The sequence below is a fragment of the Rhipicephalus sanguineus genome, chromosome 10 (assembly GCF_013339695.2).
Source record: "Rhipicephalus sanguineus isolate Rsan-2018 chromosome 10, BIME_Rsan_1.4, whole genome shotgun sequence".
NCBI classification, from domain to species: domain Eukaryota; kingdom Metazoa; phylum Arthropoda; class Arachnida; order Ixodida; family Ixodidae; genus Rhipicephalus; species Rhipicephalus sanguineus.
In genome coordinates this window covers 18,857,150-19,001,328 of record NC_051185.1, presented here as the reverse complement: position 1 = coordinate 19,001,328, position 144,179 = coordinate 18,857,150, and the positions used below count along the sequence as shown (strand labels likewise).

Genomic DNA, 144,179 nt, shown 5'->3' with positions numbered 1-144,179 from the left:
CTGACGTGATGCGATGAATGCGGAACTTGTTCTCGACTTGAATGAACCATAAGGAGGGATCGGCAAGCCACAGCTGTGGTAGCGTTATGGTAGTAGTACCTCCAACAACGCCGGAAGAGGGTACATGGCCAGGTGCAGTGGCAGCGGTACCAGGGCTGAGGCCGTCGAGATGCTCACGCTGCTCCATGGAAGGTCGCGTTCGTAGTCCGGGTCACCAATAAATATAGCACACTGAAACGCGGTTCCGAAAACACAGCGCGGTTTATTATTGTATCTCCGCCATTGTTCCAACTACTTCTTCTTTCTCCACAGCAGACTACCCACTACTAGTTTATGTCCCAAGTGCGTCGTGCCAGAAGAAGAAGAAGAAAAGTATGCCACAATGTAATGACCTCAGTATCGGAGTTTACTGCCTCCCGAATCGATTGCCGCAAAAATTTCTCGAATCCGTCAAGAATCAGCGGAGTTACGGGGGTGTGGCGCACGCTCCGAGCGCTTTCTCTCTTTTCTCGTGCCGACGAGCGCAGTGGAAGCTAGACAGGGAGGGATGGCATGGGGGAAAGAAGTTACGTCAGCGCGCGTCATGAAACGCGATCACTCTCCCGCTGTGATTCGTTCGCGCGAGTGCGGCTACCGTGTACTGAGGAGTGCGGCGCCGGCAAGTGGCGGCACCCCGCGGCAAGAAGCGCATCTGATCCTAACGCCGCTCTCGATTTACGTCGGCTATCGGCCAATAAGCATGCTATGTCTGTTGCGACGTAAACTGCCAGACGTCCCGCCCACCGACGAGAGTGAGAACCGGCCTCTGTTTGAAAAGAGGGCGCCTGGGAAAACGGCAACTTCGCGCTCCTCTTGTGGCCTTTACGCGGCGCGCGACTGTAGTATTTGGCAGAGCAGTTCATCATAGCCGCGTCAGCTTTCCGCAGGATGTGTTTTTTCAACAAGCCCAAGGGGTGCTTCATGACCCCTTTCAATTACGCCAGGTTGCATGCCAAAGGAATGAGCTGCTAACCTTACTTCGCATCAGGGGCGTAGCCAGAAATTTTTTTAAGGGGGAGAGGGGGGTTGAACTACCCTTAGCTACGCCCCTGCTTCTCATAACATTCCAATTCGTTGCTATCGCATTCACTGCTTAGGCCTCGCGGCAAAAATAACTTTACTGACAACAGCAGGAGCAATTGTTGCAAACGCTTTCAGTACGCACGTACCATAGTCTACATGCCTTGCATCTTCGTATTGCAGAATTGGAGATTTCACGTACTCTGGCGTTAATTGTACAATCTTGAATAGAAGCATCGAACTGTTTTATGTCAAATCGAAGCTGACAGGAACGGGACCATGTGCACTGGTTCATCCAATCCTCCATATCTTGGGTAACGAAAGCTTCTTACCTGCCATATTGCTAATTCATAGTTTTGTTGAATGAAACGCCTAAACAACCGTCTTCAGCGTGCCCTGCGAAGCACGGTAGGCAAATCAGTGGCTTCTTTTTCTTATTCGACCGGATATATCGCGAAGAGTGTGAAATATAACTGAACCTCAAAGACTGGTTTCTGGCAGGGCTTCACGAAAGAACTGCAGCCGCGGCTCTGCAAACTTACTGATAGTCGTCCCATGGTCGTATTCCTTAAGTGTACGTTTAATTGAACGACGTGCTCATTCAGCTGCGAATAAGGTCGAAGGATGCATGTAACGTGCGAGAACACAGCTAGCACTTGGCGTAGCTAGGGTGACGTGGCATTTTATCATGACTTCTGGTTCCAAATAGAGAGGTGCGGGTGGCGTCACATGTGCAACAAGCAAGCATAAATAAGAAGTTCAGACATTACAAATTCATTCTCATAGTTATCTGAAATGGTTCGCGTCAACATGAATTATCGTTTATCCAAAAAGCATTTCCTCCCTACTTCGCATTAATGGCATACCCAGTAACACACACACACACATATATATATATATATATATATATATATATATATATATATATATATATATATATATATATGTATATATCTATATATATATATATATATATATATATATATATATATATATATATATATATATATATATATATATATAGAAAGCATTCTGACTATTGTCTTATGAAACCATTAATAGAGACAACTCCTGACGCATTAGCGATTCATTTTTTTTTCTATTTTCGAGCACTATACAAGTATGGGTAGATGAATAGTAGTAAGAATGTATTGGCATTCTTCATAGAACGTGCATCATCCATCATCACTATCTCTTCCTTACTTGATCATCTTCGTGGTTCATATTTACTACACAGGTGCCATTTTCATTATAACTATCCCGATACGAACATGTTGATTTGATTTGTGGCAAGGCTCTAAGTAACTTTGCAGCGACCTCCAAACTTCATATCTGAATATTTTAAACTGCTAATCTATAAATCAACAATACATTCTACCTGGAAATGTGGTGCACTTGCTTAATATATCCAAGATCTAGCTGAAATGAATAAACTGGAAGTCGTTAAGAAGAAAACGTCTTACATCTGTTTCGCTTATTGATTTGATTGTGAATTTTTCACCGTCATCTGTCACGTTATCGAACATCTGAAAGTTCTATCAGCATGACTGTGAAGCTTAGAGAATATTTTTTTTTTCGAACCCGGTGTAAGTACAGACAGATGAACAGTAAAATAGTATTCGCGTTCCTCACACAACGTGCATCGTTGCCTTAGAGGCGGTGAATCATTAAACTTGTTTTACAAAGTTTCGATATCGTGTTTCGTATGATTATAATTAATTTGCCGCGTCGTCCTCAACACGTAGTCATCCCTACCTTGACCTCAATGCTTACTTTTTACGCCACCTACACTATGACATTGAGATTTCCTTACTCGAACAATCGAAAACGAAAGAAAAAAGTCACAGTTTCGCCGCAAGGGCGAAGCAATGAATGCGATAGCAAGAAATTAATGCTATACGAAGTGATGCTCGCCAATGGATACTCTCAGTTTGAACAGCGCTCCTGTTGCAAAGGCGGCCGAAGCAGCGAAGGAAACTAGCGTGCTTCAAGTGTCGAGCTGTGACACTTGATAGTTCGCGCTCATCTTCTGTTTGTTCGTTTAGCGGCGTCCCTTGAGCTCGAGTGGCTTTCGTACGCTCCGTAACATGAGCGCGGACATCACGGTGAAAGTTTGAAACACTACTCTTCCCCTCACCACGAGAAAACCGCGCCAGCAGGCAGCGGAAGGGCGAGGTTCTCCCTGCGCAAATATAAGAAGCGAGGGAGCTCGCCGACGACTTTTAAATGCGCCCGTCGCGCTCGTAGCGCCATCTCGCTGGTAATGAAGAAACGCTTATAATCGCCTGCCGTCTCTGAGTCCGCACAGCAGTAAATGGTGTGTATATAACGCTCGCCGTTAGCTACGTGGAGGATCTGCGTTTCGTGGCGTAGTGGATAGCGCCACTCGCTGCAGAGCAAGAGGTCCCTGGTTCGATTCCGCGGTTCGGAAGCATTTTTCTGAATTATTTTTCTTTGGGGCTTTTATAGATATATACATACTTATACATATACGGTGCATGGCGACGGCGACGGCAAAATCTAGCCGAGACTGTCCATATAATTGCTATCGCAATAAAAGAAAACAGGTGTGTTTCACCAAGTACCGTCCGGCCTATAAACCACCGATATGTTTATTATCCGACAAATCACTCTCGACGCCCGCCGTGGTAGATTAACGCTTAGAATGGCGTGCTGCTGAGCTCGAGGGCGCGGGTTCGATTCCCGGCCACGGTAACCGCATTTGGATTGGGGTGACGTGCAAAGAACACCCTTGTGCCTAGATTTAGGTGCACGTTAACGAACCCCAGCAGCTGGTCGAAATTATTACGGAATCTCCCACAACGGCGTGCCTCATAATCCAATCGTGGTGTTGGCATGTAAAACCCTAGCAATTATTATTGCAGCGAAAGCCTTGGATGCCTCATCGAGCGCGAAAAGCGGCCATCGGTGTCTCAACACGAACGATGCAAAAGATAATACGATGATGTCACCCTATACGTCACTGTGACGTCACAGGTCACCAAAATGCGAACACGATGATTACGTCACCTACCGTGACGTCACATGGTGACGTCATTTCATGACGCCGTCGCTTGGTCAAAGGTGAGCTGATCTCGGAGGCCCTGCAAAACCGCGTGAGATGTATAAATCCTGCAATGCCTTCGATCCCGGGGGAAGTGAAAAGCCACGTTAGGTGCAGCTTAGGCGAATGCGCAAAGGACCGTGTGACTTTTTATGCTCGCTGCGACAAAAATCGTTGTGTTCTAACGTCATGTGAAGCGGCCCTCAACGCGGCGACCGTTCGCTCCATTTTACTAATAATTGTTGGGGTTTAACGTTCCAAAAACGCGATATGATTATGAGGGACGCCGTAGTGGAGGGCTCCGGAAATTTTGACCACCTGGGGTTCTTTAAGGCACGTCTAAATCTAAGTGCACGGCACTCTATTTTAGACAGAAGGAATTACGTTATAACTGCTGCGCAACGCGAACAAAGACTGCGTTTATGACGTTTATAAAGTGCGCTTCTTTTTTTAACGCGTGCACGAGCACAACTGCACGATTGATGTATTCGCGCAGACGCTCGTTTTAATATTCACATTTTAACTCGAGGTTTTCATTGCCGTAGTAGGATATTATGTACCGTTGCAAACTAAGAGCGTCTAGTTAGCTCATTTCAAGTAGCGATACGCATCTAAATTGATATGCTTTCAGCGGCTGAACGTATTTCAAATTAATCCTATCAGGCGATGTTACGTATAGAAACGTGCACATGTACGTGTATAATTATAGATTTGCTCGCGTGTCACGATAAGGAGACCAAGCGAAATGTACAGCTGCGTAGGGCCTTTGTTGCTCATCATATTGTTCAGTATGTCGACTGATGCCTTAGAGATTGAAGAACGGGTAAGGGCTTTCAATTTTCCTGTTTCTGATGTCACTGTGTTTTCAACTGAAATCGCCCTAACACCTTCCGGTAGCTTGATCATTTAAGAATGTGTGCTTGTTTGTAAAACGATGTGATGATTTAAAGACGTGTAATGTGTACATTGTCTGCTGATATAGGCTACACCGTAAGGTTCTTTTTTCCCTTTCTTTAAATGGTGAAGCAATATCTGGCGACTTCTCCGCGATTTTCGCGGCTAACGTAACGTAATGCTTTTCCTATTTGAATAGATAGGGCTCTACCAGGAAATAAATGGGAAACATATGCCGGTAAACAGTATATGACGACTCGAACCAACGACTTCCCAAGTGTTGATAGAGAGTCGAACTCTGTATAAACCTTTCGAGCATGCAGGGTGCGAATACTCGACCTCGAAAGTATACCGGGTCTCGAACTCTGAGCCTTCCAAGCATGTAAGGCATGGAGCCCACGAACTCTATAGTTTATGATGTCTCGAACCCCGAACCTCCAAAGTGCACAGGGTATCAAACCCTTGATTCCTAATGTATATGGTGTCCCGAACCTCAAACCTCCCAAGCACGTAGGGTAGCGAACCCTCGACCTGTAATGCATATAGGGCATCGAACCCTGAACCTTCCAAGTTTGTAGGACATCGAGCCCTAGACCTCAAAGTATATCGGGTTTGGAACCCCGAACCTACCAAGCACGCAGGGTATTGAACCCCCGAACGCATATGTAAATTAGGTCTCGAACCCTGAACCTTTCGAGCACATGTAGAATACGGAACCCTCGAACTCCAAAACATATCATCCCCCAAACTTTTCAAGTGTGTAGGGTACAGAACCCTCGATCTCCGAAGCATACAGGTACACGAACCCTGAACCTTCCAGGCGTGTAGATTATGGAACCGCCTCCCTGAACTGGAGGGCGCTCGTACAATGCCATGTTTGACCGACGGCATGCCTCAGGAAATCTAAATGCGCCTCGCTGGATTGACTATCTCTGTGCCAGCCAAGTGGCTTGCAGCTATAGCTTCAAGCAAAAGTTAAGCTCCACATGCTCGCTCGCCAAAGATCCACGTCACACTCCAATGAGCCGCATTTCACGCATGCACGATTGTAATCCCGTGATCCAACATTACGTCTTCGACTTCCAACAGGACTCCGCCGAGGTGCTACTGTACTGTGTAGATTATGGTCGGGCGTCGCGTTTACTCATGCGTATGCGTTCCGCATATGGGATGGCCGACACCGCCGCCTGTGAACACTGCGGCGATGAAGAAACGATTCAACATGTTATGTGCAACTGCCTGGCTCAGAGACAATCTCTTTGTAACGATCTCAACATAGAAGGCCCTGAGATCGGGCTAGTTGGTACTGATCCATAGTTTCTGTAAGCGCGAAGGATACGTAGCACAATTGAAGGACACAGGACAAGCGCTTGTCCTGTGTCCTTCGATTGTGTTACGTATCCTTCGCGCTTACAGGGATCTCAACATGTTAGACGACCAGCCTATGTAAGAGGATAGAATGCTACGCCATCGTCCAGACTTAACGTCGCAGAAGAAGGCCGTGCAAGCGCTACCAGGCTTTCAGCGATCTACTGGCCTGTCTGAACGTACGCAAGCCCTTGAGTACCTTTGTATTATCCTTGGGTGTGAATGAGAACACAAAGGAACGCAAGAGCGCGCGTACGTAAGCCGCGTGGGGCCCCGGGGTACTCAAACACTCTAAAGCTCTCTTTTAGTGCCAGGGACCCCTAACCATTGGGTACGCGCATTCTTGCGTCTTATTGTACACCTCCCCGCTTCCTTCTGTTCGGTAGCCTCAGCCAAAAGCAGTACAATGGAGCGGAACGGCTTGCGTACGCAAGCCCCTAGGGGTCCCCGGCACTAAAACACTCTACTAAAGCGAGATGTGTTGGCGGTCCCAGGCCCATAGACAGAAACAATTTTCGGGGGAGGGGGGGGGCACTTGATGAAAACTTTGACTATTTGAGAAAAACACCTATTTTCATTATTTATTTTTGGTAAAAACACCTACTTCACCAAGATTTCGGGTGGAGGGGGGGGGTCGGGCCCCATGACCCCCCCCCCCTCCTGGCTACGGGCCTGACATGTCCCAACACGCCTCGCTTATATCGCGCATGTTTGTCTTGTATTGTCATTTGCGTAAAAGAATAAATCGCCCGCCAGAATTGCGCTGTTAAAATACTAGAGAGTTTTAGCAAGTTACCGAAATACGGTACGCAAATACGGTAAGGAAGTACGGTACCGCTCCTCCTTTCCCGGTTGTTGAGCGGCCAAAGCACAACCAGCGGGAAAGGAGGAACGCTACCGTACTGCCTTACCGTATTTGCGTACCGTACTTCCGTAACTTGCTAAAAGACTCTACTAATACACCAGAGAGCTATAGTGCCTTAAAGCGGCTTGCATACGTAAGCTCTTGCGTTCTTTGTATTCTCCGTGAGTGCGGCTAGGAGTACAAGGGAACGCGAGAGCGTGCGAACGTAAGCCGCTTGGTGTTCCCTGCACTAAGACTTTCTCCACGCGGTGTGTCCTTCGACAGATCGGAGAGCAGCCTTGTCGAGGTAGCCATCATTGTCTTCGCGGTCAGTGCTGCATCGTACAAAGAAGAGGCCACACTTACAAAACCTGCCGGGACAGGCCCGGACTCGACGAGCCCTGTTCAACAGCAATGTTGTCGGTCAACAAGTTCCCACGGCCAAGCTACATATATGTGCACGGATGCCCCTGTCGACATTTAGGTGAGCTGAGTTCGTTTGTTTCCAGTTGCCACGTCTCGTGAAAAGAAAGACAATCAATCAATCAATCAATCAATTAACTTTACTTTGTCCATTTCAAAACAGACAAAGGAGCTAGTTGGGGTACAACGTACTGAAACAAAGGACTGAAAGTTTGTCTGTAGTAACGTGCAAGCAACTGTTGCCTCGAAATTGATTTATCTATTAAAGCGAAGGCCTTACATGCCTCATCAAACGCGAAAACGAACCGTCGGCGTCAACACAAGTGACGGAAAAAAAATCACACGATGACGTCACCATGACGTCACAAACTGCCAAAATTTGTAACGTCATCATGGCGTCACTATGACGTCACATGATAACTTCATCACATCACATCGTCGCCTGGTCAAAAGTGGAACTATCATGGAGGCAGTGCAAAACCACGTCGGGTGCAGAAAGCTTTCGGAGAGGGGCGGGGGAGAATCAATACATCGACTGAAAAAGAAGTCTGCTTTCGCCTTTGAGTTGTCTTAGGCGAATTCATAAGGGACCCGGTGAGTTCTTTTCTTTATTTATTTATTTATTAAGGCGAACGCCTCGTATGCCTCAATAAACAGGAAATGTGACCATAGGCGTAGTCGTCATCAACAAGAATAGCAGCAAAAGTCGTCATCATTTTCTTATTCTTCACCATCATCATCACTGATTATTATCATCTTCTTCGATGATGATGACCGCACTGGCTGGCTTTCAAGTCGGCCTAGGCGAATGCATAGGAGACCCTGTGAGTTTCCCTTTATTTATTTCAATACCCCAAGGACCCAGAAGGAATTACAGGAGGAGGCGGGGAAGGGGGCGTGATTCAACTGAACTCATGCACAAGATTTCAAAACAATAAAGACCGGAAGAATGCAAACAATAAAGGAACCATCAATCAAAACAATGATGAACGGAGCGTCGAAAAGTACATAAAGCGAGAAGAATATCCGACCCAATGTGAGAAAGATAGAGGCACACATCGTCTTGTTAATATGGTATCAAAACTGTTAGATGGCATAAACACAAACTTGAAAGAACAAAGCAAACGCGTTGCGTACGTGCACAGCAAGTAACGTAGTAACATATCCAGGGATGAGTCACCAATGTTTATGAATATTTTAATACGCTATTAGAGGCGTGTGAAAAGAACTCACAGAGTCCCTTATGCATTCGACTAAGACAACTCGAAAGCGAAAGCTTTTTCTTTTCTTCTCACGTTCTAGAGGGTATGTGCCATCAAGATGGCACATACCCTCAAGAATGTGAGAAGGCTCATGATGGCACATACCCACTAGAAAACAGTGTGCTCCTTCAATGAACTCCATTTCCAGGGGCGTAGCCAGGGGGGGGGGGGGGGTTGGGGGGGTTCAACCCCCCCCCCCCGAAATTTTTCAGTTTTGCTTGCGCATATATACACACGCACATACAAACGCACGCACGAACATACAAACGCACGCACGAACATACATAAAGTACGGTTGAACCCCCCCCCCCCCGACAAAAATTTATGGCTACGCCCCTGTCCATTTCATCTTCATTATTACCTTGACAGCTGTATTACCGTTAACTAAACTTGCGCTCCGATATCATCTGTATTTTATACAACTTTTAACTTGAAGCATTGCCTCCTTGTGACATCGGAGCTGCTTAAAGCCGAGGTAATCCCTGGGGATCCGTCGTCCGCACTTTCTAGCCCAGCTGCGAGAGCGAAGCCCGACGAGAAGGAGAGCATAGGTAAAGTTAAGTGGGTGAGAGGGAAGCCTAGTGTAGCGAATTGAGCCAGGTAGAGAAAGGGTAGCGACTTCGAGAGGGTGAAGCATGTGTAGAGAGGAGGAAAGCAAAGGCAAAGCTATGCCGGAAGCGGAGAAGGTGGCGTGCAGAGGAGGAGAGAGTAGAAGCGCGATTAACTGTGCCGGTGAAAGAAGTCGACCAATGGTAGCGCGCGCTCAAGCACAGGGGATGCAGGTGAGCGAGGCCGAGCGTTGGAAAGGCGCGCTGATGCCACCAACTGAGCTGGTGGCATCAGCGCACCAGCTGCGCATAATTTTGTAGTGTTAGCTACGCTGGCCTAGCCGAGCCAGTTTCGCGTGGATCCTCAAGAGCCGTGCTGCGCATGCGCGTGGATCAGTGATGTCACGCACCGGAGCCGGAACCTCCCGCGCACTCCGCCGCTGCGCGCGCGACTCGCCGCCGCCGGTCTGCGCTTTCCAGAGGAGTGACGTCGTAGCCGAGGTAGACGTACTGGCGCCGGCGCGCGCGCAGCTATTCGCCTTCGCTGTGCAGTCGCCGTCTGACACTGCGCTGGAGCCGCTTGATAGCGCCTCTGACTGGCGTTTGCTAGTGTTACTGTATATGCTACCTTTAGGTAAAGGTAGCATATACAGTGACTCTAGCGTTTGCCAGAGTCGCATAGCCATGGAGAAGGAGGGCGCAAATGCTGCTCAACGGCGCAGAAGAGCGGAGAAGCTTAACTCATCGGATCCCGAAGTAGTTGCCTGGCAAAATAAATATACATGTGCCACATAATATGTATACCGTGTGTGTGTCATTGGAGCAGCAGTAAGCATGATAATCAAGCTAATCCTAGACGATCAGGAAAGCTAAGAATAATTAGCTGAACCTTTGCTAACGCTACGTTATCCTGGCATAGCCGAGCTAAGCCACTGCAAATTTTTTACGTGAGTTTTTATTTGTTGAAACGGGTGTTTCATAACATTTGAGCCAGCGTGCAACCTCCGGTTGACTGGGGGAGAATTCCGGCGCGCTCCTTGAGAAACATGATGTCCTCAGGTGCTAGCGCATAGAAGAAAAAATCCCGAAAATTAAAAGAAATGAGTGGAGTGTTGTAATCGATGCGTGCAGCTGTCTCACAGTTCGCATTCGGGAGCATCGTATTTCTCGTCGATTTTTTCGCACTTATCGCACCATAGGGGTGTACGGGGTTCTCAATTATGGGAGGTGTGTCGCAAGTTTCATTCGCTGACCAAACGCTTTAGGTAGGACTACATTATAAAAGGAGATTACAGGAACAGCTAAATTTGGGCGAGCTCGCGTAAAAGAAAAGAAAGTGGGGCAGCAAACACATGGTGTTATCAAGCAGTCAATATGTTATTTGAATCGATTTGTGAGCAATACGTCTTCTAATATCCGAAAGAAAACTGTCTTCAGGCGTACTCAACTATACGAACACATTGAATGTAACTATCACACCAACGTAGTGGCATGAACTGTTCACTCCGCTTTCCACATCCCAAATGTTCGCGCCACATTTGCCCTTGCAAAGAGTGATCTTTATTGTTCATTTGCCTCCTGAACATTTCAGTTGCTTTTGTAGCTACTTAGTTAAAGCTCTGTGGAAGCAGTTTCTCGAAACACAGTAGTTTATAGATCCAGCTTTTTTTAAAATACGTGTTATTATATTACAGGTCACTCGTGCCGGCGTTTAAGAGAACAAGACAACACAGGAGTGTGCCGTCCTATGTTTGAAAGACGGAATGTGTTTCCTTAGAGAGTGTTTATTGATCAGACTCTTGTGAGTGTCTAACGCCTGTCTGGTGTGTTTTCTGATGCATTCCTTACGCTATTTTTAACACATTGGTTAACATTTCTCCGTTGCATTTCTGATGGTTCTTCAGCATTTTTACTGATGATATTCACATGAATGCTTGCAATGGTTGGCAGAAGAGGGGTTCTGATGCGGTTCTTGGTAATCCTAATGTCAGTCGTGTAGTGCGTTCTAAGGTTTTCTGAATGCCTTCCTTATGACTTTCTGACGTATTAGTGCTGCAAATCGCGATATTTCTCAAGTTGTATCCTGCAAATGGCGAACATTAAAGTGTGTGCCAACAATACACAGCAGTGGTTATCCCGCAGAATTATTAAGGCGGAAGCCTCAGAGGCCTCATCCAACACGAAAAATATAACCGTCGGCGTCAACACCAGTGATGCAAAAAATCATCGTGTGATGCCGACACCCTATGACGTCATCGTCACGCCAAAGATGGCCAGAATCTTTGACGCCTCCATGACATCACCATGACGTCACATAACGGGACGTCACATTATGACATCGTCACGTGACATCGTCGTTTGCTCATAGGTGGGTGATCCCGGAGGCACTTGATGTGCAGAAAGCTTGCAATGCCTCCGATCCCAGAGGCAGTGCACAACTACGCTAGTTGCAGGAAGCTTTCGGAGGCAGGGGGAGGGAGGGGGGGGGTGACCAACACAAGCGAGAAGAAAAATATGGCTTTCTCCTTCGAGTCATCTTAGGCGAATGCATATGGGGCCGTGTGAGTTTTTCTTTTTTTTTTGATGTCTGACATTGTGTGCATATTTATCAGTAACGCTACATATATTTTGACTGATGTGTCTGAAAGAAGGAAGTTTTTCATTCACAAGTAATTTATTTTCCCTGCTCAGAATAAATGAAAAAAAAAGATAAATAAACGTTATTCAGATGAAGCATCGGTGTCATGCAGTTGCCGCACGTGCCTTGCGAGCAAAGGCTAAGTTTACCACAAAATCTGGGAAACAACCAAGACCAGTCGGCAACACAAGAAGTGTACCGGCGCAAAAGTATACGTCCCGTAGTTGTTTAGAGAATAAGAGGAAAGAGATGGTGAAATTTTTTACAGTTGCTGTCGTTATACAAAGTAGTGAAGCACACTTTATTGTTTCACTGAATAATCAAACTGCATTGGACCTTCATCCACTTGCTCAGCAGCGCAGCACTTCAGTTGCTACAGGCAACAACGGCGGTCACGCATTCATATCCAGGCAACAAGGAAATGCGGCAACGTGAAATGACAGGTCACCTCGACAAAAGATCAGGTTGCCGAATCAAAAACGGCTGATCGCCGATAAGCCCAAAATCTAGAGATCATATATCGATTATTGAAAAACGGCACATACAGATACGCATGAAACCGGCTAACCTCCGAGGGCCGCAGTTCCGAAAGCTCGCCGGCGCCGGGTTTTCGCGTAGGGCGCCGCCAGCGAAATACGTGAGTTATAAAGGCTTCGCTTAAAAACGTCTCACGCTAAACGTGTTCGTAAGAGAATATTCGAGCCAATCCCGACGCTACGCGTATCATTAGAGCAGCTGGCTGGCCAATAACGAAAACCACGTACGAAAGGTAAGTTTCGTGATTCAGCACCCTTTCCTCACTGATCAAGCAGTCACATGACTTTGAGTTATATGTCACTTGAGGGAAAACGTAGAGAAGAGCGTACTGTTCATGGTTTTCTCTACCCTTGCATACATTAATGGCTCGCTATCCAAATTCTTAAGTGGGGGGTTTTGCACGTAAACCCCCAGAAATTATTATTATTATTATTATTATTATTATTATTATTATTATTATTATTATTATTATTATTATTATTATTATTATTATTATTAAATTCTTACAGGGCCCCTAAACAGCCTCCAATAATTTTATAACATTTCATGTAAGCGCGCGCATGGAGTTCAGAATGCCGTCACGATGAACAATTTTGAACTCGGCCGCGCCACAAATTCCAAGAAACAATCCTCTTTGGGCCTTGACCTCTTTGGGCCTTGACCTCTTTGGGCCTTTCGGTAATCTCCAGCGTAGGCCGTGACGTCAATATTCGCGTCGGGTGACGTCATCCACAAAGATAACCTGTTTTTCTGCTCGCAGGTACGCCCGCTCGCCCCTCTCCCTCCTCGCACCTCAGGAGGCCCTGCGCATATATATATGCGATTTGAATAAGGACCTCGAATTTATATCTGATGTATTAGTCAGCGTACGCGAAAACATCAATCCCTTAGTTTTCTTTTTTCGAGGGCGCCTTTACGAATAAGACGTAATTGAAGTGTACGTAAGACGTAAGACGTACGTAAGACGTAATAAGACGTAATTGAAGTCATAATTGAAGTGTACAGGGCTCGCTTTGCGCGGCAGTTCTAGGAAAATTAGCGTAGCTGCAGTAAGTCGCAGAAGGACGGGTCACAGCAGAGCTGGTGCGCATCCAGCTGGTCTTGGCTTGGCTAGACTTTTACCCTCTCGCCTGTCTCTTTCCCACCACTTGCTATACTATACCACGCATGGCTATGCATGCTCGCTTTTCTTTCCGTTTATTTATCTGTTTCTTTCTATCTCTTTCTATATCTGTCTATTTCCTTCTCTGTCTTTTTGTCTTTCCCTCTCTTTCTTCCCTTTCTTTCTGTCTATTTTTCTTTTTCTTTCTCTGTCTCTCTCTGTAGTCGTTCGATCTCGGAGCTCTCGACTGAGGAGAAAACGAAGATGCCTTTCGCCTTCTAGTCGCCTTAGGTGAATGCATATGGGGCCCTGTGAGGTTTTTCTTTACAATTTTTTTTCGCGGGTGACGAGAAATAACCATCGTGTTTTAACGTCACGCGAGACAGCTCCGACGCGGCGATCGCCAGTTCCGTCTTCATCCGGCGGAACCTTCTTTTTTTTTTTTTTTTAGAACTGCTGCGCAGTGTGAAGCGAACACTGCACCTGTGACGTTCATACAATGCGCAGCTGCTTTTTTTGGCAACTTGTAATCGCGCACAACGGCTCGGATGACGCTTTCGCGTTTGCCGATTAAATCTTTACACGTACATTCTATATCTTCGTTGCCATGGTACAATTTTATATATGGTGTATACTTAGAACGCCTGGTGTGCTCATTTCAAGTCGCGATACACATCTATTTTAATATGCTGTTAGCGGCTGAAAGCAATTCCGCTGCATTAAATTAGGCGCACTTGCGTATCGACACAGCGTTTGGTGGAATATGCTTCTACAAGGCTGACGAAACGTGCGCGTGTCTGTGTGTAAATATAGGCGTGGTCGTGTATAGCAATAAGGATATTACAGCAAAATGGATATCGGCGCAGGACCCCTGCTGCTCGTCATATTTCTGAGTATGTCGGCTGACGCCCTAGAGATCCAAGAAAGGGTGAGATCTTTAACCACTTCATTACAAAACAAAGATGCCGGCGGGAAAATGAGATGCAGTTTGCAAAATATTATTTCACATCGTTCTAATAAAGCAAACAGTAATAATTTAATAACTGTTGGGGTTTTACGTCCCCAAAGCCACGTTATGATCATGACAGACGCCATAGGGGGGGGGGGGGGGGCTCCGGAAATTTCGACCCCACCTAAAGCTAAGTACACGGGTGTTCAAAATGCGGCCACCGTGGCAGGGTATCGAACCAACGCGCTCGACCATAGCAACCAATAGCGCAAATAAAAAAAACGCTGCGACGAAGGTTTAATTTTCCAAAACATGAACATGAGTTTTCCGCCGAGGGGACCCCAGTTGCAGACTTTGCAAGAATACCGCCGATAAGTGCGAATTCTGCCTTTCAGTGCTTGAAATATATTTTTTAATGATTCCGAAACACCAATAGCATACCTTCCGTTCACACTATAGTTTGTATACAAAAGAAATAATAATGGCGAAACCGAAACTAGTTAAGCCTGAGCAGCCGCGCGTTGCACGATCTGCGCACCGCCGTTTCCTTTTGTTTTCACACCAGCCACTTATGGTGACTCCTCCTGCTCACTCTTGCAGTATACCGGGTAGAGGACATTCTGGGCGACACACGCCGCGGAGGTGTAGTGGTTATGGGGCTCGGATGCTGACCCGAAGGTCGCGGCATCGAATCCCGGCCGCGTTGGCCGCATTTCGATGGAGGCAAAGGGCTGGAGGCCCGCGCGTACTTATACTTAGGTGAACGTTTAGGAATACCAGGTGGTCGAAATTTCCGGAGCCCTCCACTACGGCGTCCCTCATAATCATATCGTGGTTTCAAGAGTTAAAGCCGCAACAATTATTACTACTATGGGCGACTAAGGCGCGAGTTTTCAATGACACTGAGCAGTTTGCTGCTTTGTAATTTGCCTAAGAAGTCATGTCCACGAACGTGGACGCAAGCAGGTAGCGAAGAGGTTATGTCGTCCCGTTTCTGCTGTCACTACAGAACAGATTATTTTACCCTCGCAACCCCGCTTACAGCAAGTATACCTAAATTTTGACCTCAGTTATCACCTTTTCGCGTGGCCAGCGTACGGGCGGCGGGTTTGGTTATCCGAAACCCCTACGCTGTGTCGCGTATTGTCTGTTGCATGAGCGAACCACTGCTCAGGAAGCACTGCGCTATTGAAACACCCAACACTGCGACTCGGCACGTGGTGTGTCTTTCGGCAGATCGGAGAGAGCCCTTGTCGAGGTAGCCACCAGTGTCTTCGCGGTCAGTGCTGCGTGGCACATAGGAGAGTCCATACTTACAGAAGCTGCGTGGACAAGCCCGGGTTCAACAAACCCTGTTCGACAGTAATGTTGGCGCTCCCCCACCTTCCTCGGCCAAGCCACCTATTTTTGCAGGGATGCCCCTGCCGAAATCCGGGTAAGCACAGCTTTAACCCTGTCGCTACCGTTGACGAGTACAGTCGTCATAAGATTTTCTGACAAAATGACCGATGACGCGACTATACTCGTCATCAAGAAAAATTGGTTCAACACGGAACCAATGAAGACTATATCCTCGTCAATGAAGCCTTTACGCTAGATGGCCACACTTGTCCATGCAGGGCCATTGGTGTCTCGGCTTGCCATCTTTTATTGTACTGCCAAGCGGCGAATGGGACGAATTGTTGCTTCCAGTCGCAAGTTTTGAGCAGGTTTTTCAAGTGGTCATCAAGCAGTGAATATTTTTGCCTGAACATATTTGTGAGGCATACGATTCCTAACATTCGAAACGATCCCGCCATTCGCCGTGGTAGAACATGCGACGACATTGAATGTAATATTATCGCACCAATGGAGTCGCACCATCTCTTCTTTTTGTTTTCTAAATTTCAAATTTTCGCGGGCCCCCTTTGCTTTACCTAAAACTAATATTTATTGTTATTTGTTGACCTGGAAATTTAGTTTTGCTTATGTAGTTACTTCTATTTATTCTCGGTACTCTGCGGGCACAGTTTTTTGTTGCTGTTTTTTTACATACGTGTCACCTAATTGCAGGTCACAGGTGCATCCACACAAAGAGATGAAGACTCCACGGGGCGATGCCGGCCTATATTTGAAAGATTTTATATATTTCATGCGAGATTCCGATGTCCTTATTAATCGGTCAGACTCCGCTCAGTGTCTAATGCCTGTCTGGGGGGCGATCGGAGATCTGTTCGTTCCGCTTGTTCGTTCTCCTGGGGAAGAACAAGCGCGCTGATTGGCTGAAGCGGGAGATGCCACTCAAGGCCGGGGGGTGTCGCCATTTCTTTTTTTTGCTTGATCTTTTCTTTTTTGGTGACGTCATATCGCGTCATAACGAGTAGGGTGATCGGAGATCTCTGTTCTGCGCCGTTCGTTCTGCACCCATTCTGGCGGCGCGCGCGATTAGCCGAAGCCGGAAAAAACCATGTCTCCGAGGGGCGTAGCCATTTTTATTTTTGCTTGATCTTTTATTTTTTGGGTGACGTCATACCGCGTCATAACGAGCATGTCGTCTGCTACAAACGAACGGATCGCGAGGCCGTTCGCACGCGTTCTCTCGAGCGAACAAACGGCTTCGCACGGCATGATGCGGCGGTTGCGGCTGCCGCAACTGCTGATTTTCAGAAAATGGCGCTTGCGACGTGTGCTTCTTTTTCGGTTGGAGGTGCGAGATGCGTTTGAAGCCATGAGCGAGTGCGGCGTCGCTTTCAGTTCTCGAAACGAACAGTGCAAACAAAATGAGTGGGCCTGCCACTGGGCTGTGGTCTTACGCGCAGCGACTTCTTAGTTCAAAAGCGCTACCAGCTCTTGCCAGGTGTCGTCCCGGTCCTCACTCGTGAACGACGGCCCCAGAGGGCGCGACGGCGTAGCTATCTGTGGGTACTCTGTTATAAAAGCTAGCAGAAGCTCCCTTTGACGATCCGACACCCGGGAGCCAGGCCAGACATTCCGGTGGGACGACATTTTGAAAAACTGCGCCAACCGCTACTTTTCTTTTTTTTTTTTTCGCGTGCGCGACTTAACATAGCAAGCACGTTAGAAAAACTAACACCAATAAATATCAGCACTAAAAGCTATTGCTGTTTCAGAAACTGCTTGAGCTTGAAAAGAAAAACAATATCTTTTCGTATAACAACTGTATTTATCAGAAGGCGAGAAACACTTCGTTTTGAAATATTCGGTCCCTTTGCCGAGGACAAACGATGCGCGTCTACCGGGACGACACCTGGCAAGAGCTGGTAGCGCTTTTGAACTAAGAAGTCGCTGCGCGTAAGACCACAGCCCAGTGGCAGGCCCATTCATTTTGTTTGCACTGTTCGTTTCGAGAACTGAAAGCGACGCCGCACTCGCTCATGGCTTCAAACGCATCTCGCACCTCCAACCGAAAAAGAAGCACACGTCGCAAGCGCCATTTTCTGAAAATCAGCAGTTGCGGCAGCCGCAACCGCCGCATCATGCCGTGCGAAGCCGTTTGTTCGCTCGAGAGAACGCGTGCGAACGGCCTCGCGATCCGTTCGTTTGTAGCAGACGACATGCTCGTATAACAACTGTATTTATCAGAAGGCGAGAAACACTTCGTTTTGAAATATTCGGTCCCTTTGCCGAGGACAAACGATGCGCGTCTACTTCCGGAAAGCTCGCCGCTCACCGCTTGACGATTGGCTGTCCTCTTCCTCTCGGCGGAAGAGAGCTGCGGACCGCCCACTTTTGTGACGTAACACCGCCAGAACGAACGCGGAACGAACAGAGATCTCCGATCCCCCCCCTGATGTGGTTTCTGGTGCATTCTCCGCGCCGTTTTTTTTAACCGTGGCCTCCGAGATTAGCTCCGGCACACTCTAAGAAAAAAAAAGAGTATGCGTGACTCTTTTCGGAGAGTTCTGACTTGCCACGTATAGGACTCTCTTTAAATAGTCACGGTGACTCTCTTGGTGGGTCAGGGTCGGCTCGCTCTAGGAGAGTCCCCTGACCCTCTTGGAAGAGTGGAAGGACTCTCATCCGAAGGATCACGTTACCACTTATAGGGAGTCAAACGACTCTTGCCGGTAGCACTCCTACGGGGGTCAAGTGAGCCACACCGAAGCGTCAAGCGACTCCACAAGTATTTTAAGCTACTCCTTTGACCCTTGCTCTACTTTTGCGCGACTACTGTTGAAAATAGTGGAGTATTCATTTTAAGCATGTCTGTGGCAGCAGAAAGCACAGGACCGGGTTGATTGGCGGAACATGGGAGAGGCCTTTGCCCTGCAGTGGGCGTAGACAGGCTGATGATGATGATGATGAATAATACTTGCCGTTCTGCCCAGCGACTGCAAAAAAAGAATAATTCAGTTTTAGCATTATTTTAATAAAACTCGTCAAACCAACACATATTTTCCAGCAAAGATATATCGAAAGCGCGAAAAGATGGTCTTTGATTTCCAATAAGAAGTTTGGGTATTCCTCATTTACATGCTTCTATGAGTATAGCCAACTAAAATGTGTGACTGACGTGCATGTGTCATAGAGTGCAAAATAAACTGCAGAAATGGGCATCATGTTTCAATCTTTATTCCTTATGATTAAGAATAAATCAAGAAGTGGTGACGGCTGGAGGCATCAGACTTGTGGCTTGCTAGGTTGTCGCTCCTGTTCAGAGTGAGCACCATGAAAAACGGTATCTGAAAATGAGAACGTGATATTATGATGAGAAAATGGAATTGCAGTAAGGTTTGCAAAACCTACACAATAAGTGGTTCACACAGACATAATAAAGGCTAACAACAAAACAACAAATGCAAACAGGCATGGTCAGGAACCAAGTTTTTTGACGTCGACATCAGACATGTCATATGCTAGAATTACCGCACATAGCTCCCACAATCACGCACACTCACTCGATTCTGTAATAACGCCCAACGTCATCGCAGTGTATGCAAATCACGAAAACAGCAAACAGAAACGAGGGAAGAGTGCACGGCCGCGGCCGCACCAACGCGCGCCGTCAAAAGTCAAAGATTTTTCACTTTACCGGTGAAGCTTGTCCAACTTGAATGACTACCGCGTACGTTCTGGAAGCACCGTACTATATCTGCACCTCAAACTACCGTCTTTAAGCCAACAAAAACCATTATATATAGTGCGTCTGAGCGTTCTGTACACAGGCATTTTTTTTTTCACGTTCCCACGCGCCGAAGCACGCTACACACTCAAGGTCGATGGAAATGTTATGAAGTAGACTAAAGTGCATCTCAAAACGACATCTTGCACATTCAGTAGCGCAGACACAACGTGCGATCAGCAAAAAATGACCCTTGATAATTGTTTGCATCGCTCACCATAAGGGAGCTTGCACAGCAACGCGCATAGCGGTGGCAACTCGTTAACTGACAGCTTTAGTTGGGCATCCGCAACAGCCCTGCGGACACAGGCTGCTGTTGGAAATGGCTGGCAGATAACTTCCGCAGAGCTGCTGCAGACGCCCAGCTAAAGCTGCATGATTAGTACCTAAGAAAGCAGTAGACTCACCGTTAACTGGCGCCCGTTGTTCCTGTCCGCAGCTCCAGGAATATTCCGTCCTCCAAGCGTCACCGCGTCACTTCGTGCACGGAGCCGGCGTCAACACCAACACCACCGAAGACGCGCATGAACAGACACACAACCCGCGCAGGCCCCGGAAAGTCGCAAGTTCCAGCGATCGCCACAGAGGGCGAAAAAATCGACCGCGGCGAGTTCCAGCTTCAAACACAGGGAGTGGATCTACTAACCCCTGCGTTAGGATAACATGGCGACGTTGTGGTGGCCGCCATTCGCGCTATTTGACTTTTTATGTAGGGGCGCCCCCGTCGGGCCCAAACTTCAAATTAAAATATTCTTGAAATAAGGAAGTTTAGTTGTTTGCTTACTGTTACACTTCAATAAACAAATTGCTGTTTATACGAAGTGGCCTTGCCTTGCCAGTTACCACATCATCAATCTTTTGTAATAGTTTTTGCTCCAACAGACTCGTAGTTGTCAGCAGCCTATCGGCATCATTATCTTCATTTCAAAATATACGGCGGCAGAGGCAACGTAACGGCAGGTAACGGTTCACGGTGCATTCGGATGGGTCTCGCGCTCTTTCGTTTCGCTGTAAAAGTTTACAGCCACTGCCGGCCGAGACACTCGCTTTCGTTCTGTTTGTTTTGACTCGTTGAAATGCTTTCGCGAAACGCATTCAGCAGACTTCGGGAGAACGAAGGGACCGTTGAAGCGTTCACCGGATGAACACTCGTTTCAAGCCCGAGAATATACGAACCGGTGAGTATAAAAACCCACTGCTTCAGTTTTTTACCAATGACCGTGTGGGTGTCACACGGAGGCGACGCACTGCAATATTAATATTTTCAACGTGTCAAACTCTGTCGATGAGAAAACGTGCGATCCTTGCGGCGTGGCTTCAAGTGGGAGCAAGTTGCTGAGTTTATCGTTCGGTTCACATTAACCAGGCCGCTGCAATAAAGAAAGGCAACTGCATCACCAACGTCTCGCATGTATCTTCGTAACTAGCCTGCATATCAGTGCAAAAAAGATACGAGTTATATTTTGCCGCAGTCGCATTTGAGAAGCCAGGTTTAGAGGTCTCATTTCTCCTGTTGTCAGTTTAGGTTATTTTTACTACACATTTAGTGCAACGAAAGCTTCACATAATTGTGAGTGCACATTCACTTTATTGTGATAAAGAAACCCGGCACTATAATAAGAAATATTTTTTTTTTCTGCCATAGCCTCCTGGTCTGACAAAGAAACAGCTGTGTGCAATGAGCAAGGCACCTGTTACATGACACGCCTGTAAAGAAGCTAGCCCGAGTGAAACAACATGCATTATAAGGTACGTTTACATATATGTATAACAAACCGCTGTTTTTGTTCACTATGTTTATATGTTTATTTTTGCAAAGTTTAATATGCACTGATAATGCTTATCAATATCTGGTGATGTCATTGTTTTTCCAGGATTGCCGGGCAACGACAGGATGACTACCCCCGAATGTCCACTCTGCAAGTGCGGCGAAACATGTGAACGTCTGCTACAACAGGTCATCTTGAACCTCACGCTTGCAATGCTGTATTTGTGAATGGTTTACCAGGCATCTCATGAAGGTGTGCCTACAATCGTCCACAAGTATTAGCTGTCTACTGTGTCATGCAATCTACACCGCAATAGCGTTGAAATTGAGCACTAGCTCCGTGCATTAGTTACGTTACCTGGCACTGCTGAGCTCAACGACGCAGGTTTTATACCCAGCCACGGTGGTCACATTTCACTGGGGGCGAAATGCAAAGACACTCGTGTGCTTAGATCTGCGTCTGAAGTTCAGGGAAAGACGGAAGCTTGAAGAGATGAAGAATTTGTTAACAAGAGGTGTCGCTGGAGCAAATGTTTCGACAAGCAGTCTTGTCTTCTTTAAGGCTACAACTGCGTTTGTTTAACTCCAGTCAGTTAGAATCAATCTAGAGTTGCCCACTACTGTATGACTCATAATCATATCATGCTTTGCATGTGAATCATCAGAAATTATAAATTTAAGGGTAAATATATAGAAGTCTGTCTGGCTGGGCAAGATTATAAGAATAAAAACGCTCTCCAGCCACATTTAATCATTAGTCTTCTTAATTTAAAAAAAAACTAAGAGACCAAACGGGTCTCGAAACGTAGGGTCAGTTTTTTTAAAATTATAAATCACATTACAAAACGAACATCACGGCAGTGAGGGGAATTAACAGTCTTTCCAACATCTAATAATATCTAGGGTTTAACGTCCCAAAATCACGATACGCCGTAGTGGAGGGCTCCGCAAATTTCGACCACCTGGGGTTCTTTGACGTGCACCTAAACCTAAGTACACGGGCCTCAAACATTTTCGCCTCCATCGAAAATACAGCTGCCGCGCAACGTAAATGCAACGTTTAGTTGTACCTTATGAGACAGTTTACACACTATGCTCAAAACTGTTTTGCCTTAATTAACTGTGTTTAGATCATAGAAGTTTACAAAAAGATACGACAAAGCTTTACAAGGCTGTGCTCAATTACATCAGCCTTTGCACATATGTTCAATGGGCTCCTTCAAATTATTTACAGCTAATAAACAAATTATAAGTGTGACGAGCACTTCTTCCAGCACAGCTTCACCAAGCACGTTTACGTTGTCGTGATGAGTGAGATTTTGTTCAGTGAGTATGGTAGTGTTTTCTTTTTTGCATAGCAGAGAAACGTGCCAAATTTGTTTGAACACACCTACTTCTGCTGTTTGATTAAATTAACATGTCGCAGTTGTAGCACCTACCACTATGAAGTGAAAGTCTGTAAACTACTGTCACGAAAAAAAAACCTAGGAAATCAAAGAGGTAATTTAAAACATACATGAACTTGGACTTATCCACAGCCACACTACAAGATTTTACGTATTGTCAAGGGGTCGTGACGTCGACGAAAGCAGCAGTCGGTGTGTCCAAGATGAAACTTTTTATTCGGCCGAACTTGTGGCCGGGAAACGAAAAGTCAAACTACAGCAATACACACTGCACACTGATAGCGGCGAACAGGCGTCAGCCGTCGATAAACTGATCTGTGGCAAGGCGCGTCGGCATTTATACCTGCGGCATCGAACATTCGAGCATTATCACTGGTGGCTGCGTTAGTTCGACAATAAACTGAGCTGTTTGCAATTGCACGCTCCAGCCTAACAAGATCCTAAAATAATCTGGAATGTTCCCAGACATTCTGGCACGGTTTGTGCAATGCAGTAACTACACGTGCAATTGGCCAATAACATAAAACATAGAAAGAAAGGAGCGCATGTGACAGTATTTCAAGCCGGAGCTTCTAAAAGTAGCAGGGAGAATACATACTTGTGCTCCCAAGCCCAAATATTTTGAAAAAGTAAATAACACAATAACAAGTATGCAATATATATATATGACCTTTATTTATCCAGCATTGGCACAGGTTCACATCGTGCCCCACAGTTTGATTTCGTGAGTGTTTGCTTGCAACAGAGTGCTCAAGTTCTATCGACATGTCTATGTGATACAGAGATTGTGCTTACGGCTGAGCAGTTGTTTAGTGTTCTGTGCGAACACCAACGAAGATGTACACTGCATGCCTAAAGCTTATTTTCTTAGAATTGTGCTTCTAGAATCTGTAAGCACTCGCCTTATATCTCTGTTTCTTTAGCATTCATCTACGCTGCATACTCAGCAGTCCGATTACTACTAGCGCCAAGAAATTCTATAGCTGTAGAAACTGTGTAACTGAACTATATCGAGGAAAAAAACGAGCCTGAAATATTTTCTTCCACCTATTACCTGAATACGTACTACCTATGGTATGGCTTCACGGCCGAGAAATTCGTGCCTGCCCTGTAGACACAACGCGATATTCCTTATTTGTAACGCATTCAAGGTGACATCGCAGAGCGAGAAAGATGCAGAACTGTACGCATCCGCGATTGTTTACGTAAAAGATTAATCAAAACTACATTGCTCTAACTGCGCCAACTATCTGTCGGCGTAGCGCACGTTTCGTTTCCGACTCCACACCATGCACTCAAAGATCAACACAATCTGGCAAGCGCCGCATAACTAAAGGAAGGATAAGACCCTTGTCCTAAAGCTATGCTGTTAAAACTCGGACGCTGCTACACAACGAGAGCAACGTTCTTTCAGCGATCTCGGTGTTCCGTTATATGCACATATTTGTCAGCTTTCAGACTGATTACACACGTACGGGTTGAAAGCTTTCGACGTGTATGAGACTATGAGTGACTTGTTTTGCTTGGACCTGACTGTATACATTGCTTGTACCAGCTTGGGCACTCACAATAAACGATGCAAACCTTACTTGATTGACGTTGTTTTTGCCAGTCGAGGCCAGTTTGGTCACCTGGCGATAAATATTACACACGCGAGCAGCGATTTAGCAACGACAAAGAACAAAATACCATAGGGAGCAAAAAGCGCAGTAGCGCGACCAGGGCGAACCAACCGCAAAAACGCGTTTGTCTAATGATGATGATAGTACTTGCAGCGCCATCTGGCCTCGCTTTATTACAGTTCAGTACGCCGCCGCTACCCTTATTTCCGTACTACAGTCAAAGGTACAGTTTCCGTTCTCTAAAGTGGTAGATATTCTCTGACCCGCGCAACCAACACGCAACGCATTCCAATAGACGAGGAGACAGAGAGGAAAACAGAAGCGGCACGCCACCCCGGCGCCGTTGTGGCGCGTTGCCTTGCGCCTCGCCTCCGTCGTCGAGCCAACGCGCCACAACGGCGCCAAAGGGCAAGCGCGCGATATGTATGGCGTATACGGCGGCGCCGCCAATCGAAACGCGCTTCAGGAGAGTCCCATGACTCCAGTCGAATTGCGAACTCTCTTTCTCTGCCTGTACCTTCCAAAAGGGGTCAAACGGACACCCGAAGAGAGTCACGCGGCCGTGACCCTCTTTTGACTCTCTTTTTTCTTAGAGGGCAGCGCGCCGCAGCAACAACGCGTTGCGGAGCTAATCGCCGAGGCCACGTACGTTTTGACCTACAGAGATTGTCTGTAAAGTAATACCACACCTGCCACGCGGCGCTGCAGACGCTAGTACCATGAGGTCCCTAAATAAAACAAGTTTTACCTAGGGACCTTATAGTACCACGCTCCCCGGAAACGGGAATTCTCCAGGGGTTCCAAGCTAAGTTACGCTACAGTGCAGAAGAATTGACATTTGGACAAGTTGGAATTGGTTGTAATTTTTGCAGGAGCTCATGTACTTGGCTATCAACGATGTAAGAACATGTGGTACGTGGTCATTGGTTTGAAATAGTGTGCGTTCTTTTTAATAAAGTTTGTTGTGAGACGGCGCTCTGTGGTGTGTATTCGCCTATCTTGTGTCCTCGTTTTCGCGCTGTCCATTTCAAAACTGAAAACGCTACAGTTAGCCCGCACGATGGAGTAATAACGTACGGGGCGTCCCTGTCTCGTCCGAGCTCTCATGCAGTGAATATCTGAAGTGGCGCGAAAGCTGTTTTCGCGTGTTTGTCGTGGCAGAAAACGTCGAAAATGAAGCGTTTGCTGAACCAGCGGCACGCGCTTAGCGGGACACTAAAGAGAAAAAAAAAAGATTTTTCGCTTATTAGTAAATTACGATTTCACAATACCGAAAAGAACACTCTTACCGCGAGAAGACCCTTTGTAAGTGAGAAAACGCACGATAAGAAAATGCGGGTAGCGACGCCACCTTCAAATTCCAGCACCAAACGCCGTGACGTCGTAGATTTTGACGCCGTCTACTATATGTCCTACGTAGTTCCTAATCGGTAAAAATGAAATGCATTGTTCTCTGAGGGGGCCATAGACTTAACAAACCAAGTTTCAGGAAATTTCATTGAGCCAATGGCGCCCAAATACGCAAATACACTTCGAAACCCGTCACGTCACGCGCGGAGATTTCGACACGAAATTTAAAAATGAGACTCTGACCTTGATATTCTCCTGTACTAGTAAACATATTATGCTGAAATTAACGACCAAGTTTCTCAGAGAACACTTTAGGGCCCCTTTATAGGGGTCCTGTACCATCCCTTCAAGTGGTCGTCGAACTACCTCAGTATCGGTGTTGATCTGAAGTTCACGTCCTTGATCTGAAACGGGGGCAGAAAGGCAAGTGTGGTCGAGTGTCATTTTGTGCTCTGCGTCCAATAGCAGAAAGAAATTTCGGGAGGGGCACGTTCCCGGTGTGCTACCACCCTGGCTAGCCAATGTGGTGTATCGACGCACACGGAGACTGTCCCCTTCATCTTTAGTCGACCAGTGGTGAGTGGTGGAGTTTACCCAATTTTTGTAGCAGATACCTACTGCACACAAATGGACGAATCTCATTAACCATATAGAGATGCGCTCTAATTATTCATGTACCGCATCACGAATTCAAGTTATTCAGCGAGCGCATCGTGACGACAGTGCCTCGTTTGTGTTCCTATGTCGATAAATTTTAAAAAAAACCACAAGAAATTTCCCTGATTGTGTTGAAAACACAACTGAGTTGAAGTTCCGATTTCTGCATGTGCATTAGCGAACCTGCTAAGCGATCTTACGTATTTCTCAATGCATAACAATAAAATAAAGAATTTTTTTAGCTTCCTATACGTATGTGTCATTGTATTTCTTAATGAGGACGCTATCAATAAACATTATATGCCAATCTAGTTCGTGCCCCTGCATTCCTTGTGCCACATCTGCTCGCTGCTACTCTGACATTCTTTTCAGCATCGAAAAAGCTGTTTTCCGACGAGCACCGGTACGTAGAACAAAAGCACTTGTGTATAGTCGGTTAGAACCTGAGAATAAGTACAAACACCGCCAGCAAAACTGCGGTGTGCTTGTCAATCACCTATGCAAGAGAGTCGTGCAAGCTGGTTTCCTTTCGAACCTTAAGTAGTTTTTCTGTGCTAATATAAATACCGCGCATATCGAAAACTAAAGGTTCATCGTTCCTACCTAAAATATGCCCTAGACTAAGCCGTCATGTAAGAATCTCCGATAAGAATTTGCCAGAACGTTCAAATTTTCAACTTAACTTAAAACCCGCGACACAAACCTGTCAGTATGGGAGCACCAACTGTATGATACAAGCGAAAGTGCTTGGCGTCACCGAAATGACCAGATTTGGATGGGTGTAATGTCCATGCAAATTCTCTTTGGTTGGGACAGTGATGGGTGTGGGTGGAGCTTAAATTTATATTTAGGTTGTAACCGACATTAGTCATGAAACACGTAGCCGGCGGACCTTTCGCTAGCTCACCGGCCCGCGCACGACTGACTTCGTTCCATATATTGTTTTTTTTTTTACTTTGCCAATAAATGTGTTCGTGAGCCTCCAACCCTGATTGGACAGCTGTTTGCTCCAGAAAGAAAATTGGCGAACAAGACCAGCTGACGGTTTCTCTTCGAAAGTTTTGTGGCTCAAAGGTGCTTCGCGAGAAATACGAGGTAATTTGCTTACACATACACGAGGTAGATGAAAGGCCTTCTTTCAAACGGCAACATTGCCTAACATTCATTTTGTTCAACCCCCCCCCCCCTTCCATTCCATTTTTCTTTACTCTCCCGGCCCTTGCATGACTAAATTTCGTCACTGCGGCCCACTGCGTGATTTGAGTTATTATAAGTCGATTCAATACCGTTAGTGGGTGTCAGTTTGTCTTATTTGCAACGAAGCTTGTAAAATGAGTTTTACTGGTTTTGAAGAAAACCGACCTAATTGTTCCAATGTCTTTACTTAGAATATATCGAGATAAACATATCAAGGCTTTTAATCTGCATTAATTGTTTATTGACTCCTCCGCTGGCACACCCCAGTTATGTCTTTAGCACTTTTGTGGACGCACGTCAGACCTGCAATTAAACGACACGTATGTAAAAACATTGTTCATAGAGTACCTATAGCTTTAAATAAGTAGTTATAAAAGCAACCGAGGGATTCTGGAGCCAAATAATTAATAATTATTAGGCTTGCATAACATAGGAGTGGCGTGAATATTCGAGATTCAAAATGCGAATATTATACTAGTTTGTGCCACTCGATTCGTGCGATAGTACCACGTTCAATGTGTTCGTATATTCGCCAACGCCGAGTAGCAGGTTTCTTTTGAATATCAGAAATCGTGTGGCGCACAAATATATTCATACGAAACAGTGACTGCTTGGTGACGGCCTAAAATGCCTGGTGTATTTCTTTCCTTGTTATAGGCGAACTCTAATCTCCGTTCTGAAAGAAGCCGCATCCGAAGCAGTTTCACAGCCAAGCAGAGAAATAAGCATTTAGCACTATATTTACTATTATAGCTGGAAAAAGTTACGCCTCAATTTTAGGCTGCCTGCATATAGTGAATTTAAGCTATCCGGCTTGTAGGGACCTAGGCTTCCTGAACAGTAAATGGGAAGCCTGTGGTCAGTGCGGTCAACTTCTCTCATTCACATTTTTTTTTCCCTTCTTTCAAACGTCATGCTGTTTTTTCATTGCACTAAAATAACATTTTTTCGAGAAATAGCTTTTTTCGATAGTATATTCAAGTAAGTTTAAGTAGCAGGAGTTTCCACGATTAGCAAATTTTATCGTGTTAAATTACATTACATTAGAATACCGGAGTAGTAACGCGTAGCGGCGCCTGTGGCGTCATCCTGAGACGTTGGTACTATATAGCAAGGGCAACAGAAGAAGAGAAGACGCACGTGCTTGTTATAGCGCAGTTAAAACCATTACAAAATGAACGTCAACCAACTACCTCAACTTCGCGTTCTTCTAATCCTTAGACACGCACGTAAACTGGAGCCAACCACCACCGCTTGCAAGCGTGCAAGCAACCACGATCTACGTCAACCTATCTGTTGCAGCAAATACGCTGACATCGACAATCGTTAGTGTAGCTTGTTTTTTTTTTAATTCGAAGCATTTCTTAGCGAACCAAGGGTACTTTGAGCGTTTCTGCCTGCCTGCCTGCCTGCCTGCCTGCCTGCCTGCCTGCCTGCCTGCCTGCCTGCCTGCCTGCCTGCCTGCCTGCCTGCCTGGCCTGCCCTGCCCTGCCCTGTCCTGTCCTGTCCTGTCCTGTCCTGTCCTGCCCTGTCCTATCCTGTCCTGTCCTGCCCTGTCCTGTCCTGCTTTGTGTGTCTGTGTCCAGGTGAGAACAGACACTGGTAATTTAAATGAGAGAGCTTTAAAAAAACCGTCATCGGCAACGTTGACCCCACGAAAGCAAAGAACTGAACCAGCTCCGCTTCGCGGACACCGATGACAAGCTGGTGGCCTTCCATTCGTCAGGCTAACGCATTTCTGTGTTGAAATTTCAAGTCATTCAGATATGTTGTATCACTGCTCTTTATTAAACACTCTTTGTTAAGATTTGAGGAGGTCGTATAGCCACCACCTTTCATAACCACAAAGTATCACGCGACAGTGGTGTGACTATGGAGCATTTCTATGACCATGTGACATTTCGACGGAGGCCAAATGCCAGACGCCCGTGTACTTAGATTTAGGTGCACGTTAAAGAACCGCAGGTGGTCGAAATTTCCGAAGCCCTCCACTACGGCGTTGAACCATTAAACCACAATAAATATTAATAATATTATCCTCTTTTTCTCCTCCTATCTTTCGTCCTTTCCTCTATTTCTTCCCTCCTCCCGAAAGAGTAGGCAGTAGTGATGCAGAACTATCGATGGCACTATCGATACTATCGATAGTTGAGTCACTATCGAACTATCGATAGTAAAGAATACTACCGATAGCGCTATCGATAGTAAAACATTCGATGGCACTATCGATAGTATAAAACCAACAGCACGAACTCATTGCAGAATAAACTTGGTTCCCCGCGCGCGCGGTACATAGGAGAGCCGGAGAAGCAGGCTGAAGGGCAAGAAAGTTGACATGCTTGTGTTCTTCACCAGAGTGCTTTCCTGACACATGGTCATAAAGTAAAACTCTTCAGCTCTAGGGGAAAGGAAGCCGTTACATGTGGTGGAACTGCGCGGCTTCAAATTTCTGTTGCATTTTATGATTTCAAAATAAAAAAATATGAAGAACTAACTTTGTTAATTGTAAGGCGCAACTGGTAGCTTTTAGATATGTCTTTCTTAATGGATATATTCTGCCCTTTTCACTACGGAAATAACTTATTTCTCTCGCCAAAAATTGTTCATAAATTAAGCGAAGCTGATAGTAGGCTATCGAAAATATTTTGACAATATGGCTGGCCAGCAACAGCATAATTATTCACACCACTATCGATAGTATTGTCGCGTTGTGGCGGTAAAGAATGCTGCAACAAGACTGGGAAATATGGAGCTCTTTATTTGGGCGATCTTGTGACCAGAAAATCAAAACTCAAAATACAAGCGATACAGGCTGCGTACTGAGAGCGGCGAGAACAGTCGTCGGCCGTCGAGTAATCTGATCACCGGTGGAAAGCGTCGTCTTTTATACATCATTCATCGAACCTTACAGCGTTATCGCTGGTGCTCGCGTAAGCTCTCGAATAAACTTGACTATTCGCGTCCGGCGCGTAACATTAACAGAATGATCTCAAACAATCGTGAAGCTTCTCAAACATTACGGCGCGGCCTGCGTCAAACGTTGCTCACAGTTTTTCTGGGTGAAACCCGAATACATCAAAACAATGCAATAAACAGGCGTGGCAGTAATATCGCTAGCAATATTTACCATGGTACTACCGAGTGCACTATCGATAGTTTGTCGATAGTAGTACTATCGATAGTTTGTCTGCACTATCGATAGTTTCAAAAATACTATCGATACTATCGATAGTCAATTTACCGATAGTTCTGCATCACTAGTAGGCAGGCGCTGTGCCCCTCTTTAGGTGGCTGTTGTCAGCCTGCTCTTTCCCTCTTTTAACGCGATAGCGTTAAAGAGCTCGTATCGCAGAAATTCCGCCGTCGGCGTCGGGGCCGTTGGTTGTGAGCGAAAAATCATCATCTTGTCCGTGACCGAAAAATGGAAAAAGCTGCAAATAAAATAAATAATAAAAATGCTGGGTCCGAGTGAGAATCGAACCCAGGCCGTCTGCGTGGCAAGCAGGTGTTCTACCACACAGCCACGCCTTTTTTTTTTTTTTGATCATGGTATTTAATAGAATGCGTATGAATATAGTACACAGTATCACAACAGTAGAGAGTGACAGCCACGCCTTTGCTTGGAGCTGCACTGAAAGTAACTTTCATGCTTCCCAAAAATACGCGTCCTGTATACAGGTGTCACAGTACGAGATGTAATATCGGAGTAATACTGCGTGGTACAAGCGTACATTGCCATCGGGCGCCACACCACGTCAATATCATAACGATTTGGCGGTTTAAAGACAGCCACCCATTACAGAAGGCACACACATTACTGCCCGTATTCCCTTAAGACCACGTAGTGGGTGCATCGCAACTTCGAAAAAGTTTCTTGCGCATAATAGCTCCTTGTTTAAAGCATGCTACCCATTACACAAGGCACACACTTTGGTGCGCGCATTCTGTTAAACACTCGTAGTGTTGGAACTGCGCACTAGGAACAGAATATCGCTATCGCGTTCAACTCTTAAAGGCGAAGCTTAAGCATCCCCCAATTTTTCTGTTTGTATTTCCAACGCGTATCACATAATAATAATAATAATAATAATAATAATAATAATAATAATAATAATAATAATAATAATAATAATAATAATAATAATAATACGTGCTTCCTTGAATAAATCGATATCTGAGTAAGCCGTTGATTCAAAACTAAACGGATCGAATGAATCAACCCACCGTGACAAAAAGTGGCGAAAGGGCAATTTTTTCATGGTTATTTTGCCACTATGCTAACTAAATTTATGACAACATGTTTGTTTACTTTGTTAAATATATTGATAGAGACTCTGCTTAGCTCATCGCATTCATTGTAGCTGTAGTTTTTTTAGGTGTCAACGTCAGCAATAGAAAAATGACAAAAAAAATCTTCGGTAATTAACCTTGACATCTAAGAGAGTGGCGGTCCATGGCTTCTTTTTTCGTGTCTTGCTTTTGTGTTTTTTACTGGTATTCTTCACCATCAGCAATGCTCGGTCCGTTGCGGCTGCGACTACGTATTGATTATTTGGGTCACGGATCCCTGCTAGTGCTTCTAGATTTTAATGCACATACAGTTTAATGCACCAATTGTAGCATTCTCTAATTATATTTCATATAATAATAACTGTTGGGGTTTAACGTTCCAAAACCACAATATAGTTATGAGGGACGCCGTAGTGGAGGGCTCCGGAAATTTCGATCATCTAGTCTTTTATAACGTCCACCTAAATCTAAGTACAGTGGCCTCTAGCGTTTCGCCACCATCGAGATGCGGCTGCCGCGACCGGGATTCGATCTCGCGACCTTCGGGTCCGTAGTCGAGCACCATAAACGCCAGACCACTATGGCGGGTAATTATATTTCATATAAAGCATAAGTTCAGGGTAAGACGGAAGCTTGAATAGATGAAAAATTCTTGAACACGGAGTGCCGATTGAGCCAACGTTTCGGCAGCGGACGTGACTTCTTCCTCGTCTGCCGTGTCTTCCTCGGAAGACATGGCCGCTTGCCGGAACGTCGGCTCCATCAGCACCCGTGTTCAAGAATTTTAGATGCGAAGCATCTTATGGCGGAGTTCAAGCCGGTGGTGGTGGTGTGCGGCGTGACCACCCTTACTGCGCATGCGCAAACCCTCTCCACACACAACCTCTCCACTCCCCCTCTCTCCCTTTTCCCCTCTCCCCTCCCCCTCTGAAACGCGGGCTCGACATGCCGAAACGCTGCTTCGCAACGCCTCATGGTCCCCTTTAGCGGGAGATGGTGTGATTTTTTTCGTCTACTTCACATAAAGTGACATGAACACCCTGAATTGAAGTTCATTTCAAAGTTATTATTTGCCCTGCATGGTGCCGAAGAAATTATACAATTTATAGCGAAAATCAATAAGCTTAGGTCGCATACCGTCCTTGCAAGGGCATCCTTTCAAGAAAACTTGGTTTACTCTGTTGGGTCGGCCGAACGACGATGCTGCTGTCGAGCATGATTCATTAAGCCCAGGTTTCTTCTGGCAAATACCGTGCTTTGCGGATTGACTATCTTTCGCACAGCACTCGCCAGTACTGCACTGACTGCTACCTGTACAAGTCCTCTGCCCTCCGTCCTGTTGAAAGATGCGCCGTACGCAGTACCATATTATTAAAAAAGAGCGCTACACTTGTGGAAGCATGCAGTCAATCGGCTTTTATGCGTCTGCAAATTTGCTTCTTCCTACAAAGGAAGAGGTAAATATTTTATCATTGACACACTGCTTTCCCACAAAGCTCTACGACATACAGGATATATCACTCACATTTCACTCTTCTGAAATAAGGAGAACACAAAGGAGCGCGCATAACGTGGCCGGCGCGAGCTTTTGGCACCCTGCTACCATAAGTTTGTGCACGGGGACGACGGGGGAGTGCAAAGCCGGCGGTCGCCACCCTCCGCCCTCTTCTCCCTACCACATCTACCACATAAGGGGGGGGGGGGTTCAATTCTGTTTTATACCTTTACTCAGTCAGAACTTTGTCATGCTGTAACGAGCAGGGTTACGGCCACGAATGTTTTTTTTACAATAATGGTGGCCCGGCAACCATAATTTAAAAAGTGGTTATTTCCCACCTTTAACCCCGGAAAGTCGGGGACCAAAGGCAGGCCGTTGTGACAAGCCCGTCATTGCTTCATTTTCATTTTTGCAACCATAGCGGCACATGTTTTCTTGCGGACTCCATCAAAGGTACGGGGGGGGGGGGGGTATTGTTGCGGCGAAACTTGGCGTCCTTTAATGAAGAAAGAACCCTGCGTACGCCCATGTCCACTACCATAAATACGAAAATTACGGGTTCTTAATTTATGTAGGAACTTCGACTGCCTCAGGGTAATGCTGAATTTATTATTAAAGCGAAAGCAACAGATGGCTCACCAAACGCACAAATTGACCGTCGGCGTCGGTGTCCCGCGTCGGCGGCGTCCAGCGGCGTCGGGGACGAGTGATGCAAGAAATCATCACGTGATGACGTCACCATAGGACGTCATCTGATGTCGAAATGTCGGAAAATTGTGACGTCATTATGACATCATCATGACGTCAGCGGGACGTCACGTGACATCCCATGATAACGTGATCATATGACATCATACCTTAATAAAACGTGGGCCGATCACGGAGGCAATGCTAAACCAGGTGACGTGCCTCCTATCCTGGAGGCAGTTTATAACCACATTAGGCGCAGAAAGCTTTCGGAGGGTGGCGGGGCAGGATCAATACATCGACTGAGATGAAAAAGAAGAAGATGATGGCTTTCGCCTTAGAGTGGTCTTAGGTGAATCTTGATTTCCTTTTGTTTCCATCTTGTTTTCTTTTCCACCTTGTCTTCCTTTTGCGCTTTTTGTTGCCTATACCTTGTTTGTTTATTAAATTAAGGCGAACGCCTTAAGTGTCTCGTTGAGTGGCCCCTCGAACGAAACACCGCAGGCGAATGAAGTGCGAGAACCCACGTGACCTAATTCATTGATGACGTCATGATATTAAGTCATCACGTGACGTCATGATCACGTCACCTATTGCTGAATTTGTGAAGGCATCACATGACGCAGTCGCTTGGTCAAAGGTGTATACCGATACCGCGTTCGTGCGACACCACGTGAGGTGCAGAAAGTTTCAAGTGTGGAGGAACAATGCAATCGACTGATAACGTCATGGTAAGGTAAAGGGGCACTGACACAAAAAGTTTCGTCTGGCGTCTTTTTTTTTTTTTTTTCAACACCGGAACTGTTTATGCCGGCCGTAATCTGTCAGACGCGAACAAAAAACCTCGGGCGGGTATACGCCACAGACATTGGGCAAGCCCCACTACCAAGTAGAGCAGGTGCGAGCGTCAAATGAAAAATGTGAAAGATAGAGAAAGAAAACGATAGACAGAGGAAATTGAGAGAAATAAAGGGAATAAAGACATAAAAGAAATAAAGACAAACAAAGAAAGTGAAAGAAGCAGGCACGAGAAATAGAAAAAACAGAGAGCAAGTCAGAAGGAAAAATAGAGAAATGGTGAGAAACAAAGAAAGACAGAGAAGGAAGCAGAGAGACAGAGATAAAGAAAGGGAAGAAGGAAAAACGCCAGGCCTGCGCAATATTGTCGTGGGTTTGAGCCTGTGTGAGCAGCGCTGAGCAGGGTGTCCGTGAGTCTGAGCCCGAGTGGGTCCGGCCGCGCTGAATATTTTCAACTTTGGGTTGAAGTTAATTCGGCTGAGTAAAATGTTGGTCAACTCGAGAGCGGGTTAGCCCGTGCTGAGCAGGGTTTTCGTGAATCTGAGCACGACCAAGTCCTGCTGAGCAGAACTTCGACGAGTCTGGGTTCCAGTGAGCACTAAGCAATATAGGTATATCTATACATTGTTTAGTGAGTCTGAGCGAGGTTTACTTACTTGCTCGACTTAGTGTCTACAATATATCTAATAATGGACTCCTTAGGCAATCCAATGGTTCACTTCAGTTGGCACGCAAGCAACAACTCCATTATGTCTTGTCTTTGAATACATTTCAAAAAGAATAAAACAATTGCGCGAAATATAGATCAAGGCATATTACCCCTTCTTCAGCCAATATGACATGAGTCCATATATTTGTACAGATGATCAACAAGAGGCCAACGCAGGTATTCATTTTCTTCCCGTGTCTGCCATCACAGTACGCGAAAACACGGGTATATATAGAGATATATATATACGCAAACAAATGCAAGTTACATCAGCCACAGAGAAAGATTTGATTAGACATCGCGTCAGCAAGGACATAATGTGATAGATTAGAAGGGCACTGACCCGCAAAGGACAGATTCCACTGTCCAATTAGTGTCACCTAAAATAGCACGATATATAAGATGCCACATCACCGTAAATACCATTCCACGTCATGACTTTTTAAAAACAACATTTTATAACATTTTTATTCAGCCTGTTCGAAAGCATTCGTCTAACGATATCTTTCGAACGCATGCGCGTTAATTAACAAGCAATCCCAAACTGTGTACACGCCATAAGTACCGTACTGGGATTATTTTTTTTTACAAGGGTCGATGCTCCATGCGAGCCCGCTTAAAGCCTCATTAGTAACAATCTTGAAGGATACCATGCGCTTACCTAATCGCTTTTTGATACTTATCGTAATACTTCAAAAGCTGTGCGATCTGGATGGTGTGTCTTAGTTTATCAAGGCCCTTAGCGTATCTATAACTCCCAATAGGCACTTCACTGAATCATTTTCATTACCAATATGCCGTTGCACTCTTCGTGGAGTTGCAAGCTGGCCCTTGCCCCCCTCTAAAACACAAAACATTTGCTTTGCAATACGCAGAATTATTTGCCTAAGTGCTCGAAAGCATCTTATGCTCCGATAATTATCATTTGCTTGTTGAAATGTCGAAGAACTTATGGTATATTTGCCGTGATGCAATGGCGATATGGCATGTACGATTTGCGTTAGGTTTAATTTTAGAGGAATCGTTTCACAAAGTAAATCACTCAAACTTCTTCTTTTTTTAATTTTTAAGAAGCTATCAAAACGCGGCTTCAGAGAGACGAACTACAAGTTTTCTACAAAAAAATTCCGCAGATCCCACGCGTTGTGGGAATCGGTTTCATGCGAAGCAGTCAATGAGTATACTTCTATGCTGTGTTTAATGGCTTTGCGGCAAGCGTTACAAGGCTGGATCGACGTGTTGCTGTAAGTTTAGTAGCTGTGAGCACGTCTTCGGCTTACCAGGCTCGTCGACAACACTGGTGTTTAAAGGGTAACTTATGGTGCGACGTAACATCAGCAAATCACATTAGAGCACAGACCTGAGTATTATCGAAACGAAGTGCACGTTACAGTGCGATTATGTGAATATTATGCCTAACTTTCATTAGCGTATTCCTCCGGCGTCGAGCAATGCTTGAATATAGCTTGCTGAATCATAAGAATAAAAATGTAACGTTTATTAGACTTCTATGAAAGCGGAACCAACACTGGAACCGCAACTTACGTTAATTCTGCATGACTCCTGTGTCATAGGAGTACACATATAATGTTTATTGCTTTGATATAAAGTTAGATAGCCCACGCAGCAACCACATTTGACGCTGCACCGACATTACGCCTGCACAGGGTCTTTTTCCAACGCAGTTTCAAAACGTGGCGTAGCTCTGTGGTTGAATGCCCGACTGCCACGCAGAATGCTTGGGTTCAATTCCTGATGGGATCCTAATTTTTATTCTCTGGATTCGTCGGGTCAACGCTGCCGATATCCAGTCTTTCTTTACGCTCTCACATTTAAGTTACCGATGCCTGTTCTCGCCGTTCCTGTAAAGATAACCTGTGGCGCATACCCGCTTACCGTGGCCGGTGGTATACGGGTATGCGCCACACGTGTCTGGAGGAAAGGGTTTCACGACGTACGCTACAGGATTTTCACGTTATTCAGGTCATGACCAGGCAGTCATATTCGTCAAGCCCTCTTACCTTCTGTCTACACCAAGCTAAGGAGGCGACCACGAGAGCACCCAGACGTATGCGGATAGATAGATAGATAGATAGATAGATAGATAGATAGATAGATACGCTCAAAGTGCCTTAGGTTCGCTAAGAAATGCTTCGCATTTAAAAACATCGAGGTTTTTTTTTTTTTTTTTACGAGTCTTTTCGTAGAAGCCAAACTGCTGAATTTTCGGAAGGCTCAGTATAAGGTCGCGTGTTATTTCCGAAACACGAACCATTCCGAAAATTTTGCGAAGATACGATATAACATCCTGGATTGCTATTCCCCAGTCTTGTATTTAAGACTGTGTATTTATTCAGGGAATCGTTCGAGTTTAATGCTATTAGTTATTCAGGGGTGAGACGGCTGAAATCGATTTGGGAGCAGTTTTGGGAGCAGCAAAATTTCAATTTAGGAGCAGGAGAACCTTGTTTGGGAGCAGTTAGCGGCATTTATTATGTCGTTTTTGGAGCTTGAAAAAACAAATTTGTAGTAACTTGGAGGAACAAGCACATATTTTAATCGGCTTAGAATACACATAACATTCAAAGAGCCTTTGGAGAAAGTTTTTTTAACAGATTATTGCCAGGTATGAACTACACTACCTTTTTACAAACCACGCAATTTATATAACCCTGGTAACAACATATGAAATAGATAAAAAAAGTTTTTCCAAGTAGGTTCACTTTACATTTGAAAATAAGGAAAGAAAAAACATCACACTTCTCAAATAATAAAAAAAAGTCACAGTTTCACCGCAAGGGCGAAGCAATGAATGCGATAGCAACAAATTGTAGTGTTACACGAAGTGAGGCTGGCAGCTAATTGTTTTGTATCCGATCTCGCGTAACTATAAAACGATGGTGTAAGAAAATACGGCCGCTCCAGGGAGCCATGTTCTCCGCATAGTCACTTCGCTTTGAGAGCGCAGCACGTAGAAGCGTATACGAGCCGCCCGCCCCGCTGTGATGGCTTTCGAGATAGCGCGCGCGCGCGCGCTATCGCGACCGCGCAAAGTTCAAAGTTGATCCTCGCGCTATCGCGACCGCGCAAAGTTCAAAGTTGATCCTCGCGCGACACCCCCCCCCCCCTCGCGTCTTCTTGTCTTTTAAGGCTTGTTAAAAACGGGCGGGGCGTTTCCTGTCTGCTTCGACGGCAGGCCTTCCGAGCGGGGTGATGTTATCGCATGCAGCCTCCGAGCGACGGCAATGGGCCGGCTCGTTTGCTTCGGCCGCGTACGTCGCCTCTGCTCGCGTGCTTTTACCCGCTGTAGAACATACAATTCGCGGGGGGATCCTATCAATTTGGACTTCATACCGGAAGGACATGACGGCGACGGCAAGAACCCCTCGAGACTGTCCATATAATTGCTATAGCAATAAAAACTGATTGCACAAGAATTGTATAGTCACAAAGCAGTACGTCTTTGAACGGTCAATGAATGATTCCGACTAGCACGCGATTGCGGCGACGCCTTCGCGCGTAACATCAGGAAAGAACAAAAGCGGTATGGCCACCGACGAACGCACGAAGGCGTGCGCACGAAGGGGGGGGGGGGGGCAAAGTCGATACCACCCATACTTTGACTTAATCGGAAGGAGGGGCGCTGCGATTAATATTTGCCCTCCCTGAAGGGCGAACCCTCAGGAAGCTTTCCATTAGCGTACGCAAAGCTTTGCATTGGCTTTTCGCACAACTGCGCATGCGTCGTACGCTAACCGCTTGCGGGCTCCCGTTAAGTGACGGAAATAGCGGGCCGCAAACGCTAACGCTAACTTAGCGTACGCTATTCGAAAACTGCCTAAAATAAAGCGCCTTCAGCTATCTGCTCGGCTGCGCGGGTGGCGTAGCGTCAAGTGTACCGCACGCTTTTAATAGGTGATAACAAAAGCGCGCTGCGCCACCGTTCGCTGCCACCTCGTGAGGGACCGCCTTCAAAAATGCGTCGCGAGCGCCGAGAAACCTTGCCCCTCGGACACTACGTCGTTACCGCTCGGACACTAAACATATTTACAACCGCTCAGAGGCGATTATCACAGCACTATGGAAGCCTCTATTACAAAGGCGCGTAGAAGGACACGCTTGGGCGCGTTAAAGGGGTCATGAACCACTTTTCCAAATAATGATCTAATGGCCTCAATATCGGAGTGTACTGCCTCCCGAATCGATTGCCGCAAAAATTTCTCGAATCCGTCAAGAATCAGCGGAGTTACGGGGGTTTGGCGCACGCTCCCAGCGCTTTCTCTCTTTTCTCGTGCCGACGAGCGCACTGGAAGCTAGACAGGGAGGGATGGCATGGGGGAAAGAAGTTACGCCAGCGCGCGTCATGAAACGCGATCGCTCTCCCGCTGTGATTCGCTTGCGCGAGTGCGGCTACCGTGTACTGAGGAGGGCGCCGGCAAGTGACGGCACCCCGCGGCAAGAAGCGCATCTGATCCGAACGCCGCTCTCGATTTACGTCGGCTATCGGCCAATAAGCGTGCTATGTCTCTGCGACGTACAGCGGACAGACGCCCCGCCCACCGACGAGAGTGAGAACCGGCCTCTGTTTGAAAAGAGGGTGCCTGGGGAAACGGCAACTTCGCGCTCCGCTTGTGGCCATTACGCGGCGCGCACGACTGTAATATTTGGCAGAGCAGTTCATAGCCGTGTCAGCTTTCCGCAGGATGTGTTTTTTCAATCAGCCCAAGGGGTGCTTCATGACCCCTTTAACGTGTTCTGCGAACGTATTCCTGGCGCTGCTTCTAAAGTTACGTTTTCCCACGCTGAAAGTGACGCGGGCTTGAAAATTCTTGATTGTGGGGCCGTTTCGGCGCAGTTCGGCGCAATTTTTGCAATTTTTATGCTTTTGGAGCCGCTTGGCGCAGGAAAACGGAATCGTATCAAAAATGCGCAATATGCGCAGCTGTCTCACCCCTGGTTATTCTACTTGAAGGAACATCTGCGATCCTTACAAAATGTGCAGTATATGTATATCTCATGATCAAACGAAGAGCATTGCGAGAAAATATTTCACAACTCAGAGAACTCGTGGCTTTAACGAACGCATATATGTGACGCACATGAAACTAAAAAAAAAGCTACATGGCCAATTCATAGCCAATTTAGTACGAGTTCCTATTTGGTGGAAGTGCAACTAATGAAACCAACAGACAATTAATCCAAGGAAAGCACAGATAACATTATTCGATGCGTTTAACTTAGTGCAATGATTCTGACGTTAAGTGAAACGAATTAATGTGGACGAAAAATTACCCTTTCCGTCGGTAGGATCTAAACTCACAAACTTCAAATTACGCGTCCGTTGCTAACTGAGCTACGAAGGAGGGCGCTCACTCGTCGACTTTGTAGAGTATTTATGTGCGTTTAATCCTTGGGAGTGTAAACCAACGCCACTCGTAGCCAAGGCGGCGAGGAGCACTCTTTCTGCCAGAGCGTGGCACGTGATCTCCGCACGAGGCGGTAGAGTGCAGAGGGGGAGATGAAGTGGAGAGAGGGAGGGGAGATGGGAGGGGAAGTGGAGAGGTGGTCACCTGAGGTGATCACCTCAGGTGGTGGTCACCTGAGGGTCACCTGAGGTGACCACCTCATATCCTTTGAACTAAAGGTTCCATTTTTTTTTTTTTTTGCTTGTGAGAAAATCATTTTCTCATAAAGAATTCACCGTTTTTAGCATGAAACTCTGTTTCCTGCCAAAAATTAAGTTCTGTGCGTGAAAGAGTTAACGTGCACCTAAATATAAGCACACGGAAGCCTCTAACATTTTGCCTCCATCAAAATGCGGCCGTCACGGCCGGGATTCGACTCCGCGACCTTCGGGGCAGCAGTCGAGCACCATAACCACTAGACCACCACGTCGGATTTGCTTCTTTTGGATCGGTTGCCAATAAAAATATAACGAAAAAAGAATAGAAATGGAAACCACTCCCCGCCCTTTCTTGGATCACCAGGGCTTGAGTCCACATGCTGAACAATATAACGAGCAGCAGAGATACCGCGCAGATATTCATGTTGCTCTGGTCACTTCAATATCCGGACTACGCGACCACAGCAATATTTACACACATACATAGGCCTCTTTAATCAGCCACACCGAAGGTAAATTCCATCAAAACGACGCGTCCATAAGAAACATCGCCTGATTCAATTGCTTCAAAGATTTTTCACCCACGAACAACGCATCGAAATACGCAGGTGCCCATCGTCACTTGAATTTAGCATACTATGGTGGGTTATAACATAGAAAAAGAAATGTAAGCTCCAAACCCAGAACCGCGATACTCCTGCCCTTCACATGCGAAAGACAGCCGGCTAGCTGGTTTCTGTTAGAACCGTTAGTGATTTTGCTCGGCTAATGTAATCATTACGCATATTAGGAATTAAAGGTTCGTCGTTATTACGTAAAATATTTCGGTTGGCGGAGCAGCGATATCAGAATCCATGACGAAATTTACCAGTACGTTCACGTTTCCGACTTAAAACCAGCCACACAAGCGTGCGTCTGCATGGGCAACTTAAATATCAAACTCAGTGGGAGTGCATGACGTCGCAAAAGAAAGTAAAAGCTATTGGACAGAGCATTTCTGAAAATATTCTTTAGAAGGAACAGCGAATGCTGTGGGCGGAGCTGAATTTCTTTTTTATCTTAGGCTTCAACCCTGAATAGCCATTGTTATGCCGCAGAATATATAAAAAGTTATCATATCTATCTCCAGCTCATACACAATAAATGAAATATGTAAAGTTTTGCAAATATGCAAGATTCCCTCGAGGACGGATTGACCAACAAGAAATCGAGCACTGTATGAGCGTCATGTAAGCAGTAACAAGTATTAACGCGATAGCGTTAGAGAGCTCGTGTCGCAGAAATTCCGCCGTCGGCGTCGGTGTCGGCACCGTTGGTTGTGAGCGAAAAATCGTCCGTGAGCGAAAAATCGAGAAAGAAGCAAATAAAATAAAGAACAAAATTTTCGATCCCATTGAGGACCGAACCCGGGCCGTTCGTGTGGCAAGCAGGTGTCCTACCACAAAGCCACGATGTTACTTGCATGTGCTTCGGAAAAAAAACACTACATAAGTGCCATGTAGTGGAAGGAGTCTCCTTAACGCATTTTGTTCGACAGGTGTCACGACGAAACGAGCCCATTCGGCGATTTGTAGGCGCATTTGGGAGGCCATCAAACTACGTCGAAAAAGGCCGGGATAGTGCAGCCATCGCCACTAAAAACACACACGAACTTTCAAACAGCTCTAAAAATGGACAACTATGTCCATCTAGCGGAAAACATATCAAGCCAACGCCGGCTTTCCAGAGGAGGCGTTGATCAAGCAAACAGCAAACGCTAGATAATGTGCTGCCATCTGTGAGGCATTGTGAGACTCTTCATGGCCTCCGAGATGGCGAACGCGCGGCGTATATCTTGGAGGCCATGCGACTCTTTCTTCAGATCAAAAACCTGTACCATTCGCGCGCGCGCGCGTGTGTGTGTCTGTGTGCGTGTGTCTGTAACAATACACATTAATAAGTATGCACTTAGTGGTTGAAATGCGCACTAGGGGCCGCACTTCAACCACTAAGTTTCGCATTAACCACTAACGTTTCGCATGCGTATAGCATACAAAAACAGTGTGTCTACACTTAAAGTCAGAGTAATGGGCATTGTTACTCAGCTCTATATACGAAACTATGATATCAAATCACAAATCTATATGCAAAATTGTGTCGGCGAAAGCGTCAGTAGAGCAGTATTGCTTGAGGATGCGTTGGCAAACAAGAATTCAAGCACTGTATTGGACTGTAGGATGTAGCAACCTGCGAGATCTTTGTGACATTCCAATTTCTTACCATCGCATTCATTGCTTCGCCCTCGAGGCGAAACTGACCTTTTTGCATATATGCAGCGTATAAAATAGGCGTCTATTTCTTAGACGCGCTGTGTCCTCGTGTCTTCCTTGTCGTCCTCGTGTTTCCTCGCGCTGGAACATAAGATATTCTTACGAGCAAGTGATACTACTGAACGAGGCAAGGTTGCCGTTGGGTAGATTTGAAAAGGAGCCATGAATCGAGCTAAAAGTATGCAAATATAACCATGCCATGTAATTTCATAGTCAGATTTTTAGCCAAATTGAAAAGAACCGGTATTACGACCACAATTTTTAATATTTAGCAATAAGTAATATCATTTTCAATAAGTAAGAACACAGAAATGAGAGCACAATATGTTTCCCTCTCGCTTGGTATTCAAGCCACAGGTAATTTGGAAACCAAAACTTAAGAAATGGCATTGTTCGAGCACATCGTTTCTTTGTTAGACGCAACTGATAAAAATTACAGACAATTAAGCCAAGAAAAGCACAGGAAACAGTTTCTTTTTTTAACTGTAGTGTAATGATTCTTGAAGTAAATTGAAAGGAATTAAAGTGGACGAAAAATCCCCTTTCCGTCGGTGCTATCTGAAGCTACAGCCTTCGAAGACGTCCTCTGTCGTAGCTCAATAGGTAGAACATCGGACGCGCAATTCGAAGCTCGTGGATTCAGATGCCACCGACGGAGAGAATGATTTTTCGTCCACCTCAGTCCCTTTCAATTTAGGTTAGAATCGTTACACGACAGTTAAAAATGAACAACAAATAACGTTCCCTGTGCTTTCCTTGGCAATTGTCTGTTGGTTTCCTTAGTTGTGCGCTTGCATATAGTTTATGCAGAATAGGTATAGTTCTTCCCAGAGACGGAGTAATTTTGGAACATTTTAGCCAACAAGTCAGTAGGAACATTCAAGTAGTTTTACAGCGAAAGCTGTTATGAGGTCACTATCAAAGCGGCGGCGGGGGCGCGTGTGTAAGCTTTCCGTCGTTAGCGCTCACCCAACCGGAAATAGGGTTGATCAACGAGTCTAGGGATCCCAGACGTCATATTTTTAGCGCAAACAGGAAGAAAAAGAACGAACTGGCTGAGAAGAGGAGAGGCAGAGAAGAAGACAGTGCACAGGGCAATAAGCGCTCAGCCAGTTCGTTCTTTTTCTTCCTGTTTGCGCTAAAAATATGACGTCTGGGATACAACACCAACTAGCCCGAGAAGAAGTTTTATTGGAGTCTAGGGATGGCGTCGACAGCTGGAACATCCCTGCGCATTCGTGTAGTCCCTGTATATATCTCATGTTCATCAACGCAGTAAACAGTGGATAGTTTGCGCTGATGTGTTCGGTATGTGTCTTCCTTCGCAGTGTCCAGCACTTTTTGTAGCTTTCGCATGGTAAGTTGAGTTGCCAACTAGCCCATTATCAGGCTATTCTTAGTTGGCAAAAAAATTGTAAACTCTCACAGGGCGTCTGCTGCAATTACAGTTGCGAAGTACCCACTACACGTCTGTAAGGCCACACGCGCACCTTCGTCTCTGCACAGTATTGCATGTTATAAACGCGACTTCTTGAGTCCTAAAACAACACACGCAGAGAGCAACACCAAAACCAAAACACAGCAATAAACAACGCCACAAGTGCGTTCGAAGCCCGCAAGTACGAAGACTAGACAAATCCGTGTACTACTCATCATTCCATGGAGGAAGGAAAAACAAAGGAGGGAGCATGACGTCACGCGATTGAAGCACACCGTGTCGGCCCAACACGTGATCAAAACGTCAGAGCGCGCGGGTAGGTTTTAGTACTACCGGTGGAGTTCCGTTTTTGAACGTCCTCTGTGAGCCGCCGGTAAACTTTACCGCCGGTCTGTGCCGAACAAGCGCGCTTGGATTAAAAGCTACTGGGTGCCATACCCGAAATCTCGGCAAACCTCATTTCTTGCGTGACCTTGACGCAAAAGGTCACGTGTTGGGCCGACACTGCTGGCTTCAAAGCGAGTCGGCTTGCCAAGGCTGGCTGCGTGACGTAATGCTACCTCCTTTCTTTTTCTTTCCTCCATGCATCATTCCCATGGTGGCTGAACGATCGCAGCGCCGCAGTCCCCTCTAGTTAATTTTAGGAAACTCTATGGTCTCAACGCCTTGCTCCCTTCTGCCATTTCCCAGCGCAGAGTCGCCGCGTGGCGAGAGGGGGCGCTGCGCACCCAACGTGCTCAGGTGCACAGGTGCTTTGAAGTGTAACATACTTGCGGAATTTTGTGATATCGTTTGGCTTTAATCTAATCTGCCGCGTGAATGCTCTATAGCCATGGTCAAAAAGACCGTAAAGTGTTCAGGATGCGGAATGGGGCGGAAAATAGAGGTTTGTGAGGATGAGACGACAGAGAGAGCTGACGCCAAGTGTAAGCAATGCGAGTTAGAGGCGAAGATGGAAATAATGATGGCCGCCCAGAATGAGCTCAAGGTGAGAATATCCGAGCTGGAGAAAGCGGTAGCGACAGAGCGGGAAAAAACGATGGCTATGGCGGAAAGGCTTAAGTCAGCCGAGGAGGGATTGGCAAAGGTAGCCATGCCAGCAAATGTAGCCACGGGGAACAGGGAAGCAGGCGACAGCGGGAAAAATGGGGCATCGACCCCCACAGTGGTAGGCGCGAAGGGGGAAACAGGTTTGGAAAAGACAGGTGCAAGGGACACAGGACCCACCTTCCGCGAAGTAGTCTTGGGAACGGGAGGGGACAAAACAACAGCAGTAGCACGCGCTAGTAACAGGTGCAGTGGCCAGGTGCGGGAGAGTCCACCAGAAAAGTCGGATCACGTGATAATCGCCGGGGACTCGAATTTAGCTACATGCGCAGAAGCAGTCAAAGAAAGGGTGAGAGGCGACAAACGAGTTTTAATAGGAAAGTTCCCGGGCCATAGGCTGGGATCAGTGATGAGACAAGCTAACGCAAAACTCGCAGCTAAGTCTAATGGACGTAACCTCGTGATAATCGCGGGAGGTCTAAACGACGTCTTGAGTAACGAATCAGCCGAACTAGCGACCACATTGGCGAAAGGGGTCGATGACATGCGCGCCATTTCCCCTCAGGTGCAGATAGTGGTATGCACAATACCGGAGGTACCGGTGCGTGACGGCAACCTGCAAAGAGCGGTTGTCGACGCAAACAAAGAGATATGGCAGATGAGTAGAGAGAAAGGCATCGAGGTAGTGGAAATAAACAGAGAGGTGCACAGGTGGGGTGGTTTTCGAAGAGACGGAATACACTTCGATAGGAGGCTTGGCCATGAGGTGGGTTGGCGTCTTGCAGGACGCGCAGTAGCTTTTTTGGGGGGCACGCGGGCCCTTCGGTGCCCATGGTAGCTTGTAATGAGGAAAACAACCAGAGGGACTCTTTGACAGGTAGTATAGCGAAAAAACAGAGAAAAGGTAAAAGAAGGGAGAAGGCGCGTGTTGCAATTAGTTACATTAACATGCAGGGTGGCAGAAAAAAGGCAAAATGGTTAGAGATTGAGGGACAGTTAAACAAGGAACAGATAGGTGTTTATGCGGTTACAGAAACACACCTTAGAGACTTGGAAGAGCCACCACATATTGAAAATTATGTTTGGGAAGGATGTAACAGGATCACATCAGAAAGGCGAGGTGGGGGGTTTGAATGCTAATTCATAGCAGAACAAAATGGGAGAGAGTGAAACAAACGTGTTCAGAGCACATGTGGGTTTCGGGCACAGTAGGTGGAAAGAAAACGTGGCTAGGTGTAGCTTACTTGTGGACAGGCAATAACTGCAGAGAAAAGAATCTGGAGATAATGAAATGCATAAGCACCGATATTAAAGAATTTGGTCATGATGCCGAGATAATCCTTCTAGGGGACATTAACGCTCACATTCATGACCTTGACGGATATTCAGACACCAATGGCAAGTTATTGCTAGATCTCTGCGAGCAACATAGTCTTGAGATAGTTAACGTGGGGCCTAAGTGTGAGGGGCAGATCACGTGGGAAGTCAGAAACAGGCAATCGAGCATTGATTACTGTCTCATGACAGAAGGAATATATGACAAACTTAGAGAGATGAGAATAGACGAAGAAGGCATTAACAGCTTGGGTAGTGATCATAAACGCATAATATTACAAATGGGATATAAAACTGAAAATAAGAACATAGAATCAAAGTTTGGCAGCTCGTATCTAAATGACAAACAAATAACAAATATAGCCGCAAGAGTCGAGGAAAAAGTAGACGAACTACCAGGCAAAGACTGGAAGTATAGTGAGCTGCTACATGTAATCACGAAAGAAATGGAAATAGAGAAGAAAACTATTTGTTGGAAAGGAAAGAAAAAGCCAAAAAGTTGGTGGAACAAAGAAATCCGGGAAGCGATCGATATGCGACGTCAGGCATCACGGGAGCACAGACAGGCAAAAAAGGAGAAGCGGCCACAGGACGAAGTCAACCAAATATGGGAAATATATTTAGAGCAAAAATCCATTGTGCAGAAATTAGTCGAGGCAAAAATTAAAGGTGAAAGTGAACGCTGGATGACAGAGATTCGCGAAAAGAAGAAGGCCGCGCCTAGGATATTTTGGAGCCACCTAAAAGCGCTGGGTAGGAAGTCTGTCACAATGCAACAACATATGGTAGATGAAGGAGGAAATAAATTGGAAGGATATGAAGCGCTAGGTTACATCCGAAAGATAACAGCCGATTCGTTTAAAAAGGTCCCCCAGGGGATTCCCCCGGTGAGTAAAAGTACGCAAAGGAGTGCAACCGACGAAGATGTAGTACTAGAGAATTTCAATTGGAAGAAGGCCGAAGGAAAAATTCCTAAGCGCACTACTCCGGGCTTAGATGGGGTTCCCGTCAGCCTCATTAACGAACTCGGGCATAACACTAAAGAAGCACTGCTGAAAGCCGTAGAAAAGTGCTTACAGGAGAGGGAAATACCAGACAGTTGGCGAAAAAGTAGAATGAACTTAATCTATAAAGGCAAGGGAGAAAAGGATAACATTCGCTCGTATAGACCGCTAACAATTACATCGGTGCTATACAGGTTGGCGATGCAGGCAGTAAAATTAAAAATAGAAGCGTGGGTAGAACAAAATGATATTTTGGGAGAACTTCAGAATGGATTTCGAATCGACAGGCGGTTAGACGATAATCTGTTTGTTCTTACCCAGTGTATAGAAATATCTAAAATAGAAAACAGGCCCTTATACGTAGCTTATCTAGATATCACCGGGGCGTATGACAACGTTAATCAGGAAATTTTGTGGGATATATTGAAGGAAGTGGGCATAGGTGACGACTGTGTACAGCTTTTGAGGGAAATATACCGAGGAAATACAGTTTGTATAGAATGGGAAGGAATAAGTAGCAAGGACAGCGTTGAAATTAGCAAGGGGCTGAGACAGGGATGCCCTTTGTCCCCGCTGTTATTCATGCTGTACATGGCGAGGATGGAAAAAGCGCTAGAAAGTAGCAACATTGGATTTAATTTGTCACACAAACAGGTCGGAGCGATGGTTGAGCAGAAGCTTCCAGGTCTATTTTATGCTGATGATATTGTCTTATTTGCGGACAGTCAAGATGATATACAGCGACTGGCAGATATATGCGGAAGGGAGTGTGAGGCTCTAGGACTAGGATTTAGTGCAACAAAATGTGGATTGATGGTATTCAATGATCACGGAGACCATACGGTATTAATACAGGGCCAAAAAATACCGAGGGTAAGCGAGTACAAGTACCTCGGAGTATGGGTAAATGAGGGGGATAGATATATGGAGGTACAAGAGAAAGCATCGGTAGCAAAGGGAAAGAGGAATGCTGCAATTATGAAGCACAGAGCTTTATGGGGATACAATAGGTACGAGGTGCTTCGAGGGCTGTGGAAGGGTGTGATGGTTCCGGGGCTTACATTTGGGAACTCAGTGGTGTGCATGAAGTCAGAGGTGCAATCAGGAATGGATGTAAATCAAAGGACGGTGGGCCGCCTCGCGTTGGGCGCTCACGGGAAGACGACAAATGAGGCGGTAAAGGGTGATATGGGATGGACAGGCTTTGAAGTGAGGGAAGCGCAGAGCAAAATGAGATTCGAAGAGAGGCTGAGGAAAATGAAGGAGAGTAGATGGGCAGAGAAGGTTTTCAGGTATTTGTATAGAAAAAGCGTTGACACGCAGTGGAGAAAAAGAACTAGGAGGCTCACCAGTAAATATACGGCTGGCAGTGCGGGCGATATGGCAACAAGGAGCATTAAGCGGAAGGTCAGAGAGGCGGAGAGGACTTATTGGATGACAGCGATGGAAAAGAAGCCGGCTCTGAGTAACTACCGAAAAGGAAAAAACGAAATAAGGAGGGAAAGGTTTTATGATAATTCAAGGGGAAGCGCTTTACTGTTTGAAGCAAGGTCGGGCTGCCTTAGAACGCGTAGTTATAAAGCGAGATTTAGTAACGAAGAAGAACAATGTACATGCTGCGGGGGAACTAAGGAAACGATGGAACATGTACTGATTGAATGTGGCGATATTCACCCAGGTATACGTGTGGGCACGAGTCTACATGAAGCCTTGGGTTTTAGGGACAACAATGGAAAGCTGAACACGTCCGCGATAGAAATAAGTAAGAGACGGTTAGAGTATTGGTGGCAGAAAAGTAGAGATAAAGAACAAAAATAAATAATGGGGGAAAAATAAGGTCATTCTGCCTTAAGAGGCAGAGAGATGGACCGTGAATTTATATTTTTTGGTATAATAACATAGATTTAATCAATGTAGATAAGGTATTAGGCCAACATGAAACAAGGAAGCTTTTTTTTAATTTTTTTTTTTCTTCTTCGAGCCTGGTGGCAGACATGTCACCGCCCCGTTTTAAAGGGGACGCTCATAGCATCCATCCATCCATCCTCTCCACGCTGTACTGCCTGGCGATCGACAACAGCAGTAATCATAGGCATTACTAGACTAGTATAGTAACGTTGAGGTAAGTCGCACATATGTACCCATAATTGCTATCTGTTACAGTTTGCTTCGTTCTACATCAAGATAATGGTACGGTAAAGGGATGTCTTGGTGTGACCGACGGGTATAGCAGTGCTGTTCTTGCGATAGCACAACCGACCATTTAAGCTGCCGGCAAGTGTGACAATATCAAGACATAGAACCACTACTAACGAGGTTTTCTGCTTTCTTTCACCACATTCTGGCTTTTTTTGCGTAAAGGCTTCAGTAGTTTATTGTATGTTAATCCTTCAGTAGCTAATCGAAGGACTAGATATATATTTGCTACCTGTGGCACTCTTCGGCCATCATTGGCCCTGGCGCCACAAAGTCTAAAGAGACATTTCCAACAACAACGGAGCCAGCGGTTGCTTGCACGATAAAGCTTCTTTTCGCGTTTCCAAGGCATCTATTCAGCTGGAATGTGAAAGTCGCCTAAAGGTAAAAAGGTTTGAACGACGTACCTGTTTCGAGTGGTGAGCTAATGAGGCCAGCTGCAGCACGGAGACGTTTAGGTCGAGACGGCCTAAACCGGCGCTGGAACAACACGCAAGCGGAGAACACCACCGTAAAAATGGTCTCGCCGTGCATATAAATGAACTTGAATGACACAGCTCGAGCCAGTTGGTAGCGCCTGTACCTCGTGTTCCTTCTATCCGTCCTCACAGCGTACAGTACGCGCACCGCAAGATCACAGAACAAAGCAGCGGTCAAACTGTCTCGTACACATGCACACAAGCACACGCTCCTGGCCCGACTGAGCATCGGCGCGTTCGCAGAGATGAGCTTCTCTAGCACCAAAACGTTGAAGCGCAAGACCGCGCATGCCCTTCTCTACGCGTGCCGCTGCTGACATGGTTTATCAGAGGTTGCTCACGGAGCTCATCCTGGACTTGTGTCCAAGCGAAGCATCGCTTCCGCGAGCGCCTAGCACGGCAACGCGGGGCGGGGATACCCCTTGGATGACGAAGCGCTTCCAGCGATGTTCGTGTGATGTGCGCGTTATCTGGATCATCGCGTCGCGTACAGAAACCGCGGCTCGCGTCGTTTCCAAGATGGGTGCTTTGTGTAGCGCGGCGCTTAAAGACGAATACCGGCCAGGCACGGGAGAAAGGAACGCTCAGGCTAGCTGGGCTCGAACGACAACAGGCCAGCCGCCGCTTTAAGGAGGGTGTGGGGCATTTTTCGCAGTGCCGATAACAGGCACTTTTAGGATTTAGCGTACGCAAAGTTAGCGTTCGTTCCGTACGCCCGCTATTTCCGTCACTTAACGTGCGCATCCAAGAGGCTGGCGTATGACGCATGCGCAGTGGCGACAAACGCTAACGCAACACTTTGCGTCCATCTTATTCTAAAACTCCCTAATACAGTGTCGTTTACGTTACGATAGCCGCCGCGGTGTACAAGTTGTTATAGTGCTAGACTGCTGACCCGAAGGTCGCGGGATCGAATCCCGGCCGCGGCGGCCGCATTTCGATGGCGGCTAAATGTAAGTATAGAGGCCCGTGTACCTAGATTTGTGTGCACGATAAAGAAGCCCAGGTGGTCGAAATTTCCGTAGCCCTCCAACTACGGCGTCCCTCGAAATCACACCGCGATATTGGGACGTTAAACTCCAACACTTATATTGTTATACGCTATACGATACTACCATTCCATGCTACCGCACCAAGATACGCAAACGTTTTGGCTGCGCCAGTTAGTCGATGCGCATGGCTACGTGATGATTTGATGAGTGGGCAACGCCTGCTTTAACCCTTTGTAGGTTTGCCTATATTTTTCACACGGTGATATAAAAACCCGCTGTGGTATATTGATATAAACTACAGAGAAATTGTATCAAACAAATTTCATCAAAATCAAGCCAGTAGTTTACTGGAAAAAAAAGTTGGACATATATGTCCCACTGACTCATGAGAGTGTTTTCAATAAGTGGGAAAACACTGTCCCACTGTCTCATGAAGGCACCATCTCGAGATTGCATCAGCGGGTATTTAGCATGAAACGGCCGAAGGAAGTGGCACACAGTATTATTTCGCAAGTTATGCTGAAGAAAGTCGTGCGGACCTCATTTCCAGCAGTAGAACACCACCTGCACACAGAACGAAAAAAATACAGGACACACGCCGTTGAGCGCAAGGTATCGTGTGTCGTGTATTTTTTAGATGCGAAGCATCTTATGGCGGAGTTCACACCGGTGGTGTGCGGCGTGACCACCCTTACTGAGCATGCGCAAACCCTCTCCACATACACCTCCACTCCCCCTCTCTCCTTCCCCTCTCCCTCTTTTCCCCTCTCCACTCCCCCTCTGAAACGCGGGCTCGACATGCCGAAACGCTGCTTCGCATCGCCTCATGGTCCCCTTTAGCGGGAGATGGCGTGATTCTTTTCGTACAGTAAAGTGTCCGGGTCCACTTAGAGCACATCTAAAGACGAATCAACACCAACTAGCACCACCTTGTAGCTCTACTCAATTTTTCGCCTTTACGGTATGTACCGTGGCCTCCTTCTGCGTCCGCGTCGTCTTTTGCGCAACAGCACTAGGTCGTGTAACGCGCACGTGACCTCATCGCACCAAGGGCAGCAGATGAGCGAGCGTGCGAGGCAACGACAGAGGCGGCCCAACGATTCGCGTAAAGGGTCCACCCCAACGCAACAGAACCCCGCTAACGACCACCAGCTGTCTTGAGGACACTCGAAAGAGAAGGCCGTGACACCGCACGCGCCCACGGACGGCCTTTGCGCCACGCAGCGTCAAACAAAATTGGACCGCGAGAGAAAGCACGAATCTCTATCGCTGCAGTGAGCAGGTTCGGTATTGTTTGTTTATTTTGAAAGTTGTTTATGCATTTATTTATGCCTTTACTTATTTATTTATCTTACTTGTTTCCGACTTACACGGGGACGAAATTCAAGAAAGAGCCCTGTACTTAGATTGCATGTTAATGACCGCCGGGTTGTCAATATTGATCCCAAAGTCTTCCAGTATACGGCATGCCTTACAATCATATCGTGGTCTTGGGCACGTAAAACCCCATATTTTTTTTAACCTCGATGTGGGCGTTCAAGAGCTCTAATACCAGTGTCACGCGCTGTACTACTGATCGTGATTAAACCCGCGACCGGGATCAAATTTCTCAACAGTGATTGGCTTCCATTCTGCTGCCTGCGTAACGGAGCCAATCGCAATCAAGAGATTCGATCCGGATGAGGCCCAATCACGATCAAAAGTGACCGCGTGACACCGGTACCAAATAAAGCCGAATGCACCAAAACGTAGGCACACGTATAAAACATAAAACATGGCGACATAACAAGTTTAGACTTAAAGGACCCCTAAACAACCTCTGAAAATGCAAAGAACGAGCGCGTTGGTCGCTCCCGGCCTTCCCCGTCTTTGGGGCACAATACGCGACGCCAGGGGCGTAGCCAGAAATTTTTTCGGGGGGGGGGGGGGTTCAACCATACTTTATGTATGTTCGTGCGTGCGTTTGTATGTGTGCGTGTATATATATACGCAAGCAAAACTGAAAAATTTCGGGGGGGGGGGTTGAACCCCCCAAACCTCCCCCCCCCCCCTGGCTACGCCCCTGCGCGACGCTATAGCAGTCTGTTCTCGTGACGTCATGAGAGAAATAAGCTCTCGATTGGTCCATATACGAGAGATGTCAGTTAATAATAGTAATATCTGGGGTTTAACGTCCCAAAACCACGATATGATTATGAGAGACGCCGTAGTGGAGGGCTCCAGCAATTTCGACCACCTGGGGTTGTTTAACGTGCACCTAAATCTAAGTACACGGGCCTCAAACATTTTCGCCTCCATCAAAAATGCAGCCGCCGCGGCCGGGATTCAATCCCGCGACCTTCGGGTCAGCAGTCGAGCGCCATAACCACTAGACCACCGTGGCTTTTTTTTTTTTCCTTTATTGCCTGCCCACTAGACCACCGTGGCGAGGCGAGAGATGTCAGTTGTGAACTGTCTCCTACCCTGCTTTGTCATGCAGTGGCACATCCGTTCTGCCTCGTCTCGCATGACTATCGTGCGCGATCAACTTATTTCACCCCACTTTGTGCACTTTCGACTTCCCAAGACGAGATAACAGCGTGCAGCCGAAGAGCGCGAAATCCTGATCGGCTCAACGCTAAGAGCTGACATTGCCCACCAGTTCCATTAATCTATTAAGAAATAAGCAGCGAGGAAGAGATAGCTCCCCTGGAAGTGTATAGTGAAAGCGAGCAAGAAACCACTCCCTCGTCTTTGAACTCGATGTGGTTTAGGGGCCCTCTAAATCATACAGAAGCCTTATTAGAGGGCACTAAAATTTAGCTTAACCTAACCCTTTCAGACGCCACCTATGAAGAACTGTCTGTAATAAATTCGACAAACCGATACAACGTTATTTCAAGGCACTCGAGATTCTATTGCGACAAAAATAATGCCATAATACGCTAATTTATATGTGTTATAGTGATTAATTATAATTCAATTGTAATTAAATATCTATTTATTATGAAGTTATTCCTGCCCCGTCTTTTTCATTAATAGAATGAAATCTTACGTAAGAAATGTAGTGCAAATCCGTTTTCGGGTATGTCCTTTGAAGCAATGAAAAATTATACTTTTGACGTGGTTCGCGGGAAGAGGCACGTCGAACAACCCGTCGAACAGTGTAGTGCCTTCAGCAAACTGATCATATACAACAGTACACCGCGAAATGAAGTTAAATGAAGAGAAATTTATTATGCAGGGAATTCATTTCACCCAAAGCACAATGTATCTTGCCCTCTCTTAGCCCCTGGTCGTTACAAATGGCAAAAACAAGCGGCGTACACAATTGTATACATAGCGTCTCAAAGGGTTAAGGTACTGGTATCTTCTACGGTAATCTTTTAAGCATTGCGAAAGGAGGCTAGCTCCCAGTCGCTCTTAAAGGCCGATGGATGACGATGGCGAGGAAGCACGGAGAAGGGCGCGAGGCGCAAATAAGGGCGAGGAGGAATGCTTGGCCCCCATTCTTGGCTCATCTCATACACACACACACAAAAATACAGAATGATGAGGCTAAGACCTCGGCACGAGATTGCACGCTACTAGGAGTCCCGAGAGCGCAGCAGTCGCGGGATCAACTCGCTTCCGGCCTGGCGAAACAACTCGGCGACCCGAACAAGACGATGGAAACGCGAATAGTTAGTATGGTATAACGCGGGTGGTAAAATAGCATAAAAATTTATTTAGTCGAAAGAGCGCCTGAGCCCGGTCCCCGTCGGCGACGAGTGACGTGAACTGTGGATATAAGTGATAAGTTGTAGCTTTGTTTATTCTTAACGAACACTGAACGCGGAACCAAAGAGGGCTACTGAGATCCTGCAGCTACGCCTATAGTTTGCAAGGTAAGTTTCCATTCACTCGAAAAGTAAATTTAAAAAAAAAGGAAGTATAGGAGCTGAATTTTTAACGAGCATATACTGCTATGTTAATTGTGAACTCTGCTAAGGGGGACGCAAAGCGTGCATCAGAGTTATGCTTGTCATAACTACCACATTGTAATTAAAAACTACAATTAAAGCCCCCTACGCTTTCCTTGGCTAAATTATTCATTGGCTTCATGTAGTTATGTGCGCGAACTAATTCCATTTATGCCTGCAAATTTTTTCATTTAATCAACTCAATTAACCCATTGCCGTCCACGGCCGGTTGCGCTTCCAATTCATTTGCACCCATTCCGTCGTTTCAATTGCCCAACAATAATATGTTCGGCTCATTACGTTGTGTGCCAAGCCCCATGTTAATTTTTTTCCCTCCTAAAAGCCTTTTCGGGCGCGGTATCCACATTTATGGACGGAATTTGTCTTTGCCATTTCTGCCGACCTAGTGGCCACGAAAAAGCAAAATACATTGAACTTTGGATGACATGAAATACTTGCAAATTCTCTGTGTCTTTATTTAATTTCAACGTGCTGCGTATTGCTGCAGAACGAAAGATGAAGAAGAAGTAGGCTTTATTGTACGGCCACAGTGACGGGAAGATTGCTGATGCATTGCAGGTGTTTCTTAAAGGTTCAAAAAGATTTAGGTTATAAAATGTACCTTTCCAAATTTTTATTTCTACTTTCATTTCTTTTTTCATAAATTGTCGGTTTTCTTGCTTCGATTCTATTCTATACTATTATTAGAACCTTAATTCTAATTCATTTATACTTCTTCCGTATTAATTAAACAAAGTTCGAACTTCAATTTCAACTTTGCCCTTAAAAACTAACCGCTTTTTGGCCAATCGCCCAGTGTGGGTATGAGCCACAGCTTCAAGGGTCTACTCTACTCTACTCTACTCTACTCTACTCTACTCTATAAAATGGGCCGGCAGTATGGTCTTGGTGGCCCCAGGTCCCTGGACTCGGGCGGCAGCCTCGGCCTGTCGGACGGCCCAGAGCTGTTCATTCAGCTCCGAAAGAAGGGGAATTTAAGGGTCGTTGTTCCTTTCTTAGGTACAAGCTTAATGAGAACTAACAGACAATCAACCCAAGGAATGTATACAGAAGGTTATTTGTAGTAATTATGACATAAATGTGAAGAAATTAGAGTGGACCGAACCTACAACTTTCGAATAACGCGTCCGATGCGCTATACTAATGCTGCAGACTATCATATCGCTGAAGCCGTATACTATGTTCGACGAGGGGTCTGGCGTGTCGCGTTCCGGCAGCTGTGTCAAAATTTTAACGTTCATTTGTTTAAAATGAATACAACCAGTAATAATATGCGCATGTTCTTCGAACCCACGATTTGTTTGTCTTTTTTTTCTGCAAAACTATAACGCGATTGCCATCCAAACACGATGAATTACTAGAAAATGCGCTAATCAAAATACTACTTGCCTTGTTTTTATTACAATATCGAGTGTCTTGAAATAGAGCTGCGTAAATGTGACGCATTTACAGATAATCCATGCATTGTGCCTGAAGGGGTTTTAATGCCGACTAGAATATCGGCAGCATCTCGGACGCCGCCACCATTACTGGCAAGGAATCTCAGATCCCCCTCGCTATAGTGTAAGGCTATGTGTCAGCAAAATAATTTTCAATCGATGTACAGGCAGCCATGCACGCCATGTTATGCAAGCCTGTCCACGCTAATTAAGTCTCGCGTTTTTTTGTATAAAGTGTAATTAAAACTCATTTTCTGCAAAAATATATTAAAGCCAATTCCACGCCTGCGCAGTCTGAGTAATCAGCGGAGCTGGCAAACAAGCGCCATCACCTGGCGAAGATACATTGAGTTCTTTTATCTGTCTTCACCTTCTTTCTTTCGTGTTTCTTTTTTCTTATCTTTTTACATCTTGCTCTTCTTTATTTCTTTCTTTATCTCTTTCTCTATTGCCCTTTCTCCTCCTTGACCCTAACATCACTCCTCCTCTCCCTCTCCTCCCTTTCCCACCCCCTTGCTATGCTATGCTATCCATGGCGATGCTATGCTAGAAGGCGCTTGGCACATACCCCTTCCAATGGAGCCGGTCACGCGAACCGGCGGAACAAAAAGCTATAACTGCACCGCTGTTGAAATTATTTACACAGTTTTACAGTCTCCGCCGCACCAGACCGTCGAGACTATCCAGAAATGCTACCTCTGTCCTTAATGCCACGATTACTATAAAACAACGGTTTCGAGAATATAGCGTTACATACATTATGAGCTCCTGCGCTTCGTTTCATTGCGAGTTTTAGGTCAGGTACCGACGAGTATGCACTGCCTGAGGGTGGGTATCTCCTGCTGCAGGTCTCTGTCATAAATTGCGGGGAAAAAATATTTGAAAAATTATTTAAGCCGTTGGGGTAAAAAAAAAAATATGTGTAAAACAAGCTGTGAGCCGCTTTTCTCTCTCCCTCCTGATTTCCCTCTCCACTTTTGCTCGAATAACTAGAGGAATTGGTGGAGCTAATAGACTAAGCACTGGCTACCCCCTTTGTCATCTGATCCACCCCTCTTTTATTCCTACCTCTTAGCGTTAGACCTATCATTAAACGTCGCCTAAAATGTGCAACAGCAGAGGAAAACATACGCGTTTCGTTTACATGCACGCGAGATTACGGCACGCCAGGCCCGTAGCCAGGGGACCAGGCCCCCCGCCGAAATTTTGGTGAAGTAGGTGTTTTTACCATAAATAAATAATGAAAATAGGTGTTTTTCTCAAACAGTCAGGGTTTTCAGCAAGTGCCCCCGCCAAAAAACGAATTCCTGGCTACGGGCATGCGGCACGCATTTTCGCTGCCAGTGTTGCAATGGGGTACGAGCCGCGGGCCCTCTCGAGGATGTCCGGGTATGTCGTCGCCGCACGCGATCCGCGTCCATTGCGTCTTTGAGCTCCAATCTCAGACGGCGGTGACAGAGCAGGGAGAGGGGGGGGGGGGGAGGTAGTGACGAGGCGGCCTCCGTTGGCGCCTGCGCTCCTACGATTCCAATTGAAGAGTCGCCACAGCCCTTTCCGACGAAAAGTGGGCCAAGGATACGAGCAGCACTGTCGCATTGTATACGCGACACGGAGCGCAGCTCGAGCGCTGTGACGAAATATCATGGCAGGCAACCGATACAGATAAGGAGGGTATAGAGCTCGGACAAAAACATCTGGCACCGAAAATGCCTTCGGAGGTTTTTTAACGTGGTCTGTGTGACGCAACTAGATCGAACAAAGCAAAGTTGGTAAAAATGAAAAAAAAAAAAAAAACCTTAAAGGGCCCCTCATCAGCCTCTGAAAATACAAAAAAAAAACGAGCGCAATATTCTCTCCTGGCGTTTCTCGTCTTTCTGGCGAACTTCGTGACGCAGAACAGTGATCCCCGTGACGTCATTATAGTCCATGCTCTCGATTGGTCCATATTCGCGAAATATCATATGTGAATTGTCTCCTGGACTGCTTTGCCATGCAGCCACCCATCCGTTCTTCCTTGCCTCGCATGACTATCGTGCGCGATCAACTGTCTTCACTGCATCTTCTGTTTGCGACTGCGCAAACGGAGATAACAGCTTGTAGCCGACAAGCGCGAAATATTGATAGGGTCAACGCTTAGTGCTGACATGGTACACGTGCTTTTAAGAAATAAGTGTAGATGGGGAGATATGGCCTGTAAAACGGCCTGTAATGCGGCATGTAGTGAAGGTGAGGAGGAAACCACCCCCTCGTCTTTGAACGCGGGTTGGTGAGGGGCCCTTAAAGGGACACTAAAGAGGAAAACCATTTTTCTCGTATTAGTAAATTACTCTTTCACAATATCAAAATCACCACGCTTGCCGCGAGAAGGCTCATGGTAAGCGAGAAAGCGCGCAAAAAGAAAGTGATGGTGGCGACGCCACCTTGAAGTTTCCGCACCAGCAGTGACATCACAGATTTTGAAGGCGTCTTCTATGGCCTACGTAGCTCCTAATCGGTAAAAATGAAGTAGAACATCCTCTGAGGTGGCCGCAGAGTTGACACACCAAGTTTCAGTAAATTTCGCTGTGTCATTGTAGTCAAAATACGGGAAAAGCCCTCGAACGCCGTGACGTCACGTCGGGAGGTTTCGGCGCGAAATTTAAAACTGAAACTTTGACCGTCATTTCTTGTTTTACGAATAAACCTGCGTTTGAAGAGTATAATTTACCAGCGTAACCTGATTCACTGTTTCGCTTTAATTTCCCTTTACCGATAGGTCCGTAACACTGAGTTTACGAAAATTGCAAAATCAGTCGAGAGACGACGCTTGTGGGTGCTTGGCGTACATAGGCAAGTACGCCAGAGTGAGCGTGCCGCTAGAATCTAAAGCTGCCCATTCACATCTACTTTCGTGATAGCAAAGCCGCTACAAGCGTTCGCAAATGCCACCCACTGAAATGAATTGACTGGGATTGTATTCGCAATAAGTGATATCTGACACGATTAAGGAAGTCTGTCATGAAGTCGGCATGAATTATCACAAGCTTAACGACGCCGCTGACACCTTCATGACATTGATATATTTGGGCAGCACAATAACAATCGCGCAAGGTTTTTCTATCACGAAGCCTTTCCTGTTTTCCTGTTCAAGCGCTTAAATTTTTTCAACCAGGTCTGCGTAATTTCAAGTACACGTGATCACATAAGGCACGTTAATGATATCTGTAATCAAGATTCCTTATTTTTGCCACGGCGACAGCTGCATCAACATTCAGTATATATAATTCGAAGTACAAGTTGGGCTTCATTCTTCTCCTGATTTTCATTGTCATGTACTTAATTATCACCTACGTCATTACCTTCATCTGATTAACCATAGTCATAATATCCTGACCAACGCCTTTTATTTTATTTTTTTAGTCATCATGCTCATTTACATTCTCAGTTGCTTATCTTCGTCATCTTCGTTTTCATCCACTTCTTAATAATTTTTTTTGTTTATCACCGTTTCAAGTTCACCTCGAATATTACGAGATGTGCTACTTTTATGTCCATTATGGCTAAGCGTAGCAATCAACGGGGCGGGTGAACAGACTAGATCTGCTATCCTCAGTATGGGATTAACTAAATAAAGTAGTAAAACAGTCCTCCGTGGTGGCGTAGTGGTCACGGTGCTTGGCGGACCACCCGAAAGACGGAAGTTCGATCCCAGCCGCGACGGACGCATTTAGATGGAGGAGAAATGCCAGAGGCCCGTGTACTGCGCGATTCGAGTAATAATTTTAGTTGTTGGGGTTTTACGTCACAAAACCAGGATATGATCGTGAGGGACGCCGTAATTGAGGGTTCCGGAAATTATCGACCGTCTGGTGTTCTTTAACATAAATCAAAGCACACGGACTCTCTAGCATTTCGCCTCCATCGAAATGCGGCCGCCGCGGCCTGGATTCGATCCCGCGACCTTCGGGTCGGCAGTCGAGCGCCATAACCACTATAGACCACCTTGGCGGGTTCCCGCGAGATTTTAGTGCACGTTAAAGAACCCCAGGTGGTCAAACTCGTCCGAAGCCCTCCACTATACGGCGTCTCTCAGCCTGAGCCAATTTGAGACATTGAACTCCAAAAACCAAGCAACCGGAAAAATAAAATAGGTGCGTGACGTCACTGCCAAGAGAGTTCTACGCGGAGCATGCGCACAAGGCTCCCTTGTCCCACTGCTGCGTTCAACCAGCCGGCGACGCCTTTATTTCAATTTTCAACGCGGGAAACGAGACGCGAGTTCCTTCCGGGACTTGTAAGCCAAGTGATTAGGCGCGAGAGGTTAGTGGGCTGTTAACGTGGACAGGGTAGTTTCGAGAGAGCGTGTATGGGTGTGTGATGTGTCTGTGCAGCCAACAGCACTTCCTCGCTGCTTTTATTAAGGAGAGGAGGAAAAAGAGAGGGAGGAGGTCACGCTAGTCGGTTACAGGACTCTCGCGCCTTTGTTAGATTGAGTCTAATTCGCGAGACCCGCCAGATATACGCAGCCAACGACTTGGCATGCAGCGTCCTCAAGCCATTAATGCGCTGTCGCGTAGACGTGGAAGTCTATGGATTCTAGAGAACGTAGATTACAGATACATCAACCAAAATAATTAATATACGGATTGAAATTGTATGAAAATAGCGTTGCTGCTATTAACAGTGAATATACTGCAATGGTCGAAGTCAGCCAACACTAGCCAACGGTCATCCAACGCTAGCCAAACCAACATTAGCCATTGTTGGTGTGTGCGAACAAAAAAACCCGCAGGGTACCTTACGAATTCGCCTAAGACGACTTGAAGGCGAAATCCATCTTTTTCTTCCCAGTCGACTGTGTTGATTTCCCCTCCCCCTTCCCTAAGAAAACTTTCTACACCTAACGTGCGTGGTTTTGGACTGGCCTCCAAGATTGGAGGCATTACAAGCATTCTGCATCTCACCTGGTTCTGCATTGCCTCCGTGATCGGCCCACCTTTGACTTAGAGAGGATGTCATGTGATGACGCCATCATGTGACGCCACACATGTTTGCTTGTGATGTCATGGTGACGTCATATGGTGCCATCATACTTGTGACGATTTTTTTTTTTTTTTGCATCACTCGTGCTGACGCCGCCGGACGATTTTCGCGTCTATTGAGACATCTAGGGCTTTCGCCTTTAGTAGGTAGCTAGTTAAGGAAGGCATCTACTAGAGACACGTTGAATTCAGTCAGTAATGGTTATCGACATTACTACGAACATCACCACACCACATTTCAGAAGCTGGGTGTGAGACTCTGAAGACATTGCCTTCAGAAAAGCATCCGCATCAACACATCACATATCGATTTCCTTGAGGACCTCCTCACAGGGGTATAACGTATAGCCGCATGACATCACTAAGAAAGAAAATTGGCAAGTCATTGTATGCGTAGTGGTTGGGCTGTAGAGCCGGTAATTCGTCACTGGAAATTTATGCCGCTGCCTGGATTAAGAAAACAAGTCCCTTCACTCGTGTCTCGTTGAACCATGCATAATAAATATGTTCAATCCTCCACAGCTGTTAAAAACAGTTGTAAGTGAACCTCCGTATTCGTCTCCATTCTTAAGTTCCTTGGTTTTTTTTTTTTTTGGTTTTTTTTTCTAAAGTAGAGGCGTTCTATGTCTCACTGATTCCTCCGTGAGCAACGAAAATGTACTGCAGTAAAGACAACTTACACAATGGAACTACCTGCGCATGTGCGCACACAATAGAACAATGGCGCACGACATGCGTATAGTAGAACACTATACAGTCTACATTCGCAGTTGTACCGATAAGAACAACGGGAACTGCAACGTCACGCTATCCAGACGAACTTTATATGTCCGCATTGCATTACGCGCGTCATGCAATGCATTCCCGGTCGTCACCATGGGTAGGCCGCGGGTGCAGCGCACGGCAGAAGAGGAGGCTGCCGTACGCGAGAGCGCGATCGTGCCCGTAAGGCCGATCCCGAGTATCGGCAAAGGTATACAGAAGCCATGCGTATCCGTGCCATGAGAATCCCATGCGACAATCAAAGCACATGTGCATCGCATCGGGTCGCTCAGCATTTCTTGGGTTTGTTGAAATCCCTTTGGACTTTGATTCAGTTTGCATTGGAGAAAGCTTCGCGTTCAACCATCTTTCGTTAAGGGGCTATGATGTTCCGTTTTTTTTTTCTGCGCTCCTTTGTCAAAGCCGGTTATACTATGCAGCTGTTGAAATTCGCAGTGATTCACAAGTTTCCTGTTGTCAGACATACGGGACGTAGAACTTCACGACATTGGAAGTGGATGATTGAATGCATTGTAAACACCGGAAGTATGCCGTATAAATAATCTACAAACTTCATCAAGTGAGGCCGCCGCTGAAATACCATATCTTTTTAAAAAACAGTCACCGGTTTTCAGTTCTTTGCTGGCCATGTGCGACATCGAGCTTCAAGAAGTCCGTGTCAGTGAATCAAAATGAATGAATGAATGAATGAATGAATGAATGAATGAATGAATGAATGAATGAATGAATGAATGAATGAATGAATGAATGAATGACCTAACACGTGATGCGGACCGAGAACTGCGAACCGTACATACGAGAAATAACCATGGCGGAGGTGAACCAATTTGCAGCAAAACGAAATGTCGTTGGAAAGACTTCCAAGGTAGTATACTACCTTGGAAGTCTTTCACGATCGAGGCACTTATAAGTGCCTCGATCGTGAAAATTTGTATTGAAGATTTTAAAAACTGCGTCAAGGAAGAAAATGAATGACAACATTTTGACATATCTACAACCCACGTGGGCGATAAAGGGGGCTGTTGAGTGGGTCAAGACAAGCTTACGCGCGTATTCTAAATCAAGCGTTCTGCGTTTGTGGCTGGATGAAATTATATGCAGAGGATGAAATACAATATTTCGAATGAGTCAACGCGACCTGCCGAAAAGAAACGTCCACAATATTCAGCAATAACTCTTTGTTTTTATCGAAATAAAAATAAACGAAGCAGTTGTCACCATCTCTGGGCGACGGCTATCCCCTTTTCCCTTCGTTGTTAGGAAACAGAAATAAAAATTGAGAAAAATGGTATAGTATTGCGTTCGGTGAATTCATGCACCTTTTCGAGTAAAGTACATTGTGAAAACTCATTATCTCAATTGTGTTTGCTGTACCTTTGTTTGCATGAAAATGTTTCAACAAATTTGTGCAATTTTTATACAAATCTATATTTAATCATCTTTGTTAGTCTATGCATGTGTTTTACTAGTAATGCTTATTATAACCCGTTGTATAACTTGTTCATTTTTTTTTTCACTATGTACCATTTTTGCCCCTCCTGCTTGGTCTTCGGAGAGTTCTCGTCTTAACACATCCCGCTAATGCGAGCCCTGTAACCATAAGCATGTCCCTGTCAATCTGGCACTTCTTTCAGTAACGAGGACAATCTCTTGGTAGTTCGGAGTGAACGACGCTGCACATTTGCCAGCACACATACGCGCACATTCCGCCGCGTCATCCTGCGCTCGCAACGTCCTGCTCCCTTCTGTCATTTTGCAGCGCGAATTCGCCGCCTGGCGAGAGGGGGCGCTGCGCACGCAACATGCTCTCCACGCTGTACTGCTTGGCGACGGCAGCGCTAATCACAGGTGGGTCCAACCATAGAGTTTCCCACAATATTTACAAGAGGGAACTCTGGCGCCAGTGTCTATGGAAGCTGTAACGCATGGCGCTTCAGCGAGCATCGGAATGGTGGGCAGTACACGGATTTCTCTAAACTTTGTTCTTTCGGCTCCGTTTGGCACTGTGTCGCCTGCATCCGCTTTGTCACAAGACGAAGTTCAGCAAAAGTCAGCAGTTCCACTTCACCACTTTAACCTTTTTTAGTCTAACCAATTCAAATCTGGTCGCGAAGTTCCCAACGATCTAGTCTTTTATCCGCAAGAAAACCAAAACACAGCAATAAACAAAGACACAAGTGTGTTCGAAGCCCGTACGAAGACTAGGCAAATCCGTGTACTACCCATCATTCTCATGGTGGCTGAACGATCGCAGCGCCAGAGTCCCCTCTAGTTAATTTTAGGAAACTCTATGGGTCCCCCAACCATATAGTTTCCTACAATAATTACTAGATGGAACTATGGCGCTAGTGTCTATTAGTCACTGGAAAAATTTGACTCTATAGTGTCTATGGGAGCGCACGGCGCTTCAACCAGCATGGCAATGATGGGTGTTTTAGGGGCGAAGCTCCTTAAGGCGGCACCCGTTCGTCCCTCGTAGTCGTAGTCGTAGTGCGTAACCAGTCTTACGCTTTGACCTCCAAGGTGGTGCCGGTGGGAGATTTTTCCTGTGCGTTGTTGAACAATAAAAAATTCGCAGCGTTAGTTAAAAGCCGACTTCTTCTGTCTCCCATTCCCATTAGCAGCCATTCTTTACCTCCAAGGTAGTGCCTGGTGAGATTTCTCCTGTGCGTGATTAAACAATAAAAATTTTGTTCAAAACGCCGTTGATTGATGAAATAAACCAACGAAAGACGCCAGATGTTTTGTAAAAGCAAAACGAAAGAACGCCAGATGTTTCTAAAGCAAAACGAAAAGACGCCAGCTGCCTAACGAAAGACGCCAGATGTTTTCTAAAGCAATGGTTTTCTAAACAATGAAAATTCACAGCGTACATGTAAAATTAAAGTGAGCTGCAAGTCGTCATAACTCATCGAACCTTTAGTATAAACGCGCCCGATCTCACGTCGGTGATGATGTACTGGGCAGAATTCACGGAAGATTCACGGTTTACCGATGAACCTCCGCAGCTTCGCCCACTCATCATCATTCACTCCGTGGATATGCTGTGATTTTTGTAAAGTATGCAAGCAATAAATGCGCCTTCATCTTCGTATGGCATGCGAGGCAGTGACCAATAATTGACATGAAAGATCAAAAAACGATTATGTTGCTATGAAGTCTCCGGGATTGAGGAGGATATAGTTAAAACGGTATTCACCGGAATTAGTTTGTTCATAGCTAACACTGGTTCGAGCAGCGGAACAGCGACGTCATTGTCTGTCTTTTCTTTGTCGCTCGTTTTCAGTGCTACTCGAACCAGTGTTAGATATAGTTAGCGTCGCGCGCTTCATCTAGGGTTTATATTAATGTTCTTGCTTTTTCTTCTTTCTGTTTGCAGTTGCGCGAACACAGAGCGACGACGACCTGTTTCTCCCCACAAAGGAGACCTCGCTAGCGAGGCTTCTACCAGAAAACGGTATCCGTGAGCCAAGCTGTTATTTGCTTGATTAATTATTTAATTAATTATCTTTTTAATCTGAAGCATTTCACGAGCCGTAGAATGGAGTTTTGAGAATCCGTTTTTCGGTTCACCCAGAAAGGTACCACTTTCAGAGCTGATAGATAGATAGATAGATAGATAGATAGATAGATAGATAGATAGATAGATAGATAGATAGATAGATAGATAGATAGATAGATAGATAGATAGATAGATAGATAGATAGATAGATAAAGAAAGAGCTCGTGACGTAAGGTAAGACGTACATAAAACAATCTTATAATATTGTAATCACGACCAAATACAAACTAGACGATTAATTAAAAGGGAACTCCATTAGGGGGTCGTTACGCACATTCATTGAGAATTGAGAGGCACCTGGACTTATACCGGCACTGATTAATATTAGGTATAATTAGGTATTGTTGGCCAAGTGTTGCATAATCGTGGCTACTCTTAGCTGGTGTTGCCGGTGCATGCATGGAATGAGCACCTAATGCTTCACACACGATCGCACGTAGCGAATTCAACGTAATTAGTTGCTTGCAGTCAACCAAATGGCATATCTTACGAACTTTTGTAACTAACCGATTACTCAATAACGCCCAGAGTAATTCAACAGCTTTTTGACTTGTCATCGGTCACTTTATTAACTACAGTCGTTAACAACCTAAGAGTAAATAAAGCTCTGCCCACAGCCGTCGCGGTCCCACGCACAGAGAATCCCACTGCTCGTGCTCATTTACGTGACGTCGAGCACCCAGAGCACCCTCCACGAAAATCAAGTAGGTGATATTATCATACAGACACATGTCCGTGTCGCTGGCTTTTGGCCGAGAACTTCAACTTCCTGGCAAATTTCAGCAAAGATTCCGACATCACTGCTCAGCGAAACGTAATCTTTTCAGTACGGACGACGTACTTTTAATCGCTAATATGCGTTGTATTTAGTTTAACAGAGAAAGAGTACTCATTGTTAGAACGGAAACAGCCGAGCACGACTCTCTTGCACAGATGAATGGCAGGCGCTCTAGTTCTGAAGGTGGAGCTCGTATGTATTCTTAGGTTGTAACACAGCCTCCGAGATTGCGCGCCGGCAGAAAAACATGCCGGCGCGCAATCTCGGAGGTCATGGTGGTTGTATACCTGGCGACGCTGCTTTGAGCGCTTGAAGTTGGCGGAAACGAAAGCGATACCTCCACCGTCCTGCCACGAGGAGCCGAAGTAATGTATTAGCACTTCTGCGCTGCTCGTACGAGTACGTACCACTGGACATGATCGCATTAAATATTTCGAACTCCCGAAAACGTGAGGACACGCGAAAAGCCCAATGACTGCGGGAGTACCGCTGTGCCGTTTTCGTGTTGTTTTTCGATAATCGCGGACCGCCGCACCCTCAAATACGTTAACTCTTTCCTTCAAACGCTGTGTGACGTCATGACGTGACACGCTTGACGTCTCGTGTACCGACGTTCTCTTTGTCCAATCACAGATGAAGCGGAGGAGGAAGTTACCGAACCGTGCCCGCGAGTGAAGCCCGGACAAGATGACCAACAAGGTACCAGCAATGCTTTTTAAGTTTTTTTTTTTTTACTCAGTGAGTGAACAGCAGGCAAAACCAGAGACGGAAAGCGACTGCTGCGAAACCAGATGGCACACTGAGATCCCTATTGTTAAAGGGACCCTGCAACACTTTTTCAGCACGGTCAGAAAACGCGGCCGATCGGTAGTCGAGGCTCCTGAGAACACGCGAGCCAAACATTATAGCGCAGCACGCGGCGTGGAAGTTACAATTAATTTTCAAAGTCGGCTAGAAATCGTTCTCTTCTTTCTACAAATGATGCCCTTCGAGGCTACTTGGAAAAATGTTGCTGGGCCCCTTTAAAACAACGCAACTTTTCAGAAGCGTAGTGTACCCTACGCTTTCCAAGTATCCAGAGTAGACACATACTGTAACCCTATACAAAAGAAATACACCGAAGAACGGTGGGAGGTAGCGAAGCGATTTGTACGCTTTAAATAATATCTGGGGTTTAACGTCCCAAAACCACGACATGATTATGAGAGACGCCGTAGTGGAGGGCTCCGGAAACTTCGACCACCTGGGGTTCTTTAACGTGCACCTGATTCGTACGCTTTCACAGCTTATTAAAACAGTCGCACGAGTTTCACTCCGATAGCACCTGGTCGACGGACGCCGCTTTGTTCGCCGCAATCCGTGCTCATTGAGCATCGCTTGTAAAGTGACTATTTCGTTTATTGGCACAAGTTCGCCAAATAAAAGACTCGTTCTTATCCTGCTCACTTCTGCCTTCATCCACGTCACGACAACGTGACAATATGAAAGCACCTTCGGGCATCCCGTTTGACTACTCTTCGCGCCTGTTCAGTGCCTAATTTTCTTTTGTTCTTATTTTTTGTCAAAGTAGCTTCCGTGTAAGCTCGTTGACCAACGACATGAAAAATGATCACACTTGCACTGCAATTACCTGTATGTGACAAATTAACAGACGTCGCGCTTAAGGTACCGGATGACAGAAAAGTGTAACGTCTATATTATCGGGTTCGGAGAATGCCGCAGAGTAATAAACCGTTGGTGGTCAATTAAAAAAAAAATGGTTCGTTTGCGATGACCGAAACAACCAACATTTATTATACCCATCGCCAAACGAGTTTGTCGGAGTATATGGTTGCCAGTTGGTGAAAAGATAGCGCTTGCAGTTGACACTTCCTTCAACAACCTTCATCGGTCTTTGTTGATGTTTTCAATAAAGCTTCGGTTGGACCTATACTTGGCACATATGCGTCTTCTTTGTGGTCCGTACTGGTTTACGCTGTAGTTTTCACACGATATGTTTTTCTGTCCTGTTTTCATTTTCCCTTTCTCTCGTGAGAGCCTGCAGGGTTCGACTTGATCCACAAGTTCCGGCTGGACGACCTCCAGTTCGATTTCCCGGGCGTCAAGAGGGTCACCGGCTCCAACAGTCTACAGACGGCGTACAGGCTGTCCCGCAAGGCTGAACTCGTACTGCCCACCAGGTATATGGTCTACTCAAAGATCTTCAAGTACGTCTCTTGGCAGGGCCGTAACTAAGGGGGGGGGAGGGTTGAGGGGGTTCTGACACCCCCCGAAATTTTTTCATGCTTTAGCTTTTCGGGTGACACTAAAATACTTTCACGCCTTCACAGCGACCACCAGTTGCTAAAGTTCTGTACACAAACACCCCGCGAAAAAACTTCCTGGGTACGGCCCTGTCTCTTGTGTATATACCGTCATCTATAGTGCAACTGTTTCAGTCCCTTTGTTAGACACATTATTATTGAAAACTAACAGACAATAGTGCCGAGGAAAGTATAGGGGATGTTATTTGTAGTATTTAGGATATAAATGTGAAGAAAGTAGAGTGGACCCTGCAGAGGCACACTTCTGTGCTGTACGGCATATGACTCCGCAGTTAGCTTGGTTGTTTATAAAGACCACTTTTTTTTTTTCGATAAAATTTTTCCAAGTTCACAATCTCAGAAAAAAATCGAGTATTTGGGGAGTATTTCTGCCATACAAATATAATAGCGATCGGTAGATTGGAGAGTTGGTATTGCATCTTGAAGATGTCAGCGCTAAATAACACGGACAAAGGCAATTGCGCTTTCTCTGTGCGTATATATATATTTTTTCCTTCCTCCGTGTTTTTATCGCTCACAGCTTCAAGTTTTTCACAGTTGCGATTCACCGCTTCTATATTATCACAAATGTGCGCATTGAAGAGACAAGGGAAGGGGGGGGGGGGGGGGCTGGTGGCCGCCCTCCCTAATCCTCTAAGGTGGGAGTCTATAGTCTGCCTCATACCTGTACTCATTCGGACCAGTCCCGTCATTGTTTAAAGTGCAGGGTTAAGGCCATGCAAGTTTCTGATGCTAACGGCGGCCGACGAGGACCCCTCATGTTGCACATCAAGAACTGTTTGCTTTCCGCCATTACCCCTGGAAAGCCGGGGAGCAAAGGCAGGCCATTGCGAGAAGCACGCCGCCGCTTCATTTTCGATTTTGCAACCATTGCGAAACTTAATTTCTTTCGGGCTCGGACAGTATGGGAGGGAGGCGTTTAGGTTTTACGTTTTGTTCCGAAATGTTTACATCGCGCTGTCATGTACAACGCCTCCTGGGCCCAGTCAAGCTGCTGACGGCAGCTTTTAGCCCCGGATGACGTTTCTAGTCTGTAAATAGAAGAATAAAAAAGTTGAAGTTGAAACAACCCCCTCCCTCCCCCCTAATGGGGAAATTTTGCGCACGCCTATGCCTGTCATCCCTTCTTTTTCATCTGTGGCCCTTCTAGTTTCACGTTCGTGTTAAAGTAGGGACGGTTCTAAGAGCTCCGCGTGACGAATGGTGAGTCCTATACACAGCTTTTAATTAAATTAGAAGAGTCATGCATCGATGACAACGCTGAAATTTCTATTTGCCGTGGAGCCCATATCTCATAAACTTCAGTCGTCAGGAGCACAAGGTGCGTCTGAAGGGTCCAAAATTAATGCGTGAATTTTTGGGAGATATTTTAGAAGGACGCATTAAGCTGCTAATCTGAAGGTTCTTTATGTTCTGTTCGCTCGTATAAACAATGAAAGGCTTGGTCTGAACACGTCGAGGAGGACACGAGAGAAGTAAAACGCTAATAACCCTTAATAAGGCTGCCTCATGTCAGCGCTGAGCCGATTTGCTGCAATTAATTACCACCGCCTATATACTTACCCAAGCCCTAGCGCTTGTAGGTCAGCCAAACTTATCACGCCGTTTAATTTTCATAGAGCAGCCGGCCACATAAGCTACCGCTCGGATGTAGCTACACTGGCACAGGACACAAGGCCGACAACACGCAACCAACCATAACGAAGCGAAACTAACGGCTGGCTCATTCAACATGCGTTCTTGTCCAGTGTATACGTCCTTGCCCGTGAGCCACCGCGTCCTGCCTTCCAACGCCTACACGGAACGCATTGTAGGGCGACTGGTGAAGGTTAATATAAACAAGGACTGGGGTGGGGACTCTTGCGTGTCCTCGCATGCAGCTGCGACTCGCTTCATTACTTATGGGCAAATAATGCTTAGTGACGTACCCTATACAAACCGTTCCGTTTTGCCACAGACCAATCATTCCAGGGGCCGTATATTCCGAGTTGTATCAGTTTGGAAAAAAGAAACAACTTTATTGAGGTCCCGCAAGGAGGCGCGTCTTGGGCTCCCACGCTGGGACCGGGAGGCCAAGCCTAGCAGCCGCGTCGTGGTATCGCCAAAATATCGTTTTCAGTGCGCACTGATTGGCTGATTCAGAAAAGGTGGGCAAGCTATAGTCACTTCAGTGATCGGACACGCGAGATTCTCGTCACACAAAGCGAAACTGTCGCTGAAAGTGGTCGTCTCAGAATACGGCCCCAGGCGTCCCATGCGTGTCATACCGTAGGGCACGGTTTGGCTTTGTTAGTACCCGCCACGGTGGTATAAAATGGTTACAGTGCCCACCTGTTGACCCGAAAGTTACGGGTTCGATCCCGGCATCGGCGGTCGCATTTCTATGAAGGCAAAATGCTAAAGCCCCGTGTATGTAGGTTTAGGTGCGCGTTAAAGAATCCCAGGAGGTCGAAATTTCCGGAGCCGTCCACTACAGCATGCCTCATATTCATATCGTGGTTTTGGGGCGTAAAGCATCAGAAATTATTATTGACTTTGTTCGTAGGGCACACTGAAGCACGTTCAAGCGCAAGTACAAAGTCAGGGTCACGTGACCAGCGAGAACCCTTGTCGAAACGTTGGATAAGAGGACAACTGTTAGTGCAGTGGCATGTGGTGAAGCGGTGCTTAGCAACCGAAAACGCGACAGTCGGCCCTCATTTGCGGCCGGCGCTTCCTTGTGCCACCGAGGTTCCCGTTTTCATTGATGCCATGAGCCAGCTCGGTAAAAGCGTAGCCAGATTTTTTCTTTTTTTTTTTTGGGGGGGGGGGGGGGTTAACAACTACCCTCTATGTATGGTCGTGCGTGTGTATATACACACACGAAATTTAAAATTTTGGGACCGGTTATCCCCTACCTTGTTTATGTCAATGCAGCTCGGCGTCCTCAGCGCTCACCGATGGCGCCAAAACGCTCCGGCTGGTGTGCGCGCCGATGACATTACGTTCAACATCAACCAATGTGGCCACAGAGATTGGGCTGGGCGACAGCGCCCAATCTCGAAGGTCGATGACCATACGATAGCCTCCGAGAACCACAGCATCCTAAATCTCGGAGGCCATACACACATTCGCTACATCTTCATGCACCGTGCAACAGCCTCCGACAAACATACAATCTCCCATCTCGCTGCAGGGCGGTGTTTCCTCTGGGCCTCCCCGACGAGTTCTCGTTCGTCGCCACGTTCCGAAAGCGGAGCGCTCGCACCGATCCCTGGTTCCTCATACGCCTGACCGACGTCCAAGGAACGGCACAGTTCGGGCTCAACGTGGTCTCCAGGAAGAACCGGCTGGACTTCTTCGCGCAGGACGTCACCGGAAAGAGGCAGACGCTGCGCTTCCGGAACGTCCAGGTGAGTGGACGCGATGTGGTCAAATTAGAACGAGTTTTAGCGTTTGCGGATTACCGGCTTACCAGGGAACGGGAATCGATGAAGGGTTCGTTTTCATTGTTAGACACAACTATAGCTGTGAGGTCAGTTGTTGGGCTAGTTGGTTCAACATCTTGCATAGGGGAGCGCGGATTTGGTTAGAAAGAAAGACAACACTACAGCGTCCTTTCTGTAGTGCTGTCTTTTTTTCTAACCAAATCCGCGCTCCCCTATGCAAGATATATGTGTGAGCACGAGAGGGGGGAGGGGGGGGGGGCAGCCTCCCCTGGTCACCTAAAAGGGGACGCCAAGTCTGCTCCATACGTTTACTCAGCCGGGCCTCTCTTCTGTCATTGCTTAATGTACAGAGCTATGGCGAGGCAGTTTTTTTTTTTTTTTACTATAATGGCAGCTGAGGATCCCTGATGTTGCGTTCCAAGAACTGTTTATTTCCCATCTTTACGCCCAGAGAGCCGAGGACCAACGGCAGGCCGTTGACAGAAGCACGTCTTCGCTTCGTTTTCATTTTTGCACCCATTGCGAAGGCTACGTTTTCTTTCGCGCTCGACTACCGGGAGGCGGGGGGAGGGGGGAAGCTACAGTGAAGCTAGCCCCCCCCCCCCCAACCCCCCTTAATAGTCAACCCTGCGCACGCCTATGTACACGACCGAATATCCACCAGACAATGAATCTCAGTGTTAACGTCCGCGTCGCTGCAGCTAAATTTATTGCTGGGTGATTAGCGCAAACAATGGATACGTTTCCGCTCTCGTTAAACTCCGCAAAGGTTAATAGCGTTGCGGACAAAAGGTAAGCGCTCGTATCAGAAAAGACAAACAGCTAGAATAGAGGTTAGAAATATAGCTAGAATAGAAGAATAGGGCTTGGTTTACACCGCCGGGGTTTTTGTAATCAGTGGGTATATCGCACTGTGAAAGCAGTTTGCAACAACTGAAGTATGCAGATGTCAATACAGCGCTGTACAGTCAATTCAATTCCGTCTAAAAAAAAAAATGTGTAAGAATTCATGTCGTCCATGCTTAAAAACAATATAAAAAATTTTAATGACGCAAAAAAAAAAAAAAGCAGATCTCAGTGGAGGTGTGGGTATCGATCCCAGTACCTCTCGCACGCTAAGCGAGCGCTCTACCATCTACTGTAGAAATGGCGCGATATGAAAAAGAGTTTTTGCACATGAGCTACACCCCCGACGCTTACATGAAGATTATCAGTATGTTTTCTGCTTTCTGGCCTTCAACATTTTCATAATTTTCATGTGAATATATACGTATGATCATTTCGTTTCAGCTAGGCGCCAGTCCAATGTTTGGCGGAAATATTTCATTCGTCTATGTTTAAAACTTTCGAATATTTTCATTTTCCCCACCATTTTTTCTTTTTTGTTAGCAGACTAACGATGAATTATTCGGTACATACGTAGCCAACGCTTTCCTTCCTTCCCACGTGTTGACCACGTACAGGGTCGACCACATCTAAGCTGAACACCTCATTAGTATTCAAGACCTCATTGAAGCTGTTGTTTGATACATAATTCGGAAAATCATTACTGTGTTTGTCGACACCATGATTAGACGTTCTATAACGGGCATTGCACTCGTGAAGTATAAGAAACGTTCTAGTTTTACCGGTTTGAATACTAATGAGGTGTTCAGCTTAGATGTGGTCGACCCTGTACATAAACAAGCAAAAAAAAGCAATACAAAGAAAGCTCTGCAGATGAACTAAAAAAAGCAAGTCTCAGTGGAGGTGCTGGGTATCGATCCCAGTACCTATCGCATGCTAAGCGAGCGCTCTACCATCTCAGCTACACCCCCTTATTTTTTCTTTATTACCGGTTTCATAACACGGCACAGGAATAACAGCAGACAATACAACAATAGACACAACTGAAGCAATGTCAAAGCAGTGCACACCTATGATTAGTTACATTCCTAAAATTCCTTTAGGTAAGCCAGGGGCTCAACCCTGGAAAGCCAGTCAGAAACAAAGTCTTGTTGTTTGAGTACATCAACATATTGACAAATTCTTTCGCGAAAAAGCACAGCACGCGTGCAGGTCTCCTGTCAGGGTCGCAGTGGAAACCGGCCATTCTAGCCCGCCATAGACAATGGAGGCCAAGAAGCATTATTAGAGCTACACCCCCGGACGCTTATATGAAGCATATCAGTATGTTTTCTGCTTTCTGGCCTTGAACATTTTCATCATTTTCATGTAAATATATACGTATGAACATCTCGTCTCAGCTAGGCGCCAGTCCAATGTTTGGCGGAAATATTTCCTTCGTCTATGTTTAAAACTTTCGAATATTTTCATTTTCCCCACCATTTTTTTTTTTGTTAGCAGACTAACGATGAATTATTCGGTACATACGTAGCCAACGCCTCCCTACCTTCCCACGTGTTGACCACGTACACAAACAAGAAAAAAAAAAGCAATATAAAGAAAGCTCTGCAGATGAACTATAAAAAGCAAGTCTCAGTGGAGGTGCTGGGTACCGATCCCAGTACCTCTCGCATGCTAAGCGAGCGCTCTACCATCTGAGCTACACCCCCGGACGGTCCCCTTGATGATCCCGGTACTTGCCATGCCTTCAATAGTTACATACGTCAGAAAAGTGGGGAATCCCTATATCCGTCTTATATTCCGGCCCAAACGAAGGGCGAGGACGGCCATCCTAATAGCAATTCTTCCTGTCATCACTGCTCATAAACAATATAAAGAAAACATTTTGTTGTGCAGAAAAAAAAAAAAAGAAGAGTGGAGGTGCTGGGTATCGATCCCAGTACCTCTCGCATGCTAAGCGAGCGCTCTACCATCTGAGCTACACCCCCGGACGAAGAACGCATTGCATTCGAGAGGTATTTCAATGGTTTAAATGAGATCGAACGGGCGAGAGAGAAGCCTTCTTTCTCTCTCCCTCCCGAAATCCAGTTTCGAGATTACGTAACAGAGCGACTGGTTGCTCGGCGCATACGCCGCACAAAAAAAAAAACAAAAAGAAACGGTATTACAAAACACAAGACGCAATATCATCTAAGTTGCGCCTTTACCGTGCTAGCTGCTACACGGAATGAAGTCAAATCAAATGACACATACTTTAAACATTAATTGGAATATAAAGAGCACCCGATTAATATGGTAAATGCTGCTAATACATGAGTGCTGAAACCTCCTGAAGTAAAGTTCTGGCTACGTCCTGCGGTCTTCAGTGTGGCCTAAATTGGCAGGTGAAGTTCAATGAATCAATCAATTGACGATCCATCCAATGACAGATGCAGTTGTCCAGGTCGGCCATATCTGCCACAAACATTCCTCTCATCAGTGCTTTTTTTTTTTTGCTGTTGTTGTTTACGGCATACCCACAGCGCCATTGGAAGCATTACAGTGAGGGGGGTGAATACAATATAAGAGGATTTATACATCACATATAAGCAGTAGAAAAAGAAAAAGTAGGCGCAAAAATAAATAAATAAAACACACAGCTAGTATTCAGAGAATTAAGCCATAATGAGAAGTCACCAAACACTAATCCAACAAGGCATAAATCGTAACATTTCATTTAAAAAATATGCTAATAAAACTTTTTACAAATGCAGAAAAAAAAGTGTACCAGTGGAGGTGCTGGGTATCGATCCCAGTACCTCTCGCATGCTAAGCGAGCGCTCTACCATCTGAGCTACACCCCCGGACGGTCCCCTTGATGATCCCGGTACTTGCCATGCCTTCAATAGTTACATACGTCAGAAAAGTGGGGAATCCCTATATCCGTCTTATATTCCGGCCCAAACGAAGGGCGAGGACGGCCATCCTAATAGCAATTCTTCCTGTCATCACTGCTCATAAACAATATAAAGAAAACATTTTGTTGTGCAGAAAAAAAAAAAAGAAGAGTGGAGGTGCTGGGTATCGATCCCAGTACCTCTCGCATGCTAAGCGAGCGCTCTACCATCTGAGCTACACCCCCGGACGAAGAACGCATTGCATTCGAGAGGTATTTCAATGGTTTAAATGAGATCGAACGGGCGAGAGAGAAGCCTTCTTTCTCTCTCCCTCCCGAAATCCAGTTTCGAGATTACGTAACAGAGCGACTGGTTGCTCGGCGCATACGCCGCACAAAAAAAAACAAAAAGAAACGGTATTACAAAACACAAGACGCAATATCATCTAAGTTGCGCCTTTACCGTGCTAGCTGCTACACGGAATGAAGTCAAATCAAATGACACATACTTTAAACATTAATTGGAATATAAAGAGCACCCGATTAATATGGTAAATGCTGCTAATACATGAGTGCTGAAACCTCCTGAAGTAAAGTTCTGGCTACGTCCTGCGGTCTTCAGTGTGGCCTAAATTGGCAGGTGAAGTTCAATGAATCAATCAATTGACGATCCATCCAATGACAGATGCAGTTGTCCAGGTCGGCCATATCTGCCACAAACATTCCTCTCATCAGTGCTTTTTTTTTTTTTGCTGTTGTTGTTTACGGCATACCCACAGCGCCATTGGAAGCATTACAGTGAGGGGGGTGAATACAATATAAGAGGATTTATACATCACATATAAGCAGTAGAAAAAGAAAAAGTAGGCGCAAAAATAAATAAATAAAACACACAGCTAGTATTCAGAGAATTAAGCCATAATGAGAAGTCACCAAACACTAATCCAACAAGGCATAAATCGTAACATTTCATTTAAAAAATATGCTAATAAAACTTTTTACAAATGCAGAAAAAAAAAGTGTACCAGTGGAGGTGCTGGGTATCGATCCCAGTACCTCTCGCATGCTAAGCGAGCGCTCTACCATCTGAGCTACACCCCCGGACGTTTCCGCAAAGGATCTCAGTACGTGTCCTTGTCGCACTTTCAACACTTCCATATGAAAGAAGAGAAAGCAGGGACGCCTCGTTTCGTCTTACATTCGAGCCCAAATCAAGGGCGGTCATCTTGATCGCAATTATTCCCATAACTCTTCATAAACAATATAAAAAAAAAACATTTTGTTTGCCAGAAAAAAAAAAAAACACGTCTCAGTGGAGGTGCTGGGTATCGATCCCAGTACCTCTCGCATGCTAAGCGAGCGCTCTACCATCTGAGCTACACCCCCGGACGAAGAACGCATTGCATTCGAGAGGTATTTCAATCGTTTAAATGAGATCGAACGGGCGAGAGAGAAACTCTTACATTCTCTCCTCGCAATCCAGTTTCGAGATTACGGAACCGAGCGACCGGTTGCTCGAGGCACACGGCGCAGCAAAAGAAAAAAAAAACGCGGATCCGGTATCACACAAGACGAGGTGACCGTTCCGCGAAGCAACACCGCCAAGTTAATAATTATAATAATAACTGTTGGGGTTTTACGGCCAAAACCACGATATGAGTACGAGAGACGCCGTAGTGGAAGGCTTCGAAAATTTTGACCACCTGGGGTTCCACAATGTGCACCTAAATCTAAGCACACGGGCCTCTAGCATTTTCACCTCCATCGAAAACCATTAAGTTAATTTTGCACGTTTATCGGGATTTATGGTTGCTACAGAGAATGCACTCAAATCAACGACGCACACTTGATTAGTTGGAATATATAGGGTTTGATTGGTCTGGTAACTGCTGCGTGAGCGCTCGAAGAAATTTAAACTGCTAGTCGATCCAAACAGAAGAACGTTGACATTCGAATGTGCAATCGATTAAAAAAAGATACTTCCGGATTTCCAAACAAACTGAACGGTTGCGTGAATATTGCTTGGTGAGAAAAAGCTTATTTTACATTATTTTATTCACAACTGAACGTCTAGTCAACTAAGAGGCTTGTAATTAATAAACAACTTTATTCATTCGACTGTTACGCCATGTGAGTGACGTCAATATGATACAAAACATGCCACTGCTTGTACGCAGAATGTAGAGTGGTTCTCCCTACTAGCATTGGAGAAGGCAGTTTGAAACTTCCCCCGAAATTATTACACAGTAAACTAAATAGAGCACAGGCCATTACGCTAAGGCTCTTACAAACAAGAACCTATCCGAACCCGCTGTTAATTAACACGATTTATCCTACAGCATTCCAAACATGCCACGAAACCATATATCTCACTCATATGCTCTGGCGTTGCTCCGCGTTACGCAGCGACAAGGAAAACACTGAAGAGCGGTGGGACGCAGCTCTGCGTAGTCCGACATTAGAGGGACAATTATGGGCAGTCCAACGGGCCCGCGAAGCGGCCGAAAGGCTAGGTCTTTCGGTCCCAACGTGCACGACCTATTGGACCTCAATAAAGTTATTTCATCCATCCACTATCCATATACATATATATATATATATATATATATATATATATATATATATATATATATATATATATATATATATATATAGGCAGGCATGGTGGTGGAGTGGCCGTAGCGTTGCAAGTAGTCAAGTAGATAATATGAGGAGGGGGTAGAACTCCCCACCTCCCGAAATAAATTTCTGGCTACGCCCTGTGGTACCCATAGTGGCCTCGGCAGGTGAAACCCTGTGCGTCAGTCAATCAATCAATCAGTCAAATGGAGTTCTTCAGGTCAGTCATGTCTGTCACAACCATTCCTCTCATTAACGTTCATAAAAATATCTAAAACAGTAAGAATAAAGCAGGGAGCTTATTTTGGCAGCACGTGACAAAAGACACATTGCAGTAAGGAGAACGGGGAAAAAAGCAATACAGAGACTTAAAGGGGCCCTGCAACACTTTTCGAGCATGCTCAAAAAGCGCTGCCGATCGGTAGTCGAGGCTCCCGAGAACACGCGAGCCAAATATTATAGCGATGCGCACGGCCTGGAATTTACAATAAATTCTCAAAGTCAGCTGAAAATCGCTCCCTCTTCTCTCGACAAATGATGTATTAGTCCGCAAAATATGACGCGATTGTCGGCAGTTCCACCATTGGCTGATGTTATAATCACGATAACACCCTCATTATTACTTTCGTTGTTAATTTTGAGTTCAATAAGTAGATAATATTGCCACGAGCATGGGATGGCATTGCGCTATTCTACTGTGTGTATGTGCCACTGTAAAACTGACGAGAGGAGAAGGAAGTGGAGAAGACGAAGAAGCGTGTTTTCCATAGAAAAGTAGGCAAAACAAACAAACAAATTCCTGTGTCGGTTCAGCTCGACGTCCTGGTGCCCCGACAGACAGAGGTTCTGTACCTTTCGTAATAACGTGACATTTCTGGGGGAGGTGCTGGGTAGTGTTGTATGCACTGCGACCAGCAGGAAGATCCCTACAGTAGTCACGCCTTGGAAGAACCAGCTGACTTACGGCGTAGTCGGCGGCAACTAGGCCTACCACCTGAATTCGGCCCCCTTCCACAACTCTACAGAAGTATGGCAAGCGCGGGGACACAGACTCAACAGACATCGACTCCGCCTTCGCCATGGTTTTTCAACGCCCCGCGAACTCCGAAGCCGTTTCACGGTGACACTTACGAGGACGTCGACGACTGGCTTGACGACTACAACCGTTGCGCCAGCGTCAACGAATGGGACGAACACCGGAAGCTTCGGTATGTCTACTTTTACCTCGAGGACTCGGCGCGCACTTGGTTTGAAAACCATGAAGCTACCATGGCAACCTGGCCGGAGTTTTGCACTCAGCTTCAGAATACCTTCCGAAGTTCTGACCGAAAGGAGCAAGCAGAACGTCTCCTCAATTCCCGGAACCAGCGCCCGAACGAGAGCGTTGCCATGTTCGTTGAGGACATGTCCCGGCTGTGCCGGCGAGCTGATCCGTCAATGACAGAAGAGAAGAAGGTGCGCCTACTGATGCGGGGCGTAAAAGAGCAGTTGTTCGCGGGACTCGTGCGCAACCCTCCAAGCACCGTATCGGAATTCCTCCACGAAGCCACGACGATGGAGCGAATGCTACGGCAGCGATCGTCGCAGTACGAACGCCCAAGCAATCTGTCATCTATGTCATCGTCTCTGGCAACACCTGACGTCACGAGCGCGAGGGAACTTACGGAGCTCGTGCGCAGTATTGTACGCGAGGAGCTGCAAAAACTGCACGCAGCGTCTCCTCCGCCTCATGTGGCTGCTCTAACGGATGTTGTCCGCGAAGAGGTCCGGCACCTGGTTCAACCGTTGATGGCTCCGCCGCCAGCAGAGGCTCCTCTTTTAACGTACGCGGAGGCGTTACGTACTCCTGCACCGGCAGTCGGCTATCCGTCCCGTCTGCCCACCCAACAGACGACGCCGTTCTACTCAAGCCCACCGCATTACGAGAACCCACGACTCAATGTTCGGAAATCCAGTGTGTGGCGCGCTCCTGACAATCGGCCCCTTTGTTACCATTGTGGTGAACCAGGTCACGTCTACCGCGAGTGTACGTACCGACACATGGGCCTTCCTGGCTTTCGTCCAGATGCTCGTCGACCGCGGGATGGTGAGCGGCCCCGTGCTATCGCCGAGTACTTGGCAAGCCAGCAGTCCTCCACCTTTCAGAGACGCCAATCCCGCTCACCGTCTCCCCGGCGCTCCATGTCACCTGGCCAACACTCAACCTTTGCCGACGTCGTTGTGGGACGATCGCATGGGTCCCCAAGCCCACGCCGGGGAACTAGGAACAGCGACCTCCGGGGGTGAGGCCGCTGTCGATCGACCGTTAAAAGACCCTCCTCCGAACTGCCTGCCGACATCCGACGACTCCCTTTCGCAGACGTATACCCTCGACGACAGACGTGTATCTGCTGACATCTCCATTCTTGTCGACAACCACCCCGTAACTGCTCTGGTAGACACGGGCGCCGATTACTCCGTTATCAGCGCTGACCTCGTTGTTCAGCTGAGAAAGGTAACGACACCGTGGGGACATGGACCCAACCTCCGGACAGCAGGCGGTCACCTATTGACACCAATTGGGAGATGCACCGCCCGGCTCCAAATCCGTGAGTCGACGTACGTTGCTTCTTTCGTCGTGTTGCGTGAATGCTCCCGAAGAGTTGTTCTCGGAATGGATTTCCTACGCGAGCACGGAGCCGTTATTAACCTTCGAGACCTGCTTATAACGTTTTCAGACAACCATGCTCCCAGACAGAAAGATACCAATACGCAGAAAACTGCACTTCGAATTGTTGACGATACCCTCACACTTCCGCCGCGAACCACTATGTTGGTAACTGTGGAGAGCGACTGCGATAATAGCAGTAATGGTATCGCCGAAGCGAACCTGTCGGTGCTCTTGGCTCGGCAAATCTGCGTCGCCCGCGGTATCGTCGAACTGAAACGTAGGATCACTCAGCTCTTGATCACGAATTTCAGCGGCGAATACCAACACTTGACAAAGCGAACAGCAATCGCTCACTTCGAAGCCATTGGCGACGAAGCATTTTCTACGATTGCTCCGATTGCCGCAGCCGCCGAATGTGACACTGCAGTGGCCAAGCAAAAAAAAGCCGAGATGGGAGTAAATGGACTTGTCCTCTAGCGCACGCCCCGATGGGGGTTTTATATACCCCGTCCATGGGAGTAAAAAATTTACCCCCTTTAAGGACGGAGGTTTTGGATGGACTGATGGGAGTATTTGTTTACATCCATAGGAGAGCTTTTCCAGGTAAGTATGGGAGTAAATTTTTATAACCATCGAAAAAAAAAAATGCTTCTCGCTGTCGCACCATGCACCAAAGAATCTTTAATTAAATTAGCATCGAAACACGCAAACTCGATCACACGTACACAAACATGCACACAACATTCGCGAAGTAATACAACACTCACACTGACAACCGCTCGCCACCCGCGCTTCACAACCAAACTTTGGTCGCCGAGTATATATAGGCACCACATCTTGACCTCCAATGTAGCTCGGATGGGACACTCCTTTTCCGCGTAATTATGCACCAAACATTCATGGCGTACGTGTATATTTGTGGTGGGCTTATAGATACTACTGATGTACACCCGTCTTTTACTATAAACCCGCCTAACATTCAACGCCACGTATACCGCGTTGTTGCCGACGGCGTCGCTAGGCCTCTCGCAGGAGTCCGGCACGGCTATACGACGAACGGCGGCTCGCGATCACAAAATGCTTGCTGCTGTGCAGTTTTCGTCGCCGTTATTTTACACACACAATAAAAAAACAGGTGTCCGCTATCCGCGTTAAGCTTCGGAGCGATGCACTTACAATGAACGAGACGGCTCGTAGTCGTGGTTCCTGTTGCTCGCAGTGCAGCGGCGGCCGCATGTTGGTTCAATCTATCTCGTATCGGCGCTCGCCTTCTCGCTATACATTTGACAACGGTGGTTGCATGGCACAAAGAGACAATTTAAACTTACTCATTCCAGCAGCTTTTATTTTCTGTGAAACATATTCTTTGCTTCACCGGTGGCCGGTGCGAGCTCGTATATAGAACTCGCCATGGCGACCGGTGTGGCTGTGCGAGTTCGCTACGCGCCGCCGGCTTGGTACCGACGGCGTAGCGAAGCCTTCTTACCGCTTAGAAGTTGCAGCCGGTGAAACATCGGTTCGGTGACACTCCGAGAAGCAAGCGTTGCCGGTGGTCGGGGCGAGCGCGTCGCCGGCGCAGCTCTCACACCGGCCGCCGGCCGGCTTGATGCCGACGACGTAGCGAAGCCTACTTCTTACTGCTTCGAAGTTTTAGCCGGTGAAACTCCAGAAACAACCCGCTGACGATCGCAACAGCTTACTTTTGTTACCGATGAAATTATTCTTCGCAGTTCTTCGTAACTCGGCACGTTGAAGCGAGGTATCCGTGGCGTGTCGGAGGCTTGCACTCGTGTGCATGGGCATTGCCGCTTGACGGGAGAATAAACACAGGACAGCCAGCTCGATGTGTTCGCGGTCGGACGCTGGCGCGAGTTGAACTTGTCTCTGACCAGAATGTTTCAGCGGGGAAAATAGTCCTACACGTCTACACAAACCAACCGGCCGTTCCAAATCCTCGCTGCAAATCGTCGCTGCAAACAGATGCCCGTACACACACGCGCATTCACACACGCACGCACATCACGACCAAAAATGGTTTCTAAAACTCCCATATGGAGTTTCTGACCACGTGACACGCACGTCACGACCAAAAATGCTTTTTAAACCTCCCATAGGGAGTTTCTAACCACGTGATCTAAAACTCCGTGGGGAGTTTAACAAGGTCATGTCGTTCGTAAACTCCCTCATTAAGCAAGGGGCGTTTTACGACGACATGTGCCGACTTCACCCCGCTACCACGGAGTAAATGATTGGGGCATGGGGGTTTTAGGGGCTCATATGCTGGAAAAGCTCCCATCTCGGCTAATTTTCGTTTACAGTGTGGCCAGCACAGTCGATGTGAATCCGAAGCTCACATGCGTGCAGAAGGAGCAGCTACGCACTATGTTACGCACCTTTAGTGACTGTTTTGCGTCCACTTCAAAAATCAAGCAGACCCCAACCGTAAAGCACCGCATTATAACGGACTCTATCGAACGACCGGTACGACAGCACGCCTACCGGGTGTCGCAAAAAGAACAAGAGGTGATACGTTCTCAGGTGAAGCAGATGCTCGACGATGACATAATCCAACCCTCGACCAGTCCATGGGCGTCCCCCGTCGTACTTGTAAAAAAGAAGGACGGCACTCTTCGATTTTGCGTGGATTACAGAAAACTCAACACAGTGACGAAGAAAGACGTCTACCCTCTTCCACGCATAGACGACTCACTGGATCGACTTCGACATGCCCGATATTTCTCATCCATGGATTTGCGAAGCGGCTACTGGCAGATTGAGGTCGATGAACGCGACCGTGAAAAAACAGCGTTCATAACTCCCGACGGCCTCTACGAATTTAAAGTGCTAGCGTTCGGCCTGTGCTCTGCTCCAGCGACGTTCCAAAGGATGATGGATACCGTGCTGTCGGGCCTCAAGTGGGAATCGTGCCTTGTCTATTTAGACGACGTCGTTGTTTTTTCGCAAACATTCGATCAACATTTACAACGACTTCAGTCCGTCTTCGTCGCAATTCGCAAAGCAGGCCTATCACTAAAACCGGAGAAATGCCATTTCGGCTACGACGAACTAAAGTTCCTCGGACACCTTGTCAGTCACGATGGCATTCGGCCAGACCCAGACAAGACAATGGCTGTTGCTGCATTTCCCCCACCTTCCAACAAACGTGATGTGCGCCGATTTTTAGGCCTCTGCGCATACTACAGGCGCTTTGTGCAGAATTTCGCGAACATCGCCGAACCCCTCACCCGCTTAACGAAAGAGGATATTCCTTTTGTCTGGGGTCCCGAGCAAAGAGACGCTTTTTCCGAGCTTCAGCAGCGCCTCCAGACCGAGCCCGTACTAGGACACTTTGACGAAGATGCCGCCACTGAACTTCACACTGACGCAAGCAATATCGGTCTTGGTGCAGTGCTCGTCCAGTGGCAAGATGGGGTCGAGCGTCCCATCGCCTATGCTAGTCGCATTCTGTCATCTGCGGAAGCTAACTACTCGACCACGGAGAAGGAATGCCTTGCTGTTATCTGGGCGATATCAAAGTTCCGACCGTATCTATATGGCCGTCCGTTCAGAGTCGTCACAGACCATCATGCCCTCTGTTGGCTGGCCAATCTCAAGGACCCTTCAGGGCGTCTCGCGAGATGGAGCTTGCGCCTTCAAGAATTTGACGTAACAATCGTCTACAAGTCTGGCCGGAGACACGCTGATGCCGATTGCCTTTCGCGCGCTCCACTTGCAACGACATCAAGCGATGATGATACCGAAGGTGCCGTTTTCTTTGTGCTGTCAGTGAATCTGACTTGGCCCAACAACAACGGAACGATTCAGAGCTTGAACAACTTATTAAATACCTTGAAGGCCGTAGCTCGAGACCTCCGCGGGCATTCGCGCGTTCAGAATCATTCTGTCTCCGTAATAACATCCTCTAAAAAAAGAACTTCAAACCTTATGCGACTGAACACCTGCTCGTCGTTCCATCGGTGCTGCGTGCCGACATTTTATCTGCCTGCCACGATGAGCCTTCGTCCGGCCACATAGAATTCGCGCGTACCCTTGCTCGGATTCGTCAGCGCTACTACTGGCCAAAGCTCACTCAGGATGTCAAGCATTACGTAAAAACGTGTAATGATTGCCAGCGTCGTAAAGCCCCACCTATGCGCCCAGCTGGTTTCCTGAAGCCTGTTGCACCGCCAGCAGAGCCGTTTCAACAAATCGGCATGGACTTGCTCGGGCCCTTCCCGAAGTCTCATGACGGCAACCGCTGGATCGTAGTCGCTACTGACTATTTGACGAAGTACTGCGAAACAAAAGCCCTACAACGAGGCACTGCCAATGAGATTGCGTACTTCTTCGTGAACAACATCGTCCTCCGCCATGGAGCGCCAGCAGTTGTCATCACTGACCGTGGAACAGCTTTTACAACGCAAATGATGCAAGACGTCATGAGGCTTAGCGGAACCGCTCATCGCAAAGCTACCGCATACCATCCACAAACCAATGGTCTTACGGAGAGATTAAACAGGACCCTCGCTGACATGCTCTCTATGTACGTTCACCAAGACCACAAAAACTGGGACGACGTTCTACCATACATTACGTTCGCTTATAATACTGCGGTTCAAGAGACTACGGGGTTCACCCCTTTCCGGTTGCTTCACGGCCGAGAAGCAATTACGATGCTGGATGCCATGCTGTTACCCGACAGCGGTTACATTACCACCGATGCGAACGACTTTATCCGGCTCGCAGGCGCAGCTCGCAAGCTTGCACTCGAGCGAATCCAAAACCAGCAACACATCGACTCGCACAGGTACAATTCTCGTCATCGCGAGGTTATTTACCAGCCCGGTGATCAAGTGTGGCTCTGGATTCCTATTCGTCAAAGGGGCCGCTCGGAAAAATTACTCCACCGCTACTTCGGTCCTTATCGAGTTCTACGTCGCCTCAGCGACATAGGCGTGCGCAGGGGGGGGGGGGGGGCAAAGGGGGCGAGAAGGGGGGGCGCAAAGTCAGCCCTATACATTGTAGGGGGGGCGCAAAGGCAGCCGCATACATTGACATAATAGGGAGGGGGGGCGCTGCGACGAACCTTCGCCCCCCCTGAAGGGCAACCCTGCGCACGCTTATGCTCAGCGACGTCAACTACGAAGTCCTGCTTGAAAGCACGGCTCGCCGATCTCGTCGTTTAAAGCAAGCAGACGTTGTGCATGTATCGAGGATGAAGCCGTACTACCCCCGTTGACTATTCAAGTCTACTTGGATGATCGTTCGAACACCTCGACACTGCTGCATCATTTGTGCGTGTGTGCGTGTGCGATTATTTTCTGTTTTATTCACCATTAAGCATCGGGACGATGTTTTTTTTTTTTTTGGAAGGGGAGTAATGCCACGAGCATGGGATGGCATTGCGCTATTCTACTGTGTGTATGTGCCACTGTAAAACTGACGAGAGGAGAAGGAAGTGGAGAAGACGAAGAAGCGTGTTTTTCCTGTGTCGGTTCAGCTCGACGTCCTGGTGCCCCGACAGACAGAGGTTCTGTACCTTTCGTAATAACGTGACAATATGTATGTTTATATTATGTTATCGCGTTAAAAACACCGAACAAACATTAATATTAGCACTTCCGGTCTCACCGACAGCTCGTCTGCTCGTAGTTGCGTGGTTCCGTTTTCTTCGCCATGCGCAGTGCCGAAAACGTGAATATTTCTGTGCTTTTGACCATCGCCGGTTGCCGTTGAGAGTGGCAGCCGTTCGAGTGTTGCCTCGTCAGCTGAGAACTGCATCGTCGGCACGTTCTCACGACCGACCGAGGCACGGGCGCAGCGTGTCTCCGATAACAATGCTGGCGTCCGGTAATGGCGGCGCTTCGGGGTCGTCTGCCAGTGCCGTCTTACGAGGCGGTGTATCGGAGTATGGGCCGAAACCGATCTCAGCTGTCATTCGTTCCAAACGAGCGCGCACGTTTGCTTCCATGGTTGGCAGAGCGATGAAAACACTACGGCGTTCGAGGTGCACACCCAACATTACCAAACCGACGCGCAGTTTTCAAGCACGCGCGATACACAGCGCGATCGACTCCGCTCGACGAGAACGACGCAAGCCGACCGGAAGTGGCGGCACAGACCACGTGGTTGCGCCGAGACGCCAGAGAGAAAAAAATGAAAAAAATGCCGCCGGCGCTGACGTCGCCTCCTCGCACCTCCGCCCTCCCTCCCTCCCCTCACGCCGCGCGCAGCTTTCCGCGCGCTCGCTGCGTTGAGTTGAGAGAGAAAGCTGCGGAACGTGATCTCTATAATTTGGTAACACCACTTAGACTTGACGGATTCGAAAAATTTTTGCGGCATATACGTCAATAATGGGAGGAGGAGGAGGAAAAACCGGAAAGACGCCAATCGTCGCACACGGGGTACCGGTGTTGGTGTGTTTTACGAAACAAATATCGGTCCGCTTCTTGTCTTTTACTCGCTCATTCTTCCTCTGCACAGCGGCACAAATCTTACCTAGCTTATTGGCAGCCGTACATGCGAAAACAACATTAGCGTCGTATCTACTTCCAACTTTCTTTAGCCTGTGAGATACGCAATGAATGTACGCAACGGCCTTTGTGGTGTCCTGACATCTTTCTTGTGCCCGAGATCTAGTCATTGGTAAGGCACATTGGTAGGTATAAGTAGTGTCATAAAACAACGTTTCTCGCCATCTGCCATACCATGCTCATTCTACTTCCGGACGTGATAGCGAACGGTCGCAGAATGAACGGCTCCGATGGAGCGGCGATAGCGGCCCGTAACGGCCGTGGTAACAGGATCACCGCCGAATACGATAAGGACTACGAAATCGTGCTGCCTACTTTGCCTACCGGTCGTATTGTTCAGAACATGTCCTTGCACGGAGACGTGCGTGAGAGGCCCTACAGGGTCGAAGACTTTCGAGACGCCCTCGTCACTGCTGGCGTGCTCCCCAACGTGGTGGCGTTTGGGGCGTACCAGATTAACCATGTCTGGGCGGTGATCCTCAGCACCGGAGAAGCCACGAAGAAACTGGCTGCGTTGAAGGAGCTGAAAGTGAAAGGCCGCAGGTGTGTCGTTTTCGACCCTGAAGACCAGCAGGTGAAACTTCGCCTGCATTGGCTGCTATATGGCGTGCAGGACGAATACATCCTGACAGCTCTTGCAGGGTTCGGGAACGTCACCGAGGTCACGCGAGAGCGTTGGCGCGTCCATGGGATGCGAGACAAGGGCTCAACAACTAGAACTGTACGGCTGAAGCTGGAGCCTGGGCTCAAGGTGGACGACCTGCCACACCAGGTTAGAGTAGCCGGTGAGTTGGCCCTCGTGGTGGTACCCGGGCGGGCAATGCAGTACTTGCGCTGCCATGGAATGGGGCACGTGCGCCGTGACTGCTGGGTGCCTCGGTGTTCGAAGTGCCGGCGCTATGGACACGCGGACGCAGACTGCGTCCGTACCTACGCGTCGGCGACCGGGCAGCCAAAGGCGGACGACAACGAGGAACTGATGGACGTCGCCGAGGCTGAAGAGGCAGCGAGGGGCACGGAAGACGCGAGAAAGCAGACGGGCACGCTGGACACGACGGCGCCTTCCGGCGGTGACGCCCCGAAGGCGGATTGCCCTGGGGTCCAGCAACGTGAAGGTGACTCGTCTGGGTCAACGGGCAATGAACCGTCCTCACAGGTCCTGCCTGCAGCGTCGTCAGGAGGCGACACCGCCAAAGGTGTCGTTCCAGCACCGCAAAGGGCGGCGGTAGACTCGGCTGTGGTAAACGAGACGACGGGGAAAGCGACCGACAGTCAACGAGTTGCAAAGGTCGGCGACATTGATACCTCCAAAGAGCCACAGCCGGATAAGAGTGGCGTCCATACACCTACCAATGCCGCCGCGGCGTCGAAACGCCCCCAGCAACGACGGTACCCAGCCGACGACACCTAGCGTCGAGGAACCCCCTGCAAAGACAGCGCAAGTACGGCGGTCGTCCCTGCGGCCGCGCCCGAACGTGACTTTCGACAAGCGCGGCGGCAACGCAGAGCCCGTTGGACAAGCTCCAGCGGTTGCGCTGGATGGCACTGCCGGCGATGGCACCGCCTAGCCTCGTGCTAGACGTGAGAGGTAAGCACAGTGCTGCTGGTCTCCTTTCCGTTCGCTAAAATGGCACCTGCCTGTTCGTTAAAAGTGGCCACAGCCAAAAGGAAGCAAAGCCAGCTATATGGACTTTTAACGGAACGCGACATAGACGTCCTAGCGGTGCAGGAAACTAAAGTCGACGGCGAAGAGGAGACCGGCAGCATGGTGCAGCGTTTCACGTCTCGCTTTTTTGCTGTAGTTAGCCATGCAGTGGGCACATCGGCCGGCTGCATCCTATTTGTTAAGAAATTGCCGGGGCTGCAGGTGAACGCCCATTTTTCGTGTGAGGCTGGCCGATATACTGTACTTGACTTTTCTCTGAACAACACCGAGTGGCGTGACGCGTGCGTGTCGAAGAAAGGACGAAGAAAGGGCCGTGTATTTTCACAGCCTTGAACAACGGCTCAGTGCAGGAAGGCAAATAATAGTGTCGGGCGATTTTATCTGTTTCCTTAGTGCGCACGAGAAAACGAGCACTCGGGGTTTCAGAGATAAGAGCACCGATATATTGACGCGTATTGTCGAAAGCTGGGACCTTGAGGACGTGGCTGAATGTATTCAAGGTACTAGTGCAGTAAAGTTCACGCGTTTCGAAGGCCCTAGCCATGCAAGACTCGACCGCGCTTACGTAGCTGCAGACATCCTTCCGCTAAGTACCAGCTACGATGTAGTCCCGGTGTCGTTTTCGGACCACTGCTTAGTACAGTGCTCCATCGGAATCACCAAGCGAACCACCTCTTTCTCGTGGGAAACATGGAAATTAAATAGTAAACTATTGCAGGACGAGGAGTTTAATTTAACTGTAAATGATCGCATCTCCAAATTAGACCCTAGTGAAAAGCTTTGTATTTGGCAGCAGTGGGAATTATGTAAGGAATGTTTAAAACTGAAAGCAATTGAAAGGGCTACGTGTATTCGGCACAAAGAGAAAAGGAAAGAGAAGGAATTAAAACTGCTGCTTAATAAGCTACTCGAGCAGGAATGCCGAGCCCCCGGAAAACGGTTAGAAGACATCAGAAAAGTAAAACAAAAGATTGAGCAACTGGATGAAGAACGTTATCGGGGTGCGCTGGTGAGGGCGAGGGCAGAGGACACAGCCGCGGGTGAAATGCCATCGAAACGCGCCCTATGCTTGGAAAAAGCACGTGCCGATCGAGAGAGGCCACATGCACGAGATAGAATGGGGCGGGTCGGTAACAACCGATACAGAGGAGATTAAAATGGCTTTCACTGAGCATTATCGGGCATTATTCGCCGCGCACGACGTAGACCTGGAAAAATTCAAAAACGAGTATCTGCCTGTTTTGCCCCGCGTGGATGATGAAAGAAAGGAGAGTTTGCAAAGGCCAATAACCTCAGCCGAAGTTGAAGTAGCAATAGACAAGTTAAATCCTGGAAAATCACCGGGTCCTGACGGATTCACCGCCGCTTTTTTATAAACAGTTTAAACACGAAGTAAGCCCTATCCTCACAGTCATATATAATGAAGCGTACAAATTAAATACATTGCCACCGTCATACCGGTCTTCCCACACGGTACTTATACCCAAAACCGAGGACCCGGATAAGCTAAAATTTGTTTCAGGGTATAGACCAATAGCCCTTACTAACGTAGAATATAAAATCTATATGAAGGTTTTGGCTCGAAGACCACAGACTGTGATTAAGGACATCGTCGGGCCTCATCAAACGTGCGGTATCAAAGGGCGATCGATTGTGACCAATATTCACATAGCGCGCAGCATACTTGAATGTTGTGATTATTCAGATGAGCGAGTTGCCGTCTTACAGATTGATTTTGAAAAAGCATTTGATTGTGTTGACAATAGAATTTTGTTTGCTCTGTTAAATTATGTTAACCTTGGTTCTGTTATCTGCGAGGGAGTGGCCCTGGCGTACCGAAACTGCACTACAAAGTTGATCGTGAATAAGAGTCTGGGGGCCCCCATTAGTGTGCAACGTTCGGTTCGTCAGGGTTGCCCCCTCAGCCCTTTGTTATTTTGCATGTATATTGAAACTCTCTGCATGAAAATTGTCAACGAACATAGCACCAACGGTTTTCAGTTACAAGCAGCAGAAGTTAAGCTGCTTGCGTACGCGGATGATGTGGCTATTTTTTCAAGGGACAAACGTAGTATAACACAGACAGTAGAAACCGTGCGTACATTCAGCCAAGCTACAGGCAGCGGAGTTAACTGGTCGAAGTCCCTAGGGCTCTGGCACGGATCGTGGCCAACCAAACCTGACCATTTCGCTAACGTGCCTTGGGTGACGACCCCGGGCAGGTATTTGGGCGTCCCGCTCGATGGTTATCGCGACAGCGATCATTATTGGAAAGGCCAGGCGAAAGATATACGGGAGAGGGCCGATAAGTGGAAAGGAGCCGCCTTATCGATCTTTGCCAGAGCCACTGTTTGTAACTTGTTTTTTATCAGCAAGTTGTGGTACGTAATGCAGGTGCTGCATTGCTCCCGGACTAATGTGCAGAAGTTTCACAGAATATTTGCCATATTTGTCTGGGCTTCTGAGTGGGAGCGATGCAGCCGTACCAACTTGTTTCGACGGGTTAAGGACGGGGGACTGGGACTCGGTCACTTGTTTTTACGGCAGCTGGTCAACCGGTTTTTGTTTTTTAGAGATGTCACCGATCCTTTCCTGCGCACACTGTGTCAATTGCGACTTGGTAGATGTCTCCCAGAGTATGTAGTGACTACCGAGGATTTTGTGGGAGGGATTGGGGCTTTCTTTAAAGAAATTGTGTTTAGTATCAGGTTTCTCACTGTAAGATTTTTAAGGGAGTACCTTTGGAGTGTAAAACGAAAAGAACTTTATTTTGCCTTATGCGACATCGTCTTTCCAGTGCCGTTGTACAGGTCCTTGTACAGTGGAGGCCCAGGTAGCAATGTTTTAAAGAGAGCCAAAAAAAAATGCGTGTGCAGCCGGGAACAAAGACCTTTTTCTTTAAACTGCATACCGGAACGTTGCCTGTTAAATCTTTTTTGGAGAAAAGGGGTTGTTTTTTGCCATGGGGTACTCACTGTTTAATTTGCAAATTGCCGGAAACCATAGATCATGTTTTTTTGCACTGTTGGGAGGGGGTTTATTTTTGGGACGTTTTGCAGAGATCAGTCAAGAAAGAGTTCCCGCTGCACCCGCATGGCATTCGGTTTTTGTGCGTAAACAATGAAGATGGGGTTCCTTTCGATGCAATTATGCTCCTGGGTCTCCACTCCTTGTGGAGATCGCGAATGGCAGGCTACCATTTCGACAAAGATGCGCGGCCTGCACGAGCGTACTTCAGGGAGAGTATTGATTGGTTTATAGAATTATATAAAGCGGAACCGGAACCACCCGAATGGCTGTCAAGACTACAGCCGCTGGTGACATTGCCCGAATTTTAACTTGACGATACCAGCACCATGCTGGTTGATTACACAGTCACCATATGTACTTTGTACATCGGGTGGTTTTTACACCAGTGTTTTGTGTATTATGTGCTGTGTACCAAAGCCAGGTAATAAAGAAAAAAAAAATCGGCCATACCATGCTGAATGCGCCGGTTCTCGTCCGATCCCCGAAGCTAAGCAGCATTGGGCTCGGTCAGTACTTGTGAGGGAGACCACCTGGGAACACCGAGTGCTGATGGCACCTTTCTTTTTTTTTTTTTTCGTCCGCTATTTCTTTATTGGTTATTTACAATTATTACGCACAAGTCGAGATCGGGTCATTGGTAAGGCACATTGGTAGATATAAGTAGTGTCGTAAAACGACGATTCTCGCCAGAGAGCTATTAAGAAAGATCTTCCTTTGGACCCATACGGCATTCGGTTTTTGAGAGTAAAAAACGAAGATGGCGTACCATTTGACGCAATCATGCTCCTGGGCCTTCACTCTTTGTGGCGTTCGAGAATGGCAGGTCAGCATTTCGACAAGGATGCGCGGCCTGCCCGTGCCTATTTCAGAGAGAGTGTGCACTGGTTTCTTGAGATTCATAAAACGGATCCGGAACCACCCGACTGGCTCTCAAGAGTAGAGCCGCTGGTGACATTGCCCGAATTTTAACTTGACGATACCAGCACCATGCTGGTTGATTACACAGTCACCATATGTACTTTGTACATCGGGTGGTTTTTACACCAGTGTTTTGTGTATTATGTGCTGTGTACCAAAGCCAGGTAATAAAGAAAAAAAAAATCGGCCATACCATGCTGAATGCGCCGGTTCTCGTCCGATCCCCGAAGCTAAGCAGCATTGGGCTCGGTCAGTACTTGGGAGGGAGACCGCCTGGGAACACCGAGTGCTGATGGCACCTTTTTTTTTTTTTTCCGTCCGCTATTTCTTCATTGGTTATGTACATTTAATACGCACAAGTCGAGATTCAGATAGGGCGTGCAAATACGGACACAAAAAAAGAAAGAAGTCAGGACACCACAAACGCCGAAAGAAAGAAGGCACGAAAACTTATCTGCGCATGCCCATGCAATAGGCGAATCGATATGGCATGCCTCCCCCCAATCATCAGGCGCGTTTCTTCATTCCTATGCCAGTACAAAACTGCGAATTCATCGAATTTTGGCGTGCACTTACACTCTCGAGTCGCGACATATCGCGATACAGATACAAGATACTCACGAGTATCACGATGTATCTAAGATAGTATTGAAGATACATGTACCTTCGATACTGCCCAGCACTCGTCGTTACGTTATAATTAGGAGTATATTTAGACGAATAAAAGTGCCAAATGAATTGTATCTTTGAGATAGGGAATAAAGTGAGTGATTTGAAATAGCGAGAGTTCTAGTTTATTAGTAAGAGGGGTAATTAAGCAAATAACAAAGGCAATGGTGGATACGGTTGTAATGCATCCAATGAAAATGTTGGAGATGGTAAGATGCAGCTTCTGAGCTAATAAATGGCAACTGGCAGTCAATTAGCTTAATTAGTGAGCTCATCATGTGAATGACTCAACAGAATTTAACATGACGAAGGATATGTCGCAGCAAAATTAAGACTAACAATAATAACTCGGCAACTTTGAGAATCACTAAGCAGAAATGAGGTTGACTATAACGACTCATCAATTTCAACAATGACTGCACAGAAAAGACATAGACTAAGAATGACTTAGAAACAATGAGATTATATTGACACAGCGGAATTGGATGTAGCAATACTCAACTATGGAAATGCCTTAGAATGACTCGGCAACCCTGAGAATAACTCAGTGTTACAGAACCCCACAAAAACTCACCACCGTTGCAGATGTGACTATGCAGAATGGCCAATAATGCTCAGCAACATTGTAAATGTGCAAGCAAAACTTAAATTGACTGACTCGGCAAATGATGCGAAATGATGCGAGTTGCGACCCTTAGGGAGGTCACGCAGTTTAGGTTTGCGAGTACTTAATGCTACATGCCATGAGTGCAGCAAATGGCCTATGAATTGTGTGACCAATTAAATGGCGCACAATCAATAGACCAGTGCGATCAATAGGCGAGCAGACTGATGACATCTGCAGGTGGATGACCAGCAGTGGCACAAGGTGGATATCAGCGTGTTCAGGGACCACGCAGTGCTCTACCTTGACTGCGTGAAGCATTCAAGTCTCGAGCTTGTCCAGAGAGCACCTATCGACGTTAATGGTGACGTCAACATTGGAAAATATGAGTCGGACCTCTCAACAGTGCTGGTGAGTGAAGGACAGCATGGCAACATAGACCATAATATTGAGTGTATGTAAGTAGCTACCAGTTTTCGCAGGAACAAATGAATGAACGGCTGTGATAGAGCTCAGCTGTGCTAATATCGCATGCTTGTCACGAGTGGTCTTTGTCATGGCTTTTGTCACATCACGAAATTGAGTTTGACAGAATCAGTTCTGGTTGCGAAAAATATGGATAAATACAAAAACAGGCACAAACACGGATAAAAAAATTTTTTTTTTACATATATGCTTTCATTTTGCGATGATCTGATGCCCGACGTATGTTTTTAAGACAAAGCCAGCGAGCGGCACTCTTGATCGTGCCAGCAAGGAAGTGCTCGCGGTTATCAAGCAAGCAATTTTATGGTTTGCGTGTGACAACATGCTAGTTAATACCATTAATAAAAGAATTTTCACTGCAATTTATGCAGCCTATAAAACTACAAAATCTACTTCGATGGAAACAGCATGGAGACAGGACAGAAGGGAAGCAGCACACAACACAAGCTCTGATGCATGTGCTTCTTTTTAAATACTGGATAGCGTGATTCAACACAGGACAGAGAAGGAACACCAATGCACAGGACAAGCGCTCGTCCTGTGCATCATTGTTCTGTTTTTGCCCTGTGTTGAATCCACGCTATCCAGTATTCAAGATTATAAACCAACTATCCCAGCAACGAATTTTGATGGGCTATATCCTTTCCTTCTGCCCCGTCTTCACCCTGTCTCCATCAAAGTAACGTGTACCCACTGGCCTTTCGAGGCAGCCTTCTATAAACCTTACTTTCTGTAAGTGTCCAACCCTTTTTTCATGCGATTAATGCACCCTTCGAGCCTATCTGCAAGTGGGTCGTCTAAAGCTTCCCACCCATTATAAAGGGCTCAGCCATAATCCATCATCATCATCCGCCGCAGCATCAACAAAGTGCACATAATGCCTTACGGATTGGTAGTGGGCACCTCGCTTCTCCAGCGAATGACAAATAAGGACATAGTGGGTGCTCCCCTACTTGAAGATTATGAAGTTTTATGACGTAGTGGGTACCTTGCAAGTGTGCTTGTGGTAGTCGCCCCAAGAGAGTTTACAACGCACTCTAGAAAGGACGCTCCTTCAGCTTTCGCTGCGACTGTGCTGCATGTTCCGTGCATGCCTGGCGTTATTAATGCGAATAATGGTTTCAAGCCAATCTTCCAACTTTTTTTTCATCGTGGTTGTATATATGCATGTCCTCTCAACTCTTAGATGGACCTGCAATGGATGGTGATGAGCTGTGATCCTGCGAGGCCAGAGAGAGAGACTTGCTTCGAACTGCTGGTAAGATGAAGTTCTACCATGAAGTCTAGAGATTACTAAAAATGAAAACGTTACATGCTAAATACCAAATACATTAATAAATTAACAAGTTTCTTACAACTTCATTCATTCTGATCTACATCTTAATCTTACTAACACAAGGTTTGACACAACCTTAATGAAAAGCAGCAGATAATGAAGCCAAGAAAGGTGTAGGGAACATTAATTGTACTGTTTTAAGTGTATTGTAATAATTGTGATATATATGGGAAGAAAGTACAGTGGACGAAAAGACAACTTGCCGCTGGCAGGGACCGAACCTGCCACCTTTGGATTCAGGTTTGGTCCCTGCCGGTTCGGTCCCTGCGAGCGGCCAGTTGTCTTCTCGTCCACTTTACTTTCTTCACATCTATACCACAATTATTACAATACACTAAAAACAGTACAATTAACGTTCCCTACACTTTGGATAGGGGTTTACAAGATGTGGCAAAAACAGACTTCATGAAAACGTAAACACGAGCAAAAAACAGGAAAAAAGGACCATGACTCGGCAGTCGGTACAAAACTGATTAAAACAGCTAAAACTGGACACTCGAATGTCAACAAAAACCAAGAAGCAAAGTAGAACAAAAAAGGTTTGTAAGCAAGTGACAACAAGGCTAAAACTGCAGCCACGAACAATTTACAAAATAAGAAAAAAAAAAAAGAAAAGAGCATGTGACTACAAGCTGCGTGATCACAACTGAGGCTCAAGGTAGTTAATTTCTCTGTCAGAGTGCAACTGATGGCACGCTCACGCAAGAGGAGGGTTCTACGTGCACCTAATGTATTCGACTCAACATATGTGCAGCCAAGGGGGACTCTGCCTACTTCTACACTACCAACTCCTACGGAGCCCAGTGTGCCCCTGGAATCGGCGTGCATCGATTGTCCCCCAGGCCCACCAGGTCTGAATGGCACCGACGTGAGTATGAGAACCAGCTTTTCACTCTTCCCCGTCTCCTTCGCCTGCACCAAACTGTGATTGTAGTAAACTCTCCGCTCATTGCAACAAAACTCTTTGAAAAATAAATTCTAGGGCTTCATGAGGTAAAACCAAGTTACAAATGAGGCAGGCGATAGCGGGGAAGTCCAGATGAATTCTGACCACCTGGGGTTCCTTAATCGCGCGTCTATGCATTTTGCCTCCATGAAAACACAGCCACTTTGCCTAGGGATTGAACCTGTGCCTTCACACAAGCAGCGCAATGTCATTCTTTTACAGGGTTCATCTGTGATTTGGTTATCTTTTTCTGTTTACTTTGCTTCTTTTCACTTTCTACTTCAATGCACTGTTTTCTAAAGAGTAGGCAGGTGCTGTGCCTATCTCCGCGCCAATTGTCAGACTTGCTGTCTCCCTGTCTGCCTCTCTGAAGTTTGTATGTAATGTTCATGTGCATGCTTCCATGTCAAGTAATTAATAGTTAATGTAAATGAGCAAAAGAAAGGAAGGCAAAGCAAGAAGACTTGCCACTAATGCTATTTCAGATGGCCAATAACACCTCTCCTCTTTAACTTTTAACCTTTAACAGCGGAGCTGCTTAAGCTGACCGTTAGTCCGAGCAGACCGAACAGAAAACTATCATCATCATGAACCGGTACGAGCTCTCTTCGTCTTATTGTTCATCGTCATCGTCTCCTTCATCTTCTGCTTTGCTCCCAGAACACGTGCGCCAATTTCTCCAGCACGGGATGCAATAACTCTGATGGGCGAGAGAACGAGTGCCGAGAGAGAAAGAGAAAGAGAGAGAGAAAGAAAGAGAAATCAAGATAGAGAAAGAGAGAAATTCTTGGGGAAAAAAACTTTCTTGGTGAGGAGAGATTCAAACCCGCGTACCCACGATCTGAAGGCGAGCGTCTCAACCACTCGGCTATCCAGGCACGCTAGCAGAGCATAACATAGCCTTGTATAGTATAGTGTAGCAAGGGGGTGGGAAAGAAAAGTGAGGGTGAGGAGGACAGATATGAGGGAAAGGAGGAGGGAAGAACGAGTACAGAGAGAAGAGAAAGAAAGGGAAGAAAGAGAGAAAAGGATAGAAGACAAGATAACGACTACACAGAGAGTGAGAAAGAAGAACACAGAAAGAAAAAGAAAAATAGACAGAAAGAAAGGGAGGAAAGAGAGAAAAAGGTAGAAAGACAGAGAAAGAAATAGAGAGAAAGAGATAGAAAGAAACAAACACAAAAAAGGTAGAAAAAAAGAGAGCACGCATAGCCATGTATAGTATAGAATAGCAAGGAATGGGAAAGAGAGGTGAAAGGGTGAAAGCCTAGCCAAGCCAGGACCAGCTGTGTGCCCAACAGCTCTGCTGTGACTCAGCCTTGTGCGGCTTAGTGCAAGCTGCGCTAATTTTTTCTATTTTTCAAATCACCATTGCCGCTTACTTATGGTCACCTCGACCAAATCCGATAGATTCGTTTCTCTCTCAGACATAAATGGGGCACCCTTAACCTTGTTCTAAGTTTTTATATTTCCAATCACCGACTCTTTTATGAGTTAGAAGAGTTTGTTCAGTTTGTTCCGCCATTGGGTATGGGACCGTACAGTTTGTGTGCGATAAAACAACAAAATGAGTGTAATTAGGAATAAAGCCGAATGCAATTACGAAATCGCGCAACCACAAAATTGTCGCGACAACAAAATATTTTCCTCTCCCCGAAAAACGACCATAGAATTCAATTCATCTCGCATCTCTCGACAACGAAACGTTGCTAAACTGCAATCCCACAATGGAAACTAACGGGACTTCCTCACACATTATCTACTCATGCAAGTCAGCGTACTCTGAAATTTGCTCAAATGCCATTGCTTCACACTTAAACTGCATAAAGTACAACCACATTGTGCTTGCATGGACGCTGCCACCTTTGTTTAAAAAAGTGGCTTGGTACCTACACTTTCGACATGATTCGGGCATTCCTCGGAACGCACGATGACAATGTTGTGCAATGGACAACTTGCTGAGTTGCAAAGGAAGACCTGTGCGTCAAGAGTCGGCAAGGCAAAACAGACAGACAGATAATGAACTTTAATGTGGTCCTGAAGGGCGACTCGGAAAGCCCCAACTCACTGAATTTTGGTATTAAAGTTTCGCTTTGCTGACCATTTCTCTATTTGTACTGCATTATTTCGTGATCGAAATTCTCATGATAGCAAGTTTTTTTGGTTTCCTCGCCGATTTCATTCTTGCGGGATTCAAGTGCATTCAAATTGTGCAAGTGATAAATGAAATAACGCAGGGTCTACCGGGCGTGCCAGGTCTGGATGGAGTTCCTGGAGTGCCCGGGTTGCCAGGTTTCAAAGGCGAGATTGGCGCTGCTGGGGTGCCAGTGAGTATGAGATGAAAAAATGAAATCTAACTAAGACATGCTGATAACCTAAACCCTCGCACACTGGTCCCTATGTTTCATCTGCTATCGCTTCATACTTAAAAGAACAAATATAAACAAACTGCTACTAGTTGAGGTTCAGCTAATAAACGATGGCACCCTACTTCAAATTGATTCACCAGACCTAAGACTTGCAATTAGCTACTGTTAACCATAGGCGTGTACACAGGGGGGCAGGGGGGGCGGCCGCCCCCCCTAATCACCTAAGAGGGGGGGCACAAAATCTGCCCCGTACATTGACCCTTCTATTCACCTAAGAGGGGGGGGGGGGCAAATCTGCCCCATACATTGACTTAGTAGGGTGGGGGGGGGGCGCTGCGGCGAACCTTTGCCCCCCCTAATGGGGAACCCTGCTCACGCCTATGCTGTTAACCATGCCTCTTGCAATTTAGGGATGAGGTGTTTTGCCCCGTTCCCATGAGAACCGATAGTAAGCACTCGACTAACCAGAACACTAAACAGCTAAGAAAAGTGCAGCCTTCAACTTGGAAGTGAGGACATTTACCATTTGACACTAACAACCTATAACCTCAATGACAAGAGAAGAAAGTTGGTTGCAGATGATGAGGCAAGATTTTGAAATAATTTAGAGAAAGTGAAATTTTTTTTAGAAGAGGCACATCTGCAACATTATACATAACAGATAAAATGAGCAGCAAGTCACCCGCAACCTATCAACAGCCCTAAATTTACGTGTAAACGATAAAGTGACAGAGTACAGCTCCAGCTAGCGAATTCTCACTCGAAGTTATAAGATATTTCAGAAACTTTGCACACATATTTAAACGCACTAACAAAGGAACCTCATAACCTTAATCTTCAAGCAAACTTTCATGCATATAGTTCCAGCTGGAGCTGCTATAAGCCTAAACAACACTTAAACACGCATTGGCAACTGCTTTTCATCGATTAGCACTTTAGACGTGCTGCATAAGTGTTTTTCAAGACAACTCTAAATATGAACCTAAAAAAACTTGAAATAAACCTACCCTAAAAGTGCTTCCACCAATCGGCATCGTCGTTCGTCTCAAAACTGAGGCACTTGTATAACAGTGACATATGTGGTTCATGCAATTCCAAACATCATCAGGGACTACCAGGGCTTGACGGCTTGCCCGGGCCGCCTGGACCATTGGTAAGTCTAACTTCACTCTATTTGGCGTGAGATAAAGACAGCATTGAAAAATGTAGTGTCAGTGATTCTGTGCTGCCTACGGTATGAAAATTCTTCTTTCCGAGTAGGGACCTATTGGCCCCAAGGGCGACACTGGGACACCAGGAAACCCCGGCATTCCGGTACGCTTGTGACATATGTTTCATTAGTTGCAATAAGTATGTGCTGACATTTATAAGAAAGGACCTTGCATGCATGTAGCGTAACAAGGCAAGAGGGGAATAAACGTTAAGCAACCTTGGGCTGCACAAGAAATTTTGTTACCTTCAATCAACTCCACAAAAAAACAGCCCAGCACTCCAGTACTGCTCACCAAGTCGGAACATTTGCATGTACACTATAACCTCATTATAACAGTCACATCTGACACGAAAATAACTTCATTAGATCCGAAAATTCGTTATATCCGTGTTCGTTATATTGAGGTTTGAGTATTCACCACTATAGTGATGCAGAACTATCGATGGTACTATTGATACTGTCGATAGCTGAGTCACTATCGAACTATCGATGGTAAAGAAATACTATAAATAACACTATCGATAGTAAGTACTATCGGTAGTGTAAAAAATAAACTGTGTGAACTCACTGCAGCATAAACTTGGTCGCCCGCGTGCGCGGTACATAGTGGAGCTGGAGAAGCAGGCCAAAGGACAAGAAAGTTGACATGCTTGTGTTCTTCACCAGAGTGCTTCGCTGACACATGATCATAAAGTCAAACTGTTCAGCTGTAGCGGAAAGGAAGCCTTTACATGTGGTGGGACTGCGCGGCTTCAAATTGATATTGCATTTTATGATTTCAAAATAAAAAAATGATCAAGAACTAAGTTCGTTAATTGTGATGAGTAACTGGTTGCTTTTGACTATTAATTTATTGATGAACATATTCTGCCGTTTTCCCTGTGGATATAATTTATTTCTCTCGCCAAAAATTGCTCATAAATTAAGCGAAGCTGATAGTAGGCTATCGCAAACATTTTGGCAATATGGCCAGCCAGCCGCAGCATCATTATTCGCACCACTATGGAGAGTTTGTCATGTGGTTGTGAGGGTGAAGAATGCTGCAGAAAGACTGGGAAATACGAAGCTCTTTATTTGGGCGAACTTGTGCCCAGAAAACGAAAACTCAAAATACAAGTGATACATGCTACGCACTGATAGCGGCGAGAACAGTCGCCGGCCGTCGAGTAATCTGATAATCGGTGGCACACTTCGTCTTTGAACCTTCCAGCGTTATCGCTGGTGTTCTCCAACAAAAACGATCGCGAAGCTTCTCAAACATTGCGGCGCAGCCTGCATCGAACACTGCGAACAGTCTTTGTGGGTGAAACCTGAATGCATCAAAACAAAGCAATAAACACATGTGGCAGTAATATCACTAGTAATATTACCTATGGTACTACCGATTGGATTATCGATAGTTTGTCGATAGTAGTGCTATCGATAGTTTGTTTACACTATTGATAGTTAAAAAAAAAAAAGCTATCGATGCTATCGATAGTGAATTTACCGATAGTTCTGCATCACTAATTCACTAGCGAATCTCAAAAGCTCAAAGTCTTGGAAGCGAGCAGACCTCGAAATCTAGCAAGACCTTGAAAACTTTAGGTGTGTAACATATAAGTTTTAACCAAAATGAGGTTGCATTAAGGCGACAGTAACCTGTGATCACTGGACTTACGGTAATGTAGCTTGGATGAACAAGACACTACACAAATTCACCGCTCTTTACGTGATATACATTTTGTACACGATTGTAGCAAATTTAATTCAGAAGCCTTCTGCAACACTTTTGAAGTGAGAGAACGACCATTTCAAACTCAAATGTACTTGAGCTAGCTGAAATACATCATCCAGATACAGACAGCAGTCATGACAGGTACAACTGCACACTGGAACCAGAAACCAAGCGATCCGATTGGTTCCAGCTTCAAAGTGGTCCCAGTAACCATCTTCTCCCAGCTGCCAAGTGGGAACGTGTTCTCTAAAACCTCTGGCTTCCACAGCAGCTGTAAATTATCCCCTGGTACTTGAAGGTTCACTCCATCAAACCTTTCTGAAGATCGTGAAGACACTTTTTGTTTCTTCCAGGGTCTGAAAGGTCAAAAGGGAGATGGTGGAATACCTGGAGAACCAGGCCTTCCTGTAAGTATGTGCTGCTTGTGCAATGTTCGTCATTTGTACAATTTTGCTTAAAAAGACGACATATTAAGTTGAGTTAACTGACGTAGGGTGTCCCTGGGACCATGGGACCAAGAGGACCACAGGGCCCTCCAGGCAGTACAGCAGTGGTGAGTTCAGCCAGATTAAAACCACTTCGTCTTTATTTCAATGATTTCCCACTTTCATACTGCAAATACCAGGCAAAATGCATCTGCAAATAGCTAATAAATCAAGTGCTGTGCTTTAACGCTCATAGAGAAACTCTGCTACAACTTGGCCAACTGCAAGAAAATGTTATTAATAATTTTCTCAATTACTCAACATATGCTCAATTTTTTAACAATTTTTTTTTTCAGTTTGAGAACACGTGTCTAAACTGAGAAATTAGAACAGACCAGTATCGAAGTCATGAAGTGTGATTGCACGACACAGTTAATTTAAAATATTACTGGTGTCGCTAATACCACAAACTAAACATGTGAAGGCACTGGGGTGATCTTTGTGAAACATGTTGCGTAGTATTTGTAATTTTCTTGCAAAAGCTTGTAACGTCCAACTGCATTTTGCTGGCGCAGGTTGAAGGACCAGTTGGGCCTCCAGGAGTTCCCGGGACACCGGGACCCATAGTAGGTTATCCAAGCTTATGGCATAGAACTTAGGTTTCTAAGCCGAGTTCCAAAGGGCTCTGTGTTTCTAGATTTACTGAGAACAGAAGCCTTTCATTTCCTATTGTAATGCTGCTCATTACTGTGCATCCATGTTGAGCCAGTGCCTGTGCTGCTTCATTTTGCTACCGATACACCTCAAGGCAGTTAGCAAACATTTTCTCTACTAATGTTTCCGTCTAAATGTTTCGTTTTTTTTTTTTTACATGGACACTCAGCGACATGAATTCGTGTGTACAAGGCATTGTATAGTTGCTTGAAACCTAGGAATTAATGTAGGCTTCAACCACAGTCATTGCTGTCCCACTCAGAGCAAATTTGCATAGGTGCCTCATCAAATTGCACTTGATAATTTCTGTGACTTCAAGCACTGCGTGCATATTTCAGGTAGGTGATTTTCCCATACGGACACATGTTCGTGTTGCTGGTTCTCGGTCCAGAATTTGAACTGCCTGGCAAATTTCAGCAAAAATTCAGACATCACTTCTAGAGGAAATTGCATACTTTAAGTAAGGACAACAAACTTTTAATTACTAAAATGTGTAGCATTTACATTAGCAGCGAAAAAGCACTTTGTTTACAATGAAAACCACCTAGCACAACTCTCTTGCACAGACGAATGGCAGGCACACCGCAGTTCTATGGGCCGAGCTTGTATTTATGCTTAGCTTGTAACCAACTATAGTCAGTAGGCATTGCGAGAAGTCACTACCAACAATCAGCAACCTGGCATTATGCAAACGCTATTGAGAATACTGAAACCCTGGACACACCAAAACTCTCCAGCCACCTCAAATGTCATATACTAATGAGGTAAAAAGTCTATAGATGGGGTACATTCATTGTTTACATTATTGTTGGTATAAAGTCTTCTGCAACTGGGTTGAATGCACGTGGACATTTTGCAGACAGTTTATAATCCCATTAAAAACTTTTTTTTTTATGTACAGCATGTCCTTCCTTTCTACATCATTGCAATAGATGCGCTGGGCAATCTCATCACTGAGCAGCATGCAGTCGGCCCAATGACAAGAATGCACGCTAACATCTTGGAACAACTGACGAACTCATTCCAGAACTGGAATTAACTTTGCTTGTTGGCTAGAATTACTAATCACTGCACTTTAATTTATCCTAAACAGGGGGAGCAAGGATTACGAGGACTGCCAGGACCCTTGGGATTACCAGGAAGCAAGGTGACACCAAAGCTTTGGCTGACATGTATATCACTACTACAAGATATTGACAAATCTTCACCTTGTCTTGAAATATGCCCATTATCATGTTTTATTATTGCGATAGCAATTATATGGACAGTCTCGGCTGGATTTTGCCGTCGCCGTCGCCGTCATGCACCGTATATGTATAAGTATGTATATATATATAAAAGCCCCAAAGAAAAATAATTCAGAAAAATGCTTCCGAAGCGCGGAATCGAACCAGGGACCTCTTGTTCCGCAGCGAGTGGCGCTATCCACTACGCCATGAAACGCAGATCCTCCACGTAGCTAACGGCGAGCTTTATATACATACCCTTTACCGCTGGACGGACTCACAGACGGCAGGCGATAATAAGCTTTCTTCATTACCAGCGAGATGGCGCTAGCAGCGCGACGGGCGCATTTAAAAGTCGTCGTCAAGCTCGCTCGCTTCTTATATTTGCGCAGCGAGAACATTGCCCTTCCGTTGTCTGCTCGCGCGGTTTTCTCGCGGTGAGGGGAAGAGGAATGTTTCACGCTTTCACCGTGATGTCCGCGCTCATGTTACCGAGCGTACGAAAGTCACTCGAGCTGAAGGGACGCCGCTAAACGAACAAACAGAAGATGAGCGCGAACTATCAAGTGTCACAGCTCGACAGTTGAAGCACGCTAGTTTCCTTCGCTGCTTCGGCCGCCTTTGCAACAGGAACGCTGTTCAAACTGAGAGTATCCATTGGCGAGCCTCACTTCGTATAGCATTAATTTCTTGCTATCGCATTTTTTTTTCAACCTGTTGCGTTCTACCTGACGTCCTTTTTCTATTGCACAGATACTGCATCCCTCACCCCTTTCCTTAGTAATGCAAGAACCTTGTTTGTAACAAAAATTAAAATGAAACAAAAAAGGTCAACAACGATCAGCTCCACATTTCTGCATGCTTCACGGATCTATCTTATGCAGCCAGCTCTTTACAATGTGTGAAAGGTTAATTTGATTTCTTACTGAATTATGTCAAAGTTCTCACAGGCATACTTCAATTGACGAAAAACTTACCACGACTGAACCTCGGTATGATGACTATGACTATAATGAATATATCATAACAAAGTAAGTTGAAAATATGTCTCGAAATCGAAATTTCCGTCATATCTCCACTGCGAATATCAATTACTGTCTTCACATTCCCATCGCATTTCTGTTGTCAATGGTGTTTGTCGCACTTGTCAAACCTAGACATTTGAAACTATACAAAGAATAAAACTAATGAAGTGAACATTTTGAAGTGAAAGTGATGTTAACAGAATGAACAGATTGTTAAGACAATGACACAGAGCCTAGTTACAAATTGTAAATTTCTTTTTGATGTGCGCAGGGTGAACCAGGTGAACGAGGCAACACAGGACCAACCGGTCCTCGTGGTTTCCCGGTAAATTACGATGCACTTTTTGTCAAAGCACGCACATAGTGCGCTGTTAAAATACGTCATCAGCATGAGATATTATGGAATATCGACATAATATGCGAATGTAATTTAAAAAATGAAAGCTTACAACCAGATTTTACAGGAATGTTGAACAATAAACTTGCCAACGTTACAGCGCACTATGGTTACAGAATTCAAACACACTTCTTTATTTTAGAAAATTCATAAGTTGACTCTTCAGACATTTAGCAACAGCTGTGACAGTTCTACAGTGACAAAAAAATCTAGCCAGTGGTCTACTGTGAACATAAATATAACAAAAACATGCGCAAAACAACTAGAATGCTACAATATGAATATGTTGCACCAACAAGGCCAAATATCTACCCTCGCCAACTAGAACGCGTTGTTGCATTTTCGGGAGCACCTACATGCGTAAAAATGGTTCAGTCCAGGCTGCAGGATATGCACAATGAACTACGTCACAGTTGCAAACTTGATACTAAGTGCACGTCACCATGTACTCTGACTTGCGACTTAATTTTATGTGCATGGTAACATCACCATAAATTAAAGTGCAAACAATAGCAAAAGAACTCCAGTGCACTGTTGCATCAACCTGCATTTGTAAAGGTGCCTTAATTAAACGTAACCATTCGCATACTAAATAAGTAAAAACTGGTTACAGGGCCATTATACGTTGCACTTCCATACAATTACACATAGCACTTGTGCAGATTAGTTTTCTGTTTGTACTTAAGCTTATAATGATAGCATCTTATATACATCCTATCATATGTTGAAATGCCAAGTCATAACTTTCTATTAGAGAGAAAGTTGTGCATGCGGGATTGTAGAATCTGAGGAAATTAAAAGATTGGTCCAGGCTTTCACTTTTCAACAGTGGCTGTCTTATTCTAGGGCGAACCAGGGCCCAAAGGTTCACCAGGAAGCACAGGCCCCCAAGGTCCACCTGTTAGTATCCAACATTTACTTAATTAATGAAAATATGACAAAAAATGTAAACATATTCTGATGTAAACGTATTGTGATACAGGCACATACATATGGTTGCATTTCGTTTACCACACAACCCAGTGATAATCATACTACACGTAACCTCACGCAATGCTATAAGACGGACAGCGTCTTTGTACAAGGATGTGTCAGGCTTGTAATTTTTCCCTGCATTACGTAAAAGTTCACTTACAGCTACAAGCTCTGCTTTTTTGTATTTTTTGTAAATCATGCCAAGGTGCAACTCGCTGCAATGCGCGAGCAGAAAGCACTTTCATGGGCAAAAGAGAATTCCAGATTGATTCATGAGGTTTACTTAAAGTATGTGCTGCTGTAAAGGGCTGGAGGTAAACTTTGACCACTTGTAATTCTTTGATGTGCGCCCAAATCCTAGCAGACAATTGTTTTGCCATTTCGCCCGTCAAAATATATGGCTCTTAAAAAAAATAAGCACAAAAGGAAGACAGGTTGGAGACTGACAAGTGCTTCTTTGTGTCCATCCCATCTTCATCGTTTTCCTTTGTGCATGAAGTTTATTAGCTATGGAATACCAGTTAGCCTGCTCTCATATCTTGCTTAATGGCCATCACAGCTGGGAATCAAACCCAGGACCTTGTTCTTAGCAGCACACCCAGAGAACCATTACAAAGGGCAACAAATGCATGCACGAACCTGTCTCCTCGTCTACCTACAACTACCAAAATTTACTGGAAAATGCCACATTGCTTGAAGATGTTTCAGATATTGAACAAAACCATGGAAACACCCACCCACAAAACCACTGGACTTCTTTTGGAAACTTAATAGCTCTCCCAGCTGTTTTTCAGAAAAGTAATACACTCAAATCTCGATATAACGAGCATGGATATAACGAATTATTAGTTATAACGAAGTAAATGAAGGATAATCTTGTCATATATACAGTGTTACGAACATACATTTATAACAAATTTTCAGATATAACAAACTTATTTCCGTGTCAGATGCGACTTTGTTATAATGAGGTTTGAGCGTACTATTCTTTTGTTCCCAGGGCCCCCCTGGTCGTGACGGTCTCCCAGGAGTCACAGGCGCAGGGCCATCGTCTCCAGTGAGTTTAGAAATGGTTTAATTTCGTCCTTCATATCAGCAAACTAAATAAGCACACCATCATATTACAATCGTGAGTGCTCCAAATTGAGTATGCATAAGATCAAACTTTGTCATAATGAAACACCAATTGACATGACGATGACTATATTATATCTCATGTTCACTATAAGCATGTATTTCTTGCACAGTGATCTTGATGAGACAAGAGTTTCAAGTAACTTCGTCACATCTGATGTTTCGTTACATTCTTTTTTTACTAACTGAGGTTTCGCTTGCCTTAGACAATATCCCACTACTTGAAGTAATGCATGCAAATAGCACTCCACAAGAGATGATTCAAAACAGAAATTTTCAACAGGCAAGATAAGTACAGGAACACCAGACAAATGCATCAGCAATCAAACTTGGTTCAGCTACATTTACATCTGTAGTAGGCTCCGTTACATGTTGATATTAACATAATGTTTAACACCTACAGACAAAAATACAGCCTTAGATTTTATTTTACATTTGAAAATATCCCTCACTGTTTCTCAATTTTTTTTTCATGCACTATCTGCATATGCAAGTGTTAATTTCAAAGCGAATAACATCAGGCACTCTTGCAGTAAATGTTACTCAGCAACAACATTTCGATTCAACTTGAAGCTACACGCTCTTAACGATGATGAAGAGTGGCCAAACATGCAATACTTTTAGAGCTGACGTCAGTACAAAGGAAGGAACAAATCTCGAGAACAAAGAGGGTCTAAAGACACCTTTTCTTCTGCCTCTACTAACCGTTTCATAACATCTTCAATTTTCTGGGAAGCTCTGCCTCGCGCAAGTTTGTGACAGTGTCGTTCTCGACATCCACATGCAGGGTTTACCTGGACGTCCAGGCGTTCCTGGGGACCCTGGACCACCAGGCGTGCAGGTAAAGCTTGAGGAGATTTTTCTTAAAGGGCCTTTAAACCACCTCCATTTCATGCGCAAATCGAGTTCAGAATGCTGTCCCGATCAACAATGCCAGACGCGGCAGTGCTACAAGCCATGGGCGCACCACAAATTCCAAGAAACAATCTCTTATCCTCCCTGGCCATTTCGGTATCCCCAGTGTTGGCCGTGACGTTAGCATTCGAGTGTGGTCATGTCATCCACAAAAAGGACCTGTTTGTCTGCATGCAGGTACGCACACTCACCACTCAGAGCACTTGGCCAGGAGGAGAGACGAGCTGAAGAACGAAATGTAGCAAAGGAAAGAGCAAAGCGAGCTAGCGCTGCTTTTGGATCATCAAGCGCGTGTAACTCCGCTACAACGGCACCGTTCCGAAAAATTTTCGTGGCTACGCGTTTGTTCAAGACTCGTGCACAACTGCAACACCACAATTAAGTTTCTACCTCTGGGTGGTTTAGGGGTCCTTTAAGAACACGACTATCTTCAACGTCTCCTACCAAACATACACTTCCAAGCTTCTGTAGACAAAGTAGTCCATTTCTCCATATTGGCTGAGAACGATGTCTGATGCCACGATCTTCAAAAGGTATCCTTCTCTACGTTATTAAGCACTACATCGAGACATACGTTATTAGTGCATACTTCTGACATCATAAAGTGTCAATTGATTTACTAGGAGAATAGCCTATGTGTCTCAACTATCATGCAGGGTGAAAAGGGCAGCCCTGGTCTACCTGGCCCGCAAGGTATTGAAGGTCAAAAGGTGGGGTGGCATTTTAATCCGGCTGCAATAGGAACACATCTGTGTCATCACTTTACACATTTAACTTTGTTTTTTTACTTTTATGTGCACATAAATTTTAAACAAGCATCAGAACACTCGGACAGGGTAGTGGTGAAGAATGTGACTGCAGGGCACGTGGAGACCGCTGACCGACGAAGACTAGCACTGTCTCATTGGTCAGTCTGTTGTCTTCACATGCGCTAAGGCCACGTTTGAAATAGAATACCAACTAGCGCATACGCAAACCTTTCTTCAGTAGTGAAAAGCCCTGTCGGTTTGGAGGTGTTTCTTTGATAGGGCTGTGTTTAGAAAAAATACCTATCCCCTTCAGCGGTGGTGTGTACAACTGTACACATAAACTTCGGAGGAGCGTCACGCACCACGTGTTTCTTCAAAAGGCTTTAAACGCAGTGTGCACATTCGTGTAGGCTTCCTGAGTGGACGACTAGAGGTCATTTAACTTCATTCTGCTGTGCATTGCACCAGAGGATCACTTTGCTGGAGACACTACCATGTTCGACGATTGTTTGACGTTCCGCGTTCCAGGACCAATGTCAAGCGTATTTTTTTTCTTTGCTTGAAATGAATACAACCAAAAAACAAACTGTGCATGCATTTTGCACCTAGTATTTGATTCTTTTTACGCAAGCATTGAAGCTGACTGAATGCAAAATATTAGATATTTAATTACATGCTAATTAACATTAATTACCGAGACTCACACAAAACAACACATTCCTTCATTTTCCTTCTTGAAATGTAATAATGAGTGCCTTGGAATCATGCCATGCGAATTTGATGCATTTTCAGACATTTGATCATAATTTGCTCCTGAAGGGGATATATCCACCTCTCATTACAAGAATTTTGACAATTAAATCGTCATGAACAGAAATCATTTAGTGTCTTTTATGTTCACAATTCTGTAAATCGCTATTTTCAAATCTTGTGCCTCTACTGCGTGTCTTCTGCAGATCAGGAAAATCAGTAAAGTTGTTTTACGTCCAGGTAGCAGCTGAAAATTGCCCCTAACATTGCCGTAAAACACATGATGAAAACTTGGGAACTAGTAACACCTTTCACAACGTCTCTAGGCTCCGATTCAGTCAAACAAACTGTGCAATGCCCTTTCAAACAACCCCCCGAAGACGAAGTTAAGGCAGTCGAGAAAAGCTTGCCTATTTTTTCGACATGGCATTCAATAGAATGTGCAAAAACAGTGACAAGGTTGCGATTTCTACTTTATTATTATTTTTTATTTTGCTGTTACAACAGGGTGACAAAGGTGACCGTGGTGTTCGTGGTTTCCCTGGCGTGGCAGGCCCAAAGGTAAGCACTTACTCCACAATCCCAATAACACATGATACAGTCGAACCATAGCAGGATCGTAGTTGAACTGAACTTCGCTGTGAGACAAATTTAAAAACAATTCTGTAAGGTTCAAGTAAGTATGCACATTCAGATTTGGGATGATTCAACTGTTATTTCAAGCTGTAGCAAATGACGTAAATTTTTGAGCCATTGTGAAATGTCTTCATAGTAATCAGCGATGTTCAGTCACAATGCACATAACTAAGCTGACATATGAAAGCTCAGTCATTCATGATCATGGCCAAGATCTGTACACTTGCGAAGCACTCACTGCATTGTATGGACAGTGCTGACAAAGCAATTGAAGAAACGAGCGTGAAGTTTAATGTGCCACGAGAAAGAATCTGTTCTACAACATTAAAGGGGAAAAAACCCAGGGAGCAATCAAGGACTTTTCAACTGAAGGTAATCATGACAAGCAAAATAAGAATATCTTAGACTGACTATATTTATTTATTTGTTTACTTATTCTTCCAGTCCCAATGGGGACCATTGCAAGAGGGCACCTAAACAAGAACAAAAAAAGCACAAATAGATAGAAAGCATCAATAAATGACAACAGATCTTATACAATATTACGAGGAGTTGATGGGAGCATAAGTCGTATGTTAAAACACTAAGAACAGATATGCGGTACATAATGATCATATTCAGTAACTGGTAAGTAGTGCTGAAGTTGTGTTTTGTTATGGTTAGTACCGACTTCAGATTGCTTAGAATAACAGACAGCTGGGCTAGTTGGTAAGTATTCATGTTAAAGAGACAGGGCGTGCAAACACGGACACAAGAGAGAAGTCAAGACACCACAAATGCCGACGGCACAAATATTTAGCGAGGCATAGGTAGGTCGTATAAATGAGAATACATTGCATTGCTATTGTCGTAAGATTTCAGTCCCACAATCCTGTTAACACAGTATACAAGTTGAATTCAGAGTTCATGAGATTGAACTCTCTTACACCATTCACACTTTCAGGGGGATAGAGGTGAAAGAGGCTACCAAGGTGACGCCGGTCCAAAAGGTGACCGTGTAAGTGCCTTCTCACTAATTTACACATCACAAGTGTGCATTAAGTCCCTTAACAAAATGTGTTCTTTCTCAGGGTCCACCTGGAATCGATGGAGCAAGAGGGGAGCCAGGTCTTATTGGACTGCCTGTGAGATCAGTGTCCCCTGCTTTCTTGCCCCCAACCCCCACCCAAGTGTATTGAAACCTGTGGTATACGTTAACATCTTCACTATCAAAAATAAAAAACGTAAGCAAGGAAAAGAGATGCAGTTTGCAAAATCTCATTTCACATGGTTCCACAAGGGCAAAAAAAAAGCATTCCGACAAAAACTTCATTTTTCAAAGGTTAAAAATGGGTTTCCGCAAACGGGAACTTTAGTTGCATATATATGGCAAAAAACACCGGCAGTAAATGCTAATTCTGGGTTTCAGTGCTTCAAATATTTTTTATATGATTCCCAAACAGCAATTGCATGACCTTTTTTTTTTCACATTACTCGGCATGCAAAAAAAAAAATATTGATTTCAGAACTTTGAACAGTTAGGACTATGCAGCCATGCACTGCACAATCTGCCCACCGCCGTTTTGTTTTGTTCGTGCACCAGCTGCTAATGCTGACTTCTGCAGTTCAATCTTGGAGTATGGGTAAATCACACTCATGGCGTCAGAGGCGCAAGTTTTCATTGACCCTGAGCAACTTGCTGTAGTGTTATTTGCTTAAGAAGTCATGTCCCCGAATGTGGACACAGGTAGCAAAAAGGATGAAAAAATTGTCCCCTTTACTGGAAAGACAAATTAAAAGCATGAGTGATGTAAAGAAGGTACAATGGCTGTAGGATCTCCTGAAAAAGAATTCATTATCTCAAAGCATCTTCAGTCAAAAGCAAGCATTTTACTCTTGCTGAGAATGATTGTCTGTTTTTGTTGTCACTAGTTGACCGTTTAATTCGAAAATCGCTGGAACAACGTTGCTTGCCTTTTTGTTTCGCTTTTTAAGAACATGAGTAAAGAAACCTATTGAGTGCAGTTCCCCTTTTTTATTTTATTGTTTAGTGTACTTGCGAGTGTACCACACTGCTAAGCTCTTGTATAAGATCACAGTATTTATAAATTTATAAAGCCCTCGCGAACTTTTCATTTGATTATGACCTTCTTTTTGTATTTTCAGGTGAAGTTATGGACTCGACAGTTTCCAACCATTAAGAAACCCGCACCTCAAAGCACAATTGTTTGATTCTTGAATCTAAACCAAATTTAGGCCTAAACTAAATTGCCAGTGCACATAAAAAATCTGAATCTAAACAGCTTTCAGCCTAAACTGGCATTCCTCAAGCCTACTGCGCGAATGGAAATGCATGCATAAAGCTATCAATACACTAAACATTTACCTGTTATCTCCTGCTTGATTTTACTGAGAAGTTGCTCTTCAATTATTCTTTTTTTTTCTTTTTTTGTTACAATTAATTTTGAACCCCTGCACAAGCCATGGTTGCATGCAAAGATTGAAATTAACGTATCACAAATGAATGAATTAAATGCACTTTTGAAGTTGCAATATCAACAACACAGCATGAGTGTACAGTATGTGCAAGCTGATTTAACTGAAGACAGGCTAACACAAATGACAAAGCAGACTGAACAAATGCCCACGCTACACTTAAAAATCTTCCCACTGAAACTGTCTTTTATTGCATGCATATCATTAGTCTACATTTCGTACAACCAAGAATGAGTGATTTTTGTGCAAGCAAGTTCTTGCAATGTTACATAACTAAATTTTAACTCCTGATTTAAGGTCAGTATGACCCTAAAAGCATTTCGTAAGATCATATTTTGCGAAAGTCAGGTTCTAGTGTTAACCATGCACTAGTGTATGCAGGAGCTAGACTTAGATATGTATGGCATGCAGTCAATGCTTACATGTTCTTGAACACCTCGTAGGGGCCCACCGGAGCAGCGGGTGCTTTCGGTCAGCGTGGTGAAAAGGGCGAAAAAGTACGTTGAATCGGATGATGTCAACATTCCTGCCTCTAAAGCCGCGATGTGAACCATGTTTGCAGCTCGAAATATTATAGTTAATTGCCTCTACTGATTACTTTTTATTGTCTGTTTTGTATTCTTGTATTTAAAACTTTCATTGTACACTCTGCCCCTGCAAAAACGCAGTCGCATCTGACACTAAATCATTATATCCGAAAAGTCATTCGTTATATCCGTATTCGCCGTAACGAGGTTTGACTGCATAGTGTGTTTTACATATGCCTTAACTTATGTCAGAAGACTGGAAGTATTGCAAATAATCAACAAATTAACACTTGAACAAATAAACTATCAAACTACAATGACAGTGCCCTGTCATGAAGCTTTTAAAAAATGCACATTTTATTGGCACGAGTATAAGCGCAGAGTTTTATGCGACATTTTAATGGTAGAGAACAATAAGCTAGTAACGTGCGGTGAAATATTATTGCACCGCCTCCTCTGCATGCAAATAAAAACTTTTGTGTCACAGAATTCGTGCAGCATGATCAGTACACATATAAAGTGCTACTCCACAAATTATTCTTCGTAGTTGAAGCTGCATCAATATATAGGGTTGCCACCTCTCCCCGAGAAAAAAACCAGCCCTTCGGGGGCCGGTTTTTTAATTAAGTTAATGTTGAACAATAGAGGCCATGTTTTTTATAGCATGCAATGCCATTTAATGTAACATTCATTGAGCAAAATAAACTTAATGTATGCGTACACAAAAGCACAACACTGAGCTAGCCAACTAGCCTTATTGCTGGCACAAAAATACCCGTACTGAAGGTACGTAAGTGAGGTCTTGGTTATTGCTCTAAATGTGCTGAATGAAAAGGAGCCGCCCGTCCATAAGAAGTTCTTTTTTGTATCTCAATCCACTAGGCCAGTGACATCGTAGACACAAACAAACGTTAAAATGTACACTGTGCATATGTCGCAAAGATATCGGATATTCATATTTACATACACATGCAATAACATGCTCTATTCCAATGATAGCTACCCTTGGAAGGGATCTTAAAAAGGGTTGACTACTTAAGAGTTTTGATGAATGGTGATAAATATTTGATGTTGTAGTTGTTGAACAGACACTTGTAAAACGCCCCAGAAAATAAATAACTGCGATATCATGACAAAAAAAAAAAGCGGCCAATGCCAGCCAGTCTTAGGTGCGGACCAGCAACCGGCCCGCTATCTAAGAAACCGGCCGGGTCGGTCGAAAACCTGACAGGTGGCAACCCTGTCGATATATAATAGAATGCAATCGGCCATAGAAGAAGAGCACGGTGCTTTGCATTCATCAACCAAATCGACATGGCTCACGAATGAAACCCATGGAAATCCATACATTAACTAAGTGCATTCCTCCATTCCATGTTGCCAGGGGGAGATTGGACAGCCTGGAACTCCTGGAGAGCCTGCCATACCTGGCGAGCAAGTGAGTGAAGTGAATTCTCCAATGCAAGCTACAGAAACTCGCATTTCATTTAACAGTTTGTGCTTCCCCCAAAGTTCTGTTTGCGGTCATTACCGAGATATCGCAGCAATTATTTCATCAGATAAGTTCAAACCGGTGAGGGTGAAGCTTTCAGTATGCGCAAGTACAGCAAAATGTAATAAGCAGAATCTTAGTTAATGGAAATCGCTTATTAAATTGGATAGCTTCTTTAATTGGTTGGTTTTGCATCCGGGTAACGCAAAGTGCTTTCGTTCAAAACCATGGACGCAAGCTCTAAAAGACTTTTTTGAAAAGAGGGACAGTCTGAAATATATTCTCGTGACACCTGTCTCCTATCTAGAAAGTCATCTTTAATAAACAGTGACAAAGACTCGACCTGCACAAGTCTTATTCAGCAAACAACTGAAACAATTAGAGCGACATTCTTCTTTTTTCAGCGCCGTCACCATCATTTCCTTGAATATGTACTCTTCACAAACTAGCAAAGCATAGTCATTTAATATCAGTTAGACAAGCTCCATACCACTGAATAAACTGGCCAATGCAATCAACTCTTTAGGCTTAGGACATCTAACAATGTTAAGGTTGTTTATGAAAAATAATGCCGCACCTCTGCACATCTTTCTCAGTAAAAGAACATCTGTTACTTGGAACAGATTTTTCCAGTCCCTCGAGGTTCCATTTAACGAACTTTTACTATGATACTAATACTTGCACCCCCAATACCAAGTTCACTTCTGCACATATTCTAGGGACCTCGAGGTTATCCTGGACCAAAAGGGGAGCCTGGATCTGACGGGGTCAAGGTATGGCCTTATGATCTATACTCAGAATAGTAGTATTTTTAAACTGCAAGTGTTGACGAGTACAATGTTAACAGCAGATGCTAATGGTAAGTGCTCAGATTCTGTAACATTAACCAGGTTACCTGTGACATTAACAGGTTAACAAGTGAGAACCTCAGCAAGACTTAATTTGTCACTAAACGCAAAGGGGAAGATAGGAGGAGCCAAACTATTCGAAGTGGAAACTGGCTTTTTCAAAGTATCGAAAAAGTTTGAATACAGAACCGATATTTATTTCAACAAGATGCCAAGCTGAAAATTCGCATACGAAAACCATCATAATCTGCGCTTGTCGAAAGTGATATCATTTAATGCACTCATTGTATGCCATTTCCTAACTTTCGGACGATCGGCCATTGGTGAAATGAAAGCTGTGGGTTTCCTTGGTGATATCAGGAGGTAACGCTAGCACTACCCTTTCTTGTGTCGCATAACTGTGACTCCTCAGCAGTCAAACAGTCTTAAATTTCACATCATTATTTAATAACGGCCACGTCTCTTGACAGAAATGAAAGCGCACAAGAACACAATAAGACAAGGCAGATTAAGATCTACACTCTGCCTAGCATCAATATCCAATTCTAGTTTTAATTATGCTGTCAAATTGGCCTTTAGGGAATTAGCATTGCGAAGGGCAAATTGTAAAGAAAGTGTCCTAGTTTGCGTGAAACCGACTGGCTGTTTGTCACTGGCCTATTGTACTTACCTGCATAACAATATCAGCACTCTTGGCTATGAAGGTAACGAGGTAATTAAAGGTAATGCTGACATGTTTTTCTCGCACTTACCTTTATATCACCACAGAATTATTGGTGTCCACTTTCTCAGCTTCCTCAACCTTATAATAATAATACTATCTGGGGTTTTATGTGCCAAAACCATGATATGATATGATATATGATATGAGGCACATCTAAGTGGAGGACTCCGGAAATTTAGACCATCTGGTGTTCTTTAACATGCACTGACATCGCACAGTACACGGGCCTCTAGCATTCTGCCTCCGTCGAAATGCGGCTGTCGCGGCCACGATCGAACCCGCGACCTTCGGGTGAGCGGCTGAGCACCGTAACCACAGTACGACCAAGGCGGACCTTCCTCAACCTTGCTGGTATTCCTTAGAAGGGTGGCAGATGCCTGGTTAGTAATCCATCACTGCCGAGGTGTACACTGCCAAGCAACGTAGACAATGCACTTGCTACTCCATAGTCCATATGATTACCTCACCACCAGACTAGTTTGGACACTTGAGCTGTTTGCTGTTTCACACAGGGCGCCGTGGGACCAATTGGACCGAGGGGATACCCAGGCCTCCCTGGCCTGCCCGTAAGTCCAGCAACAATCATTGGACATACATTTATTAGCACACGAAAGCTACAGATGACAGAAATTCTAATTCAACAACACCTCATGCAGGGCCCTCCAGGAAGACCAGGAAAGCCAGGACATGGTGGAACAGAGGTGACATATTGTGCACCAAAATTAGGTCATGCAAAGAGTGACATTAGAGACACAGTCGAGTATGAATCGAAAAGCACGGAAATGAAGCGAATCAAATTTATTTCGAGTAGTCTTTGAATAGTGAAAAACCATTTTTACAATTATTACAAAGTGGTGTTCTCACTATAACATTCACAAATTTAGCGTTAAATCCACAAATGGGGCATCAGTGACGAATAAGTAGATTCTTCACATGTACGGAACTCTTCAGAATGAAAACGATCGTTGTATGGTCAGCAAAGTCTGGCAACAAAGCCTGCTCCACTGTATGCTTAAGTTGTTATCATTTATGCCTCCTATGCTATGCCCGTAAGTTTAACATTCCTCATACTTTTGCCCTAATTTCTTTTTTTTTCTTCGCAGCAGTAGACAAATATTCATAAACTGTTTAATAAATGTTTGCAGTTATGAACAGTGACTATTCGATTTGAAGACTTAATGAAATCAAGCCCCATTCGATTCAATATTCGAAATTTTCTAGATTTGCAAACCCTTAAGAAAAACATCACTCGTCAACAAGTTCATGACAAATTCCTCTGTTCATACCAACTAAATCTGTCTGTATGCACGCTATATGTCTTATCACAACTTGTCAGTAGAGGTGCCCTAGTGTAATGTAATCAAGGGGTGCCAAAACAAAAAACTACCAAGTTGAGTTAACTAAGCGGTTTTGTGAAATGGGCCACTGCAGTTGACAACTGGAATCCCATGTCTTTTCCTTCCTACAACTGTCACTAAACTTAGGGACCAAAAGGAGCCAAGGGCGAAGAGGGACCACCAGGACCGGAGGGAGCATCTGTAAAGCGATAAACTTGCAAAAAAAAGCATTACTGACACTAATCTGCGTGGCAGTCGCTAACTCTAATTGCATAATGGCTGTGCCTTCAGCATGTGGAATGCCTTTCTGTGGTCGTCACAGCTGAAGTGAAGTCAACAAACAACAAATCCAAGAGCTGTCTTAGAGCTACTTATTTTCTTATATTTCGTGCAGAATTAAATATTAAGAAAATAAGAAACGAAAGTGCGAAAAAAGGCAACTTCTATCTGATGTAGCGATGCTCCACTTGAGCTATGGAGGCAGCACGTTTCCGTCCCTCCCCCGCAACTTCGAGTTTTTTTTTTCTCCTCGAGTGCACATTTGTAGTAAACACTATAGTAAACACTACAGCAAACACAGTGCTAGCCAGCACTGTCTCAATGCCATTATTGTAGTGACACATGCGTAACATCCTTTTTAACTGCAGATGTAAAGTACTTAACCAATCAACAAACAGTCATGAGCTGCCTGTAGGCACATAGCAGGTAGCAAACATAGAGAGCAGTCAGGATTTTAGAATTACAGTTGCATAAGAATGCTACAAACAACTATTCAAGAACTCAATCAGGTTGTCTTGCTGCAAAACCATGCAGCAACTTTTTGCATACTTCGGCGTACTAAATACCTAAATATTAGGGTTGCAACCATTACATCTGCAAGCAGAACCTGTCTTTCGGATCATACCCAAAGCTTGTGTGCAATACTCACAGTACTGACAGTACTCATTTTAGCATGTGCCCATTAATTCCCTACTAACAAAACACCTTTCATAACAACGATGGTTATATTCTCGATTGATCACCTTCAGGAGTATGCTTACTGTTGCATCTGTTTTGTGTTCAATGTGACATCTGGCATGATGCCAATTGGAGTGACAAGCATGCTGCCTGTAGGGCAGCATGCTTATCGTTGTACCATTGAACATAGAACACTGAATGCTGTCATTATACCACTGAACAATGATAATCCCCAAAAGTGATCGATCAAGAATGCAGCCCCCGGGAGAGCATGGACAACCTTTGTTCGTCTCACACCCTAAGAAGCCATTCACGATCCTATAGCACCATACACCACACATCACCATGTGACAACTGTTCAGCACACCGTTTTACGATAACAACATACAGTGTAATCTACTAACCTGGAACAACACGCACTGGCAAAGTGCTGAAAAAGAGCTGGTGTTATTGCCTCTTCCGAGCTAACAAAGCTGCAACTGCTTAGACGCAATGCTGAAGACCAATGCATACATTTAGGCAATGAAAAAAAATGAAAGCGACTCAAATGCATGGATACGCGACTGACACAGATTGCTGGTCGAGCCTTGCAAAGATGCAAAAAGCAATATAACGCGTCCACAGGGTCCACCAGGGAGACAAGGCCCCATCGGAAAGCCAGGGCCTAAAGTAAGAACTGCTTGCAAGTGATATCAAAAGCCAAGAGCACGAAAATTTTTCTTCCATCGCACTGTTGCTCAAGAGGAGGACAATTAAACCCCGGATGATCACATAAACATGGTTTCAGCTCAATTTGTTAATTTCAGATAATTACAGCAATTTGTCCCACATTCCAGAGTCAATGCCACAATATGAAACATGAAAATAGACCAAAAACAGAAACATAACACCCCTGCCGTACACGCAACCACTCACGGAAGCAGCAAAAGTGAAGGTACAGAATGCTTAAGAATTATAAAAAATCTGTGTTACAAGAAAGCTACATCACAACCCACAGAGGAGAAGCTACAAAGCAGCTGCAAGCTGCCTTAATGTCAGTCGTTTGGTGTAATGTGTTTCGAGATTTCAACCCTCAAAGTGCTGAGAAGCACATTGCATGCGACTTGCACATTTCGTAATCATTTTATTCTTTTGATCTTGTTTTGTCTTTTTTTCTTCGTGTCTGGCTCGCAAGCAGCCGCAACCAACTAGCACTAGGACCAACCAGAACTAGTGATAAATGACAAGAAATCAATTAAATCAGAGGAAAGAAAGGTCGTTAAGAAATATGACCACTACAAGAGAATCAATTCGTGAGTTTGCAACTGCATTACTGTATCACTTTCTTAAATTCGATCACATGCCATGTTATAACTAAAAAGCTCTATGCCGATAGCAAGGATCATATTTCAATGACACTAATAGCGGTTGCAGGAGCCAAGAATGTTGTTTAAGCTATCACGTTCTTTCCAACAGGGCATCTTTGGTGACAAAGGACTCCGTGGACCAGAAGGACCGAGAGGACTGCCAGGACCACAGGTACAAATTCTTTCAGAAATAACATTCATAAGGCACGAACACAGTTACACCTAAACTTGTCAAAGTGAATAAAACTAAGAAAAAATGTGTTCAAACTTCTTTTATTCATTACCAAAAAGAATCAGAAGCATGCACTGCTCATGTCACTCACAGGGTCCCCCCGGAACCCCTGGAAATCCAGGACCCCCAGGTCTGCCGGGCATCATGGGGCCCAGGGGGCTTCGGGTAATATATTTGCACCTATACAGCAGTACTTATTCTTCACGTAACTCGCTAAACATACTACAGTTAAAACTCCGTCTAACAAAACCCGATTTTACGAAGTTCCCTATCTAACAAAGAAATTTCCATTCCCTGGCAGGTACCCTTAGGGTTCAATGTTGTCAACTACTCGAATTAATGAAGCTTTCATGGTACTGAACTCAATTTAACGAAGTTTGCCCGGTAATAAATGAGCAAAAATGCAGTGATTTCTTTCGGATTTTTACAGAGACGGCTTTTCTTAGGACGTGCGATGTAAAGCTATCACACTAAAACATCTAGCCGCCCTAGTCACGACACTAGTCTTTTTTCGACGAGGCTACATGCCACAGTCGGCAGTGCTTTTACCTATCAAATGGCGTTGGGCAGTACTAGTTCGTTGTCCCTGAAAATATTCTCACATGAACACAGTGGTTGCTTTCGTTATTTAATGGTTTATGGGACAGATGGCACTGAGTGTCTCCTTGGAATTTTTTGCTCTGCCTGCTCACACATTATAACTGCATTCATTCTCCCCGTCTTTGAATATTCGCAGCTCGTCGTAACTTAACGTGAGCATCCACCTCACATGTATCACCCGGAAATGGGAGGAATTCATGCTCGGGCTGCCCTTGCAGACTTTTCACATACGCAGGCATGTATTAGTGGCAAATGAAATGCCGCGGTAGCTTTCGGACGACGCAAGGTTACAATTGTAGATTTCGAAGGGCCAAAAGATCCCTTCCTCAATTTTACGAACTTCCCGATTTAACGAACTAAATCGAGCGCCTCGCCATCACTTCGTTAAAACGAGTTTCAACTGTACTTCTACAATACTACTTCTACGTTGCAATATGCGACAAACTTACTGCATGGAAGATATCGCAGGTCTGTGCCTATTCACCACCAAACACCTCTGAGAGACACCTGAGAAACATCCGAGAGACGCAGAACAGTTATTGTATTCTAGACCAAAATGTAATTTGTGCACTAAAAGTATAAATGTGATTAGACAATGCAATATGATGCCACCTTATGTCCACACGTTGTTGTTGCACTAATGAATTGAGAAGTTATTCCCTACAAAATGTCGCACACCAAGAACAACGGTACTTTGAAATGAAGGGAGGCAGACTTCCACAACTGCACTGTACTACTTACTTAGCTTTCATGGCAGAGCACGCAAAGTATGAAACGAAGTACGGAAAATCGCAGCTCCAGTCTTCGGGTGTTTTGCTGACAGAGGCATAGCTGCCAAGCCTTCAACCGCAGGTTGTGCGCGAGCCATTTGCTCACTGCATTCGTTAGAGTTGTCACATCATTATGAAGGCACGCTTACTTGCTTTTGCTGTTTCTTGTCTTAGGGACTGGAGGGTCCTCCCGGGAAGCCCGGAGAAAAGGTACGTTCACATTTTTTCTAAGACCAAGGTTGTCTGCTTGCAACAAAGAAACAATCTCACTAACTTTAATCCTGTTTTGAGTTACTGTTCTGTCTATACTCGGTCTCAACCTAAGAAAAAATGTCAGCTCCAGCCATCGCTGTCCCCTCTCATAAAGAGCACAAGTGCACTGTCCAATTGCGCTTACTCATTTTCGTGACCTTAAGCACGTCAAGCACTTCATGAGTGTTTAAGATAGCCGACTTTCCCACAGAGACCCCCACTTGTGTCGCTGGTTTTAGGTCGGAAAACTTGAACGTCCTGCCAAATTTCGTCAGGAATCCTGCCATTGCTGCTCAGCCAAATGAAAGGTTTTAGATAGTAACGACAAACCTTTAACTCTTAACATGCGTAGTATCATTAGCCAAGAAAAAGTACTCACGGTCCGAGCAGAAACCAGCTAGCACGACCGTCTTTCACAGATGAAGGGTGGCCGCGCCCTTCGCGCCCTTCATCTGTGAAATGAAGGGCACGCCGCCCTTCTGTGGACAGAGCTGCCATTTTATCTTAGGTTGTAACCGAGGACAGTATGACAATGACCCACACTGTTTTACAGGGCGAGTGCATCATCCAAGCCAAAGAAGAATACCTCGTGGCACCAAGCAGGCCGGTCAGTGCAAGACTCTACCTCAATAAGAACATTTGATAATGCTTAAAACTTGTTTGTATGGTCGTAGTAAGATATGCTGGTTTGCCTAAGTTACAGTAATATTTACACAGGCGTCAAACATCTCATGGATTTGGATTTCCTGAACAGACACTAATTTTGTATGCCATGTCAAGGCAACTGTCCTTTGTTTAATTCTCCTGACATGCAGTTGGAAACAGTACTGTAACATACCGCCTAACTGCCTAACAACCCTGTATACTGTGTACATCGACATTTTCACTATAGCATTACACCAGTGCCGCCTATATAAGCTAGCGTGCTTATTAATAAACCATTCTTTCCATACCCACAGTCCCTTCTCTGCACGTCATGTCCACGGCAGTTGCCGAGCCGCTGCCACAAAAATTTAATGAAGAATTTCATCAAAAATATTTAATGAGCACCAAGTGGGCATTTTTGATCATTTCTTTTAGCATTACCGACTCGTGACACTGTACATAGGTGGCACATCATGCCCCCTTTTGTGTTACAGTTTTATTTCAATATCAGGAATACAGATGTAACAAATTTACGGTTAAGATTAAGTAAATGAATGGTAGCCTTGGCATTAATTGTGATGTAAATGTAGTTTGTAATGAAGTTACTTTCGTGTTGGATGCAGCCTCGTTTAATGAGGTTTGACTGAGTTACATGTCAGTGTGACGGCCATGCAGATGCGCTGGTTTCAACTATTTGCTCAAACGTAACACTGCTTCTTTTCAGGGACTGACGGGGCCCATGGGACCGCCAGGGCTGGTACTGTGCACAATTTAATGTTCTTCATGACTAAGGCTGTTCCACTGCTGCGAGCTGATCAAATGCCTTGCTGGCAATAAGCCCTCTCTAGATATAATGCATGAACTGGCATGGTGTTACTAAAGGCCAAAGCGTTTAGACTCATTACCAGGACACCTTTCAATACGGCAAGAGCGGCATTTGGTTTGGCGACATAATGCAATAAGTGTGTAACATTTTGTGCCATCAGAAGCTGCAACCGTACCTGCACTGGGCCAAAAAGTTTTGGTTCTTCAGAGCTTCCTTCCTGTTAAGAATACCAGCTGCCCTTGTCTCCCCTCTAATCCGGACTGTCATATTCTTGTCACTTATTATTGTGCCTATTATTTTTCTTTCTATTATTCAGTGCGAAGCCTTCAGCTTCTTTTTAGGTTTCTTAGATAATTACAGTCATTTTGTGTAAACCTGTATACCTATGGCAACGAAGTACAAGCAAAGACACACAGAAGCTGAAATATAACACATGTGCTAACACAGCACACAATTTATATCACGTTTTCCTTGTTTCCTTGTTTGCCATCTTAAAAACCGTTTCACCTCTGCAATGTATTATGTATTCTGTGCTTCAAATCAACAGTAAGTGCTCAGGTTGCCTCAGCTTCCCTGTGTTTTTTGCTTGTGCTTAATTACCACAAATATCTACAATGTAAGCTTCTTATCATTAAGGAACCTCGGACACAGAAGGAATAAGACATGTATAGATGTGCTTTGCTAATTTACTACATAGAGTCGAAACCAGATATATCATATCTGAAGGGCATTGTAAAAGAGTTCTATACATACACTCAAACCTCGTTATAACGAACACGGATATAACGCATTATCGGTTATAACGAAGTAAATGAAGAATAGTCTTGTAATAGCCACAGTGTTACAAATAAACGTTTATAACGAATTTTCGAATATAACGAAGTTATTTTCGAGGCAGATGCGACTTTGTTATAATGAGGTTTGAGTGTATATGTAATTTGATATATAAAATATTTTATACATTGAAAATATATTCAAGGGGATTTTACAGTTGTATAACTGTTTGATATATAATCCATTAGACATGGGTTCAATATATGCGGGTTTAGCTGTGCACATATTAACACAAGCCTAGCTGTTCCCCTCTCTATATATCTACATTTGCAATTAAATGTTGAACTCACAACGGCGTGCAGCCAGGTGAACGAGGAGCACCCGGGGAACGTGGAACTCCTGGTGTCCCCGGACAAGTGGGCATGCCGGGTACAGATGGATCGCCAGGCCAGCCGGGTACCCCGGGAAACAGGGGGCAACCAGGAATGCCGGGTCTACCGGGACCTCCGGTCAGAATATGCCACCTCATTTTTGTATCTGAGAACAACAGAAAAACACGGAAACAATAAGGGAAAAAAAATATAATTTGTTTCTCTGCACCACTGCTACACCAAATCACAAAATGTTGCAGCGACGTAGAGACATGGTGCATTCATCCCGTCACATTGAGGTGGTGTACTTTGCATTCAGCTTGTCAAAAATTAGCGCTTGCTACGCACCCTGCTCGTCCTGAGCACCACGCTCAAGCTTGGTGCGCTCAGAACTCTGACCATGTGGCTCTGCCAATCACTTCGTAAGTGGGAGAGTTGGTACAGCATGTTTGAAACATGTTGTACAAAACATGTTGCACAAAAGACAGAGGACCAGTAAAAAAGGGACACAGACAGCACTGTTGTCTCTCCTTCTTGTACAGGTCTTTCGCGCTGTTTTTGTTTGAAATATTTCACGAAGTGGCTGAACTTTGGTACGGGCATGCTTTCTCGAGCTCCAATCTCAAGTATGCTTTTGAAATCGCTGCAAGTTAACTATGAATTTTCGCATTATTGTAGGAATCAGTCAAAGGTACCATTAGATAAGTCATAAAAAGATAGAGCCTTGAACGAATGGGTTATGGAAAAGTGAAGGCTTAGGCAAAGGGGCCACTGAAAGGTGGAGCTTAACAGACAGTTTGATCGGGCTAGTTGTTACTGATCCATCATTGTAGATGGCACAAAACTTTACTAAGGACAGATACAAAAAGAACAAACCACAAGCGCTTTGTTTTGTCCTTTTTGTATCTGTCCTTAGTAAAGTTTTGTGCTATCTACAGTCATGGAAGGAGGAGGACTAGGATCCTCGTCATAAGGAGACGGAGAAACAGGAACAGTGACCATGAAAGCAGCCGTTGCCCTAAGAGAAGTGCCTTTGTGTTCTCCACAGAAGCTCATGTGTTTGTCCACTAAGTGGTTATGGCGCTCGACTGCTGACCCGAAGGTCGCGGGATCGAATCCCGGCCGTGGCGGCTGCATTTTCGATGGAGGCGAAAATGTCTGAGGCCCGTGTACTTAGCTTTAGGTGCACATTAAAGAACCCCAGGTGGTCGAAATTTCCGGAGCCCTCCACTACGGCGTCTCTCATAATCATATCGTGGTTTTGGGACGTTAAACCCCAGATATTATTATTAACAACTGCTACAGGAAGAGGCATACACTGTAATGAATGTTAGATACGCAAACATATTTCATCAGACTATAGTGTGGTGTCGAATTGTATGGCATGGTGCAATATGCCTTGTTTAAAGGTGCCATGATGCCCAATTTTCTGGTGAAGAACAAGCTGGTGAATTTTTAGCGCATTTGGTCTAGCACTTAATTTATAACTGAATACTTTTACAAACATGCAAGCGGGCTGAGAGTCGGGCAACACTGGCACGTTTGCGAGCCATGCCATAATAAGCTGCTTGCTGTGCGAGCGTCTGCATTCTGGCGAGCGATTTGGTTTCGTGGTGAGCTGCACGTGCAATCGAACTATTTCAGCTTTTTTCATCTTGGCATTAAAATTGGACAATAAACAGCAGCTGAAACATTTGATAGAAGATGACGGCTCCACTCCATGCAGCACGTGATGTCACACACACCGTGGCAAAATGGCGGTCGCCGGCAATGGGTGGGGTTTATAGCTGGCAACTTCTAGGGCTTATTTTGCACTGAAATATTCTTTTACAGTCCACCTTTCATATATGTTTAGGCAGAATAGACCCTCTGCTTCCATTTTTCGCTGAAAACTGCAAATTGTTGGATGACCGTGCCATGGCCACTTGAAAGTGCTTGTAGGGACGAGACATCACCCCATACTAAGAGTTCCTATGCCTGTACACATAGTAGTCACCCTACGCACTTGAACAAACTGTTGTGTGGGACGTGAGTGCGGCTGTAAATCAGCAGACAGAAGCAAGTAGAGCATCCCTGAAGAACAAGCAACGACTGACTTTTACTTTCGTGATCATACAGCCTATTCGGCTCAGTTGCACACCCTCGCACCGCTTCCCTTTCCCGCACACAACACGATAAAATAAATTTCACCAACAGTCAAAGATGGGAAAGGGTGTCGGAAAGATGGGAAGCCGCCACAATACTGTTTTATAATTTTTTTTCCTGTTACCATATTCTTTTAACCTTTTTGTCTATTACCCTATTCCCAATCATCCTCACGTAACGGTCAACTAGATGTCTGTGTGCTTAAGCTCAGTGTTTGATTTCTTGCTCTTTGTAGACAGGGCATTTACCATTTGCAAGTGTGACTGATGTGATAGTGATTATGCATGTTGTTTATTAGCCCAATGGCCAGGCATAGCCAAGGAGCACCAGTCGACTGGTGCTTCAACCCACTTCATTTTTAAATATTTGTCCTCCGTAACATGCTCTCATTTCTCCACACTCAAGGGTCGTGGATATACCGAGGAAGAAGTGAGAGAACTGTGTTCAGCGGTGCTTCGAGGTAAGCTCATTTTCTCGAGCCATGTTCCCGCATGCTTGCCTTCTGCGTAGGCATCCTGAAATTGCCAGCTTTTGAAAACCATGCCCTACATTGGACAATCTTTATGATCAAAGAAGTGCCGAATTGTCTTTGAATCCTAACTGGCAGTTTAGTCACATCTTGCAATGTTTTCACGCGCACGTAGCATCCTTGTGAGCTTACGCAAGTCTGCTACACTATAGAAATCAATGTTAACTTTCAATGAACAGGCACTGTTCAGTACTAAAGTCATTAGCACTTTCATAGCTGTCCACCTCAGTGGTACAATGGTTATGGTGCTCAGCAGCTGAACCGAAGGTCACGGGTTTGATCCCAGCCGCAATTTAGATGGAGGCAAAATGATAGAAGCCCATGTACTGCGCGATGTCAGTGCACGCTAAGGAACACTAGATGGTCAAAATTTACAGAGCCCTCCGTTATGGCGTGCCTCATAATGATATCATGGTTTTCGCACGTAAAAATCAAGACATTATTATTATTACTAACTTTCAGAGTGGTTGCAGGGTGTGTAGTCACATGTGATCAGGGCATAACCATATAACAGTCAGTTCAGGCTATGCGGGGGGGCAGACATGCCTCGTACCATGTAAAGCAGCAACAGTGCATTAGCTCACATAGATACACAGTGCTTGCAATTATACTTTAAGAGCTTTGCTGACTTCTACTCCTATGACAACTTTAGTGATACAGAAAAACATTTGCACAAGCAACCATTTCTACGATTCGCACATGACATTCCAACCCTGTGGAATCACTGTGCATACTGCCAAATGATGCAGTCACGAATTGACACTGTAGAACACTCAAACATGTGACGACACCTACAGCCTAAAATGGTACTAAATGACATCTAAAAAGATTTCTCAAGAAATGTGATCAACGGGTCATCACGCCTTTCATCTTTTTTTTTTTTTTAAACAGTGACGGCCAATAAACAATGCATGCTCTGCCAAGAAACAGCTTTTAAAACGGAGTGACTATGCACCGACAGGGCTAGGACCTCAGCTGCAGGCATGCAACTTCCAGTAATGTTCTATTGGGCTAGTCGGTTTGATGCAACGCTGCTTCACAGAGTTAACTTTTAGAAGGTTAACCAGTTATTAACTGGCACAGTCACAGCTTATATATTCTGCAGAACCAAAGAATAAGTACTGCCTCATTTTAGCACTAAAAAATAGACACTCGATTCCAAATGTTCAGTGGCATAACAACATAATGCCTTTAAGTTCTTGACATAGATACTTGCTCTCCACTGCAGTTCAAAACATAGCAAGTTACGTTAGAGTGAACCTATCATAACTAAGCTAGCTTTAAGTTCTTGACATAGATACTTGCTCTCCACTGCAGTTCAAAACATAGCAAGTTACGTTAGAGTGAACCTATCATAACTAAGCTAGCTCTGTACACCATGAAAAATCTCATGGTGTAGTTGTGGCAAAATTAGACACCCGAGAATTTTGAAATCGCAAGCAGCGCACTTTTGTCTCAGCCTGCTACTCCCAGAGTGTCTGCTGGCTCTCTGCTACCCAAGTTTTGCCACCACAGGGCTGGGATTACAAAAGTACAGGGCACTATGCTCGCATTCGCTTCCTAAAACCAGTATCTAGCCTTGAAGCTTCAACAAGAATGAATAACAAAAATATATATTGTTGTCACTCCGTTAGGTTTTAACCACAAACTCTGTAGCTGTGATATGCGCTCTCTGCTACAACTACTGCACGATGGCACTGCAATGTGCGGAAAAAAAAGTTGTGTATTTTAGGCTTACTCCCATGGTCCACGTTAAGGTTAGCATCACAAATTATGAAACTCCCATTTTCTCATGGTAACATAAACTTCTGACTTGATACCCATAGCAAGGATCAGAAGTGTAATTGATTCCATTTTCACAAGAGATGCACAAAACAAGTTGAGATTAGGGTGACTGCATTGCATTTTGGCATACGCAGTCCCTTACTTGCTGCCCCGGGCAGTGAATCATCTACGGATCATCAGAGTTTCCCCACGTAGTTGCAGACCTAAGTTACGGTAAACATATACCAAAGTTACGTGCCACGTCATAAAGTGCTACAGTGCTGAAACACTATAGCATAGCCGTCAACTTCTGAAACAATTTTCTTTGCTGTCTCCTTTTCTTTCTTCTAATTCCCTGACTGTGAGTGTGCAATTGCAATGTGCAGAGCAGTTGAGTGAACTGACAGCCAAGATGCGAGGGCCCCCTGGTCCCCCGGGGATCGGGAAACCAGGGAAGCCAGGACAACCGGGACCCCAAGGGTCACCAGGTACATATGGGCAGATAAGTCTTAAGCTCCTGAGATCGAACACTGAAACAAAAAAGAAAAAGAAAAGGAAGCTAAAAAAACAGAAGTTTGGGAACTGCACCTCAGCTCCTGTATGAGCCTAACTGCAGATGCATTTGATGGCAATGACATGCACTTAACGAATCCTACCTCAAGATTATCATCGCAGGGGTTTGTTTATCCAGCATTTCGATTTTGAGGGGGGCATGACCAGGATACGGGGAGTGTGCAGGGATGTATGCCTATCTGTGAGGTGGGAGGACGGGAGTGGGTTGGTCTGGAATAATTTTTGGGAGTGTGTACAGGTCCTCTTGAGGGTCTTGAAGGATGGGTGTATGAATCCCTGAGCTTCACTGGCAATGCCTCTTTACAGCTTAGAGCAAAGATAGCTCCGTAGGGGATACAAAGGTGCAAAAACGAGAAGTCCGAAACAGCATTCACACTGGCAGTGGACAGATGTCCGTAACTGACCGCCAAAGAGCTGGCCATTGGCGACCGTGAACTGACCATTGCCATGGCACATTTGCTGGCGTCCACATCTGTTTCTCACGTTTGTCGTCGTTCGCACAACCATGTTACACGTAAAATGACCTTCAGTGTATTCCGACGTACTGCTTTTGCACCGCTTGTTAGCGCGCCAGTTTCCCGGACTCAATTCGTACAGCTGAGGAAGTGCTCAGTGAGCGACTTCACGGAAGCAGACACTTTTCGCCCAAAGTGACCATTTGCAACAATTGCTTTGTGACCAACTTGGTCGCCCAACTTCTGTCAGTTTCCAGTGCGAATGCTGCTGTTTAGAGACTCATATTTTAACGAGCTAAATGCATAGGCCTGAAGCCTGAAAAAGGGGAAAAAAACACAAATGCCCCAAAGTTAAGCAAGATCACAGCAAGCATCTTCAGTTGATCTCCTCCGTAATAATTCACTGTAGGCACGTCAATGAGTACCCCACACGCTCTTGATAAAAAAACTTGCTTTATGTACGTAAATGTTTGTTTTTCCAGTTATGCATGCCTAGTAACATGCTGAAGGATTGAAGAATGGCACAGTGTCTGCACAAAATTATAGGCTGAAAGCAACTGCAAGTTTGTGCACATCCGCAACCAATTATCACCACCTGCAGTGCACAGTGGGTGAGAAGTTCACAAGTGGTAAACCTCTGGCCATAAATTTGCAGGCAAACTTTTGACTTGCCTCTGCGCGTCCTTTTTCCCATCCTTCACTAGACGTCTTTCTTTCCTCACTAATAATTTCTCGTCGAAGTTATAAAGCTGCCCAGGACGTGATACGTAAAAGCACCGGTGACCCACGCTGTTTTTCCTGCCATCTACTCAGCATGCTGGCCAACATTCTAAAGCAAAGCTTTAAACAAAACCCTAAACAGACAAAAACTTTACTACTATATTCTCTCATGCTATGACTGCGCAAGCAACAACATCAGTGTGACTATACTCGGGGACAACTTTCTGTGGCAATGAAGGGAAAGCTACGGGGGCGGAGCGTCTGCACATGTACTGCTACGCGAAATAGTCCGGTCCGTCCGGTCTGGCGCACGTCTCGTAACGCCATAGAAAGTGATGGCTAGTGTTGCATTTCGCGCAAACGCTGCTTAGCGTCTAAGGTACGGGTAAAAGGCGCGACTTTTTCACACATGCAAAAACGCAAAGTGACAACGTATAAAGTAAAAGAAATACAAATATCCCGCTTGTGTGCGCTGCGTTCCGTCTCAGAAAGATACATGGAGAAAATGAAGGAGTGTTTTACATATCTCACGCACAAAATACGGACGCAATTGTGGGACTACATTCATTAGCAGTAGGATACGTGCATTGTGGCTCTGTAGCTTTCCCTTCATTGCCACAGAAGGTTGTCCCCGAGTATAATTATAACATTACAAAAATATATAGCTTGGCACACAATTTCACTGCAGCCCGATAAAACAAAAAGAACTACGCTCTTGCATTACAAATTTCACATCTCTGTAGCACTTACTGCCACTGATGTGCATGCATATGCTCATCAGTGATCATTTCAGAAACATTGACTAGATAGCACAAACAGTGCGCTCCTGCTATATGGTGCCATCTTGCACACTCACGGGCAAATTACCGGCGTTGCTATCGAGACTGATACACACAATTAAGTCTTCCTTTAATTTGTTTTTGCATGACTAGACATGAGACATGCGAGTGAAATTTTATGCGACCACACATCTCTGAAGTACATATGACATGTGACTGGCTTCAGACAAGAGGCTCCACAAAGCAGTGTGAACATTAAAGGGGCCCTGCAACACTTTTCCAAGTAATCGTCGAATGGCTTCATTAAAAGAGCATATCGCCTCACGGATCGACTGCCGCAAAAATGTTTAGAATCTGTCAAGTACGAGCAGTTTTAGGGATTCGTCGCACACTTCAAGCGCTTTCTCTCTCCTTTCGAACTAGCGAGTGCACCGAAAGCTACGCAGGGAGGGGGATGAAAAGGGGGCAAGAAGACGCGTCCCTTCGTCAGCATGCATAACAACCTTGAGAACTTTCTTTTTTTTTTCTTCGAATACGCAGCTTACTTTCAGTGTGATCGCAAGCGCGCGCGCGTGCACATGGCGGAATTTTGTGGCGGCCACAGTAACTATACAGCTCAAGAAGCTCAAATCAGCCAATGTCCGTGAACTTTGGGTTTATGACGCGATCATTTGGGTTTATGGCATCATTTGTCAAGAGAAGAGGGAACGATTTCTAGCTGACTTTGAGAATTAATTGTAAATTCCGGGCCACGTGCTGCGCTATAACATTTGGCTCGCGTGTTCTCGGGAGCGATCGACTACCGATCGGCAACATTTTCTGACCATGCTTAAAAAGTGTTGCAGGGCCCCTTTAAGTACAACTTGTAATTTCAAGTAAAAAAAGAAGTGACATAGAAGACAGTAACTTAAAGTGTTAGCAGGGCATGGTGAACCTCTCATGTAAAGTTTGTGATAGGAAAGAAAGCATGTGAAAGTTTAAAGGGAAAACAAAAGAAAAGCCACGTGGTGCCCAGCACAAATGGCTGAGCTGACAGCGGGACTTCAAGGTCCACGCGGAATGCCTGGCAAGTCACGCCAGGGTCCCAGAGGGAAGATTGGAAGGCCAGGCATCCCAGGTGAGAATTTGCATGGCCCCGTTAGGAATAATGAGTAGGTGTGCACTTATAAGTCATTTTACTCTGTAGCTCTGGTGCAAGTAAAAAGAGATGTGCCCTAAATACTTACTTTCAGCCATGTTTAGGATGACACATCATTAAGCAGCCAGCATGCCTATTAATAGTGTCACGTGCACTTACTTCTTTTATTTTAATTTGATCAAGCTTCACCCACAAAAACCTGTTACCACCACTCGTCACAGGCCGCACGCCAGTGTTTGGAAACTTCGCGACTGTTCCAGACTGTTCTGTTAAGATTACGCGCAGGACACGAGTAACCGAGTTTACTCTAGACTTAATGCGAGCACCAGCGATAATGCTGGAAGGTTCGATAAGGCACGTATAAAAGCCCACGCATTTCACACACGAGCTGATCAGTCAACACCCGACGTCCGTGCTCGCCATTGTCATTATACAGCGAGTGTTGCTTGTATATACTATGAGTACTTCTTTTACTGGGCACAAGTTCGCCCAATAAAGAATTTCATCTTTACCGACTGCATCCTGCTTTCTTCACCGTCACAACCACGTGACATCATGAAAACCTTTTACTCTTCAGCCTCTGCAACTTAATAAATTTCGCATATTGAAAGTTCTTGCATAACTTAAGGGCGTCCGAAAATCTTTGCATGTGTGCGCACTTGTGCGTGCGTGTGCAGGCTAGGCCTGAAAATGCTCAAGCATTCCGACTTACGTTACTGGTCACAGTGCAGTACCTCGCCAGCCATAAGTACCAGCAAACAAAGCAAAAGGAACGATATTTAACGAATAAATGTCGAGATAACATGCACTCAACAAAAAGTTCAAAGCAACCATTCAACACCTCAGCACAGTAGACGTGCACACTGCAATGGCCCATAGCAATTGCTCCTTGTAATGTTGCCACTGTTGCTATGTGGGCCCTTCATTGTTCATGTATAACGGTGTACAAACTCATGAATGATGAGTCATATGCATGGCTGCGTCAACGTGATGTAAACAGCTGGCACGTGTAGTTCACGAGACGCTGATGTGCTATCGCTGATCCCTACAGTGTCTACAGCATTTAGTTGTAGATCAAAACTTTGCGTGCCAGAGGCTTGTCACTGTTCATTAGAGTCAATTAGATTCATCCCGTGGAAGTGCAGATTGCAGCGGACATTGTGCCATCGTCTTCCAATCAGAACAGTTGGTGTAGACTCAAGTGAGTAATTTCTTTTTCATGTCATAAAAAAAAAAAACATTCTGCAGCCATGAGAATCAGTGAAACTACATGATTACTCACAGCGTAGTCAACCAACATTGATGACTGCAAGTGGGAGCCTAAAAAAGATTTTCAGCAAATATACGGGCGCGAAACCTTCCTTTAATTGAGTATAGTGGTGATCATTCTGGTAAACACAAAAGAATTATTGTCCCCTGCTAAAAGAGAAACATATCACCACACCAAATGTTGAAAGTTTCTGCACTTTCTAATTAAATCGTCATGCCTAATCTGTTTAGAAAAATTATTTAGTTTGTCGATCCTTTTTCTACTTGTAGTCTTCAGAAACTGAACCTTTTCAACATGTCGACCTAGTTCTTATTCCCCAAGGAATTAAGGATTTAACGTTGTAATATTTTGCTTGGAAATGTAAATGAATTGCAGCTATGTGCCTACACGTGATAGTTATTGTATCCCTGCTCCTGCAATAGCCCCAACGAGGCTGCAGTATGTCAAATCAAGTATACACCACAAAAGTTCAGTGAACAAACCACATTAAAAAAACTTTTTTTTAATAATGCAGTACCAACTGTTATTTTGCGTATTAGGCTAAGCTGTTTTGCATGTCATCAGAAACACAAAACCAAAGAGGGGTTGAGTATTCAACACAGCATGCATTCTGAAGTAGCTTAAACCTCTGCAGGCATTTATCAGACATACCATAATGCAACTACATGATGAAAATGCACCCAAATAAAGTATTACTGGCCTCTGCATGCCAAGCACACACGGTACACTGACCACATACTGATCATGACGTTTCTATCAGGTGACCCAGGCATGCCTGGACTGCCGGGAGAGCGTGGGTTCATGGGACTACCCGGGCTTCCAGGACCACCAGGACTACCTGGTCCCACTGGTATTCGAGCAACACCCTTAAAAACATCTTCATTCGTTTTGTTCAACTTGAAGAAACAACTGCGCAACAAATACAACACTGGCAGAGTTCTTTCAACACCACCTGGTTTAGGCTTTGATGTGGGCTAGTTAACATTCCACGAGCAGAGCAGAAGCACAATATTGCAACAGGGGAACAAGATAGTGCACAAACAACCATTTATCAGTGTCATTTTTTTGCACTCCCCTTTGTTATAAGTTCCCTTTGTTGCAATTTAGTGCTTCTACTCTACTTAATTAAGAGTTTATACTATACATGCATGTCGTGTTCCACTCTGCCACTTCATCTACAAGCATCCAAAACCTGGCTATCGTAGTTCACCAACTAAGTTCATTCAGCGTTCATTGTACGCCATTGCGCTACATGTATCGTAGAATTCGTTCATCACCTATCTATACTCAGTTACAACCTAAAAAAAATGGCAGCTCCGACCACGGTACCATGGCGTGCCTGTCCTTCACCTGTGAAAGACAGACATGCTAGCTGGTTTCCGTTTGAACCGCAAATACCACGAATGTTAAGAGCTAAAGGTTCGTCGTTACCACAAAACATCATGTTTAAACGAACAGCAATGTCAGAATCCCTGACAAAATTTACCAGGACGTTCAAGTTTCAGACCTAAAACCAACGACACTAACGTAGGCCTGTACAAGAAAGTCAGCTGTCTGAAACACTCGAGAAGCGCTTGGCATCCCAAAAATGAGTAAGTGCTATTACAGCGAGCACTTATGCAAATCCTCTGTGGGAGGGACAGCCATGGCTGTGGGTGGAGCTGACATTTCTTTTTCTTATGTTGTAACCAAGTACACCAACAGATGAGCTATGGTTCGGCAGGTCTCATGTTGCCTGCAATAACTAAAAAGTAGGGAAGGGCGAATAGTAAGTTTGAAGTTCGAAGCTAATTCGAACCAAATAGTTAAAATAGTATATACCACATATCATTCAGAAAAATTAGCATTTTTCTCATGGCCCAACTAACTTGTACAATATTTTTAAGAACTGGAACCACGCATGTGTGAATGTCACTTTTTTGGTTCGAAGTAAGGTGGAAGCAACTTTGAATAGTAGCAAGATTTGTATAGCAGTTGGGTGCAAGTTATAACTGGTACAATATGTTAATTTTTAAAATTTATTATACTTTGTGTATATAAGCCTGTGTAGCACGCTTCTAAACATAAAAGGTTATTAATTGAGGTGAAGGTAAGATGTACAGGCTGTTTCATACTTAGGGGAAATCTCGGAGCGCCTGGCATCGCGGTGCGACTAGCGCTGCAATCGCGCGTCAGCAGCAGCTCGCGCGTGCGCAAACGCTTCAAGGGTGTAGAGTTGTACATCTGCGCACGCGCGAGCTGCTGATGGCGCGTGGTTCCAGCGCTGGCCGCATCACGATGCCACGTGCTCCGAGATTTCCCCTAAGTGTGAAACAGCCTGTACATTTAACCTTGAAGTTTGGCTTCGCGGCAGTGTGGATTTCCTCTGGATGGGTGGTTTCACGGCATAGCGCCCCAACGCTGCAGTGAAACCATCTTTACAAGAGGGTATGTGCACTCAAAATATACATATATTCGATTGTTTCGGATACTTCGAAATTTCAAATAATCTAAATTCGCGTTGAAGCGAATTCGAACACTGTATTATTCGTTCAAATATTCGAAGTTCCCGAATATTCGCCCATCCTTGCTAAAAAGTTTTCCTTCTGTTATCACATCACGTCCCACAGGTGAAAAGGGTGAAAAAGGCGATCGTGGCGCCGAGGGAGTTGGCGTGGAAGGTCCCATCGGCCCCCGTGGACCTCCAGGTAAAGTAAAACACAGAATCCCGTTCTTGGATTACGTCTGCGGTGTGGTGTCGCGCATTTCGTGTTACTAACCTTGGAGTCTATGTTGACTCTCAACAAGTTTCGGTTGCTCGTCGTGTGTCAGTGCACCATGCAACGGTCATCCCCTGTATACTCTTGTTACATTCACTATCTCTGAATAAACTCAGTCCCCTTCCCGTTTCCAGCCTGGCGTGACATTTCGACTAGTACTCTGGTGCTACGCGCCTTTGTCTACGCTGGACGGCTTATCCGGCTGGCGATACAACATGCAAACACTTCAATACGGCACAAGCGGTTGTTGAAATACCAGCATGCTGTAATATGTCATGGATTTTGACAGTGTGTGTGTGGGCGAAGTCATTGTTTATTTCTAAAGATGTACCACTACCGTAGGTCAGCAAATTAAGCGGAACGCGCTCATAAGATATACTTTAACTTTACTAAGCGTTCACTCTGACTCAGGTTTTCAGAAACCCTGCTAAACCGGGCTTATTAAGGCTCGAACTAAGAAGAATTATGCTCAGCCAGGCTCACTATGATTTAGACTTGCCAAAATTTTAATCAGCTGTACTCGCTCGGACTCATGAGCCAATATAGGAGAATCTGAGAAAGCTCACTCATGAGTGTGCTTGCCGACCTATGACCATTCCGATGTACTTTTTGAAAGAAACCAAGATCAGAACACAGCAAGTTATGCAAACTTCTACACAGCCTCAATGGCTCAAATTTGAGAAAATATTTCAAAACTCTCAACATCAAAGTGACGTGAAGTAACATTATTAAATAGCCACATTGACCTTCATTTTCTTGAAGTTTCAACCAATCTATTAAGGCCTAATTGGTAAAGATAAAGTTAGAAAAGAGTATTTTATCATTCTATGCTAATTTAGTGTTTCTCCTTCCTGGGCTTTCAACATGCACCTAAATCAAAGCACATGAGTGTTTTTTTTTCTTTTGTTTTCCTCCCATTTTGCATTTTGTTCCCCTCAAAATGCAGTACCAGAAGCCGTGTATTTAATTTACAATGCTGTGTCCAGCTGTAATACACGTGGTAGCCAGTGAGCCATCACAGCCAATCATACTGACAGATTGAAACATGGCATCGAAGCCTTTAGTAGAACGACCGGTGTGCGCAATCGCTCGAAATAACTATGCCATGTCGCTACGAATGTGGCCACAATACGTAACACTGGCTCTGATGTAAGTGATCGAGTTGAAAATATACAGATGAGGTGTACAGAAGACAGTGGCAATGAAGGTATGCACCTAATTACTTAGCCTTAAGTTGGGACATTTCAACCCGTGAGTGCACACACTAGTGATGACACAGCTCCGCATGTAAACAGTAATAATAATTATGATAAATGAGACACTCATGCCAAAATAACTCCCACTATTACTGCGGTAGTCACACTAGAAAGCACTTGCCACCTAGCTTTTGGGCACAAAGGCCTCGAGGAGGCATGTGTGCTGTTTCCACATTTCGACATTTTATTATCATGATCATTTGTCGGGTCATTGAACACCCATAGACCACTCCACATGTCACTGTCACAATTTTCTATTAAATATACAGTAGGCTCTCATTAAACAGAACCTAAAGGGACCAGGAAAATATGTTCCGTCCAACAGAAGTTCCATTTACTGGGAGTTGAACAGGGGAGCAGAATTCAAGAATGAAACCAATCATGCAAGAGGCAGTTGTTCCACTTAAGCAGCAATTCTGTTTAAGAGATTTCTGTTTACTGAGCGTCTACAGTATATGTTTTACGCTTCCATACAGCGCTTGTTTTTAGGCCACTTTACTGCTATATTACATCCTATCATCGTAAATCATTGGTCACCGTAAGCACCACATTATCCGTCACGGCGTTCTTTGGCCACATTTGGCCCTTGCACCATTAAAAACCACATATCATCATCATTAAATGCCACCATTAAAAACAGGATCTCAGGGCCCGGCTGGCGTGGGCCACCCAGGGCGGCCGGGCGAGCGGGGACCCCCGGGTCGCACGGGACCGACAGGACCTCGCGGGCCACCAGGAGCGCAGGGACCTCCCGGCTACTGTGAGATGTGTAACTACGGAAACGCCGACCTCCTCCACATGCTGCGCCTGAACACTGTCCAACAGAACAACAAAGGACCATCCAAGTAAAGACAATGTGCACTACAGAGCGCCGCAACGTGTCGGCGAACAAAAGTTGGGACTTTGCTGGGCTACAGAAGTGAACTGCAACTCCTCACCTCCTATCCCTGCTTCCCTATCTCCCTGTCCCCAGTACACAGGTTTCTCTCATGCACTAATGCCATTTGCTGAGCTACAGAAGACAAGCGAATATCCCTCTCTCCCATCCCTCCCCTCCATCACTGAGTTCACGCGTTTCTTTGGCGCAGACATCAGTTGGCAGATGGGTTCTCGCCACAGTGGGCGGTGGTAGAAGTGCCGCCCACCGCTCTGCTTTACCATCCACTGCTCCGCTTCACTGCTCCACTCCACCACCCATTGCTTTCGATAGACCGCCCACCATTCTGAATGACCCTTTTGAAATGCTCTCCTGAGGAACCAACAGGCAACTGTGCGCATGCAGCGCCAGCAAGCCGTGCCTCCCACCACCTGGTTATGTAAAACGGAGTCTCAACAGGTGGGACTGTGGTTTCAAGGACAGCCAACTCCAGTGCCAGTGTTAGAGCACAAGTGACGTTGCTGCCATTTTTAATTTTTAATGTGTGTCATAGATCCCAGAAATGCGCGATTGCTGTCGTTTTTAATTTTTAATGAGTGTCATAGATCCCTGAAATGTGGATGTGCGTTGAAAATGGGGAGTTTGAAAACTTGAAATTATTAAACTTAATCACCCCTATTTTCAAAATGTCCACCCCTAAAAAATTTCTGGGGAGAACCCTACTCCCATCCCTCCTCTTCATCACCTGGTACACACATCTCTTTTTTTGCGCAGACATCAGTTCGCAGTGAACAACAAGTGCAATTAGCTTACTTTCAGACATTTCACTGGTGAGTGGATAGGCGCTAAACTTTTTGGAGAGGCTGGCCTGTTTGAAGGTCTGTGAGCATGAGCTTTTGTAGCTTCACAAGCTGTATGCAGTTGTAGCAAAACTGCCATTTGGGCTAGGTGGTATCGATTCATCTTGAAAGTAAAGAAAGGGAGGCGCAAAATAAAACAGGGACATAAAGATAGTGCGAGTGTGCGCCTGTGTTGTCGGTCTCCTCTTTATGTCCCTGTTTTAGTTTGCGCCTCCCCCTTCTTTACTTTCAAGCTGTTTGCAGTTGTGCAACTCTATGATGAAGTCTCATTCGACACAAAAGTGCCTTCATTATATGCAATGCTCACTCAAAGCTTATCGTTACAAACAACGCATTCATTTCGGAGGCATGTAGCAGGCAACACAGCATCGCTGAGGTTTGCCATGACAGAGGCAGCCACCGGAACACCTCCTTTCTTTTGTAGTATCACTTTTGATGGTTTTTGTCATTTTCTGCCTCCCTGGCAATACATTTGGTGGACCTCATAGCAGTACATTTGTTACATGCCGATAACTACAAGACAAGTTTTAGATCTAGCGTACTTTGTGTATACGTCGATTATTTATATCACTGTTATAGCGTCAAGGTATGGCGGTGGCATGTGCAGCTCGAGTTCACAAGGATCGCACCGGGCAAATGCACCTGACGGAGGATAGCCAAAAGACATAGTGTTTCAGTGTTAAACATGGCAGGTCTTAGCGGGCAAGAACCAGAAGTTTAAAGACTGTTAGCACCCTGGTGCATAAAAATAGACCTCAGTAAGTGATGGCGCTGGGTAGTTATGGACGCGACATGAGATGCATCGCTCTTAACGCTGCTATTCGACACTGGACTTAACCCTCCAGCGGTCACAACTGATCGCTAAGTAACCAACTATCTTGGCTACCTGCTTAGCTCGCATCACTTCTACGATGTATATTCCCAATTCAAGTGAAGGGTCTTTACTGGAAGTAGAAAAATATTGATCAGGAAATGACATTTCACTGCCATTTGTAAAGCATTAAATTACTTATGGCATATTGATGCTTGTGCACTACGTTATATGGTGACTAGCAAAGATATGAGTTTGTAAAAAACAGGACAGCTAGCACAATAAGAAGTTTGGTGTTTCTATTTTCTTTTTAACAAGGGCAGCTTCTGAATGTCTTGCATGGTAGTCCACAGTGAACGTACACATGAAATGTACACATCAGCCACCGATGAAATGGATCAGAATGCCAGATATTAGCAGTGTGGTCATTACCGACTTTGCACTAAAAACCTAATATCATGGCATGCTATGTTTGCACAAATGTTATGGAACTACAATAACTAGGAAGAGCACACAAATCCATGACAATGTGGAACTATGAACTGTTTCCCTGAGTGAATGAGGAATGTATCGGTGCCAACGTCGCATGGGCAGTGATGTGATGGTGGGCATACTGATGTCATCGATTATCGTTTTCTGACTAATATCTTCACTGCTGTATATGTACTTGCTTTGACTAATATCTTCATTGCTGTGTATGTACTTGCTTCTGTTTAAACTATCTATGCCTTGATGACATGAGGGCAGTTATGAAATGTGATGAGATGGACTGAGGCTGTACTATAAGTAGATTATCACGAGTTGCAGAAAGGTTAGGCGTCAAGTCTGTGTTCAATATATATATACTTAAATCTGTGTTTGTGCATTTACGCTGCTTTTTGTACCACGAAACGATGAAGCAACAATGCAGAAAGGCCTCACAAGAAAAATCAACGGCCAAGAGTACTCGTCTCATCCCGGCACTAAAGCTGGGGGAGGGATTGTAGCACCAAACTGTGCTTGAATTCGATAGTATAAGGTTGAAACTGGTTAGCCGAGCAGCGGGTCTTCGCATACAATCGTTTATTCCTCAACACGCTCCGACATTTAGGACAACGTGGCGTCAGTTTTTGGGACAAGTTTCCTCAGATTA

The 144,179-nt window shown here is 45.3% G+C and overlaps 1 protein-coding gene, 1 long non-coding RNA gene, 6 other non-coding genes and 2 pseudogenes across 8 annotated transcripts; 4 read left to right on the top strand and 6 right to left on the bottom strand.

Moving 5' to 3' along the window:
• Nucleotides 1-20,847: 20,847 nt before the first annotated feature.
• LOC125760037 (uncharacterized) lies at nt 20,848-21,806 on the top strand. The gene is made up of 3 exons (XR_007417706.1): nt 20,848-20,988; nt 21,456-21,559; nt 21,685-21,806. It is a non-coding gene; the product is annotated as an uncharacterized LOC125760037 (long non-coding RNA).
• A 33,992-nt stretch (nt 21,807-55,798) lies between these two features.
• On the top strand, nt 55,799-141,348 carry LOC119407179 (collagen alpha-3(IX) chain). The gene is made up of 40 exons (XM_049419624.1): nt 55,799-56,081; nt 65,180-65,268; nt 66,800-66,877; nt 68,394-68,459; nt 69,805-69,940; nt 73,260-73,476; nt 96,163-96,333; nt 97,595-97,666; nt 98,499-98,612; nt 100,928-101,017; nt 102,168-102,212; nt 102,320-102,373; nt 104,343-104,396; nt 104,483-104,542; nt 104,990-105,040; nt 106,222-106,275; nt 107,651-107,704; nt 108,623-108,676; nt 109,752-109,808; nt 110,673-110,726; nt 111,457-111,510; nt 112,807-112,860; nt 113,879-113,932; nt 114,006-114,059; nt 115,854-115,907; nt 117,322-117,375; nt 118,149-118,202; nt 119,514-119,567; nt 119,658-119,702; nt 122,751-122,813; nt 122,967-123,038; nt 124,418-124,453; nt 125,049-125,102; nt 125,865-125,897; nt 127,103-127,249; nt 129,662-129,716; nt 131,936-132,037; nt 137,245-137,334; nt 139,094-139,171; nt 141,140-141,348. The coding sequence occupies exons 2-40, from the start codon at nt 65,223-65,225 to the stop codon at nt 141,346-141,348; spliced, it is 2,943 nt and encodes a 980-aa protein (XP_049275581.1). The 5' UTR covers nt 55,799-56,081; nt 65,180-65,222.
• On the bottom strand, nt 75,995-76,067 carry Trnaa-agc (transfer RNA alanine (anticodon AGC)). Its single transcript has one exon. It is a non-coding gene; the product is annotated as a tRNA-Ala (tRNA).
• Nucleotides 76,274-76,346, bottom strand: Trnaa-agc (transfer RNA alanine (anticodon AGC)). The gene has a single exon. It is a non-coding gene; the product is annotated as a tRNA-Ala (tRNA).
• Trnaa-agc (transfer RNA alanine (anticodon AGC)) lies at nt 77,129-77,201 on the bottom strand. The gene has a single exon. It is a non-coding gene; the product is annotated as a tRNA-Ala (tRNA).
• Nucleotides 77,407-77,479, bottom strand: Trnaa-agc (transfer RNA alanine (anticodon AGC)). The gene has a single exon. It is a non-coding gene; the product is annotated as a tRNA-Ala (tRNA).
• Nucleotides 78,262-78,334, bottom strand: Trnaa-agc (transfer RNA alanine (anticodon AGC)). Its single transcript has one exon. It is a non-coding gene; the product is annotated as a tRNA-Ala (tRNA).
• Trnaa-agc (transfer RNA alanine (anticodon AGC)) lies at nt 78,547-78,619 on the bottom strand. The gene has a single exon. It is a non-coding gene; the product is annotated as a tRNA-Ala (tRNA).
• On the top strand, nt 94,168-94,286 carry LOC119372806 (5S ribosomal RNA; annotated as a pseudogene).
• Nucleotides 94,829-94,947, top strand: LOC119372803 (5S ribosomal RNA; annotated as a pseudogene).
• Nucleotides 141,349-144,179: the final 2,831 nt, after the last annotated feature.

Excerpts from the sequence above, each read along its gene's own strand:
- LOC119407179 (XM_049419624.1), top strand. The coding sequence starts at position 65,223 with ATGCTCTCCACGCTGTACTGCTTGGCGACGGCAGCGCTAATCACAG. Across the intron at positions 102,213-102,319 it reads CCGGGCCGCCTGGACCATTG|GGACCTATTGGCCCCAAGGG; the intron begins GTAAGTCTAACT and ends CTTTCCGAGTAG. Across the intron at positions 115,908-117,321 it reads GTGGTGAAAAGGGCGAAAAA|GGGGAGATTGGACAGCCTGG; the intron begins GTACGTTGAATC and ends CCATGTTGCCAG.